General features: G+C 41.8%; 3 protein-coding genes and 1 long non-coding RNA gene across 15 annotated transcripts; 1 reads left to right on the forward strand and 3 right to left on the reverse strand.

Annotated features, from left to right (window-relative positions):
* Positions 1–61906: 61906 nt before the first annotated feature.
* On the reverse strand, positions 61907–68190 carry LOC138066908 (uncharacterized). Its single transcript, XR_011140603.1, has 3 exons — positions 67895–68190; positions 67123–67386; positions 61907–62448 (listed from the first exon to the last, which is right to left on the reverse strand). It is a non-coding gene; the product is annotated as an uncharacterized lncRNA (long non-coding RNA).
* Positions 68191–77475: 9285 nt separating this feature from the next.
* On the reverse strand, positions 77476–91848 carry C1D (C1D nuclear receptor corepressor). Of its 11 annotated transcripts, none has more exons than XM_068940737.1 (7): positions 91717–91848; positions 90921–91066; positions 84549–84634; positions 82377–82523; positions 80982–81048; positions 80457–80512; positions 77476–78043 (listed from the first exon to the last, which is right to left on the reverse strand). In XM_068940737.1, exons 2-7 carry the CDS (start codon positions 90943–90945, stop codon positions 77867–77869), a joined length of 558 nt encoding a protein of 185 aa, XP_068796838.1. In that variant the 5' UTR covers positions 90946–91066; positions 91717–91848; the 3' UTR covers positions 77476–77866. The 11 variants fall into 11 exon arrangements, with proteins under 11 accessions (XP_068796838.1, XP_068796840.1, XP_068796842.1 ...); XM_068940739.1 differs by having other exon boundaries at positions 84570–84634; positions 91717–91846; XM_068940741.1 differs by having other exon boundaries at positions 84436–84634; positions 91717–91761.
* Positions 91849–106850: 15002 nt separating this feature from the next.
* DNAAF10 (dynein axonemal assembly factor 10) lies at positions 106851–115896 on the reverse strand. 2 transcript variants are annotated; one of them, XM_068940734.1, is made up of 8 exons: positions 115593–115896; positions 114461–114561; positions 113254–113384; positions 112718–112819; positions 110906–111021; positions 110392–110526; positions 108776–108873; positions 106851–107755 (listed from the first exon to the last, which is right to left on the reverse strand). In XM_068940734.1, the coding sequence occupies exons 1-8, from the start codon at positions 115779–115781 to the stop codon at positions 107548–107550; spliced, it is 1080 nt and encodes a 359-aa protein (XP_068796835.1). In that variant the 5' UTR covers positions 115782–115896; the 3' UTR covers positions 106851–107547. The 2 variants fall into 2 exon arrangements, with proteins under 2 accessions (XP_068796835.1, XP_068796836.1); XM_068940735.1 differs by having other exon boundaries at positions 115702–115868.
* Positions 115860–121112, forward strand: PNO1 (partner of NOB1 homolog). Its single transcript, XM_068940747.1, has 7 exons — positions 115860–116186; positions 116477–116626; positions 117760–117843; positions 118523–118583; positions 119386–119503; positions 120046–120116; positions 120805–121112. Exons 1-7 carry the CDS (start codon positions 115989–115991, stop codon positions 120870–120872), a joined length of 750 nt encoding a protein of 249 aa, XP_068796848.1. The 5' UTR covers positions 115860–115988; the 3' UTR covers positions 120873–121112.
* Positions 121113–121896: the final 784 nt, after the last annotated feature.

Below are 121896 nucleotides of genomic sequence, written 5' to 3' on the forward strand. Positions count from 1 at the left end.
GTTGGAATAGCTCCTCAGCCTCTGGCGGAACTCAGTCCTACACTCCTCCAACCCTGACATTAAAATCTGCAAGAAAAGTTTTACTCTGAAGCTTAGAAGGATACTTCTGAAAAACAGCTCCACTTTTCCTTCAAAATTCTGCAATATCACAAAGAGATTTTTTCAGGGAGAAGGCCTCCAGTTCTTCAAACTCCGCACACTGGACGTGCCAAGCTTTTCAAGCAAAGAATATAAACCTTTGCACAGCAGTTTGGCTTCCTCTTTGCTTCTTGACCATTGATGTTCTTACCCAGAAGAGCAGCCACACTGCACTCTGTGTTTGGGAGGCCTCATTCTCATCAAACACTCAGGAATAGTATCAATCTGCCCTTTTTAACTTTGATTATACAGCTCTGAACTGGATTTTCCTGGAGTTGTATTCCTGCCAGCCAGGTGGCTTTCAGTGTTTTGCACAGTAAAAGGAGGTCAAAAATCCTGTATTATCTGAACCCAGGTCTTTCTTGTGTTTACACAAGACCTAACACTGTGCCACCTTAATGCTCAGCATCTTATTGAGGAAGCTGAGCACCAGCCTTGAAGCACAGTCATTTTCTCCAAAACCACATTGCCAGCTGAACAAATCATCTGGCTATACGGGTATTTACTGATGTAGAACTACATACTCAGAGGCCGCTTACAGAAAAATGTCATTTGCTGCCATTACATGCACTTACAGCTTGCCAGCATTTCCTTGTCAAGCCCCTGCTCCCCACCCCCCATTTTCATCCAAGTTTTATCAATCCCAACATACATAGTGTGTCTTGGAGACAAGGTTTTTCAGGGGAGGAGAAAATATATTTTCATTAGTTATCAACCTACCAAGGTATTTGAGGGTTCTAGTCTTAGCTCAGTAAAGCAACATAAGCAGAAGTCCTATGTGCTAAGTATTTGGTTAAATACACATTCAGCATTCACCGAGTCTGGCCCTTGTTAGAGAGCTTTGCAGAGACATTAACCACATACACAGACGGTAGATTTCAAATTTAAAATGACAGAGTCACTGATGTTGAAAACGTGGCTACCCTGCTTGTACAGTAATGTTCTTACAAAAGTTTTTAAAATGTGCTTAATTTGCATAACTCCATTATGAGCTACCGTGTCGGAGACCCATTTAATAACAATGCCATGCAGCGGATTGACAAGATAGCTTATTATGGCTTCAAATAATATGTAAATAATATTTAAACGGCTCTCTCAGAGCCATTACTGTCAATCAAATAAATACCTATATTTTGGCTTCTCATTTTTATGTCCTCAACTAACATTAAGAAACAGAAAAGCAACTTATACACAAAACCTGTAACAAACAGTTATTTTGTTAACAATCATCTGGTTTAAACTGCTACAAAAACAACACAACTGAGTTGTAACATCAAAGCTCTAATTTCAGTTGCCACGTCGCATCTCAATATTGCAAAGATCAGTGTTAATTCTGAGGGTCAGGACAATCGCTATTTATAGGTATCGGCCCAAAAAGAGCTCATATGTGTAATAACACCCTCAAGACAGGGTTTTCACAGTGTTCTCAATAATCCTCATCACATACATTTTACATACGGTATCCCAAGTCCCAGATCTCAAGGTGCTCTATAAATCTGGATAAGGGACTGCTACCACGATGAGCTATACCACAGGACAGACACCAAAGGGGACTAGCCCTACTGCATTAGCATCCCACGATGCAGCAAGCGCTTTGTATCACATTATGGCATAAGGAAACGCTCCTCCTATATGCACCAACCCTACCTTCCATTCCCTCTCTCCCTCCCTCACCAAAATTTTGCTTCTACACTGATCATCGCCATGTCACAGGTGGGATGAATCATCTACAGAAAGCAAAAGGACATGCCAGGGGCGGGGGGATAGGTCAGTGCCAAAACTAGGAAGAGAAGCCAGGTCTCCTGCGTGTAAAGTCAGTGCTGTGCCCCTTGAAGGATGAAGCGATTGTGTGCATGCAACTTGCACCTATGAAAAGCACAGACACCAAGGTCTTGGTGGCATACCTCAGCCCTGCTTCATGTAAAACCACCTTGCAGCTGTGCCCTTTCCCCTTCCCCGTGCCCATGCACACAGGTGCAGAATGAGTCCCAAAAGCATGTGTTTCCACATAGTACACACCACTTTTTTTCTTTTGGCAAAGACTTATCCTCTGCAGCGAAATTACACTGTTGCAGAGATTCAGTATTTTATCAGTGCCACATATTAGAGTCTGGGCTTCATCTAGTTTGCATAAAAACAGCTCAGTGTAGGCAGATGTGTCCAATCATGGTGAGGTTATTTTTGATAACTGGATTCAAAATTAACACTATAATAGAAACAGACTTGCGTTAACAATGTTTACTCTTGTCAGAGGTACATACAGTCACTAGTGACATTCAATCACATATGTAATACTCTACAAAAATATGATTTCATCATTTTACTGAAAGTGAAAAAAAACTACGTCTTAGCCAGATTTCTGTAGTAAAGACTCACTGTCTTTTGGTTTCTCTATTTTGAGGAAAGCAGCAGCTTTTCTCTACCCTAAAGTTTAATCACAGCTTCACTTTCTCAGGGAGAAACTGTCTTCTGCGCTCAGAAATGATGGTTTTGCTGACAAGCCTGATGTCTAGCATGTTCCCAGACAGCAGCAGGAGGCCTCGGTGATGGGGCCTTGACTGGCACCGGGTAGATGTTCAACCCTTTCTCTGCCATGGCTTTTTGGAGTAACCTTGGGCAACTCACTTTGACTCTCCGCACTTCAATTCTCTGCCCATATACTGGGCTCCTCTACACAATAAATAGGTTGTGAGGATAAATTAATGACCCTGAGGTGCTCAATTGCCGTTTCATGATGGCCATATCAGAGCCTTAGCTGGACAGTAACAATTGAAAGCTAAAGCCGTTAATTTTTCCTTTGCTATCTGTCCCTGTAACACTTCCCGTAGCAATGCCAACTATGCTGGCCTTTCTTCACAGGAAGAATAAAATCTACAACTACTGTACATGGACCAGCAAGACTAGGATGAACCAATTAAGAAAAGCAGCACCCCTCACATATGTCCTTATGTAGCAAAGCTAGAACTGTTAGCATAATCACAGTGTGCTCTGTTAGCATTAGAATTAAAACTGGAGAGGAGGCAGAGGGAGTGCATTACCACAGACAATTCAGTCAGACAACAGTTGGCCTTAGTAACTAGCAGAACAGTGCCACTTTAAGACCGCTCTTCTGGTACTCCCTGGGGAATTTCATACATTAAGGAATCTGATATGTTTTCCCAAAAAACTGGCAAGTGCTAAAATGCACACAGCCAAACACCTCTGTGCAAGGAGCCACTATCTTGAAGAAGTTCCATGCCGAGAAAAAGCTTGGAATCACTCACTCATTTAAAAAAAAAAAAAAAAAAGGCTGCCAACTAGCAGGTTTTACTGTAAGTCTCCTAATGCTTGTATTTTGTTCTTCATTTTCATCCAAGCTCTTGGAAGCAGGTGATTATCAGAAATGACCATCTCAATCCTCTTTTTTTGGGGGGGAGGGGTGGGGGAGGAATGTGTCTTTCACCCTTTTAAGGAAGAAAACTCAAAAGAGTGAACTTTGTAAGTTCAAGCACTATAACAGAACCAAAATAAATCTGCTTTATTTGTCCTAAGGATTCTGAGTCACTCAAAGAATTCTGGAGAGGAAAGGAAGGAGAGGAGATTTTGGAAAGCCTGGAATTGGACCTCAGAATATATTTGCTGGATATCAACTACTGCATCATTCAAGTGGATCTAACTCCTTGCTTCCCTACATATTTCGAGGGTGTCTCTCTCTGCCTTTCAGTTCTCGTGCCTGGCAGGCTGAAGACAGCCCCCATGCTGCCAGGGTACAGCTGCCGAACGCTGCTCATTACAAGTTAACATGCAAGCCAGGCCTACAGCAGGTCCCCAGTCTCTACTTACTAACTTAAAAGAGATAAAAGAAACAATTCTTCTGGGAAAAGCCATGTACTTCATACCACATTACACTTACTTTGGCCCATGTTAGTGTATTTAAAGCACTGTTAGTTACTTAGCATAATGATTCAACTAAGGCCATTTATTATAAGTCTGTCTTGGAAGACAAAGATCTGTTCTCCTATGCAGGTTATTTCAGCTCCATAAAGTTCATGGTGGCTGCAGAGACAGATATGCCTAAAGTACAGCATACAAGAATAATAACCTTAAATGTTAAAAGTATATTAATATTTAATCAGGGGAACCAGAGAAGCTGGCAAGCACTAGGAGCCCTATCACATGATAATCATTTGATAGGACACTACGTCCAGCCACAGGGATAATTCACAAGGATTATAACTGCTCTATTTTCATTGGCAGGCCTGAAAGGCAGCGCAGGACCCACTGACAGCAGGAATTTGGTTGTGTGAACAACTCCTGAGTAATTAATCAGGGCCAGGGCAGGATCTGGTTTCAGAGAAGGCAGGCTTGTTATTGGCACTGCACTCCAAACTTCAAGCTGGCCCAGTTGTCCCATTTCTTCCGTTTATGTAAGTCAAAGGATTGCTGCCTGCTACAACATTCAGTGCAATGAGTCACTTATTCTGCAAATAGGCTGCTGTACTTGCTTTTCATTTTTGTCTAGCCAACCTGTAGATGAGTCGTCAAATGCTACAAATTTCCTGGGATGCAGGATCACTGTTTAAATCCAACCAGGCAAAGAGGCCAGCCTGACAGCTGCACGGCCACTCACGAGACTGAATCCAAGGTTCAAGCGTGAGGCTTGAACAGCACTGTGGGAAAAAAACAGGCAAAACTCAGCAGTTTGTCTCCCAGAAAAGAGCTCCTCAAAAGAGGCTGGACTATGATTCATGTCGAGATCCATGTACTTCCAGGCAACAATGGCAAATGCCACCCAAAAACCTCAGGAGATTACGTGAGAAGAGATGCAATTTCAAGGAAGACATAACAAAAGCCTAATAGAAAACTGCATTGTGCATTTAAGTCCCTCAACAAAAATATTTTCCCAGACTCTTGAAGGTTCATAGCCCAGGTTTGGCTTGATCCAAAACCAGAGCAAAAGACAGGGTGATCTTGTTTTATTTCAAGCCTTTCACTGTTTTGAGTGTGGCATTAAACCAGTCATTTACATTTCTATGCAGAGCAGCAACTGCCGGCTTTGAAACTATTTTATCCCTCTCTGTTTTCTTCCTTCCTAAAGTAGAGGATGACCACTCATCACATTTCTGCCCGTAATACTTCCATACTTATTCAACTTAAAAATACAATAAATTACCAAACAAGCAGTCCTGAGGGTTTTATTTGTTTCTTTCTTTGTCCTTGATGCAGACGTTGGAACACACCAAAAGCCAGATTACCACCATAACTTTTCTTTTACTTGAAGTCAAGACCTGTGAACAGTACTTTTTAAAATGATATAACAGGCTTCAGGCATCAAAATGCCTGTGGTCAAGTGTCATCAATCTTGCATCACCAAAGAACAGCCTCCTCCCCCCTCTCTATCCCATGCCACTGAAATACGTTAATTAAAAACGTGCTCATTCCCTCCTCGCCCCACTGCAAGCTCATCTCCCTGTAACGTGTTCTGACCTTCAGGACACAGGCTGCTTCTCTGCCCCACCAGCCTGTAACGTAAAGCACAGAGCTCCACAAAACTGTTTCCTAATTGCTCGTCAATGATCACATTTATCTCCCAAGCAAGCCAGATTGCAGTGGCTAATGGTATAAATGGCATCTAGAAGACAGTGATTCTGTTTACTTCATAGTTATCTAAATGGAAGTCCACATTAGTATCAGTAAACTGAAGACATTATTCACATGAGTGTTTAAGCCTGTTAACGCAATTTATTAGAACTTTTGGGCTCTGGAGTAACAACCTATTAAAATGAAGCTATAAAGAGGATAGCCATCTCAGCCAAAGTGAACTTTATATACAGTAAAGCAACTGATATGACCAAGTGGGAGAAGGTTAGCATAAGGCAAGAGCTGAAAAATAATTAAGGCTTTAACTTAATTCAATTGCAGCAAAATGTATTCTTTAAAAAAAAATCACATTTTCCAGTAATTCTGATTCAGTTAAATTTTTACAGTATATAAATAATTCTAATTATGCTCATATAAGGTTAGCTTTCCTGCATGCAGGCATTTAGAAAAATGTTAAATTAAATTATCTACATGCACTGGAAAGGTAATACAAAGGATTATCTGAAAAGCCAGCAGCAGCAGGCCAACATGAACAAATCTCTCTGTAATGTCTGACAAAGCCTAATACGGGTGCAGAAATAGAGCTCACATTTTCCTGGGAACCATTCTTTTCGTAGATGAAACACTTAATTATGGATCTGAGTCCATAAATAGACTCTTAATGCTGGAAGAGGTAAAGCAGAACTAGATGCACATGTGCCACTGAATTAAGAGAAGATCCTAAAAGAAATTTATCAATGTCACAGGTAATTAATTATAAGTCCCTATCTACAGACGGGGATGGCCATGTTTGTCAGCCAGGATTCCCAGAACAGCAGGTGGTCAGCAAAGTGCTTTGTGGAGTTCTCTGCCTGTTCATCCACCTATTTCTGACTTATATACACTACAAACATGTGGCTTTAAATTACCGACGCTAGGTCAAAGAAATTTATTGTTATCAATTCTCATGTTTATTGTCATAAGGTTTGTGGTATCTGCTGCTCTTCTGTAAATATCCACTTTTGGAGGTCATGTGATTGCACTACTTTCGTTTAAGGAAGACTGATTACCTTCTAATCCTCATTGTTTGAGAGAAAAGTATGGAAAAAGATTAACTCAAAGGGTTCAAACATGAGAAGGCATGTGCAAAGAGTACAAAATGTAGTACTTCTAAACTTCTATGTTTGCTAATATTTTTGATATTTTAGGGAACTAAAAACTTTGTGTTAAATTCTTATATAGATCCTACCAAGTATACAACACTACTTGCAGACCAGCTGCAGCTTTAAATGTATATACAAATTTTAGAAAAAATACTAAGCATGCATGTCCGAACACTGAATACTGAAAAATGTGGACAGATCTGCTCCCTAAAAACCTTAGTAAAGTAAACCATGTACACCATGTTTTTAAGGCGTACAGCTTCAAATTTCAAGAGCGAAAGGACAGGACTACATATTTCTTGGCGTGAATAGACTCTAGTTCTCTTAGTTTATAGACCATTGGTGTCTGCTCCTGGAAATAGTGATTCTGCGGTTCTTTAGCGGTCTTTTCTGAAACAAAACATTCCTTATGGATTACTCTCAAAATCAAAAGAGTGTGATAGTTTGAAATGGAAGAAAAATGGCCAGTACCTACAGGTGTCTTTCCCAAATGGTGTTTTCAAAAAACACACCATTTCCTAGGATCAGTGCACTTAGCTATAAACATAGGCCCAATTCCTTGGGTGCAACCTGGATCCACAGCTTTCTGGCCAGAGATATGAATGTCAGTCACTGAAGTACCACAACACAAAAGCACATTTTAAAGTGGCTTCAGTGACCTCTTCGGCTCTATGCCAAAACGATTTTCCCAAATGACAGTGCGCAGGAGACCTGAAACTGTTGCAGAGTCTGCAGCGGCAGTGACTGCAAGGGTAGCACTAGGTACTTTCCAATATGTGATGTAGAATTGCTCCCTGAGAACCCATTCCTGCAAGTGCTTGGCTGCGTGAACAAACCTATGCAAGTAAGAGGCGCACTAAACCCACTGTGGGTACTTCCATGTGTTAAGGCAGAGTGCACGCATTGGCAAGATTGCGGTCCCAGTAACCTGATTGCCATTACAGAAGTCGCAAACGTAACTTGAAATGCAATTCATGAAGTGGAAGCACAATGACAACTGGAGTGCTTACGTGGTCATTCAAGGTTCAATTTAATTAGCAGATACGGTCACAACTTTTACTCACAATGAATAGCATCTTCATGCTCAAATACTCGTAATTATGATATCTTTGTTGTACCTGAGCTGCTCAGTCCTCGGAGTGACCTGACATCCAAACAGCTCCTGAGATCTGGGACCTAATGTCCGTCATGTCTTTGTAAGCAGTTTGAAATTACTCCCCAACTCCTAGCTCACCTCTAGCCGAAGATGAAACGGGGTCCCTCTGCTGACTAAAGGGAGGGGAAAGCAGGCACCTGCAGGGCTCTGGGGCAGCATTTGCAGATCCTAGGCCAGGACAGTAGGGCTGGTCTGCACTGCAACCCAGTGGATAGGAGGCAACCCAGGCTCTCCAACTATCGAGCTTATCAGCTGAATAGCCCCAAACCAGCCCTACTTCAGCAAACGAGGAGTGTGGCTGAGCAGGTATGAGTCTGAGTCTAAGTCCAGAGCCAAAGATCTTCCTGCACAGCAGTATAAACGTAGCCACTGAGATCAAAATTAACTACAGAATATGGAACAAGATACTTGGGGAAATTTCAGTACGAGCTATGTGGGCCTGGCCTTGGTTTTCAGATAGGGCAAGGGGAGCCATAAAGTGTTGCAACAACCTGCAGAACCTCACACTGCAAATTAGCATCGCAGCCTATATTTTAATGTGATTGGACTTTGAAGGAACTAATGTGACAGTGTAAAAGCAATCACAGCAAAAAAAGCATTTGCGTGTTGATTTTTTTTAAAAAAAAAAAAAAAGAAATGCACTCAGGACTGACATCAGAGCCAAAAACCTTATCTAGAAGAGCTGCCAGTATTACAGATCCTGCCTCATTTCCCTCTCAGACCCCCTCCTACCTCAAAGGCCAAACCTGTGTTAATGTGAATGACCATGAGTGCTGTTACAGTACAAGTGCAACCCTTCCTTTAACTAATAAGGCAGTAATTGAGCACCGTATGCCCCTCAGCTTCAAACATTAATTTGTATATTATTGTATAGACAGGTCAACTTCAGGCAAATATTAGATTATTTATAACTTCAAAAAAGTTATTTTGCAATCTCAATTGCCAGACTTCCATGTGAGGCAGCATTTGATAGAAATATGGAAAATGGCCTGAACTTTCAATGACAAACAGATGAGAAGGTCTGATGAAAATCAAACACTTTTGAAGGCCATGTGTTTTCATAGGGAATATGAATGGGATTTTTAATTGATGTTGACTTTAGCTAATGGTAACATTTTGGGTGATCTCAATTAGTGGGGTTACAAAAAACAGTAAAGAAAAGAATTTGATTATGGCTAGTCCTGGAAAAAGATCTGGCTGAAGTGTTCCCTATGTTTCTTAACTCAAGGAGTCATCTCTTCCATAATGTAACTATTTACAGTCAAGATTTTCTTGCAATCACCATGCACAATAATGCCGTCTTAATGCCAAAGACACCGAATACTATCCCATTATCTCTTAATCACAACTTTTGTTTTTTGATCCGTTTAGTGATTTGGATAGCTCTGAGTACAGTGCTAGCTCAGGACTCTGAAGAGACAGGTTGAATGAGCAGACTACCTGTGTGACTTTGTGTCCCTTGGCTTTTCTGTTGAACAAACCCCCTTCTCTCCCAGGGGTAACATGAGGATAAACATATAGAAGCATGCAAGATTCTCACGTAATATCTTGAGGCACTAAGAATACCTTGAACAGTTATTCAGATTTATTTCCAGGATGGAATCTGCCCATATTGGAGTCACCGTGGTTCACTGCTTCTCACCCGGAGCTTCACTCAGATCACCAAACTATTTTTAAGCTGGAGTTTTAAAACGCTTCTAGTTAACAAAAGTTAAATATGTTTTTCCAGCTCAAGATGGATGGGCAAGATTGTTTTATTGCACTGTTAGAAAATCCTTTGTGCAGAAACAGTTTCTAAATGAAAACCATCTTACTAAAGTAACAGCTTGTGCACAAATGCACCACCAAAAAGCAAATTTTACCTGTGCCAGTAAAGCCTTTCACAACATCAGATTTAACATATTTTTCTAGGTCTAAATTCAGAAGTACTTTTTTTTGGTTCACCTTGGGCAAGCAAACTGTTTTTAACCAGTCAGAGCACAAGGTATTTTTTCCAAATCTCATTTCTCAAAGAAATCTGTAAAACTCCCACACAGAGGGAGTCTGATTATCCACAAGTTTATGGAGAAAGATCAAGTCAGAGCCTTTTTCTGTGTATTACTCATGAGCCTATCCTTCCTTTCCTCTGAACCTAATTCACCTCCAATTTTACCTTGGTACAAGCCAGAAGCATTCTCACTTAAATCAGCAGAATTTACAATGGTTTAAAATCAGTTTAACTGGTTAAAAAAAAGCCAGCAGTCTCCTTTCAGGGAAGGAGAGCTCTCACTGTCAGTCTGAACATGAGCAGAGTCATTTTTCACATTGGTGTTTATCTTCCCCGTTGCCAGCCAGTATAGTGTTTTGTGTTTCATGCCAGTGACATGGATTGGAAGACCCCAGAGGAAGACAGGATGGGGCATCTGTGGTCTGAGGAGGAACAAAGCTTTCACCTTTCCCTTTGGCCAAAGCACCATCAGCTGACACCACAGGAGATTTAGCTCACTACGGTGTCCCAGACCTCTACCCTCTTCCTGGGCAGTGGTCCTGGCCCCTGACAGGGCACATTTATCCTTGATGCTGTATTTTTGGTGGGGCTCTTCTGCAGGCTCTTTCCTTAGGTAACAAGGCCTTTGCTCACTCACAGCCATCAAAGGGTAGCCATTTACTCTTTTGGGGACCCATGTGATATTCAACCGAATGTACAAGGAACAAAAATACTTTGCTTTCTTCATTTCAGCTTAGGCCCTGTCAACCCCTGCTTAATTCGGTTTGGGGCAACTCATGTGTCATCATTTTGCAAGGCTGCAGTTTGCAAGTTTCTCCAGACTACAGAGGTGGGAGGAAAGGACAACTCTGCAAGTCACATGGATCTAAGGTGTTTTGCTCCCCACTCCTTTCCTCAAGTCTTCTCTGCATCATAGTTGCATCTAGATACAAGTGAACCTGGGGTACATTCACTGTTATTCAAATACAGCCAGTTATTTATGAGTCAGAAATAATTGTTCTTTTCCCTGTATTTTTTTCCACAGAGATTGTGGTCAAAAAGCCTTCGGGGGCTGGCGGGGGGGAACTCTTTCTCCTCTTGCAAACAGAATGGATATTTACCACCATGCCCAAAGAACTGATGAGAAATGCAGGAGCAATGGAAGTGCCCCTGTTAAATACAGTCTCAGTTGGGAATATAAACTTTAGACTTACTAGTCATGCAGTTAATACCTCATCACAGTGGATCCTTTTCTTTTTTTTTTCTGTCTGCAGTTTGAAAGCTAGGAGATAGAATATCAGAACACCAAAGCATAGCGTTCTGAAGTTATTTTTCTCATTAGGTTGCATGATCCAGGATACGGTTAGATCCCCTAGAGATTTATCGTCTTTTGTGCGACAATCAGTGGCCTTGAAAAGTATATAAGTATATAAGTTTTGAAAACACATATGGCTTAGAACAAAGAGAAACAGACTGATCAAACAGCAGGGGCAATGTACAAGAGTTAACAATACAAAATAATTCTGAGTAGCGGCCAGTTTTCACAAAGCAAATATCTCAATGTGGACGCCATATTGTCAATTAGATCCAGTCATTTTCAGATGTAATGGGAAGTGGAATACAGTATCTACATCTGATGTATGAACACAACTGTAAAGAATCAGTACCATCTGGCTGCAGAGCATTTGGTTTTTTAGTCAGCAAAACCAGGCTGTTCACACAATAAAGAACAGTTAAGACAATACAGGAACCTCAGACTTTTCAGCATATCATGTGCAGGGCAATTTTTAAAAGGGGAGACAAAGTTTCAGCAGTGCTTTACCAATAAATCTGAACGTAGGGAATAACCTCAACGAGGGCCAGGGATTGAGGTGGAATCTGTGCTCCTCCAGCGAAGGTTTATGCCTTCACATGTGTTACATTATGGTCCAAATTCAGAGCCGTGTAAGCAGGTCCAGCACTGGGTCTGAGTTTGGCCCTGCATTTTCTCATTGTGCTTGTCACAAGACATCAGAAGTAATCACACCACACAGCAGTATGAATGCTAATAAAATAAACCAATACTTGATGAAGAACTTTATCCTAGAACATCAGCTATCTTAACTTATATTTCATGGGTACAGTGGCATTAATTGTTTCCATACTAATTTAACTCTGTTTTGCCAGGAATTAGCACTTCTATTTATTAAAGTTACATTTCGGCGCCAAAGCTTCCCTCTCGTGTATTTTTCCCCCTCCTTAGAGTCCTAGCCCCATTAATTTCCTTCACTTTGAAAGGCCGGATGAAAGAAGCTCTGAGCTTCACATTGCTTTCCCCAAGCCTTCCCACTGGCAAATCAGGTTGCGCTCTTGATGCTTTAAGAGCTAACAAGCTCTTGAAAACTTGGGAACAGGTTTGAGTTTCTAATGTTGTGTAAATCTAGCGGACGAAGGAATTGTGTCATCACGCAGATTTTCCACAGTGGCGAAGGAGCACTCGGCGCTTCATTTGTCCAGTTTGACTTATAATGCTACCCTGAGCTCTGGCATGCAGTTCACTCCCAAGAATTTGCCTGGATCTTCGCTCTCAGACAAAGCAGTCTTTGAGGATAAAGGGCAAAAATAACCACAATGGGTAAAAAGCCAACAGGCTGAATTTAGGAAGGAATGTCTAAGTAATACAGGACATGCTAATATAGAGACAGATGTTAATTCACTGTAAAAGAGCTTAGTTTTATGGAAGCTCATTCAGAAAGGCCAATTACATAATCTGAGGATCTGACCACTACAGTTTTCTAGCTTTTCCACTGTATAGAGAAAATAATGTAGGAGCTCATATACTATATCATGTTTCACCTACATAGGTCTTTAAAGGACTCTCTACTCCCAGAAAAATACAAAACTTAAATACAGCCTAGCATATTGGCTGGCACAAAACCACTGTGGATGCAGACACTTCCCTCCCATTTATATCATGTTAGGAGTGAGTTCAAATACTTGTGATCTAAAGGCATCAGGAAAGACCATACCACCAACTTTGTACAATGACCACTTGACAAGTCAAGAGCTGCACAGTGCTGTCCTATTCTTCAGTCGATAACATCAGTGAGGACACTCAGAACTTAGTAAGAAGGGGAAACCTGGTACATGCAGCAATATCTCTTAGCTAAAGAATGAACTCAAGTCTCCTGACTTTATTCTGGCTTGTTTTTGATTTTGTTTGTTTAAAATTATAAGAAAATAGCTGAATGGCCTTTTTTGCTCTCCTGGCTGCTAGTATCTTGCTTGCACTTGCTACTTTGTCAGCTGAGCACCAAAAAGTTCTGATGAATGGGTCATGCAACATCCTTGTAAGCAAAACTTATGCATCTTCATACATCCTGATGTGAAAAGGTATCTGCCCTAAGGAACTTGCTGCCTCTCAACTTTTCCTTAGCTTTATAACAAATTTTATATATTACATTGCCATATACGCAGACTGACAAGAGTACAGGAGTCAGGCCATTTGTCTTTAGGAAAATCCAGAATCTACCAGACTGCCTTACCCCTTACCCAGATAGCCTGACTACATACTAAACACTGTCCCTTCCACTTCTCAGAAGACCTCTGTGATACACATGCTGAGCACTGCCAGGTTTTACTATACAGTGAAGTCAATAGACAGACATATTCATACCATTACACTGGGTTGTATCCCACCCCATTGACTTCAATTGGCCTCCACAATCTGTCCCATGAAACACATCTGGCTGCTATTCCTATTTTTAGTTACGCCTGACAAATCTTGAACTGCTGATACCAGAATTAAAAAAAAAAAAAAAACAGAAAAAGCAGTATTTTCCTTTTAAAAAATTGTTCTCTTGGGCCTCCTAGAGATAATAATTACTGCTCTGCTCAGCTAGGGCTGTCATTATATCACTCAATAAAATGGATCATTTTTAACTCTCAGGAGCATTGGGAGTGCCGCTACTTCGTTGTGTGAAAGTAGGAATGTGTCAGTTTTGTTTAGCAAATATAATATTTAATGTCTGCTCTTGACATTCGGGACTAGCACTGAGCCAACAGCAAGGATGCAAAGTACACACTGAACAGCCAGATTTTTAAAAGAAATTAAATGTGTAGAAAAATTCCCCCAGGTAAAAAGCAATCCTAAAAAAAAAGATTTTTCCCAGGAACATGCAAAACAAAAATCACAGGCAAAAGTCCTTTGTACATCCTGATCCTATGTTATGCTGTCAGTAACTGTGCCTCACCACTGAATTGGTGGCCGACAAAACTCCCACTGCAGTTGCCAGGAGATATTGATGGATCTGACCATTTTTATCTTAGTTGCTAGGAAAATAGCCCGTACCCCACAGGCAAGTGAGGGCAGTCATAAACAGCCTCAACAGTTCCCTTCTTCTGCTAGTGTTCATCATTTACTCCCCAACTTCACCTACTATACTGTATCACATGCAGAAAAGCCTCTTTCATGGCCCAAAGCAGAAAAGCATCAAAGACCCCCTCAAGCCTGTTGAATAGCAAGGGGATTGAGACACTAATGGCTCTAAAGAGATATCTCTGGACTCCATGCCAGGATAACTGCAATCTTTACCTGTAACACAGTAATACCAGAAATATTATCTTGATTTTCCTAGCATTTTTCAGTCTTCGCCCTTAATGTCTCCAGTCCTCCCAGGGAATATACTGTCCCTTAACCAATGAACCCAACAGACAACTCACCCGTCGAGGTGCCAAAAGAAGTCACAGCGGTTGCTTTTTTCTGAGCCTGAGACCTCCTCCTCATCATATTATATTACCTGTCCTACTCCTGGATTCACTGTCTCTCACCTAGGAGTGGGTATGGAGCATGATTAAGAGTGTAGGTGAGTCGCAGGCTTTTTGAGGTTGCATGTTGAGCTGGCCCTCTGTGTTTTAAAAAAGCTCTTTGTGTACAGAATCCTATCTCCTGAGTTGATATAGTGGTTTAGTTATTGTTTTAAACTCCACAATTTGCAGTACATAACTTGGCAGAAAGAGTCTTAGGAAAAAAAAATTTTCTAAGTGTGGAAAAACCTAAAAGAATGGAATCCAGGAGCAAACCTCTCAGATTTCCCTTGAGAATTTCTGCAAGCTCCTGTAAAGAGAAGCAAAGCCTCCTTGCTTCTGGAAAAGGAGAGGGCTTGGGCCCATAACTCTTCAGATACCTTGGCTCTGCATTAATCTTCTGCAAGCATACACAGAAACCCTGTGCCTCCACACTATTTCTTCTGATGCTCTCTGTGGAGCCCCCACCCACACAACTCAGGATAGCTTCACTGTTCAGGACTCAGCAGAGACCCAGGCCAATTATTTGGTCTGCCCAGAGGAGATTCATCACAGGCTTAGCAAGAAGCTGTGTTCCATGGTCCCACAGTCACCTTTCTATTGGGGGTCCAGAGAGAGCCCTCCTCAGAGGAAAGTGGGAAGTGTAAAGTCTTGAGGATAAGAAAAACCCTCCCTTCCTTGCAGACTGCTCTTCCTCTGCCTAGACTTATGGAATACAATTTAATTTCTTAACAAAACACAAATAAAACCAGTAAAACAAGAAGGAAACACAGGAGAGTGGTGAACACCAGCTGCTTTACAGATCTTTCCTAACATGCCCAATATTTATTCAAAACTGGTGTGCAACACCTGAATGCAATTCTTCAGCCTGACAATGATATAAGTACAGTATTTTTATGCCATCAGTAACCTGATCCCACCCAGCTGGGCTGGCTCCCTGACAGCAGAGGCATTTCATCTTGCTGCATAACCATGCTACATCTGCAAAGATAAAGAAGCTGCCATAAAGGGGTTACCAATCACAGCAGAGGAGGAGGAAAGAGCAAAAAATAATACCAGATCTGCTGCACTCATGCTTAATATGAACACACACACACACACACACACACACACACACACACACACACACAATCCATCAAGAAGATAAAGAGGTTCTCAGATAGGGAAACTTGCTTGCTAACATCACACAGCCTAAACTTCTACCTGTAAATGGGTACCTGGCAACATAGCTCGGAGGGACTGAACTCGGGCTCAGTAGAAGCATGGATCTGACGAGCCAACTTAGGCTCTGTGTCATGAAGTTGCATTTTCAAGATTAGCAGGGCCAAAAATAGGCTTGGAGTCATATTGCACTTCACAGAAGGGTTTTACCCAACTACTGAGCAAAAGGTATCGTACAAGCAGACGCATGTGATTGTAAGTCCCAAGAATGGGAGAAGAGTAGGAAAAGAGGTTTTAATTTCTTTTAAATCCTTTTTTGTTGCCAGGAAAAAAAAAATCTTTTTCACTGCGATATACTTCTGCAGCTTTGAAAGCAGAAAGGATATCCCACTTACAATGCCTAGGCACCTGTGGCAAAACGTTAAGCTTCATTTTGACAGTTTAGAAACTTCCATTTTATTTTGAAAGTTGATTTAAGCACTTGGTGAATAATAATCAGTTAGTAATCTCATCTAAACAACACAAGCATTCTTGAAATTATTCTCATCATTCATAGAGAGATTTTTCTTCATTAAAAATAACTCATTTTCATTTTGTCTCATTTATTTACTCTGAGAACCCTTGTTCAGCAGGTCCTCTCATAACCTCCTGGAAGCCTGACTTTGCAGGGGTACATACGAGTGACCTGAAAGATTACAGAAGGGAAATATCCTGACGTTCGGATATGAACAGGCATTCTTGTGTGTCCAAGTCTCCCACTGACTTCAGGGGAAAAAAGGCAGTAGATGAAAGGTTACATTAGCACCAGCTTTCTGGATCTTCATGTGCCAGGCTCTCTGGAGTTCACTGAAGTTAACGAGAGCGCTCGGTGCACAAAAAATGCAAGACATCCCCCTGCAGAAGGGAGGGGGGCTGTGGCCCACGCACTGCAGAGTTTCCTGTGTTCATTTGTTTACAGAGCAGAGTTGAGGTTAGTTCAGAAGAGAGTTCCTCATTTCCTCCTCCTTCTGCCTCTCTCCCTAACCAGATGTGACAATGTTACAATATTATTATCCTGTCAGCACCACAGGGGGAAATGCAAATAAAATTCAGGGTGAAAGGAGAGCCAAAAGAAAAACAGATCCCAAGGCAGCACCTTTGAGATTGACTAGCCCATCCTGGGGAATCAGAAACCTTTACAGCTGGATTGTGGTTTCATTTGAAATGTTTGTGGCTAAATGATTAACAGGAACTTTTTGAGATCCTGTTATATGCTATGGATAACTCCTACTGAAAGAAATAGGAGCTACCTAAAGCCAAAGCATGGGATGCAAAGCCTCTGGGGCTGATGGGGTTAATCATACGCTAGACTGCAGAACCAGCCCTGGAGGGTTTCAATGTGCCCAGTGTTCTCCAGCTTCTCACTGCCGCTGGGAAGAGCATACCAGGACTGGAGTTTCACTATACAAACCGCTGGCTTACTGGTTTGCCCTGGCAAGTCTCCCACCAAAGATGAGCTGCCTGGGCTTTCATCCAGCCATGGGAAGCAAGAAAGGGCGCAGAAGAGGGAATGTATCAAGCAAAGGAAAGAGAGCAAGGAGCCTGTTTGAACGAAATGCAATTAAACATGCAAAATATGTGGAAGATTCCCTATCACTGAAAGCCTTTTGCTTCAGCGTACTGCACAGCAGAGGTCAGAAATCCAACAGTTTTAGGGCTGCGTCTTGTGAAATTCAGAAGCAGGACACCCCCCCCCGTTCCCTGCAGCCTTAGAAAGAGCTACAGCCACAGAATCAACTACCACCATCTCTGCTTGCTACCAGCTGTGGTTAAGAGTGGGACACGGGCATTATTAATCTTATGTAATAAAGGCAGTCTACAGTTTTTCTTCTAACTGGTAAGCTGAAAGAGATCTGTTAATTGCAGGGAAGACTACTAGCTATTTCTAGGCGATTTTCTTCCCTTCTTTTTTTTTTTTTTTCTCCTCCACCCAGAGGACAGGTAAACAGAAATTCTTGCCCATGTAAAGATTTGACCTCAAGAGGCTAAAACTGCTTTCTAAAAATAAAGAACTCAAAAATATCCATCCTGCTCTATCCTTTGCCCTTTCACCCTGTAAATTCCCCAGGGGATGCTTCTACCCTTATGGAGGAAGGTTGGTTTTTTTCCATCACTTCTCATGGGACCAGGATCTGCCCCCAAACCTGTAGAAAATAGGAAGAAAGTTTTCAAAAAGCTTGTATGACATATTGCTAAGAACAAGTTGCATTACAGGTTCGTTGCGAGGTAGAAGGAAATCTTTGACATTTTCCAGCCAAATTTGCAGGCTTTGGAGGACACAAGCATGTCCTGCTATGGGGTCCCCACAAGGGGAGTGTTATGTTCTTGCTCAGTAATGACCTCTCCTGGCATGTAGACGGATCTCTACTGGGGCTGATGAGGAAGTAATTGAATTCTGAGTTCATGCTCATTCCAGCTCTCTGGAACTGAACTACAGAAATAGTTTTAAGCCCGAAGGTGGTTCACATACCACCGCAGTCCTTTTGTGTCAACTCTGCTAAGCCACTGATTATGGATCTTGACAGACCCATTAATCCTCAGTGTGTCTCACACAGGAAATTATCCTGTTACTTCTAAGATGTAAAATAAAGCATTTGCATTCTACAAGAAAGAGCATCATCTTGTACCACTGCAACTAAGTATGATGTAACCAGCAAAACATCTGCATGGACGGACTTTGAGGGAGCACAGTTTAAACAAGGCAGGGATCCAGGACAGACAGCTGGGCTACTGCTTAGCAGGAATGAGACATAAGGGTCAGCTGACCTCTTGAAAATAAGAAATTTGTTTCACAATGTGAAAGAGCCAAACCGAGATCTGTGATGCCACTCTTATTTGGGCTAAGAACTCACTGGCATCAGTGGTTTTACCCATGACAACCAAAGCCACTAGTGGCAGCCTAGAAAGCCCCAGTTTTCTAAGGGCTAAGCAAGAACTGCAGTATCTACCTACAAGTAACAAAACAATTGGAAAAATTAGGTTGGCTTCAAGCAGAAGGCTACATAACTGTTTCAATAGATCTAGTGCAAAGTAAAGTTTAAGTCCATTAGAAGGCAGTAAAAATGTATAGGAATGAGTATATTGCCAGAGAAGAAAGCACATTGATTCTGCAAGGTGTCTTACCAACCACATTGGAGAGAGATGCCCTTTGAGCATGCTCTGTGCAGACTTCCCTGCTGTAGTCAACAAGATTATTTTTCTGATGTTAATACAGTAACATGTTGCTTTGCTGAAAAGTCCCTGGCTGCTTTTCAACACTTGAAAAGACACTAAAGAATTTTGCTTTGATTTCAAATTATTTTTCAGCACCCCATGTTGGAGTACCCTTATAAAAGTGCCCACAGAGTCATTTGACAGCGCTCTATGACTGAGGCATTTAAAGGAAGGAACTAATGTTAGATGCTGACACACACTTAGGGACTTCTGCATTTTTCAGAAATTACAGAATCACAGAGAATCACAGAATTAGGCTGGAAGGGACCTCTGGAGATCATCTAGTCCAACCTCCCTGCTCAAGCAGGGTCCTCTAGAGCATGTTTCCCAGGATCATGTCCAGGTTCTGAATATCTCCAGGGAAGGAGGCTCCACAACCTCTCTGGGCAACCTGTGCCAGGGCTCTGTCACCCTCACAGTCAAGAAGTTTTCCCTCAGCTTCAGGCGGAACTTCCTGTGGTTCAGTTTCTGCCCATTGCCTCTTGTCCTGTCGCTGGGCACCACGGAGAAGAGCCTGGCCACATCCTCTCGACACCCTCCCTTCAGATACTTGGACACATCGATGAGATCGCCTCTCAGTCTTCTCTTCTCCAGGCTCAACAGGCCCGGCTCTCGCAGCCTTTCTTCAGAGGAGAGATGCTCCAGTCCCCTCCTCATCTTTGCAGCCCTCCACTGGACTCTCTCCAGTAGTGCCGTGTCTCTCTTGTACTGGGGAGCCCAGAATTGGACACAGTACTCCAGGTGAGGCCTCACCAGGGCTGAGCAGAGGGGCAGGATCACCTCCCTTGACCTGCTGGCAACACTCTTCCTCAGGCACCCCAAGATATCATTGGCCTTCTTGGCCACAAGGCCACATTGCTGCCTCGTGGTTAACTCGTTGTCCACCACGACTCCCAGGTCCTTCTCTCCAGAGCTGCTTTCCAACAGCTCAGCCCCCCAGCCTGTACTGCTGCATGGGGTTATTCCTGCCTAGGTGCAGGACCCTGCACTTGCCTTTGTGGAGCTTCAGGAGGCTCCTCTCCACCCAACTCTCCAGCCTGACCAGGTCCCTCTGAATGGCAGCACAGCCCTCTGGGGTATCAGCCAGTGCTCCCAGTTTTGCATCATCAGCAAATCTGCTGAGGGTGTGCTCTGCCCCTTCATCCAGGTCATCGAAGACTACACTGAACAAGACTGGAGCCAGGACTGGCCCCTGGGGGACACCGCGAGCTACAGGCCTCCAACTAGACTCTGCGCCACTCACCACAACCCTCGGAGCTTGGCCATCCAGCCCGTTCTCAATCCACCCCGCCGTCCACTCATCCAACCCACACTTCCTGAGCTTACCTAGGAGGGATGTGATGGGAGACGGTGTCAAAAGCCTTGCGGAACTCCAGGGAGACAACATCCACTGCTCTGCCCTCAGCTACCCAGCCAGTCATTCCAGCAGAGAAGGCCGTCAGATTGGTCAAGCACGATTTCCCCTTGGGTGAATCCATGCTGACTACTCCTGATCCCCTTCTTGTCCTCCACATGCTTAGAGATGACCTCCAGGAGGAGCTGCTCCATCACCTTTCCAGGGATGGAGGTGAGGCTGACAGGCCTGGAGTTCCCTGGCTCCTCCTTCTTGCCCCTTTTGAAGACTGCCGTGACATTGGCTTTCTTCCAGTCCTCAGGCACCTCTCCTGATCTCCAGGACCTTTCCAAGATGACGGAGAGTGGCCTAGCAATAACATCCCATCAGCTCCCTCAGCGCTCGTGGATGCATCCCATCGGGGCCCATGGATTTGTGGATGTCAAGTTTTCAGGAGGGAAAAGATTATTTTGCTGAAAAGATAGAAGACCATCTCCTACTACAAAAGATAGGCTCATTATAAGCTAAGAGCACTTAAAATCTGGAAAGGTGCAAAGCAGCAATCCAAATAAATGTGTGAGATGTTGTGTCTACTCTTCGGTGCCGTGAGAAACCTGCAAAAAAGTGGTGGTGGTTCAAATAACTAAGCATTTCCCCTTATTTAACAAGGAAATAATTGCAAAGTACTTGCTGACTTTGCTAATGACATTCACTGAAGATGCTCTGAGGTTTGTCTTACAGATGAGGAAACTGAGTCAAAGGGATTATGTAAAGGGCTCAAAGCCACCACAGGGAGCCTTCACTGTCAGGGCCAAGTTTATTAGAAGTCCCCTGCGTACTCCTGACTTCCAGTCATATCATGAGACCTCTGTTGTGCGTTAGAACTACAGTAATTTTGTCTGCTGCTGTAAAACAAGAAGGATTAAATCTGTCAGCGCTTACAGCTGGGATATTCCAGAGAATGCATAACAAGAAATACTGATGATGCAAACTATTTTATCAAACTATTTTATCAAAGTATATTTTTTGTTTTGAAGCATTTGCATGCTTGCACTGGGAAAACACTTGAAGCCTATGAATCTATCACAGGCAAAAATTTTCCATGCAGGCTAACATAATTTCTCAACACTGAAATAAAAGAGCTTAAATTAAGTGGGAGTGCCATCTTTCAGCACTCGGACCCCTGCAGAATGTGACAAAGCCACAGTTTTGGTAGAAGCAACATGTTTCAACTTCCAGCTTAACAATAGGTTAGAAGTGCTGGTATCTTGCAAGGGAGCTCAAAATGTAGTACCAGTGTAGGATCACAGACGACAAGGCAAAGAGAGGTCACATTATCTATCTTCTGGCTTCTCTCCAGGATCTAGGCCTGAAATGCCTTTACTTTAGCACTCCCCCACTGAAATCCTCTTCCATAGTCCTGCCACAAAAAGCTAATTAAACACCAGTTTCCTTTCATGTACAGCTGTAATGCGATCACTGAAGACCTACACTGCGAAGAGCACAGCGCAACTGCAACAGAGGAAGAGTTCACAGGGATCCAAAAGCACTAGGCAAAACGGAGGCCAAATTCTTTTTGTTTTCTGTTATGCACATTCACTCTGTGTGGTTAACTGAAAAATCTCCCTTTATGATAAGGAAAGGGGTGAAACCCCTTACCAAGATACTGAAGACCAATGTATTTCAACTGTGATATATTTCAATGGTAAATTCCTCAGTTCTATGAGGAATGGGGTCGATTGCCTGGATTTTATAACAGTAGACATTTCCTGTTAATGGTGTCTGATTTTCTTAACTTCTCAGGATCTGATGAAAACCTCCAAAATGCAATATGCCATCTTCTTCCAGCTGGAGAGCAAAGGTGTTGTTAACTACATCAGTCCTGAGGTATTGGCTATCAGGTATACTGGATATTGGATATCAGGTATACAATAAAATAACACAAATCCTGATAGATGATTCCTGATGGCACCTTAGGAAACCAGGATTGAAGATTTCAACACATTGTGTGCCATCATCTTCTCTACAGAGACTTCCACCAAGACACATTCTTCAGGACTCCATGGTTCTTCCATGGAGGTCCAGCTCCAGACAGGTTTATATTGATTATCTCTTTACGCACCAAAAACAAAGCCAGGACAAAGCTGCTTAGGAATGGCTGGCTGACAAAACAGATCCTTCCTTCCCATCAGCAAGCTTTCAAGGCTAAATACATTTGCTAGGAGGCTGCAACAATGCATAGTGGAGATCTGTGGGTTTAGGAAGAAGTTTCTTTTAGCATATGTTTTGCTTCACAGAATGACAGAAATGTAACGCATAAGGTAACAGTTAGTCCATGCCTCTGCCCTGAAATAAGACAGAAATATACCTAAACCATCCCTAACAGATTTTTGTCTTATCGCTCAGATGTTTATTTAACTTGATCTGACATAATTCTAGTAAAAGTAGAGGATAATGCAACATGAGTAAGACATATCTGTCTCTAAATCTCTTGAAAGTGTTCAAAGGAAGAGTGAGAGCCACTGTCAAAGACAACTTGAGCTAGAATCTCAAATGGACACATAAAGGATTTTATACTTGCTAAAACTGCATGTAAAGCAGTCAAGCATCCCTCTCTTTACTGCATATTGAAAAATAATCAGTCAAAATAAGGATTACCCTGACAGACAACTTCATTTACACCATGCAGAACACATTCCAATACATTTCCGATTTATTTACGTACAAGCATCGCACTTCCTCAGACTTAACTGTTTGGTTAACCTAGACCAAACAGACTATGTAACTCTTTCCCTGCATTCTGCATTTTCTGCCAATGATTTCCAAGCAGGGGAAAACCAAGTTGGATCCCTTCAAAGATCAGCTCTGCTTTTTGAGCTCTTCTTATTTGCTCTCAGCCACACGAACAAATTCCACTTGAATAGACTAAGACTACGGAAACTTGCTTTCAAATGGCCATTCTTCGTCTGGTTTCATGTGCAAATATTGACAAGACACTTTGGGATCCTTGTTTGACAATGTAAAGAGAGAGGTCCTACTCAATGTGAGTCAGAGCAGTATAACTCCTGCTTGAATCCCTCTAGAATAACCTACTTCTCTCCATTGAATTAATGTGAGTAGTCAGGGGATGCAAATTCCCCTGAGTTCTCTTCCTGCAATGTGAGGATAATTGAACTGCCCTGCCTCCCTAGTGTTGCTGTGAGGAGAAGACATTAAAGTCTTCTGGTGCTCATGTACAACAGTCTGGTGGTCATGTACGAAGGGGTCTGTATATATAGCTAGGATCTCTTGCCATTATAGAAGATGGCATCCCATGTAACTACAAAGTGAGGATGCTCCTAGGCGATGCATGTCATTCTTACCCTGTGAAAACAGCTAGTTCTTCATGACACTCTCTCCATGCTCTTTCTAACATCATAAACAAATGGGCTCTCCTGCGATATGTTCAGGACAAAAAAATTGTAATTGAACTAGCACCCATATCTGATTGCACCACAAGTGGTCTGACTCGTGCTCATTTTCTCATATAACAAAAAGAAAGCCCTGATTTTGCATCATGCTGCCGGAGTGTTTCTTCTTTTCTATCTATGTACAAAGTTGCAACAGACACACAGTTTGCCATGCTGGGGTGAGAGTGGTGAGGGAGGGGGCTGAGGAAATAGGGGAGAAGGAACTTGCTTTAAGCTCATTTCTCCTCGTCCCTAGCCCTGATGGAATTGCATTCTGCACACACACTGAAACATTAGCATCGGCTGATTTGGAAGGAATATTGGAAATGAAGTGATAGCAGAGTAAATGTCAATGCATTCAGTGTGACACAGTGAGCACCAGATCTTAAACAGCTTCATCATTGTGGCATTTACTGTATCCTGAAATAATATTAATCCCACTGTTGTCCTTCTTGATGGAATCATCCATGAATATGGTTTATGGGACTGGCCAAAGTGCTAATAGGTTAAAAGAACAACCTATCCAGTGTTCCACTAAATTAAGGTCGCTTCATGGGATTTAATGAAACAAGTACTGCATGGGGTTTCAAAGGACGTTCCTGTAATTCATGTCTATTTAGGTCTCCTGCTAACCAGAAACCTAATTTCTTTGAGTAAAATAGGTTTTTGTGAAGCCTGGCCATGTGAAAAAAGCTTTAAAGGGCAATAATCAGAAGATCTCAGCTGTAACACTTTGTTATTTCGGATCAGTGTTTTAAAAGTTTGGGGGATGGAGTTATATGGAAAAGTAGCCTGACTGCAAATTAATCAGAACAAATGTATTACTGTTACTTGTCTCTCAGAAATGCCTAGATAGTCAGACTGAGACCAAGACAACATTAAGAAACACATAGTGTAAGGGCTTAATAAGGCATAGACGCTACGTCACAAACAAAGTTAGTAAAACAGCTCCTGTTTGCCCAATGAGAAGGTGAGGTTCAAAGAGATGAAGTTTGCCCACAGTCAGGCCACTGCCTCAGACACAGAACTGTATTTCCTTCCCTAGTTGTGTATGTATCAAACAAAATACTAATATCATAAGTACAGATATTCATTATGGAAAAAAAAAAACCCACTAATTTCCCATTGATTTCCCAGTATAAGGTCCAGCTTCCAGCAGTTTTTTCTTGTGCCCTTTATTCAGAAGAGCAACAACACTACCTTCTATAAAATACTTTTGCAAGCCAACTTAATTATGGATGGGGCCTATACCTCGCAGTTACTTTCCCCCCCCCTCCCCACTAAAACGTAGAGTTTTATCTTCACGATTTTCTAGGCCTTCAGAGAGAGCTATTATACATTACAATCACAATTATTGCAGTTTCTGCCCAGGCTTTCAGTGTACCAAACTAAAACTTGTACGAATTAAACAACAGCAACCCAAACCCTAAGGATCTTCTAGTATGAACAGTGATGTTTAGTCATAGCTTGATGTTTTACTGTGAAAAAATACACTACCAAGATTAAACACATCTGTCTACCTGTGCACTAATGAGAATCCATGAGGAGTCACTGGGAAGGGAAATGAAGAATAGCTGCTGCAGTGGAGACTGTAGAGGGAATGAGAGTAACTGTGTCTACCAAAAACAGGGTCAAGACAGGAGAGCGTTAAAACCTGCTAGCGTTAAAACTGTTATCTGTAATGACTATGAAAGATTAGATCTTTGATCAAGGACATAAGTTCACAACTGCCTCAGCTAAATTAAGCCTTTCCAAGATTTGGAATACTGCAGTTGGCTTGGTATTCTTCAGAAGCCCAGAACAAGCAATAGTATCAAAAACCACACTGCACCTACGACTCTTACATATATTCAGGTCTTGTATCTGTCTCCTAGATTCTGGAAATAGACTGATGATATCTTTACGCAAGCCAAGCACTAATGTTGATAGATACTTAACGTTAACATGTGTTGTCAGAAAAAGATGAGGAAGCACATTGCTTACATTTCCTGTCTCTTAATGGCTTGAAAACTTCCACTGTTAGTGCAGGCTCTTTGCAAGGGCCAAGTCGGCAACCTCAACTAAGGCATCAGTCTCCTGCAGAGAGCAAAACAGCCGCAACTCTGCAGCCCAGCATGCCATGCCAGAACTCTGAAGGCCCAGCTTGGGCACCACCCATGTTGTGAGAGAAGCTGTGGGGATGGCAGCTACTGCTAGGAGGAAATGCTACTCCTCCTCTTCCCTCCTCCTGCCCGCAGCAGGGACAAGGTGGTTTTCCTGTGACTTTCCCGAGCTTTTATTCACAGCTTTACCCCATCCGAGTACTGGCTTTTCAGCCTTGAGAAAGCAAAATTCTCATACTGCCAAGAAATCCTGTCCCTGCCTTGCCTTCATCATTTAGGAGAAGCGTGCACACAGACGGATACAGGTCTGCAGGTCACCAGTGCACTTAGAAGGTGTCCCCAGGAGAAGAGGAACACTCCACATTCTCCTGGAGGAAAAGGCACTCCATGATCTCGCAGTATATAAAGTCCTCAGTACACTGGGCCACAAGCCAATGGGTTGCACTACCTGCAACAAATTCTTGAAATCTAATACACTGCAACTTTTAATACCAGCAATTCAGGGTTTCCAAAAGCAAAAACACTGTTAATGCCTTGGAAACATAAATCAGTGGCCACACCTTAAAGAACAGTCTCTAGACCAGCTGCAAATGCCGCACGCTGTGCCTGACACCCACCGCTGTCCTGCCTCGCAGGCAGGCTGTGCATTAACCTGTCAGGTGTGCTCAGCATGATACACGGAGACTTGAGGCGGCACCTGCTTCTTGGAGGAGGGAAGCTTGTCTGTGTGTACTGAAGACACAGTCTGCATGAATATGCTTTATTTGGATTTCTTGCCTTTGGAAGAAAATATGGTTCTCCTAGGCTGTCACATTCACATGGGCTCAACTGCAAGAGCAGATAAGCTTAAGGGGTTAAGGAAAATAAGTTCAGAGATGGGACAGATTGCAAAGAAGGTTGCAAAAAAAATTCAGTTCCAAATTACACTTTGCCACAAGTTATCTTTTTAACAGCTCTAGTATCTACTACCTAGAATCCTTAAGATATGCCTTAACCTTTACAGACATGATCCAGACCTTGAAATCATATCCATGAGACAGAGACTGACTGGAACTGAGACCAACGTATGTCACCACTGTATGACAGACTGACACACCCACCCACCATAAGAAGAATAAAGCCCTCTCTTGAATGTGTCTGCATTGTAAAGGAGAGAGGGGGAAAGACTGATTTATTTAAACAGTACTTAACTAACAATAAACACTATCAAACCAAAGCAAACTAATGCTCAGCCATTAAAGCATCCATTCAATGGCCCATCTGTCATATTGTTAAGACCTTTAGGAGTTGTTTAACAAAATGTTAAATAAGATGACATTCAGCAGCACAAAACGCTTGACCGGCTAATGCAACAAAAGGGGTTGGCCTGCTGGTGTTTGATATACTGCTCTGTGTTTTACAGGCTGAGAGCTCTGAAGCACAAGAGAAAGCGACAGCCCTGCAGCCCCCTATCTCTGCAAATGGTGCCAGAAAAACCCAGAATCCCCACGAACTACAGGCCAGCATCAGCAGCATCTCCCAGCAGAGAAGATGGAAAAACCCAGTGCAGATAGGGAAAGGACGTGCTACAGAAGGAGGCAGCAGAACGAAACTGGCCTATGACAGGAGAAGGAAGAAAGCCTAGAATTATCTTTTTTTGGTGACCCATGCCTATTCCAAATCCAGATGGTTCTATTCCCACACACCTCATGCCTCTTTGCGGTGAAAATACCTCAGATGGCGTGTGACAGAATATTTAGTAAATATTCTAACAACTTCTAAGGGGGATGCAGTCAATTCAGCAGGATGCAGTCAATTCAGCAAAGATGCGTGAAAGTTTTGCTTGTTTGCTTTTCTACATGAGAACAGATTGTTCTCATTCTCTTTCGCGAACAGCTTCTCTGATATAATGTGACTTTTTAGCAACTAACTTCATCCATGCCAGAGGCTTGTACAGCTTCAACTGTACCCTTTGAGTTAAGGTAGCACAATTAGGCAAGGTAGGCAATTAGTAGGCTTTCTGCAGTAGTTGAAGAACAGATAAAAAGCTGCCCTGGAAAAGCCTATTTCCTAAGAAAAAGTCTTTTTTCAGATTTGCAAAAGGAAGAAAAGAAAAAAGTGTTTTCAGTTTAGACATCCAAGAGTGAATCTTCACAAGATGCTACTGAACTGTTCCACGGTCATAGGCAATGCTCCCGAGCCCGCAATGCCACTAACAAAATCAAAAATCCGTGCAAAGCAAAGAGCAACATGCAGATGACGGTTAAAAATAAGAGTACATTTTTCTTCTACCATTTAAAATCCTTCCCTTGACGTTACAAGATCTTTTTAAAGACTCAAGGCTTCACAGTACTAAGAAATGTAACCCTTTGTGTACTGTGATCCTTCACTATTCACACACCCTGCCAGCATATCCCTGAGCAGTATAGAGAAGGGAGAACCCAGGAAGTCCAAGTGGCAAAGTCAAATTTTCCAAAAAGCTCGGCACTGTCCGTAAGTACGGAGGTCCTCGGAAAATCTGGCCTCAAGCATCACAGGCAGAGGTACCTGGTACCATGAACTTGTAGGTTTCGTTTCAGCTTGGTGACAGCTAATACAACAGTAGCATTGGCAGACCGTTCGGAGCTAATGTGCTAGTGTCTACACTGTTGTCCACGTAAAGACACCCCTGCTAGTCACCAATAGTTCTACTCTATGACCAATAGAGTAGAAACTATAGTAAATGCTAATGCAGAAGACCGCAACCTAGAGAGCTTCCTGATGTTTTCACTGGCCTTTAGCAGTAGCCAAATATATACAAGGGTGAACTACTATTCAAAGTAACCAATATTTCACAGAATCACAGAATGGCCAAGGTCAGAAGGGACCTCTGGAGATCCTCTAGTCCAACCTCCCTGCTCAAGCAGGGTCCTCTAGAGCACATCGCACAGGATTGTGTCCACGTGGGTGTTGAATATCTCCAGCGAAGGAGATTCCACAACCTCTCTGGGCAACCTCTTCCAGTGTTCAGTCACCCTCACAGTGAAGAAGTTTTTCCTCAGCTTCAGACGGAACTTCCTGTGGTTCAGTTTGTTGCTTCTCGTCATGTCGCTGGGCAGCACTGCCAAGAGTCTGGCCCCATCCTCTTGATATCCGCCCTTCAGATACTTGTATACGTTGATCAGATCGCCTCTCAGTCTTCTCTTCTCTAGGTTAAACAGGCCCAGCTCTCTCAGCCTTTCTTCAGAGGAGAGATGCTCCAGTCCCCTCCTCGTCTTTGTAGCCCTCCACTGGACTCTCTCCAGTAGTGCCATGTCTCTTTTTCCAGATAACTTACTGATTTAGAAAGTATTCCTTCTGAAAACATGATTAATAAAGTGTTATTTAAGACATCAAAACTGAAAACTGAGACACAGTAAAATCCTACAGAACATGAGCTCAGTACACGTTAGCAAGTCTAGATAAATACCAACTGGCAAATGCAGAGAGTTTACTTTGACTTGCTAACGGACATTAAAATTACAATTGTTTTGTTCAGGCTGATGTTCTATAAATTTATCAGATACAAATACACAATTAAAAAAAAACCACACACACTGTTTTCCTAGCTTGAAATCTATTCTTAGAAAGAAAAATAACATGCTATTCCAAGTTGGCCCTAGTGCCCAAATTACCTTTCATAAAGGTGCTATTCACACAGCAGTAGTGGTGTGCTAACTATGAGCGAGATATGGATGCAGATTCAGCTTAACAGAAAGAGTGATGGGAAAACCACACAGCCCCTCTCCCTATCAAATGTCCTCCCATAGCCCATTTCTCCCTTTGGAAGATCCATTCCAGATGGATAAGGGACTGGGAAAATGAAAAAGAGCACAACAGTGTTCTGTTGACAATGTGAGTAAATAACCATATAGATGTATGTATGTATGTATGTATGTATGTATGTATGTATGTATGTATGTATATAGGTGTGGGTGGGTGGGAGTATACACACACACATACACATACATGCACACACACACTCCCTTCTCGCTGAAGTTATCTTGGCTGTCAGTAAAAATACTTACGGGAACATCCCGGAATGGTCATTTTCCTGACTAAGCGCTCTAAAGGACAGTCTTCACTTATACCAAATTCAACACTGCTGTGACTGTGTCACCTCTTGGGAAAGGGGAAGGATTCTTCAGCAAAACATATGACAGCAGCAGTTTATTTTATCACACTGCTGTATTGTTTTGAAGCGAAGGAAGGCTTGTAGGGAGAGGCAGTATCTTTTATTAGACCATCTATTATTGTTTTTCCCTGCCTTTTTAAAAGTAGTTTATTTTATGGGTTAAGGGTGACTAGAGCAGAGCAAAGAGCTCTACTCTAGTGCTTACAGACAAGAGAAGAGACAAGAATAGAAGAAAAGAAATAAAGATAAAAAGGAAAAATAAAGAAGAAAGAGAATGACTGTCTGATCTATTCAAAAGCTGACACATGAAGGTTTTATTAGAGACATATACTGGCAGGGGGAGAGGAAACACACAACAAAAAGCCTCATCCTGCGTAATGAGTATCTGACAACAGACCACGGTGTGACCAGATTCGAGGGGCAAGCCCAAAACTTCAACCAGGTCAATAGAAAGACTTCCAAAGATGCCCATCTAGGGGCTCCTGAATGCAGTTTTCAGTTATACACATAGATTTGCATATTCAAGCAAGAAAGAGGAGGTCGTGCCCAGCTGTGAGCTTTACAAGCCTCCCAGTGCAAAGCGTGTAGAGGAGCACCAGCTAGCTGCTCTCTGTATGGCAAATGTGCCAGCTTTCGACATGAAGGAAGAACAAGCAATTTTTGTTTTTCTCTCCATGTTGGCAGCAATAAACCTAACTGGCCTGCGCACTTAGATATGTACGGCAACAAAAGCTTTCTACCTGCAAACTGACCTGAATGATGCTGCTCAAGGTAACAGGAGAGAACCAGCATGGGGAAGCCACATTGCTACAGTGCCAAAGAGATCCTGGCTCCCACTGCAGATTCTTTGCTCGTATGATCATCAGTTAACTTCAAAGAAGTGGCTGACAACCTTCCACAGAGCATGAAGAAAGCTGAAAAGATCAATTACAAAAATGATTAGTATGCAAACTATGCCCAGGTTCTGCAGGCAGCTTTTTCTCAATAAGTATATCAGAGACCAAACGAAAGGATAAATAAAGCATTCTGGACTCTGTTTACAACAAAAACAGGTGTCAAAAAGACATCTTTAAGGATTTTAGTTCTATTGAAAACACATTCTTCTGTATCAAATATATTGGACTGAAACTTAAATGAAGTTTTTAAAGCTGCAGACTACGAAAACTTGTCCCATAAAAGGACAGTTTAGCTTCCTCAGTGAACTAGACATCTAGCTAATCTACCTAATTCCTTCTCTTTCAAGCAATCTTGCTCTCATCAAAAGTTGTCATTAACTACACCTGTGGTTTTTGTTCCAGGGACATGGTAACACATCAGTACAGCATGTGTGTTTGCATAGCATTAGTATCACAGTTTTGCAGTTGTGGAACTAGGTATGTTATGCAGCACCTTCACCATAAATTCTATTTTCAGAGACTTATAAAGTGGATGTTAAAAAAAATCTCCTTTATAATAGTCAGTATCCTGAGTGGTTTATTGATAGACCTGCTCAGTGGGTTATTGATAGAGCCATTTATATATGTATATATATATATATAAATAAAATATATATATATAAAATATATATTATATATATTTTAAAAACTTTATAACAATGGGTGGTTTTCCAGTTTTAGGTGGAGAATGAGAATGTATCAGGCTTAGCTCTTTTCTAAATAAATCAAGAAATCTGGTTTGGAAATGCATCAGGCAACTATATCCCTTACTAGTGCAAACGGGAGCAGCTGCACTGACTTCAGTAGAACTGCACCTATTAATAACAGCTAAGGATCTGGACTATAACACTAGGCTATTAAGGGCCAGTGGGTCTCATCATTTTCTCCCTTTAGGAAAGGAAAAAAAAAAAAAGAGAGAGAGACCAAAATATAAAAGCTGAAAACCAGCTACTGTGACTATATCATCAGGTTCATCTTTCAGGCAACTTATATGTGATTGTTTAACCTGAGGTGGCCTTGGATTAGCATGAGAGAGTCACAAACCTGCAAACCACATAACGGGTCATTCATCCATGAGTCTATTATTTGATTCATGCCATTTCAGAATTAGCAGAACACATGCTGGCTTGGTACGCTGCCTCACCGTAAAAGCATTAAACCAGATGTGCAGCAACTGACCAATAAACGCCTTTTCCCAAGCACTTTCTTTCTTAGCGCTGAATTATCTGTTATATAGATAGGTCTGCTGAAAAGTGATTGAACCACACAGCTAACAAAAATGCAGCACAAAGACAGGAGCCGTATCTTTGATTGCAGCAGAATTCCTTGGATCCACGTTGAGCCACAGAGAAGCTGTGCTGCTGTTAAACAGCTGACGAGTTTATTCTGCCAAACATCTGAGAGCATCATTAGTTACACAAATGGCTTGAATTATGATCAAATGAGCTGAGTAACCTGCTGCCATGAAACTCCATGTGAATCCTGTTTTATCAGATCTCAACATGTGTTACTCTGTGCGAAGCCAAGTCTCCTGGCTCTATCCGAAGGCTCATCCAGGTTAGGGTTTTAGAGTCCCCTCCTTATCCTGAGGACCGCCTTTCCTACTGAATTGTTTTACTTGAAGATTGCATCACTATGTATTTCCACCAGACAAGAAGGATTAACACAATACTTTTTCCAGACATCTTTTGCTGCTGCACTTTCACACATTTTGTTTGCTAGTAGGCACGTTGATGCTTTGCTCTCTACTTTGAGGGAAAAAAGACACGCTTCCCTGTTTGAAAGCTCACTGACGATGAATGGAATTAACAAGACCAGTTTGTCATTTTGCTATGGTAGGATCAGACCATCTCCTTAGAACAATACGCGGAAAGGGTACTCTGCACAATAGCAGCCATAATATTTACCCCTCCTTTATTTTTTTTAATCACTCCTTTAACACAAATGCTTTATAGCAAAGAGGCTCTGCCATAGCTCAAGATACATCAGCTCAACCTAATTCCAACAGCAAAGATTTAAATGCCAGTATTTTGAAGCATCAGTCCTCCAGTCTGCTCTCACTTTGGGAGGTTATCTGACACCTGCTGTGCTAACATGCACTGTCCCAAAGATAAGTAGACCACCATATTCCAGCAAATGAGAGACTCTAGTATAAGGAGGACAGCCCTACCCTTCCCTTAAAAATCATCAGTTCCACATTATATTTCCTCTACAAGGTATTTAAACAATCTTTGCTCAAGAAGTAAACTGTCTGGCTAGTGCCAATTCCAATGTAAGGCACCAAATTTGTGTCCAATTTATTTACTTTTTCCTCTGCGAAGTAGTTTACTAAACAGTATTTATGATCACTACTTCCAGGAGACAGCCTGTGCAGAAGCAACATGTAGTAAAAAAGCTGCTGTTCTCAACCCAGAGACACCGCAATATTTTATCCTCAAACAGTGCTTTTGTGCACAATTTACCCCAAAATTATTGCATGGAAAGTTACCAGGAAATACACAGATGTGCTGATGAAAGATTTGTAAGGATAGCCATAAACAATTGTGTTCTCTTCTACCTTAGCTTTACAAGGAAAAGCTAAAAGGAATGCATCTCCAGTGGTAAAGTTTCAAAATTCATGGCTTCACTCCCACTTCTGGGAATAAACGCTTTCTAAAATCTGAAGGGGCAAGGGAGAAACACATCACACAAAACTCACCACTGCCACCAACAATAGTTACACTCATTTAGTCATGACTGATCAATCAAGCTCCACAGACATTCCCCTGCCAGCACTGGCAGACAAGAAATAAGAAGCCCGTTTCATTCCTGAGGTCAGCAGAGAGCTAACCAGGCTTCACACGTGTCTGAAACCCACTCAACAGATGAACCGTTGGAGGAGGTACAGCAGAAAGAAGCTTGATCTCCTGCAAGTCCTGGGACCCTTGCATAGAGTACACTGCTCTCTGATTGAGCTGCAATGTGGAACATGCACATTTCTAGTATATGCACAGTGTTTTGGCAGGACTTAAATGGATGTGTTTAGTTAACGTAGAGCCATGCTCTCTTTCAAGATACACACAGAGAAGGGATGCTCTGCACAGCTCCAACTATAAGGGTTCTCCCTCTCGTTTCATTATCTCTTCCTCCACGCTGAGAAAGCTCTGCAGCAGTTTAGGAAAAAGGGATAAAGGAGAGCATGACACCGGCTGGTTCCTCAGAGATATCCAGGCAGGGATAACGCTACTTGAACTCTATTGCCTCAGAGTTGAAGGAGGAAGCCAACAGGTAACAGCAGGGGCTGCAGAAAAAACAGGCTGCTGCTTTTGCAGAAGGGAGGAACAGAGCACTGTTCCTACAGGGCACTTTGGAGAGGCTCTAAACTCTCTCCTGAGTAGACGTCGGGCAGAACATCACGAGAAGAGGACATCCCTACTTTCTACGGGATGACAGGGTGCCAACTCTCTTCAGGGAAACACCACAAGAATTCTTCAGGAAGCAGAGAGAAACGAAAAACCCTTTTCTTGCCTTTGTCTCATGGAAGCCAATTCAGCATATTTTGCTATGCATTTCCCCTACGTCCAGCAATATTTGGCTAATGGACATCATTTTGTGTCTACCACATGTTTTTTACACACACTCCTGTATGAATCCATGCAAGTGATGCTAGAAATGCACTGACAGAAATAGCGACCTGTCTCGTACTTATTTCTGCCTTCCTTTTTTCAAGCAGTTCAGACAGAATCTGAACTATAACGTAGCTGAGCTAGAACTCCAGCAAACAGCTAGTGAAATGCTATATGATATGTTGGATCATCACTTCGAATAATCACCGCAAGCTCTATTAACAAAAATTAGTCCAAGATTAAATCATATTGCATTTATGTGGCGGGGTATTTTCCAACAAGAGTTTCGGGTGAAAAAAGAAGTTGCTGAAAACCTGAACTTTTCATTCAGGAAATTCCCTTTTATTTCTTTTAGAATAATCAGAATAAAACGACCATTTTCAGGGTGGCTCAACACTTAATTTGAGTTCACTTGACCTACTGCAGTGCCTTACAATGTTTCAGTTCTCAACTACTGCACTAGCGAGAGGTCACACATACAATGGATAGGTCACGCATACAATGGTAACACATATTAGATTAGAAAATGTCTTGATTCGTATATTAGTAATAATTAAATGATATGAAAATACCATTTATCTTCTTTACCTTTGTTCAAAAATGTGCTCGCAGATCACGTTTAAGTGCAAAAGCCTTACTAAACATACAAGAAAAAAGGTAAGCCACAAATAATGTATTTTTAAACCCCAACATTTCTTGTTGTATCAAGACAAGAAAGAGAACAGCAGTGGGATTTTCATGCCTAACACCTATAGGCTCCTAGACCTTACCAACAAACCTCTGCCAAGCACTAATGCAGTTGACTCATTTTCTGCCATACCTTTTTCTAGTGTTTTTGAGAAGACATTTAAATACAAATCAAAAGTAAACCCACAAACCCCCATATTCTAAACCTCTGCGGATCCAGAAATAATGTTTTTCACCACTGTGTGATGGGACTAACAGGTAGAGTTAGCCAATAGCTCTCTTCTGTGCAAACCCACCCTCTCAAACTTACAAGAACTCTTTCATTGCCCAACTCATACAATGCACTGTAATTGGGATATGATTGTTTTCATTAATTAGAAAAGATTAATAATATGAAAGCCCCAATCGCCTCTCTTGCCAGAGGAAAGAGAGTGATCAATAGAATTATGCTCATGTAAAGATGGAGTAAAGGACCTATCATACCTTGCAAATTTACCACTAATATATTTTGTGCTGTTGCTGTGTATTATATTTAGGGATTTACTACAGCTTCTAATGTGATGGCTGCAACACTGTGTTTTATGAAAGGACATTTGGATCAGGCACATACCCAGAATTAGTATTCCTCCTGTAGCAGAACTCCAGCATCTGTTCCATATGCTATTGTACCTTGTACACTGACTAACTTCCAATAGCTTTGGATTTTGCAGGTTTCACTACAGCGCTATTACAAGGCTCACCATTACGTTCCCCCACTTAGAATTTAAAAATCTACCCAGCCTTATGAAATATGAACTTATAGCATTTTTCTCCTAAGAAGCCTCTCACTTATTGCACTTCTGTATACTTTTATTTCTGGCTGTCTCCACATCTCTGTAGCTTCAGACTGAGCAGCCATCAGTTCTTTTTCTGCAATGGTCTTAAAGAAGTCTTTGTTCCAAAGCTTCTTAATGGAGCCCTAAGATACAGAGGCATTTTACCATCAGTAATCTGTCCCTGCTTAAGGGTATATTTCTCCTGCATAGTGTTCCTTCATGTTTTCTTATTTGATGCCTCTGAATAACCTGGAATAGTAGGCCAATTCTGAGTAGCCTCTGATAAATTATCACTGGCCAGATAGAGCACACTTAATGCTGGGGAAGAGGTTTGCCAACAGAGGTTTGTCTCAGTGCACATCACTTCTATGATTTCTTCTAAATTCTTGTTGCCCTTATAGGAAAGTCTTTATAGATTTCCCAAATTTCAGTTCTTTTCCAAGTACCTCCTTTCAATTTGGCAAATGAATAGTGTTCCTTCCTTTTGCCTTCTTTCTTCACCACAGCCTTTCCAATTCATCAGAATAATTTTTTCACACAAGAGAATTTCAAGGAGTACACTTGAAAGACCTGCTTTGAGACCACTTTTCAAGATGTTCTACAATAGTTCTACAATACAATATCCTCTGCAAGTCAGGTAAATATGTTCATGGTCTTCTTTGTTTTTACCTTCTCCTTGAGATACTCCTCGTCCAATACAGCTACTCCTCAGTTTGATATCTGCCTTGTGCATAAAAAATGGATTTGCCCTTTCTGGAACCCAGGATTTTATCACCCTCTAAGACTGTATGTTGCTTTCCACACAACGTTTGTGTTTCCACCACACATCTAAATTCGTCTGACATCCACCAATCGGTCCTATGCATGATTTGAAACATACTTGGTCCTGTGAAGTGTCCATCAACTAAATTTCTTGTCTTGAGCTCACACTCTCTTACCAAAAAATTACAAGTACTCGTGGGTGTATTAAGGAATTCAAACTGAACACTATCTCACCTACATCTTGTCTCTCCTGCTTGAAGACAAATGCTTCATTTACCATCCTTTTTTTTTTCTTTTCTTTCCCTGGGAGGGCATGATACTAAAGGCATTCTCAAGGGGATCTTTATCTTCACCAGGGATTTTGTTGAGCAGTGACTCATAAATGACATTTACCTTCTCACCCACATAGTGCAACGAAAGCACAGCTTGTCATTTTGATTGCCAATTGCAAATGGCTGCCAAAAGATTTCTGAATCGGCTTGTCCACTGCTGCACTATCACGAACCCATGCTCCCTCTTACATCTCCAGGGATGCTATGTGCTGTGACCATACACAAGGAGAACACTGTACTCCATTTAAAGTTTTCAATCAGGTTCTCCTACATGTCATTTTAATGTTTTTTTCTTAGCAATTCATAGTCAAATTCATATCCATTTGCCTTCCCCAACTGTTTTATGCAGCTTTCCTACTACATTTTTTATGACTTCCTCTGTTTTTCATTGCCAACTTCTTTGCCCTCTCAACAGACTCAGTCTGTGTGAATGCAGCCTGTATCAAAACATGTCTACTTCATTTTCTTGCTAACTTCTTTTGCCACTAGTTAAAGATGAGCACTATACTTCCCGCCCATTGGTTCCTCTCACATGAAAACCTCCTAGAAAGCCTGGGAGCATCATAACAACCTCACCTTGGGTTCTACGGATAAACAACATCCACAGCCAAAACAGAGCCCATTGAAAATGTGCATGCAGGCGCTCATGTATACACACACACACACACACACACACACACAGAATTATAACACTTATGGAGACCAGTTATAACTCACATCAGAGTAGCAAATAACTTTAGATGTTAGTATTGAGACTAGCTATCCTTTCATGGCTCTTCCATTGTCAGACAGAGAAATCACAAACAAATATATCTGCTAGGAGTAGCTACTTCAATAAGCTTTGTGGTTGCATTTTCTTTAATGTCTTTTTTCAACACCTTGAACTCTGATTTACTATTTCAATTCTTGTTATTATTATTATGATGAAGAGTGACCCGTTTCTCTGAAACCTAGCAGTCTTTCAATTGCCCTCCAATTGGCCATTCAAAAAGCTGATGTTTAAATCTTGCTTTCTCAAGGCATGGGATAGTTTTATGGAGTTCATCAGGATTTTTTACTATTATTTTGGCTCTGTACCTACTGAAGATCATTTTAAAAAGCCCAGCAATAGAAGGATTTTCACCTCAATATGAGGGGCGGAAGGGTGGAAAGATTATGTAAACAACTTGTCTGTCTGGAAAGAGGGGCCTTGACAGGTCCCATGTTGTCAAATGACAATTGTGACTTCTTGCATTTCAGAAGTCACGCTCAGATGGTTTCATCTGAAACCCTCTGGGTAATAGTAGCCTTTTGAGGTTATGATATCTCTGGACGGAATTCAATAAAAGAAATTCGCTTTCAATTGAAGCACTGGAACACTGCCAGACAGCCCCAACAATGCGATACGTCTCCAAAGAAAATTGGACTGTTCCCCCCCTCCTTTTTTCTCCTCCCCTTTCTATTTCTTTCTCCGTCTTTATTTTTGCTTTTAACCTTGTTTATGGGTTGCTTTTTCAATATGTTTCTTCCCTCAATAAGCTTGTGATGCTGAAGCTTAAAAAAAAAAAAAAAGCCACACACACACTTGGGACTGAAACAGTAGTAGCTAGTAATAGAGAGACACAAGTGCTCACAGCAGCAATGACAAGTTGCTCTCAATAGCTGACCTTTGCCATATACGTGAAAGGAAATAGAATAGAATCCCTGCTCTAGGTGAAGGGGGGATATTATTACAACCACCAGCTTTCTAGTCTTTGTTAATAAGGCTGGTTGATGTATTTATTTATTTATTTAGTTTAAGGCCTAGGGAAGGGAAAAAGCTCACAAAACCTGCCTGACTGCCAGAGGCAAAAGCACTGGCTTTTTGCTGCAGTTGTCACTCATTTTGCTATGGGATTTTTTTTCTGCTATTTCTTTTTCCCTAGGTTTGGCAAGAGCTTTAATTGTCTTCCTTCTCTTATTTTTGATCATCTGATCAGATTAACGTGTGTGCATAGATGGGAGGCAGAAGATAGAGAAGATGCATCAGTCTTGTGGAAGCATTCGTCTTCTCCATTATTTTCTTATTCAGAGATCTACCTCTTTTATGCTGTTACTACTGCACGTGATTTCCCATCAGGTCAAATGGGCATAGGAACAGCATAATTTTTTTTTTTTAAAAAAAGAAGTAACGGAAAAAACACACCTTGGAAACAGATTGTATATCTGGTTGGCAGACTGTGCTGGAGTTCTTGTAGCTTGCATTCAGTTCACCTCGGGTTATAAATCTCTTCTTTAGCCTCAGATCTCCAATGGTTTGCTCTCGTTCTATTAGGTAAAGATTTCAAAACCAGTAAAGTAACAGCAATGTTAGAGTAAAAAAAAATCTGACCCGGTTCCTTTCCCTACAGTGTTACTTGTGCTTTTATCCTTCTAAGGCTCACAATTGACACAGGTTCAGGCCCGGTCAAATGTCAGCTGAGAATACAGGAAAAAACACAGAAGGTCATTCAGTACATGGTTCTCTTTTCTGACCAGTGGCATCAAAAGAATAGAAGGGGATGGATGCACAGGTGCTGACTTTGACAAGAGATGTCAAACCACCTTCATGGCTCACAGTGATCCTAAGGATCCACTTGCACTTTTAAGAGAGTTGCATGATTACCACCATCAAAGTCAAATCTAGAATGCAAGCTCCTGGGCTACAAGTTTAAATCCCGTTCTCATTTCTGATTACTATGCTTTTATCAGTTTTCCCTACACTGCTCTGTACATACTATTAAATAGCTATGATAGGACTCACTTATTTCATAAAAGCACTTGCAGCTTAAGTTCCATGCAAAGACTTCACTTACACAAGTTCAGGGCATCAGCACTAGCATTAACTTTTCCATGATCTTAGTTATCTGTTGAAAATAATTTCGTTACTGCATAAGCAAGCAGATGGCAGCTCTGGATAAATGTGCATGCAGAAATATTAAAGAGAGATTACAAGTCCCCTTCTAACACACAAGATTTTTCCCTAAAATTCTCAGAAGCACAAGGAAATGAAGCAGCTGCTTGAAGCTCACTGAACAGCCCAGCGACAGAGTGAAGAGTAAGAAGCAGGTCTCCTCACTTCCCCTCCTAATGCCCGTCCTGAAAATGTATCACTCCCTGAGAATGCAGGCTTAGTGTAACATACCTTCCCAGGGTCTAAGGTATTAATGAGGTACTAAAATATTTAGGTGCATTTATTGCATCTCATGATGTTGGACTAAAAAAAAAATCCTTCTAGCTAGCAGCCTTTATAATCTCACTGTCTCAAGTGAATACATAGAGAAATTATGTGCATGCGTGTCCTAGTGCAATGCAAGTTTGTGGAGGTATATTCCACAGCTCATACATTTGCCATGTCTTAATTCTCCTGAGAATTAGGTTTGGGTATAGAGCCCATTTGAAGGGGGTTTTCTTGTTGTTGCTATATTCAAATCAGGAAGAGTTTCAATTCCTCTCCTGGAAAGATTTACACAACACTGATTTGTTTGTCCTTTATGGACAAACTGGCAACTCTCCAGAACATTTACCCCCTCTTTCTCTAAAAAGATTAATTTTCACAGCAGCTTAGTTTTGTCATCAGAAGACTTAGAGCCCAACCTTTAAGCACGGGTGCTCTGCAACCCAAGCACCACCTCTGACTTACACACAGGCCCTCCTTACAATGACCACCTGCAAACCACACAGCAGATGCAGGCCATCCAGGAGACACAGCACAGGGAGTGCTACCGTCCTCCTCAGGCCCCAGCTTAGCTCAGCTGCAAGCCTGCTCCAGGGCAGGGTTGCAGAAGAGACCCATCAATGGAGCTGACAACTTCAGTCCTGGCTGATGAACTTAAGGATGCAGCAGGGACTTCCCAGTCCCACCTGCCTGTGAATGTCTCATTTGTATAGGTGAGCTGTTACCAACTCAGGATCCCCCATATCAGTCAACAGCTTGACCTGGCTGCCTGGCTGGCTGACTGCTCACCTGTGTCAATCAGGCCATAGGTCCGTAGTGAGTTACCTTCAGCAGTGACGCCAGCTGGAGTGTCTGTTCATGGCCCAATACTTATTTCCGCTTCCTTGCTGAATATAACTCACCCTCGGCATATGCTAGAAAAAGGATCACTAAGGTGATCCCAGTTAAACAGGATAACCTCCTCAGAAGCCAGGCAACATTCACCACTGAGCTCTTTTAAAGGTAAGGTGGACACATTGCTTTTTCAGGCAGCGCCAACAAAGTATTCAGGATGCAAACTGCTGTCATCAAAAGAGTAAGTATTTCTACGAATACTTACCAATAATCTCCCCACTCCTCAAATAAACATTTCTTTTAGAAATGAAACACTTCTTTAAAAAATTATGAAAGTTTCAAGAGGGACTTTTCAGCAGAAGTGCTCATGTAAAATACTTTTTTTTAAATGAAAAAAGTCCCCAAGCCTTTTAACCAGTGCAAGAGCTGGAAAACTCGGCAGGAAATACCATTTACTCACACATAAAAATACGTTCTAACTGCCAGTCTAGCACAGGAAGTTGTTGAAAGCACAATAACAGAAAATAGTAAAAGGCAGAAAGAAAAAAAAAAATCACAGACCTACTTTCTAACCTTTTCAGAATTTGAAAGATTTGAACTTTGTTATGGTGTAGTTAGTCAAAGCTCTCTAGGCAAAGTAGTTCATGCAAATCTTATCAACATTTTCCCTGCTATTTACCCCCTCAATTTGACTTTTATTTTTCAGAAAAAACAAATTTAAACAGTTACAGCCGAGACTCTAAACATACAGGGCAAGAGTTTTCCACTTTTGAAGCAATTCAGATACCTACAGTCTATGACGTTTTCCTGCAACAATAACAGAAAAATATTCCTTGCTGAGTATAACATAAGGTCTAAACAGCAAAAAATGACGGACGTTCTTCATTTAATTCTCTAGGAAGAACCTTTGTCCTACCAAAACCAAACAGGAATTTTCCATTTCTTCTTGCCAGGATATCAAGGCAGTAGTTATTCTTGCCAAATTTAATAGGATTACTTATCTTCATGCACTTTGTGAGCGTGGCTGTGGCTGTGGCCGTGCTACAGTCACAGGCATGGTGGTCAGCTGCATGTGTGTTAGCATACACCTGGCCAGGTCAGATACTAAGGGTAAAGCAACAGCAAAATGGTTACTAATCTATCAAGAGAAAACCAGATTCTTGGGCTGGCTTCACAGACCAGCTTCACAGCTAGCAAAATTATGCTAGCACTGGTGCACCTACACACACTGGTGATTCCTGGATGCATATAGCTATGGTATAAATACACAAGTTCAGCATCAAGCAATAAGTAAGTTCAGTCCTACTTACTGAGATGAGCATATCCTCTTCTCTTCTCTTCTCCTTCCAGCACGGATTTTGTTTGATTGGTTAATCATACTTAGACTACTAAGAGCTCTAACATGGACTCTGCTATGTGTTTCCTCCAGTACAACTTATTTTTAATCCTAACAGAGCTTATTTTGATTCTCAACCTAGAGTGTGCTATAACTCAGTATAACACGCACACATTTATATAAAATAGCATCCACACTGGTAACAATTAAAATCACAAAGCCCTGTAATGTTAAAAACAAAAAGGTCTTGAAGTCCAGGCCAAGAATCTCGTTTTTGCCTTCTTCCTCCGTCCATATTTCAGGCCGTTATCAAACAAGTTATTCTCACAGCAGGGAAGAATACAGAGCCTTTGTTTAGAAAGCGTAACTTGTATTCTAACCTCATTGAGAAAGAGGAACTCCTTAGGAAAATAGTGCTATGAGCTCCAAGTTGTTCAGAAGCTCAGGGCTCCAGGAGAACCAGGAGAAAACCATTCTCCTGTAGAGAAGAGAGTTCATACTGACCCAGAATCCTGTATAGCGGTATAATTTATTTACAGTGCATACAATACTAGTCCTAAACTTTAAGCATCTGGGAATCCTGCAGTGAACAATCTTAATGGGATACTAAGCTGGGCGTTTTGGCTGTGGTCATAAGTCATTTCACAAGAAAATTTCAGACCCATCCCTCAAACTCAGTGATTTTCTTTTAGGCAATTTTGCTCCAATAGACTGGATTATGGCTTTGTCATCCACTAAGTTTTCTCTTTCTTTTAAGATGGTCACAATAGCGTGGCAATAAGAACATAAGATATTATTTGAAGCTAGTGCAGAGACTGCCCCAGGAGACCAATATTGGCACCTGAATAACAGGTCTGACTTGCATCAGCCTGAGGCGTGGGAGTTCCTGGGATCATTTCCAAGCCAGATCTCCTCCTCACAGTGTGAAAATTAGGGCTGACACTGTTCCAGAGTCTAACCTGAAAAGGAGTTTTTAAAAGCCTATAATTATGCTTGTTTAGCCTTGCAAAGCCATTGTGAATATTAACCAGGCTAGGCAAAAAGTCTGTTCATACTGCATTCATGATAAAGAATAGTGATAATAAGAGACCAAAGAGACCAGGGCAAGGAAGGAAGATACTTACACCCTGCGAGAGAAAGCCAAACAAAACCTTTCTGCCCATGCACCTTGAGCATGCAAGACTTCTGCAAGACTGTTTTCCCTCACATTTTGACAAGTGTATAGTACACCTTTAATTTTCCCTTCTTGAGCCACGTTAAAGTCAGCCTGCTTTTCTTCACATGAAAACACTGCTATCCTAACAATACACTGAACTCCATACGAGGAATAAAGTGCCTTTCAGTTGTCATTCCCATACTACTAAGCTTTCCATCTAACAGGAAGATGTCACAAAAGAGCAAGTACCTGTAAAGAAACATTCATGGTGCAAAACTGAGAACAGTCAAAAATCATGACTTCCCGGGTAAGAGCACCCAGAAAACAGGAAATTTTTGTTTTGTTCTTCAAAGGCAATCTTTTGGGCATTACTGCAAAACAAGATCTACCCTATTTGTTGTAACATCTCTTCCATATCCATCTGTCAAAGGAAGGAGTATCTGTCTCCTGACCCTCGTTTTTCCCCCCATGCCTCCACCACCATCCCCAGCTCAGCAGGTAGGCTGAGTAGCCACCAAACAGCAGTTCTGTAATGGCAGTTTATCCTGTCTCAGGCAAAAGCTAGCCAGATGAGAGCTCACGTGAATCCCTCCATGACTGGTGAAGGCACTAATCTCTTCTACCAGCATCGTCTGCATCTAGAAAAGGAACATCTCTCCACAGCCTGTAGTCCTCTGAGGTCAGAAGAGTCAAATTACAAGTTAGAAATGCTCAGGTTAAGAAAGAAGTACGCAACTTTCGTCAGAACTCATGCCCCAAAATCCCTTGGCACTTTTTAATCTCTCTCTCATAAGATGATTCATCTCACCACCTATTCAAAACTCCATTTTTAAATTTATTAATCAATCCTCCCACTAAAAACTGGATGAAAGTTTCCCATAAAAAGACTTTTTTGTAATACTATTCACTGCATGAAGAAATTTTCTTTTTTGTTGAAAATGGCAAGTATGCGGGTAAAAGCAAACAACCACAACCCACCACGATGAAATCCCAGTGAATCAGAGCACTAACAAAAATGGCTACCAGCAAAAGAGGTTCTGCATACTACAACCACCCCACTGTTGACCTCTCAGCCCTGATCCTAAAGGACAGACTACAAACTAGCTTCAAGAGATCAGGCTGAAACCTAACACTTTCCAACATACTGCTTGCTGAAGACTTAAGAGATACTGGTTGTGTTTTAACTCCGAATTTTCCAGTGTGCCCCACACAGCCAACCCTCCTAGTTATCTAGCTGTCTTTCCCTCCCCGCAACAAAGTCTAACCACCTCACCATTTCTCCTGCTTCGCATCTCTCTGTCACTGCATTACCCATCTTTCTCCCAGTTTCACTAACTGATCAATAAAAAAGGTAAACCAAATTGTCTTTGAAATGGTACTCTTCTTGAAGTTTGCTAGTTCTAGTTCAGCTCTGAAATGGGGTGGGTTTTTTTCCCCTCCCAGAAGCTACTCAGCTTTCCACCCTCACCCCTGCAGCTGCATAAGCCAGTCGGTACCAGGTATTTCCTCTCCCTACAGCTTGGCCTCAAGACAAGGTTTTCACTTCTAAGTTTTCATTTAAAAACAAAAAAGAAAAAAGCAAAAGCAACTCCAACAGTCTGGAGATCCTAAGTGTACTTACTCAGCAACTCTTGAAATAAGACCACCCAGCTAAGAGGCCTCCGTGGGGATTTGGGTGCTAAATCTGTGACATTTTAGACTTGGATGCCACAGAGATTCGCTCAGGACTATGCAACTAGTCAGTAACAAAGACCATTTACTAATCCCATTCTTGGCACAAACAACTACTGTTTCTCAGCATCTGTGCATTACATAAAAGGGACAAACTAGAGAAGATGAGAGTTACTGCTCCCACTGACAAACATTTGCCTTAAGCTGCAGCTCTGCCTGCTCTCTGCATGCTTTTTCTGCCAGAAATAAGTCTGTTGGTCACTTTGCTAACAGTGCAACTTCCAGATTGTCTTTTCCATGCACCAGGGCAGCTAGCTAAATAAGCCAACCTGAAATCATTTCTCTCGCCAAGATAACTTATTGTTTTGCTATTAGCCTTGAGCGCTTAGCATGGAGCTCCCAACGTACCTTGTACACACAGACTAGTCTTTCCTTACCTTGTGTATCAAGGGCACATTAGGCAATTGCAAAGGAACTAAGCAGGAAAACTTTTTTCCAATACTGCTGATCTTTGTTTTGATTTCCTCTGTCTCCCCCCCTCCCCCCCCCAATATCTAAGCTACAGGCATGATGCATCTGGAAGGGCAACTGTGGTCTGCAGTTCATATGGTTGACTTCAAACCAGGGCTCACGAGGGTGTATGGGGTGGGGGGAGAATCATATGGACTTGGAATGTAAGCTGCAGATGAAAGGCTATCCTTCCCTATTTGTTATCGTGTTCCTTCAAGGGACTCTGGCTTTCTGCTCTAGTTTTTGGCTGAAAAATTCCCCAAGTTTAATTTTAGTGAAGTCATAAAAAAGGGCCTTAGGGATGATACAATACTCTGTGCAACCTCTAAACAGCATGAATGACTAACACAAAATGACAAATGAAAGGAAATTTCACCTAAACTGTCTACTTGTGACCAAATATTCCAACTTGGAGGTTAAGTAATATCCCAAGTGGACCTGAGCTCTGGACAAATGCTGTGACAAAGACATCCTTTCCTTTCTGATTTTACTTTACTTCTTTTTAAATAGATGCCATTCTTACAGAAGTTGGGTCAAGAAAGGGATCTGTATTTAATTTCACGGTGGTAGCTCATTGGACTCACAATTCAGACACAAACTGAAAAGTATGATTTGGATCCAAATTCATTTACTGTGCACTTTACAGTCAACCTGGTTTGAATGAGACAGCCCTGAAACTCTCCAGAATATTCTTGTAATATTCCTGCTTTAGAAAAAAACTTCCCCAAAATAACCTTTAAAGGCATGGCTCTTTTTACAAGCAAACTCAGCCATAAATACTATCTTTAAATCAAGAACCAAAACTAGAGATCTCTTGAACTTCTGCCATGAATCATTATGGAGCAGAACGCAGGCACAGTCTGCCACACGTCCCTGGGAGACGCCAGGAAGCTGTGAGAGGAGCAAGGTCCAGAGTGTCCTAAGGCTAATGTTCCATGTTTCTAGTTCGAAACACAAGAAGCCAGCAAAAACTTGCCTTCCTCCCTTCCCCTCTGTTAAAACAGATTTTAACACTAGCAAACACTAGGTGATGCTGGCAACAGACAACTACAGAAGTTCTCCCAAATCCTGGGGCAAAGTATGGCAAGGAAGGCTTTCTATGGGCTGAGGGTTCAGGTCTTGGCAACAGCCATCAAAACAGCGCAAAACCATCTGGGCTGGGCCCTTTGCTACAGCTATATCAACATCAACTCAAGAGATCTAGGCAAACTTGAACGCGTTTGCTGTATATACACGCATACGTTCCTATAACACAACGTGACCAATAGGACAGAAGTGAGCATTCATCAGCATATATCCACCAGCCACTGAGCTGCACACAATTTACTTCTATGGATCTGGGACTTAACTATTTCAATTAATTGCCTTAATGGCTTCCAGCCATTTAAATTTTGTTCAGCTGAAACCATCTCCAGAACTTCTACAGTTCTTCAGACTTCCTACTCACAAATTAGTCAAAAACATGCAAAAGAAACTTTATTGCGTCTCTCTGACAGGATTTCACTGGAGACTTTTTTTTTTTTTTGAACAAATATTTATACACACATTTTTTTAAAACGTATCTCCCTATATAAATACACACACATGCATATATAGAAAGTAAAAATATTTAAGTGAAATATGAACAGATCTATGCTATTGCTTTAGCTACTAGAGCAAAATTCAACTGAGAAATCACCTGATCAGTGATTAGGAGAAAAAAGCTTTCTACTAGAGCGGGAATGCAGAGGAAACACTTTCACAAGCACTCAGGGCTCTTGTACGAACTGAAAAAAAGGCAAGACTGGCAGATCACTGCCATAGCCACTCTGCAACATTCTACAGCTCTTATCACAGGCCAGTGACTGGTCTGGCACGGATGTTACGTGCTGAAGAACCTCAAATGCATACGCTTATTAACGGAAAATTACCAACAAACACTGCAGCCCTCTAGAGACAATTGAGAAGAAAAATTTGCTATACAAATTACACCAGTGCTACATCATTTTGTTACAGTAGGAAGGGAGAAAAAGCATCTGTGCTGTCCCAGAAGAGCATGCTTCTGGGAACCATCTGGCTGCTCTATACTTTGTGGGGGTGCGAGGAGGCAACCATTTAGGCTCAGGTATTGGTGCTCTCCACCTGTTTTCTCATTCAGAAGAAACAGAGCAGCATTATTGCAGAACGGCAGCAATACCACACTCCAGTCTGCAAACTGATATGGGTAAAGATTTGAGGAACCAAAACCTTGCTTTCTTCCGGGAGTGCAAAAGAAATCTAAATGATGATGCTCCCCAAGACAGGGGAGTGCTCACTGGGGCTTCCCTGCACTCTGGGAAAAGCCAAGGAGGAGCAGCAGCTGCATGCCGGACAGACGTGCTGAATGCACTGACACATGTTTTCTGTGGGAAGCAATGGGCTTCGCTCCCTCATTGCCAGTCCTATCAGGGATATGGGTGTAGCAGGTCTCTCCATCCAAGCATCTGCATGTCATGCTGCTGATTCCCACTCTCAGTTCTGGGCATTTCCAGGACAGGAGCCAGCACAGCGACTCATGCTGGATTACACACTGCTACTGTCATTCTTGGGGAGCTGAAGCATTTGAGAGTCGCTCTGCAATTGCTCCAATTGCTGGAAAGGATTTTATCCTTTTTAACTTGCCACCTGTACAGAGCAGGACCTAGGTACACTTACAGTAGGAAAGGAAGCAGGGCAATATTTTCTAGTGAATGGCTCCCTCTTAGGTACTTCAGCCAAAGAGCAAGATCCTCCACACCTTTCAGCATCCCACAATTCCAGCTGATAATGGCTTTTAGACCAAGTAAGTCCTTGGCCTTTGCCTGCTCTAAAAAGACTGCTGCAAACGACATACAGCCAATATGCAGATCAACCAACAACTGTCCTCAGTGGGAACTGCTAGCTATTGAGCACTAATGACAACCCTACTGCCTGTGTCCACTAGGGCCCCACTGGCTCCTTTTTCAATCCTGACTGAACAGCCTCTGCTTAGCCAGAGAATGTGATAGGTGTGAAGGATGCCCTTCCTTCCAGCCCTTTCCTCATATGCTTGGCCAAGTCATAAACAGACTTATTTAAAAAGAGCTAATGGAAGCTATGCGTCAGCCACAGCTCACGCAGGCTAACAGCCAAATGACTGTTTATTGTAACCTCTATGCCCAGAGAAGTTTCTTTTGTTCTTAAAATAGCATCAGTCACTGCAGAGTAGAGACACAAGAAAATGGAAGACTATATATAAACATCCGTATTGTCACAGATCCTGGGGTTTGTATACAGTATTCATTTTAATTATAGTTTTAATTGATTCCCATATTACTGTATTGCAGTTTCTGTAGATCAATGACTATATCAATATTAGGCGTTAAATAGGAATATTAAAAGGCTCCTCTAATGCATAATTTACCTCACAGCAAACAATCTCTTCCTCTTAGATCATTACTATTGCAAATTTGAAACCTTATCTGAAAGGGCTTCCCTAATGTATTTCCTAGAAATTAAATTATTCATACCACTATGATTTACATTATGATTTTTTAATTTGAGTTGAGCAGCACTGTGGGAATGTGCTGTTTTCTTAACTGAATAAGAACAAAAACTTGAGGGGAACATAACAAGCCCTGAGTTAGAACATATTTATTTTCTATTTTGTTATATGTATCCTGGTAACCACTTCAAAGTCTAAGCCCAAGTCAAGAGCTCATGGGCCAAAAGCTCCACAAAGCTACTGTAAGGAAAAGGTCCCGGGCACAAAACAGCTTGTAAAATAGGCACAGGATGGAAAAAGAGCAGGAGAGAAACTGAGTGTTATTATCCCCATTTTGAAGAACAGGGATGGCGATACAGACTGCTTAAGTCACAAGGACTTAGCCAAGTCTGAGCCAGTGACTGAGCCATGTGATCTGAGCTATGGCATGAAAATGGACTGGACTCTACTAAATGTATCGTAAAATAAAATCATTGCTTACAAAGGGAATATTTCTGGTAGTAGAGGTCTCATTAATCTATTGGAAAAGGCATGACAAGATCTAATGGCCAGAAGCCAAAGCCAGACAAATTCAAAGACATGCGGGTGACCACTTCTAAAAGGGAAAGTAAGCCATTAGAGTTGCTACATGGCCACGTACAGACACAGTGCCTTTTCTACCTCCTGGAGGCATTGAAACAGAGCTGTATGTCTGCCTAAAAAAGGGAGAGATGCTGTATCTCAGAAGCTGCAGGCCTGATGCAAGAATCCCTACTCACATTCCATGGTCTGTAGTGAATTCAATGTCAAACTCTTCCAGCTTTAACTGAATCAAGAGCAAGCTCTCAAATCCCAGCCTTGCATCTCAGCTACTTGCGCTCAGTGATCACATAATCACTGAAAGTGCACTAGAGGCCAGAAAGGTGCCATCAACAGCTGCTGGAGTGAAACCACACGGTGCAGGAGGAAGCAGGGAGCAGTAACGACTACAGGGTCTATCTGTCAAAAATGTCACACAAATAGATCCTGAATTTTCTAATATTGACAGCAGCTGACAAAAGAAAACACACATTTCAAATGCCCCCTTCCTATTGGCTGAGGAGGGAAGAATTCCCTACGCTGTCAAGGTGAAGCAAGAGAGGGCTGCCATTACATTTGAGAAGCAGCGCAACATGTGTCTTGGGAATTCCCATGACTGCAGTACAAACCAGGAATTAGCGGATGCAGTCCATATACGTGGCAAATGAATTAAGCCCGGTTTACATATGGAATGGGGAAGTGCATAGCAGGTCCCCAAACAGTGCTGTCATGCTCAGGCAGTTCAGTAAGCAAAACAAAGACTAGATCTTGGGGAAAAATCCTGGATTCAAGAAAGTCTACAGGGGAGCTGCCATAGAACTGCAGTTTCCCCTTCAGATTTCATTCCCAGCCAAACCACTAACCTCCTGTATGACCTTGAACAGCCTTCTGGTTCTCAAGGGCTCTGCATCAGCCTTTGCATGCCCTCCGGAGCATCGCATGACTCTCACTCTACATATGTGCAGTGCTTAGCATAGCAGCGTAAGAGGTCCTTGGCATTTCCACAGTACAAACACTATTACTAGTACCATTCACAGACCAGTCCTGCTCCAGTAATTACCACATGGCTGTCACTTACCTCATGGGGCTACTAAAGTCCTGCTTCTGGGAACAAAGTCTCAGCACTGCTGCACCAGGAAGGACGGTTCGCACGCTCGTGACAGGTGTTAATCCCTTTTCGCACCAGACAGCAATATTGCACACCACACGGTCCATAATGCCACTGAAATCATTGGCATTGCATTCACAGCATTTGGCCCCAAAATCAACAAATTTCCCATCCTATGCGTGGCCATTTTTTAAGCAGTTGTTTGGACACTAGAGGGAGAAGGGAAAAAAATATTACTGTAGTACGCAAGAAAACAACACTAGAGACTGATTTGAGATCCAGCTGCACATTCTATTAAAGGAAAAGAGAGGAAGTTTAAACATCTGCATTGTGATAATCTGACCAGCTCAAAGAAAGTTAAAAAGGACAAGTTTTATTTTTTCAGTCCGTCTATCTTATAACTGATGCTACGGGCAGAGAGAAATTGCCTGTGAATGGCTTCATGATCCATCATTCATGCAGCCCACAAGAAAAAGAGTCTGCAGTTTCTTTCAATACAAGGTTTGGAAAGTGCTGGTCTTAAAATATTGAGAGTCAACTTTCCGCTCCAGTGCTTTGCAGCTCAGTTCTAAATAATGGCCACCAAACAGGAACAGGCAGGGAAGAAACAAGTTTTAATTAGCTGTACAGTGAGGGGCTCTGTCCCACAGATAGATTTGATTATATCACTGATAACCTTCCAAGGGCTTGTTATCACATTACAATATGCCATTCTTCCAAGCAGAAGAAATTTTCCACACACCCCAAAGAGACTTAGCGGCAGCCAGAGAATAATGTCAGAAGCCCCTTCCAGATATTTTGGTGGGATTCTTCTGTATGACTGAGTTCGCTCAATTGGGATGGAGCCAGGAGAGCTCATCAGTGGAGCAGCAGAGTGGTGAGTGATATCAGCACAGACCTCTGCCAACTCCATCTTGTTTACTGCTTGTTTACAGGGTTTGTTTGTAAACACTGTTTATAGGGGTTTTACTGGGTACATTAAGTTTCTCATATTATCTCCTGCAAATAGGATCTGGTAGCTATCGTCCCATGTACTTTGCATAAATCCAGATAAGGAAGAAATCCCAGCACTGATATTACCCAACACGCTGTGACCTTCAAGTGGCACATGATCACAAATCCCAAGCTCCTACAGAATCAGACAGGTCATGGAAAAAAAATGCCTTAAAAATAGAGCAAGCTGTTTTCTCCCGTGCTTCAGCCTCTCCACTGCATTATTGTGTACTTGTGAAAAGTATGTCTGTCACCATGCCTCGCTCCCCATTGCTACTAGCCCTCATACGGCATCAGGTAAGGGGAGAATCAGAGCCTCTTTGCTTGTTTTAAAGCAATATTGGGAAGAAAAAGGTTTTGGATCCAGCAAAAGGTTTGCTTCATGAAGATAAGTGATCCCAGCAATAAGTATATGCAACTTGGAACTTGGATCATTCATTTCTAGTTGTTGCATCAGCCAAGAATGAAACCTTGCTGCTGTCCTTAGATAAGCAGCTCTAATTTAGTAGGGCTCAGACAGCAGTAATTAACAGCAGGATTCTTCTCCCCTTCCAAAGCAGGGAAACAGGAAACCCCTTCACAAACTCTCTCCCTATAGAATACAGTAGATCTGATCCTCATAGCCCTTGCACTGCGTATACTTGATGTCACTTCACTGGAGGATTACTCCTAACTCACAGCAGGACAGCTGAGAGTAGAATCAAGCGCTGCCATCTCTTCCTTTCACTATTCCTGGGCTAGATGGAGCCCTCAGTGTGCTTGCAAGGAGGCTGGTTCCAGCAGTTATGTCTATCTGCTATTAAACTGATGGATGATGCACTGAAAAATCTGGTGGCTTTGGTGAATGAGCACTGAATGAGCCTATATATAATAATTAACAAAAAATAAATCGGCAATAATATAAACATATCCTGAAGCACAGATGTAACAGTCATGTTTTGTTTATACCCATGGCTTCATCACTCCACTGCCCTTGTGACATCCCTGGGGGAAGAGGATATCAACAACCAATAAAAGTCCCAGACAAAGCATATACTGCCTGTACTGACAGGTGCATATTCCTGAACGGAGCTCAGGGAAGAAGGTTTTCCATTTTATCCTCCATACATCCAGATATGGGTGTACACAGCAAGGAAGGAAAAGTTTACACCTCTGAGTTTTTTCCTCAGGTCTGTGGTGTGTTCTGGCTGTTTACCTTCACGGCAACAGATCTCTTTATGTCATTGCCCTTCCTCAGGCACCCTTCACAAGTCCAGATTACTGCTGGTTCACATACCTAGGCAGGAAAATTGTGCAGGAGTTTCCTCCCCATGTCTCACCTTGCTGCTGGGTCCACTTGGGACTCCAGGTTTCCCATCCCAGACTCTCTTAATGGCTGTTTGCTAGATTTCAGTGGGGCACAAGCTCTCCAAAGGCAGGGCCTCAAACTGCTGCACCAGCGGGGATAGCACGTGACCCTCTCTGGAAAGGGGCAGCCAGGACAGTTCCTCCAGGGATGAAGAAAACCTCATGGTCCTCTCAGCTGGACTCTCCCTTCTTGGGCAATGCAATAGTACAGCATCTCTACTGGATGCCTGCTAGGCACAGCCTACTCCTGACTGAACCCAGCTATTGTACTGACCCTCTCTGTCCCTTACCACCGCCAACGACCTCCAAGAGCAGCCCTGAGGGCCTGCTGAGCACCACCAGTGCCAAGGCGCTGCCACAGACTGCAACCCGGCAGAGCCTGTGATGGCTGGAGGGGATCCACAGACATCTGTCCCTCAGTAGCAACTGCTTCCTCCCGCCAAAAACACACATCTCCTGTCAACAGCAGCATTGTGGCTTTGTGTTGGAGGACATGCTCAGCTGCCGAGGGTGCAGTCATTGCTCAAAACAGCTGTTCCCCATCTCCTCCAGGGAAGAAGCCAGTGGGTCAGATGGATCAGCGCAGCAGCCTGGAGCTGACCTGCAGGACGCCAGTTGGACCACAAGTAACACTGCCAGCGTTGTGGCAGGCTGTTAGTGGCTCCAGCAGCTCCGCAGCAACATAGTGCTACCCCTTCGACTGGGGGGCTTGTAACGATGTCCTCACATCTGTAACACACATATAGCATACTAGCCATCCTTTATAAATTAAGCCTGTATTACGAAATCCTGTTTACAAAGCTATTCTAAAGCATGTTCCTTTTCTCTAGGAAGAGGTTTGTAGGTCTTGTATTTTAATACAGAGAAGAAAGGAATTGTGTTCCCTCTCCCCTTCCTTCCTGCCATTACCGTTTCATTAACTCTTATGCTCAGCTCTGTCCATTTGTGTTAATTAGTCCCTCAATCTGTCTCTCTTCCCGAAGAATTAAAAAATATATATTTTGGAGAAAAACATGGGCTTGAGCAGAAGTCAGTAGAGAAGCACTAGCCTGGGATCTTTCAAGCCCTTAACCGTCAGCTGGAAGTTGTTCTCCTAAGACCAGGAGATTTTTACTCCTTAGAGCACAACTACCGATGGCAAAATCAAACATTCCCAGAAATCTCGTATCACCAAAAGCTCAGGATGGAAAGCACATTGAAAGGCATCCTGTCTTCAGTTTGTAAATGCACTGTCCCTCCGGGGGGCACTTTGTGAGCCAAACAGATGAAAAAGCACATACCCCAAATAACAAAAAGAGAAAATGGGTAGGTATTTGAGCAAACAAATACAATGAAGGTAAAAAGGCAGAGGGGAATGGAGCTACATAACCCCCTAAATTAAAGTGGGTTCATTAACAATACATATACATTAACAATACATACAGCCTTGTATTCTCCATTGAGGAGAGAAGACCAGAGAATCCAAAGTTTTACCAGGAGCCTACTTTTAGCAAGCTTCAGCACTGCCTTCCTACTTCATGCTAATATCCTATTTACCAATGATTCACCATTAACCATCTCCGTTAGAGTCCCCCAACATGAATTAATGGGATGCCTGAATTTAGAGCTGATGTCGGCACTTCTTGCTGACACGGTGTTAGATTTTACCTCTCAGACTTAACCAAAAACTACTTAAGTGGATAGTCCTTAAGTTTGTTTCATTTGCTGAAATAATTCATTTTCATTCAAGTGCTATCTGTATTTGTTTTTTTAATAAATCTGTTTCCTGCTTCTTTTTGTTACTGGGAATTACTCTGATGAAAAGCTAAGCATACAACTAACCTCACAATCACACCAGATAATTAACCACTCAGGATTTAATACACATCTTTGCAATTTTTTCTGTCAGATTAAGGCCTTTGGCAAATTGAGAAGTATGGTAAACCATGCAGCAAAATGAGCTTGGTAATTGAAAGGAGGGAGAAAGAGTACTCAGCTCAGAAGTTAATTCCGATTTAAAATTGAAAAAACTTTCTCTCAGCCCTGTAAAATCACATGGAACTTTTTCAATCAGTTAAGATACCCTAAAAGACCTACTTTTGCAGCATCGTGGGTTGAGCAGATCTTCATGTACCAACAACAGCATTCCAACATACCTTTAGGTAGTCCGACTTTTCCTGTAAGAGTCGTCACATACTTTACTCATCTTCATACATGGTTTTTATTCATATTTCGAAAAATCCTCTTGCTCTAATACCTACCAGAACTATTACAGCTGTAACAAATGTTTTGCTGAAAGAAAACACGCAGAAACACAAACAAACCTCTACATTACACTCCAGCTCAAGGTGTGAATCCTCACTTCCAGGAAAAGCTACTAGGAATTCTCAGACTATTAGCAAATATTAAAGCTGACAGCCAGAAACTGTTTCCAGCTATAACCCTTTTCCATTCTTACAGGGAAGTTAAGCTTCTGGTATATTTTTAGTTAATGCGAGAGTGCATTTTTAAAGTTCTTCACTATATAAAGCAGTTTTTAAGCTATCTTCCTCTCCCTTCTGCCCCAGTCTCAGTGCTTTTGTCATTGCATGCATTACTGATTGAGCCTTTTTAAGCAGTACTTTGACCGTGCCTTTGGTCCTTCACTTATTTGCAGGATCCTTCTCTCTTGTGTCACAGCACATCACTTTGGCCTTCAAAAGAGGTTTGCTAGAAACCAAAACAACTTAAAAATATAAACAGCCATCAAGCATGAGATTAATACCGGAGTACAGGAAATCAGAATGTTGTATTCTAATTCGTTGGCAGGTGGTTCATGATCATGATAAATTTCATACTCTGGTTGACACATTTTCAAATGTTAATGTCCTCTAGAGGAATAAACTGTGTTCTAATGACTGGAATAATGGCTTCTAAGGTGAACATTCAACTTATTATGGTTTCAAGCCCTGGCACTAAACGTACAGAGGTGTTAGGTTATGCATTCCACAAAAAAGAAATAATTATGACTGCATAGTGAAAAAAAGGAGAGGTTTTCGGAAAAGGGGTTGTGAAGAGGATTTGAATCATGGAGAGCACAACCTACTTCATCAGTGTGAAACAACAGTTAACCAAGTACTGTATATAATGTAGCAGACAAGCTCTCACAAGCATCCCAAGAGCCTTGATGCTCTGGATAATTACAGCAAGTTTCTCAGTGGTTGTATGGTTTCAGCAAAAGCAAGACTCCAGAATCCTGCGTCCTCCCTTTGCTTCCCCTTTTCCCCCCTCCGCACTCACTGTGAGCTGATTTCCTCTGGAGAAGGAACAGAGACAGGTTGCACAGAAGAAAAAATACGCAACAGCAAAGCTGGGCTGAAAATTCAGCACCATTGCAGCCCTTGACCAGTGCATGAAAGGCATCCATTCGGAACCAACAAGTACAGGTTCAAGGACTGCCGTTTTTGGACTGTAACAAAGGATTTGAGAACATTTGCCATGAAAACTATGTACTCCTTATAGACAAGTGCTGTAATGCTAAGCTTTTCTTCTCCCCTAGTGCTGCCACAATCTCCTGTCACAAACATGCACAAACACACACAAACGCTAACACCTAAACCAGCTTAAATAGCTACACTACATGGACAGCAACAAAGCTGATGTAGAACTAGCACAATTCCCTTGCCTTCTTTTCTCCGAGTGTACAGTTCCCCTCCAAGTATCCTGTGGACAACCCAATTCTCCCATGCATGACCGTGCAGTACCATTCTCCTCCAATGATCTACTTATTGTGGCAAACATAATTAATGCCGTTTGCATCCACTGATGATCCCATGATCACAGGTATATTCCACTGTCCTTTTAAAAATAACTTGCATTTCAATGCCAAGGACACCACAGTGATTTACGCCTTCCTAAGACAAGCAGAATCATCTGCTGAGCAGCAGTTGTGGACATATTTGCTGAAGTGTTGCATAATCCTACCTTTGCCCCTGTAACATTGTCTAAGAATGCCCTCTGTCAAGAGCCACGCTGCAATCAACATTGCTGAGCATGTGTTATTAATTAAGTAATTTTACAAAATTAGAAATACAAATCACATTGTTTTCATCCAAAATAATGATCTACCAATTATTCTGCCAGCAGAAATGACTTGTAGCTTTTGGCAGGTCTTTTCCTTTTGCCATTGTTTTCTTAGTTATTAACAAAGTTACAGTTGGTCCTTTTGATTAAAAAGTTTTTTGGCCAGAATCACTGCTATGGGAAAACAAAACCTGAAATTCAATATCCTTCTAGAATTCTTTTGAAATTTGATCTCAGGACCAATGAGGGAGGAAGGTAAGGGGCCACAGGGGACGTATGTTGTAACTTTTAAATTTTCTTTCCAGCATAAGATTCTTAAAGATGAGGCAAACAGGACTAGAAAGTAAAAAAGTGCTTGCATTCACTTGTCTCCATGTAATGTACACATTGTATTACTTAAAAGCTGCTATATTAAACCTTTAAACAAATACAAATGAGGCTTATAGACTATGCACGTTGGAATAATGCTACAAAAATGAGCTGTATCTACATGATTCTTTCAGTGCAGAGCATCCACATAGCCCTAGAAGGTCCTTTTAGGACCTCAGAGAAATTAATGAAGTCAGAACAAGAACAAGAAGGTCTGTGACCTTCTTGATCTAGAAAATAATTTTTTAATGTATGTTTATTAATGAACACATACAAAGAACTATTAGAATAAAATGATGATTTTTAGTGTAACCAAAACAATAACATAACTGATGGCAACGCAGCTAGATTTCAACACAAGACCTGACTTTGCTAAACATCCCTCAAAAAAAAAAAAAAGCTTGTCCTTCAGTACTTAGCACCAAAGCTACTATAGAAGTAGTTTTGTCTTAGAAAGATTATTTAGAAGGGAAGATGTGTGTGCAACAGCGTACTGCTGTACTGTCACTGGGGGAAAATCTAGTGGTTAGGCCTTCAGCAAGGTTAAACTGTCATGCATTTGATTTGCACTCACATGAATACTTCTCAAATGTGGACCGGCCTCATCCCCTATGTAATACTGCAGTATTCAGTACTAAATGCAAAAAAAGAGGACAACACAGACCTGCACTCAGCTTGGGACTTCAAAAGACCTATCAAAATCAGATGATAATCTGTTCCTGTCACCTTTGTGAGACTCAACATCATACCCAGGGACACAAATCTGTGGCAGCAGAAACAAGCAAACAATAGGGAGCACTTCCAGGTTTCACTCTCAACGGGCTTGTGACAGGTACCTCACAGTGCATTTCAAGCACTTCAGTCTTGGAAGATTTTAAGGTTTGGGCATACCTGACTAAACAGTTCAGAAAATGAAACACAAGGATGTCAAACCTGCATATCAGCAGCAGCAAAGAATCAAGATTACCCTTCTCCATCGTTTGGCTTTCTTACTCTTTCAGAGAGAGCAAAAATAGATATCAAATCCAAACAGGAATCATGTGAAAACATCATTTTCAAGAAAGAACAGACTATAGATCTGTTGCAAAGAAAGACAAACTGAAGGGGTTTGGATTTTTTTCTTCTTTTGCCTCCCTCTGACACTTACGGTCAGTGATTTAGACCAACTCAATAGCTGGCTCCTAAAAGGAACACAACACTATTTGTTGCAATTGGAGCTCTGGCAAATAGCACGTTGCTGTATGCAAGTTACTTCAGCAGCTTTCGTATCTCGACCTTTGCAGGATCCCTGCAAAAGCCATGATAAAGCTACTGCCGGTCATCTGCAGATTTTTCCCCTCCCCAACCGTGCGGCCACTCTGCGGCTCTCCCACTCTGACATGCTGCTTTACTTGGCCTGGGAATGAAACAAAAGGGTTCTTACTGGAAAAACCCTTTTCCAAAGCCAGTTTGCTCCATACTAACCGAGCAAACAAACAAAACAAAAAAATCAAAAAAATCAAGTCCTTTAAAATTAACTCTTCAAAAAGGGGACACTGAAAAGCAAAGCCTCCTTGAATGTTGCCATTTTGACTGCCGAGACAGCAAAGCTAAAATTAAGTTGTTGAGTAGTCTTGCTTGACCTTAGAAGAAAAAGATCACGCATTTCAAGACTTCTCGCTATTAGTAAGATTTATGGAATGCTGCACCAGTGACACTCACAGAATGTGCATTATGCTTGGCAACAGGCCTGCAATCCAGCCACTTATTTCCATCATGTATTATAATGCAGAAATCGAGTCACACCTGCAAATCCTATGACAAATGACATTTCATTAACTTTGAAGACTGCTGGATCATCTTCCCAGGTTACATGTGAGCCGGACCATAACAGTCCTGATGAAAGCATCAGGAAAAGAAAGTTGCCATAATGTCCCAGATATTTCAGGGAGTAAATACTTCTCAATTTGTTAATGGTAAAGTTCTGTGTCAATTAGACGTAATGGGATAAAAGCCTATCATTAGAGATCCTCGGCCACACAAATTTAGAAAGGTATTTCCCATCGCCTGCTGTGTCCCTTCCCCACCTCCCTTTGTCTCTCTCTCTCTCTTTTCTTGTTCTGTTTCAAGTGACTAGCAGAGTGGTCTAGTACATTTCACACGCTCTGATTTCATGTCAAACAATCTTTCCAGGTATTTTTATTTCATTCCCTTGATGATTTCATGGGATTGACAAATCAAGCTGTGAGGTTTTACAAACACGAAAACGTCAACAGAAGAACACAGGATGTAACACGTTGGCTGCTTTCTTTTCAAATAGAAGGATTCTTTCCTCTCCACCCTGCCTTAGCTTAGTTACAACAACCAACCACTTTTTCAGTCATACAGATCAGAGATGTACTAGGACACTAGTCTGTGTGGCTGATAAGAGCAGGCCTTACAAAACAGCTCTTTGTACAACACATACTCCTGTGACTTCTGCTGCTGTGACTTCTGTAACAGTACTTCTCTCTCCCTTCGTGGAAAGAGAGGTGGGGATTACTCACATGTATAAAGCTAAGCACATTTTTAACAGCTTTGCTGTACCAAGGCTCAAGATTTTACAAAACAAGGCTTCCATGTGAAACTTAATACAGCTTAAACTGAGGCCTGCAACCGGATCCCACAAGTGTCGAGGTTTTGCCGGCACTAGATCCATGGTGTAATTCAGCCCTTGAGGGCATTAACTGTGCCCCAGTGACCTCACAAAAATCTAGGGAGCAAGGCAGCATTCCCCTCAGCTTCCCTGTTGCTTATCCAGGCTGTTTCAGCAGACCTGAGGATCACAGGGGGGGGGGGGGGGGGGAAGTCCTATGCTATTGCTAGTGTGGGGAGAGAAACACTTGCGATAAACAAGCAGGTCCCCCTTCTACCTGGCTAGAGGCAGAGCTGCCCTCAGAGCAAGAGCTATGAGGTGCAGTGTGGCTTTTAATATGCCCACACTCGTCCATCAGTCTTGACTCAAGCTTATCCTGAGGAGGACATCAGAAACTTCACGATCCCTCACAACAGAGTTAAACTGTCCTCTCTGAACGATTTCAGGGTCCACAGCAGATCCCAGCTTACACAGATCACAGACAGAAAACACCTACAGGTCCTCACTCAGAATGAGGCATGGCTCTCTACACCATCTCATTACACGCCTAGATGTCAGAGCCTTCCCCTTGCCCTGAGCCTTGCTCAGCCACAGAGGAATTCCATCAGGATTAAGCAGCACGAACTACAAATTCCTAGAATTGCCAGATCTCTGTTGGTGTTTGTTGGCTTCTCAAGGAATCATGCCAGCAACATTTATAAGTGTACTGAAAAACAATCTGTAGCTTGAAAGCACGAGGCATACAAACAAAAACCTATCAAACAGTTATTAATTTTCCCACAGTCCCGATTCTCTTCCATAACTACAACCTCTGGAGCCAAGTGGGGACATATCCCTATCAGGAACATTTCAGTTACAGAGATGTCAATGACCTTGACAAAATGCAAAGCACCCATGAAGAGAAATAAAGAAATTTAGGTGGTGGTAGCATGGCACCATCATGCTGCCGTTCCCAGAAGAAAGTAAACTGCATGAGTAAAAGCACAACTTTGCTATTGTACATACGCCTACACCCACAACACACATTGCCTACACCACTCTACAAGCTGCAGGTTACATCTCATAAGGTTCAATACAGCACATGAGGGAGCATCTGAAAGAAGCCTGTCACATACAGCTGGCCCATAATAATTAAACCCTATCTAGTGCGTGGATCTACTTAAAACATGGTATACTATTTTCAACAGATTCAGAAGCTTCTGAATCAAACCCCACTATAATGATCTGAACTAGGTATTGACTGATTTATGTCCACACCCTTTTACCTTAAAATTTACTAAGGCAGGCTTCATCCATTTATTTTTCAAGTTTAGTAGTTATTGTATTTCAGCTACATGCTCTATAGTAAATAATCTTAATGAACAAATGACAGACTTCATATCTCCTTGAGAAGAGTTCATCTGATTTATTAAAGTGACACCAGACATTTACTCAAGGAGTAAACAGAGCTGACATTATAGGATGATCTCTGAGGGAAATGCTCCAGGGTAAATACCGAGAAAGAGGAGTGGTTATGCATTCTATTGCATTCTATTCCTTTGTGTTTTTTAGTTCATTCTTTACTCTCTTCTCCTCTTTAATCTCCTTATTAGTATTACAGCATCTTTTGTGATCTTCAGGCAATAGCCTCCGAAAGGGAGCCCACCTTACGTGGGTAAATGTTTACAGAAAAACAATGACTGGTTGAGTGAACAGAACAGCATCTGGAGAAGCCCAAGCTCTAGGTCTGGAACACAGTCCCGGTGAAACTGCAAACACTGACTTGACAGTGGGTTCTCTGCTCCAGCAGATACTCACGAAGGAGCTCCGGACAAACTCTTTACTTCAGCTGTAATGACCACCAGGAATACAGAAGGATCAGCGCTCATCCTCATCCACAGAAAGCAGCAAACAGAATTACCTTTTTCTCGTTGGGATGGTGGGCTTGTGTTTGTTAGAAAGAGCAAAGGTAAACAGAAGAGAAAGAAAATAAAAGAAAACAATATACCTTCCACAAGAGAAATATTCCAATTTAACCACACGTGCAACGTTTTCTCCTATGGATATACACATAAAATGACATATGAATTGGAATGGCTTGATCCAGCCACCCCATCCCTTCTACGAATGACCGTAGGAAGCTGTGTGGCTCACTTTTGGTAGCAAATTAAATTAAAATCTAAAATAAGTATTCTATTATTTGCATAGAAAAGATGCATTACCTTCTTTTAAACTTAGGACAATACCGCACCTCATTTCAAGACACTGTTCTGGTGATTACTCATCTCTACACATGAGTCAGTGGAGAAAAACAGAAAGTGAGGAGAAAAATGAGGAAGGGGAACTACTAAGACAGCCAGCTAATTCATAAGTGGCATACAAGGTTTCACACTCCCTAACGCATGAGAAAAACCTTGAGAGCCAGAAAACAGCGCTCACAGCAACAAAATGCCATGCTCACACTTCTACCAACAAAAGCCAACAGAAAAAGAAACAGGTTATTGTTATTTTTTAAAATCACAACCAAGAGACCAACACAGAAAGATGCATCTGAAGAGTGGAAACCAAATTTCAGAGCCAGGAGGGCCACTAAGGGCTTCACCCTTCACCCAGCTTTACTCAGCAGTACTCAGACAGTATGGTGATGCTGGTGAGTGGATAAACCCTCAGATGGAAAAAATATTATGCATAGGCAGCCCAGGAGACCAGAACACAAGCCACGTTGGGCCTGCAGTACAGCAGGAAGAGAGCAATAGCACCGAGAAGGCAACTCTAGAATTCTCTAGCACCAAGCAAGCATTACCCTCTCGTGCACCTTTTTCTGATAGATGCTTTGACAGACCTTACACAAAACTGAAGCAAGGCCAAACAATATACCCTGCCTCAATGAGGAAGTGCTTCAGACTTGAACATAGTGAAGGGGAGCAGTCTGCAACATAGGCTGTTCAGCAGATTATACAGACATTAAGAAATCTAGTGTAAACAAGGCATGCATCACTATGTAAAAGTCTTGCCTTGGCTACGCTAGCAAAGACTATGCTGAAGCCTGCATTACCTTGACTTGAAACCTATCACACACAAAAAAAGTTTCAAAGAGCTTTCCTAAAATCACAGTATCAGTAAGGCCACCATAAAAAAAAAAAAAAAAAAAAAAAAAGGCCACCTCCGGCAGGAGCTACCCTTCCCCTTCCCCTCACATGGGAGCTCATCTATTCCCATTCCCTCTCATCCTCCCCTCAGAGGACTGCATGGGTCATATTACAATAAAACACATCAAGAACGCTTTCTTCTGCTATATATGTAAGGAGATGTCCTATCCTTTTCACCAGAAGGTTCAGGCTTCTCAAGGACTGCTTTTAAGGAACACGGCTAAAAAAGCTTCTCCAAAACCCAGCTTCACCATTCAGAATTGTTCCATCTGCAACATCACCTCACACATGAAGACCAACACCTGCAACTGGCATAAGTCAATATAATGCTACTCCAGTCAGCCGTGACATGAGCAGAACCTCAAACGTTAGAGGCCTTATTGCCATAACCAGTGAAAAGAGCTGGAAAACTATATTTAGCTACAGCCAGCAAGTTAACCTGGCATTGTCATGAAAAATGTCTGTTTCCCTGATTCATCCATCATCAAGGCATAATAAACTTATAATCAAAATGATATCACTTCAGCTGGTGCTGCCAATCTTTCCTTAATGGATTTAATTTAATAAAGTAAGACAAAAAAGTTTCCATGTGTGTCTACTGTAGACAACAACAGTAACAATGGCCTCGTAGGCACTGCAGAAAAAAACCCCAACCTTTTCCAAAGAGGTAAAGTCCTCTGTCTACTGGATGTTACTTGGGCCATTGCAGAGCTGGATGAAACGTATGCTCCAGGAGCAGAATTGAACCTAATTGCCTTTTCAAAGAAATGGAGTGAGAAGAGTTAATCTTTTCTTTTCCCAATTTGATTTTCTCTGCAACATGTGCCTCTGGCTGACATCCAAGCCCAAGAGGGTTTTTGCTGTCGTTTTGGAGGGGTTGGGGGGGGGGGGGAAGGATTGGAGGGCGAGGCCTCTGCACCTGTAGATAACATTGCAACCCCTCACTTTGTAACATTCACGAGATAGCAAACTGCTATTCCCCTCTGGCTATTTTCCTCATTCAAAAGTTCTGTTCTTTAATTTCCCCTTTCTTCTAATCACTCATAATGATGGGCCCAATCCAGTGCTTGCTGAAATTAGAGGCCTTTCTGCTGAGCTTGAAAAGTCCAGTGACTTCTTTCAGCAGACAAAAATACCACTCACTACAAAGCAGAAAGCTGAATTAAGTTCCACATTCAAGCAAGGGACTCGCTTACAGATCTAGGATGCAGATAGATTTTGGAAGTCATACGAGCAAAAGACTAAGCGAAAGTCATTGGGGAACTTTGTTTGACACCTGAGCTCAAAGGAGCATTAGTGTGATACTTTTGGCACCTATAGAACGGCTTCTACCAGTTTTAGTCCTAGCTCCTCCATCACAAAACAAACGCAAGATTAACAGAGATCATAATCAATCAGAAAAGGACAAAATTCACTTCAGTTGGAGCAAGAGTGGGTTTTCCACTTAAGCTCAAGCAATACTTTGACACATGAACAAATGGATTTCAGCTGCTCATGGACACATTTTGACTTGAAACAAGAAAGAGGTTATTAAACCAACAACTTAAACAGAGGAACGGAATTCAGAAACAGCTTCCTTGGGCCAAGAAACCTAACTGTTTTTAAGGAGGTTGACAGGATTTTTAAACAGGATTAGGCAATATAGTTGCCTAGCAGAGGACGTAATTTGATGCCCCTGCCAGTTCTCTCCCTGATGCCCCAGTCCCGTAATTCCTTTTCTTCTATTTGTTGCACAGATGTCCTCTCTGTGTTACTCAAGATAATTACAGGAGGCAGCACAGGAGGTATAGGCACATTGCTTATGAAGAAAAGGGGAAAGCGGGAGGAAGGATAAAAACCCCTTTTTCCTCAATGCATGTGTATAATAATCTGTTTTCCCTCTTAAAAAAATAAATCTAAAGAACTAAAGGGTTTGGCAGTTAGTGCTCATTCTCTGCTGGGTTTCTTCTGGGAGCTGGGTATTTTGCATTCACACGCTGAGGTGCAAACAGGGACTCCATCTTGGGACTGAGCCAGCGTTAATGTTATACCAATGGGTTGATTCAGGAGCAAAATCTTCAAAGAGATTGACGCTGCTGAAATTCTGGGGAGAAAAAAGGGATGACCAATGTAACTATATGTGTCAGTGGGCTGTGACTGAAGATGAACGACTTGACTTGGCATTCCTCCTAAATTCAGTGGGGAAACTGGGGCAAGAGGGGTGAATTACCAGAAGTTTTGCTCAAGGAATGCAAAAGAGAACGCATAAGGTCTATTGCCCCCACTGGGATTTCACAACTACATAATACTGCTGATTTCATTAGAGCCACTCCATATGTATTTTAAAGTAGAATCAAACCTTAGGTCTAAGAAAGTCCTTTAAATAAGCATTTACTAATGCCTTACTACTTTAATGATGTAAATCATTACATGATTTACAAGAGTCAGTGGGTCTATCCAGGATTTACAGTGCTATAAATGCAAGCAAAAATTCAAGATCTAAAATACAGGTTTCTGGGACCTGTGATGCACTAGCCTGATTGGCCAACCGCGGCAAAGAAATCATTGGTGACTGGATGGGGCAGAGGAACACTGAGAATCAGACCTTGCCTCAAAAAATTTCCCAGAAAATGGTAGGAAAAAAAAAATTGGTATTTGGGGCTACATCTTTGCTGGTGGAAACCAGCATCATTCCACTAACAGAGCAACATCCACTTTTGCTGGTAAGGGATGCAGCCCCTGACTGCCTTTTCCTTCCCACTGGGAGAGACGCAACTCTAATCTGAAGGGGGGCACTGCACAGATGTGCTCATCTCACACAAAACACATGGCGCAGCACATCATGCCAGCTCGGCCCAACAGGGAGTGAGCAGGGAAGACAAGTCAACACCTGCTTAGCTCTTGTGGTTAATCTGCATCAGTTCAATCCCAAAGAAGAGCAAATCATCCTTTGGAGTCCACGGAACAAGGCTTTTTTCACCAGCTAGGGACCTGTTCTCCAGTCTGCAGCTGAGATATGCTGCCTTTTCTTCAGTCAGTATTTGCCTTCTATCAAAATCCTGTGCAGAAATGTAAAGGGCCTGATCGGCTTCTCACTTACACCAGTGTAAATTAGAAACAAATCCATCAGAGTTAACAGCCTTCCATGAGTAAAAAGCAGGTGTAAGTGAGAGGAGAAACAGGTCCGTAAACTCAGCTGAACTTAGAAATCAATATATTACTTTCCAATTGTGCAAAGATTAGATTACATTATATATACACATCTACACACACACATCTACGCACACCATTTTTAAAACCTCTCCAAGAAACCGGAGAGAAACTAAGGAGAGCATATGGAAATGTAACTGCTTGCTCATAAAAAGCTGCTAAAATCTGCCAAAATTAAAAGACACAATGCAGTCTACTATATGGCCTTGTTAAAAAGATTTAGGGTAACAAAGCTGCATTTGTAACTACGAATACCTGATGGGTGGAGAAGCAGTCTCACCTGCCTCAGATAAGTAATACTTTTGTATTTTTAAATGAAGATTCTGGGGGCTTGTGGTTTTCTTCTCTCTCTCTCTCTCTCTCTCTCTCTCTCTCTCTCGTCGTTGTTGTTGTTGTTGTTGTTGTTGTTGTTGTTGTTGTTGCTGATGTCTCTGAACCTCAGGAGGTTTCTGGGCCTTCAGAAAGGCCCATCGCGGCGCGGCCTGCAGGCTGTTCGATGCTCCTTTGCTGCCACCAAGCGGAAAAGAAACACCAGGACAGGGATCTGCAAAGAAGTGGGCGTTAGGCGAGGCAGGAGCCAGAAAACCGTCAAAGGCCTCACCTAAACTTGCCGCCCTTCCCCTCTTTTCCCCTTCTGCCTCCAGTGGGGCTGCCTGCAGCGAGAGGGAGCCGGCAGCCACCGCCATGTTCCCCACCCCGCGCTCCCACACAGGGGCCTGTGTCGGGGGGGGAACAGCACAAAAATGGGAAATAACAGACACCTAGCCTCCTCACGCAGCCCCTCCAGCTGAGGAAGCACCTCCACAAGCGCTGAACATATTTTATCAGTAATGCCTTCCCACTTGGACGTGCCTATAGAAAGCGCAGAGGAACACAAACTGTAGGGCCCGGCTGCCGCTTCAGCCCCGCTGCGGCAAAGGGGCATCGCCTCGCCCTGGAGCTGGGCCGTTGGCGAGAGATGAAATGGCGCTCCCCCTGGCGAGGGCAAGAGCCTTGCTTGCTTGCAAGCCGAATAGGAAAGGTGGGGGAGGAAAGAAAAAAGTCGTGCTTACCTTTAGGGTGGAACGGTGGTGCCCTGCTCCACGGGGGCTCTGCTGTGAGAGGAAGGGGCAGAGGTTAGACCTTGCCCTCCCGGGCCGGCCCCGCGGCCTTTCTCCCAGGGCCTGAGGCTTTAGGACTTTTGACCCTGAAAGATGAGAATTGAAAGCAGTGGGGTTTAATCACCTTATCTCCCCCTCCGGTTCATCTCTTTTAGGTGGCAGTGGGCTCAGGGGGAAGGCGGGGGGGGGGGAGGTTAAGCAGCATATGGGAACGACCTCCCTTGAGCTCCTGAGCCTGCGAGGGCTGTGGTGACAGGGGCAAATCACAGCTCCAGCAGGGGATGAGTTTAGTTACACTCGAAGGAAAAATGAAAAAAAAGTTAAGTTTTACGGTGAGCCATTTAATTTGGCTGTCACGTTTGCTTAAACCATGCACAACGCACCTATATATTTAAACGAGGTAACCCATGCCAAGGCACATATCTTCCAAGAAGGATAAAATCTCGCTATAGTATTACAGACTTCGATGAGTCAACCTCTTTTCAGTGAGATATATCAAGTAGAGTAAGGATAAAACATCTGTTATATAGCTTTACGTACGGACAGTGGTGGGGGAACGGGACTGCTGCCCTCTCAGGAGGGGCACAGAGGACTCCGTAAAGCTGAGAGAAACGCTTCTCTGCCAATGCAGCAAAGGAATCAGCGCATATTGGTTTCAAGGGATACATACACTCTGCTCACCTTCACTTTCAATTTAAACTAATTTAACTTACTAGAAGATGTTCTAGCCTCTCTGTTTTAATAGATCTTGTTTCTGCTGTAATTCCTGTCATTTAGGTAACGCCACACAGATGTGCCCAAAGAGCCCAAACTTTTAAGATGCTTGAAGAATTCCTCACAGTGTTTCTTTCGTTCAGTCTGTGCTGTGGCCAAACTGAAAAATGCTTGCTTCTCTTTAATTTATACAAATAAGTCAACCTACTAAAAGAAGCAAATATCAGACGAACTGAATAGGACAAAATGACAAATTTGTAACCACATAGTTGTCCTGATCATTCTTCAGATGCAATTCCAAAACTTAAACTTCAAGAGGCATTCCTCAGTTATGGGACAAAGAACTGCTCCAGTAGCTCAACAGCACAGGGGCTGTAGATGTGTTAACACAGTTCCAGCAAAGTCACTCCAGTTAACGCTAGCTGAGAATCATCTCTTTTTCTTCTGAGGTTGGTGGCACTTTGGCTCAGATGCTTGAACAGAATAAATTGTCACTAATCTTTGCCAGCTGCAGTAACGGCCACTGAGGTTCCTGCGGCCAGCAGTCCACCTAATACATGCCTTGTCTTAAATGACTTTGAACCTCTGATCCTCTTTGGATGCAGATGAGCTTAACAGTGTACATGAACTGAAGGCCTGGCTCAATTATGGCTTGGCTATTTGTGATGGGAATGGAAGTGCCATGGGGTCAGGAGACTCTTTGCTGTACTGAAATTCTGAAGTCGCTGTAAGTAAGGTTAGAATCGGGCCTGTTCACCTTCCAAAAATCTGTGCAAGTAAATCCAAGGGGAAAATCTGGCCCTTAATTTTTCTGATAGCACAACCTCACCTGGGTGGCAGGAGAGAAAAAAGGGAGAAGTTCCTCCAAGCTTATTTTGTTCTTGTTAAGCATTTTAAGTGAGCCAAATCTCAGTCTGGGCGGTTTGCCCTGAAAAAGAAAAAAGGCACAATAAAGAACAGGTACATCTAGAAATATTAACCTATGCCCAGAAATTGCTCATCTACCACAGTCCTTTTTTGTAATCCTATACAAGGGATGAGGTTGAGTTCTTAGTCTTTAATGATCTGACTGACTTCTAGAAAAATAGGATACTTCATTCTATATGGCCCAAGAGCATCTATAAAAAGAATACATGAAATGGATCAGACTGCAGTCCCCATTTCACCAGCTCAAACCTGGAGCAGCTTCATAGCTTTGAAAAAAATAACCAGACTAACAATAGTAATTCTTCTTTTCATTATGAAAAATTACTTAAGTTTCAGATTTCTAATACATCACATAGATTTAAACCAAACAGTGAAAAGAGGTACTCTTTCACTGAACTTACCTCTTAGGAAGGTGACACACTTGAATGAATTCTATTTAGTTAAACTGATGCGAAGTTGAAATAAGGAATTCCAGAGTGATCGCAGCATAAATTAATCAGATATATCTGAGAGCATCCTTAGGCTCCATTAACTTTCATTTTACAATCTGAAATACAAAAAAGTTATCAATAAAGTTGTATTAGACCTGCAATTCCGCAAATATAGCATGTCACAGCACCATTTCATCCTCTGTGATAACTGGGACTTTAATTGCAGAGCCCATATTCTTCCTTAAGCTCTTTGTGGCTTCACAACGGTGCTGGGGGCTCAGTAATGCTGATGAGCATGCACGGGAAAGCTGGAACATACAGCAAACTAAGGGCCAACGTCTATTATGCAGTTTGCTGTAGAGCCCGAATCTGGATAGATTTCCACTGGGACAGCTTTTCTTTTTATCTTCCAGACTATACATTTCAAGTTTTCACCTCAATGAAAGAGGGCTACAACCTTTAGAAAAATACGGTCAGAAGTCTTAGCTAACATTGGCAAAGCAACGTATACTTTACAAACCATGTTCTTGAGAATAACTGTAAAAATAACGGTTCAACCTTTACGGGGGGGGGGGGGGAGGGGGGGGAACCCACACACAGTCATTGCAGAGACCAAGCATGATATTCAAAACCTGCCTGGATGCGATCCTGTGCAATGTGCTCTAGATGACTCTGCTTGAGCAAGGGGATTGGAAGATCATCTCCAGAGGTCCCTTCCAACCTCAAGCATTCTGTGATGAAAAAAATCCAATGCAAAGAGTTAAAAGTTTGCAAAGTTACAGACATCTGGAAACAGAACATTAAAATAAAAAGTTGAGGCACTTTGTGCAAGTATCGGTAGTAAGCCCTGTATATAATAAAGGGTAAACAAAGCTTAACAAAGGCTGTCTATGTAGCAAGGAAGTGGCCTTTAAGTAACAGTCAAGCAAATTTCACTGGAGATCAGTGACTTTTTAGAATCAGCTAGATTTTAGTGCTGTTTTCATGACATACTGTGTATACATGTTCATACCTATGTAAGGCCATATTCTCTGTTCTTCAGTGCTGGATTTTTGCTACTGTGAAGAGCATCTCACAGTCATCTTTCTGATGAAGAGTTAAATTGCCATAAAGGAATAGAGAATTAAACCTATGATGTTATTTGCAGTCTCTGACAGTAGCATTTCATTACTATGCACTTTCGATTGTCATATACACTGAGAGAGGAACTTACTGCCTTGCAGGAGATATATAACGTGCACATGGATGTGTAATGGGTACCTACATGGACAGCACCTCATGCAATTAACTGCCTTGAGAAAACGCTCTCTCCATGGAAACACTGCATAAGAAAACATATTTTGTCTTGCACAGGAGATGGAAAGTAGGTTTTTCAGCCCAAGGCAACAAATTAAAAAGACTGTTTATGCTATCCTACTTGACAATGTTTATTACGAGGCATTTCTCTCTCTCACCTTTTAATAATGAGGACAGTGACTTTGTGGCTTTAAACAATGACTAATTTGTTCCCACAAGGCCAAAAACACTCAAGAGACCAAGAAAAATAAACATGCTAGAAAACTACAAGAAGAAAATACAATCTGAAAGGTGTTCATGAAAACGAGCATTTGTATCAAATGGGAGAACATCAGAGACTACTATTTTTTTGGCCAACTTCAGTGGTGTAACTCAGCAACTGCCCATTTACTTGAACAAATTATGCTAGTAAACAATAGCTAAGAATCTGCCCCTAGAACTACTGCTTATTTTACAGTGCATTTGCAAGTACAGCTGAGTTTCATTTCTTTCCTGCCTGTTCTGAATCATTGCTGTTCAAGATGTATCACCATGAATTTCAGTAATCCTTAGCTTGAAAATTATGTTGTTGCTGATCTACTCTTTGGATATCTAGTTTAAGTACCTTTGAAATCACGGCTGTCTTGGTGTAAAGCTGGAACAACAAAGTGTGGAATTAGACCTATTTTCTATCGCTTAGGATAGGCTTTAAGTTCCACCACGGAATGTGTCCGCACTAGACTGAGAAGAAGCCTCTTGGCAATACTGAATTATCATACTGAATTGCTTCCATCCATTTGCTGGGGCTGCCAAATTGAAATGATGTATGTCAAGGCAAACTACACTGAAAAGTAAAAGATAGCCTCTTAAACGTTCCATTTATAAAGCTTTTTATTCACAGTCAAATTTAGTAACCCCTCTGAAATATATCACTTTGCAAAATTGATACCTTGCCATTACAAGATTTCCACGCCATATTCACTCAGCTTAGTAGTAAAAACAAGCTTTTGCTCTTTTCCCTTTGGTACAGCTGATGAAAACTGAGCAGTACAGGGTCTGCTGCTTAGATCACCTGCAGTAAGTATTCCACAGATCTCTAACCTTCTCCTATAGGGAAGGTTAGAAATCAGCAAAAGGCAAATCATTATGTCTATCAGTAAAATATTACAACAAGTGCATTACATTGGAGAGCAGAAATTGAAAAAAGGCATGCTACTTTGGCCGAGAAAACTAAAAGTGATCTTCAAAACACAAGCGTTCATCCAGACTCTGTGGAACTCTTTCTGCAAGGAGTAACATTCAAGGCGAATTAGCAAAAAGAGCACCTACAGTGTTACGCTGCAGAAGTTTCATGGGTTTTTTTTTTCCTCATAAGGGTCACAGATGATTCCAAAATGACAACTGACTTTGTTTTATATATTATTTCCCCTAAACCGCTAAAGCGTAATCCATTTTTTTTAATGACATGCAAGTAAACTTGTAAGAGACACATATGTGTAGTCTATTTAACAAATACCCTGTTTGGGCATTTTTACATCTCAATTTATGACAAGGGAATAGCCTTTAGGATGCAACCAGTTTCAGTTATTTTGGCCCTCCGATTTGTAAAGTTAGTTTGGCTTGAAGTTTGCCAGATTCAGTCTGTTGGAGAAGGAGAATATCTCCGCAAAGCCTCAAGATCATTTCTCCAATTATATTCTGATTTGCAGATGACAAAAATATTTAGCTGATCTGAAGTTAATTTTTCAGCTTGATTTGCATCAAAAGTGGTTTACTATTGTTTCCTTAGACTTTAATGCACCAAAGCAGTTAAACATTATTAACCAGCAATATTTCACCAATATACCTCCACTTTGGTTTCCAGTTGCAGGATTTTGCTGTTCACGACTTCTAGCCTTCCTGTGGCTAACAGCTGACCAAAACCTCAATCCACGTAACCAAAGTCTCTTCTTCTGGGGTTGCAGAACCAAAAGCCTATCATTTACTCTAGAGACCTGGAATTCCCCCTGCATTTGTAATGATCCCAGCCCACCAGTTAATAAGTGAGTTTTGATCTCCCCCTTAATTGCAAGAAATTTGTTAATTCTGAGAGAATTATTAAGTTAAATTTTTATACCTAGGCAACTAGAACCTTCTTTAACTTTTATCATATGCCTATGTTTTGAGTAAATGTCCAGTGAAACTGTTACACTAACACTTTTTGACAAGGCTTTATGGTAGTTTTGATTTTCAAAGCCAGGAAAAATAAGGATGACTTAATAAAATACCCACTTTTGTATAAAGCAGCAGCAGTTCTCTGACAGCAGGATACTGAAGCAGTGGAAATGTGTTGACCAGTAATGTGTTGACTTCCCAGGTACTCATGGCTAGTATTTATAAGAGCGGGAATCCTAAGTTCTAGTATGATTCCTCCTTTGCTTGCAACCACAGTAAACCCTCTGCCTTAGAGAGAGATTTTTTCTAGGCGTAGACTTGTAGCAACTTTACACAGCTGGGAGTGAACTCTAGTTTCTAAGGAAGAGAAGACTTCCAGAGACTTCCATTTTATGCTGCTAAAATCTCTTTACACCGTTGGGACAGTTGATGACATTGGGTTATTCTCCCAGTGACATTCTTTGAGAAATACAGGTGGAGGGGGAAAAACCTTTCATTAGATAGTTCAGGATGCATCTAAAAAGATGATTCACTGACTCAAAAAATACTTTTGAGTAGTAGGCCAGACACTCACTGCAAAATCCTGAGCCATCAATTTGATAACTTACTTTTCACATCCAACTGTAGTAGTTCAACGAAGCTATCTACTGCCAAGCTAAATCAAGGATCAAAGCCCATTAATATTAGTGGAAAATCCCCCAATGACTTTAAAGCAGATCGAGTCAAACCGCCTCCATATAATGAACTCCAAACCAAGCCAAGCACAGAGCCTCCCTGGTGCCCCCAAGAGCTGTTTGCTATTTTAATGTAGCTATTTAATGCTACCACGAGCGTGCCTAAAAAAATTGAGTTGTTCTCATTTCTCTTTTAAAGTTTTTCTTTGGTAAGCTTGGGAAATTCCTCAAGCAACCTTGTATCAAATTCCATTTATGGCTGCTAACCTCCTGCACTCTAAACTGTATCATCACCTTCTTGGGACAAAGGCTAGAAAGCAAAAAAGGTCACAAGAACAGCTAATATTAACAGCCTTAACTGACAAAATAAATACTGACACTATTTTCACTTTTAAAGTTAAAAACTTGAACACAAAACCCTCTAACTCTGATATAATTGATCAGCCTCTAGTGAGTCCCACTACATACTCTTATTTATGGTAAAAATATGTATTGCACGCTTTTCTCATTGCATTAGCTAAAAATATTGTCAGCAACAGCAATTTTGTTAGTATTTCTCTTAGGTTCCGTTTCTAACTAATATTAATTACCCCTTAATAAATTTCTAGCAATATCCAGATAAAGCAGGGAGGAGCCAAACACATCTTAATGTTCTCTCTAAATATCTTAAGTTCATTAATGCTTTCAATTACTGATACTACTAATTTACTACTACAATGGCAATTCTTTGCATGCTAGCATGTATGAGTGCAAAATTGGTATTACTGCACTTTACTTCAGCACATACAGCAATGGGACTAGAAAGCACCCGGTTGTTTTCCCTTCTTTCAGTGCTCCCGCCCTCCATTGCCTGTAGAGTTGTTCTGACAAGTATGGCTTATGCCCGTTTTACGCATGCAGCCGCTACAAGAAACAGTCTTATCAACGATCTCCCATTTTGAGACAGGAAAGTTGTGAGGTATTTTTCATTCCAGTACTCACGTAGCTTTTCCAGGGAGGAACTTGCACTAACAATCTTTGGTCAAGTTACTTCATACTGGAGCCCTCAGTAAAGTTAAACACCTATCTTGAAGTCTAGATGTTCCAAAAACACTTCAGTAATAAAAATAAAAAGCAGTTAGCACTCATGATCTTGTATTTCAAGCCTCTTTCTAACAGGACTGTTATTGAACAACACGCACATGGTGTCGCTCTCCAGTTTGTGGGGGATTTGTCTGGGTTATTTTCTTGTTATTAAAAAAAGAAAAGCCACAAACCCAGCCTTAATTACCAAAACAACCACACTGAAGTTACAAGCCTTAAAATTTTACCAAGTTGTATTTGTTACGTACATATCAACTGCCCTACAACAAATGCCAACTACCCATATATAGTTAATTATACCAAAGACTGACTGCTACCTCTGTACTCTTAATAGCCTCAAATTAGTCTTGCGTAAACATTTACCAGTGCAATGTGTACTTTACTGGACACTGAATTATGGTCCTTTTTAGAAATTATCCTTTTAAAACAAAGGTTATGACTGCAGCATAAGAGGAGAATAATGCAATGGAAGCATCCTGCAACTCTGTTTTAATGGACCAGCCCTGTGCGTAAAACGTATGCTGAGCTACTTGTTTCTTCAAGACAAGGCCTCGCCTCTAGAAGTTTAAGACCTTACCTTCCAGAACATCTATACACAAATGCTTTTTGTGCCACTTCAGACTGCTTTTACCCTGTTGTCTTCCCTGTTAGTTCAGAGGCTGCTTTTTTAATGCAGGGATTAACTAGGGACAACTGTTAAGTGATCCAACATGTGCGCATCAGCCCAGGTCTGTGCAGACCTCTGCTTCTTATACGACGATCTGCCATCTCACACAGAAGTAAAACTTGATAGTTTTGAGACTGACATTTCAAACACAAAGCTTTGCACATGCAGACCTCTATATCCATGCAAAATCTAGAAGTCCGTTTATAATAGTCAGAAGCCATCATTTGCAGCATCATGTTCAAAGTGTACATGACAGGATGCACAGACTTCCCAATAAACTCTGTCCAAACCAACTGAGCACTCCCAAGATTTGCTTTACAACAGTACTACTGCCTGTGGTCACGAACACCTGTCAGGTTTCTCAGGTTTAACCTGAAGTCTAAGAAAAAGACTTCTAACAGCACTTTTGTTAAGCGTAAGTGTGACATTAACACATAGGAAAGAGGCGTTCTCCATTTTAGCTTTCATCTGGCAAATGTTTATGGGCCTTTCACATGCATACTTCATGTGAGCAGTCCTGCAGTTTGCAGCAGCAAAGTTATGCGCTTATGTGAACATTACACGTGCAAGATTTTTTTTAGTTGGACCGAAGGAATTACTATTTGTTCAAGGAGTTTATTAAACAGAAATGTGTAAATTCATTCCTATCACTGGAAAAGTTTCCAGAGATGCACAATGATTATTTTTAGTGAACTTGTCCATTTATTGTTTACCTTTAAATATGTATTTTTGAGTTGCCAATGATGAATCTTCATTTTAGCACCTCATCAGGACTAGTCCATTGCAGATCATTCAACTTGTGGTATTATAGACGTAACGAATTTATTAAACTATAAATTAACGATTTAGTATGGTCTAGATCTTTCACACTAGTTACATTTCCCAAGCTTGTTTGCAGATTGGTACCCATACCGTATTCTGGTGAACTAAACTGTTTATCTTTTCTTCATAATTAGTTAGGGCATTGCTAACTGCTAGACAGCTTTTGGTTTGATACTTGAATTTTGATTTGCAGTGTACTTAAAGTGGGGAGGGGGGGGGTCTCTCCAAGAAACTAACGCACCTCCTCGCCTAAATGACAAAGCCTCACATTTTTGAGGAAAACAAATGGAGTATTTGCAACACAGAATAGTAGTTCCTACTGCACCAGAGAATGCTATTTCTGAAACCCTCATTGGGGATAACAATGGATGATCGCATTCCCCTCACCTCAGAGCACATTTCTCCATCTTATTAGTGCCAACAGCAAGGGATAAGTACAGTCAGCCAAAATTCCAACAGATTTCCTGCATGTTTTATTTCCTAACTGCTCCTTTGTTTTGGCCCTATAGATCACCCTTCAGAGGTATGTGCTCTTTCCACTGACTAGACACAGGGGATTAGAGTGGAATTCTGGCTATTTTCTTGTGGTCCTTGAAGCTCTGTTTTCTCAAAGGCAACAGAAGTAAGGGTATATATGGCTTGCATTTAAGCTCAGAAGCTGAAAAGGAAACTGTTTAACAGAGTGAGCAAGTCTTACCCAGCTCTACAAATACAGCATTTCATGCAACAATGTTATGAAAAAAAGCAAACATGGCTCTTATATAAAGAACACAGACTGGATAGCACTGTTTGATACTGCTTTAATATTTAGGATATTAAATACATGTAAAAATTTTGTCAATCGTTCATCAGTAAAAAAAATTCTTAAGCATTACAGAAAATGCTTAGGCATTACAGAAAAGAAACTCTTAGGCAAAACAGACCTACTATATGTTATCAGCAAGATATTCATTATCAATTGGAGAATGAAGTGTTAATTTTCTAGCATCAAAAAGCACTTTCAGATATACATATAATGTGATGACCTCAGTGACCAGTGTTCTGGACAAAATACAGACCTGTAAAAGTGTTTTCAGTATAACCTAATCAAAACGTTGCTATACTGCACCTCTACAAGACGCATATAGTGTATGAAACACGTTTAAAAAATTCTAGTCACTCTGATTCATATAAAAATTCAGTCCATCTTTCTCTTTTTCGCTTTAGCGGGAGTTTTGGAGATGGTTTCATTTTCAGGGTTTGGATCCCAGAGCGCGTTTCTTACAAATCTAGAAGCTGCTCCTTTATCAAGTTTGGATGCTTTTTTCTTGTCTGCTATTTCTTTGACCTTGTTCATGTACGTTCTTATTCTCTCCTAGAAAGAAAAAAAGTGCAATGTATTTCATATTGTTCTCCCAAGATTGCCGCTAAAACAAAATCAATGAGTTTGCCACACTGCTGCATATTTCTATTATGCACAGAAAAATAGTATCTGAATTTAAAGATTTCAGTTAAATTTATGAGAAGCTCTTTGCAAACTTGAGGCTTCCCTTTTAGATTTTTCCATCACAGGTAATTACTGCACTAATATCTGTACAACATCCACTGTCTTAAGAATATGTAGAGTCTCCATCTCTATAGGACTTCATCTAATTTACAGTGAGCCAAGAGAATTGTTCTTAACTTGCAAAATTAAAAAAAGCGAAATAGTTAACTCAGTTTGGAGTTTGGCCTAAATAAAGATGGCAAAAGGAACTCACAGTTATTTCAATGGATATTTGAAATATTTATAGAAGAACATGTTTGTCTTTAAAACCAAAACAAAACCAAAAAAACCCAAAACAAAACCAAAAAAAAAAAACGCCAGCAGCATATCCAAGCAAAACCAAAAAGCATCTGTAACAAAATCGAAGACGTTATAAGCATTAAGCATGCAACTACGCATATATAGTGCTTTATCTGATACCTGAATTATAAATGTGGATTAACGAAACAGATATGGATACTGATATAACTAAGCGCATGTTGGTAATATGTAACCCACACACTTCTCAGAGCCATTGACACTTTTTGAATATGAAACTTAAGTAGTGAGACCTAACTACAGAATTGATTTTTCTTCTTCTCTATAGTCACCCTTATAAGCAACTGTAAGCAATTGCTTATAAGCAATTTCCAAAATGTTGGCCACTTTTTCCATATCAAAAAGATAGCTTTAACTAGGAGAGCTTTACGGTGTCTGAAATCATGATATGCTATAGTATTTCTTTGGTTTGACTGAGATGGCTAATGAAAACAGATAGCAAACCTACATGTATCAACATCGGATAAAAGAGCTGACAGGAACATCAACAACATGACAAAAGAAATGAACTCTGATGGCTTCAATGTGAGTTTCATTAATACAGTTTGAATCCCCATGCATTCCCTGTATGTACACAAGAACGGCCATTCTAAAAACAAAGAAATTGCAACAGAGCAGTCTTTTTTAAGCCTCTTCCACAGGAATAATAAAAATATCATGTTGCTCTTAAAAGGAAGCGACATGCATTCATTCACCTTGATACATATAAAAGGAAAAAAGAACTGGATAAGCATCTAGCCTACGACAATTCATTCACTCTTCAGAGATAAAGCCACTGGCAATTGTGAAGTAAAATACCATAAAATATCCAAAGCAGATGAGATATAGTTTATTTTTGGTATAGCTAACACAATATTCAGATACTATATAATATTAGGACAAGCAAGAAACTGAAACCTCATGAAATATTAACTGATCTATTTTTTAGTACAGCCTAGACTACTGAAAAACTCACAGAATTAAAAATAGAAGTACTTTTGTAATTCAGACTAGCTTTACACATTTTTCAGCCCTATCTTTCTTCCCCCTAGTTATATAAGGATTACGTTTAGGCTAAGTATTTTACAATTGCCCAGATTTAATATTTTCATTTATATAGGAATTAAAATGGGCTGCTATTAAGTTTTGATTTCTATTTTTAATTCAGGCTTAAAAAAAAAAAAACATCAGATCATTTAAAGTCAGCAGAATTTTCAAGATAGCATACCTTCTATACTGTAGCCATGCGTCTAAATGGAATATAAAGACAAACCTAAAAGATTTATTATAGGTTGTAAATATGTCACTAATGCAGAATTACTGGACAATACACATACAACTGGTGCCAAAAAAGCTTTTAGCTTTGTTGCTGAACTGGATTCTTTACTGCTGAGAAAATGAATTAATGGAGGACTTGGAAGGGGGAGGGGAGCTCTTTCCCATCTTTGCTAGTAAATCAAGCACACTACACTTTTAGAGTCATACAAAAGTAAGAAAAGGCAGCCTCAGAGATTAACATGATTCCATGTATTTATAAGAAAAAACACCATACTGGAAGTTATAAATTATTATCAGACGTGTAACATTTTTCTGTTCAACAGACACAAGTGAAAAGCTGCTCTGTTCAGAATCCAGTTCTCAAACAAAGGTGGGGAAAAGGAAAGGTAAGATGACACCATTTATCTTTTTGTTCTTTTCCAATTTCAGCAGGCTCTACAACTTTGCTTTAAACAGTATTGTTCGGAACTAAAAATATGACTTTCTTAATTTAGAGAACCCAGCAGGCTATATGAATAGACATTTATATAACACTACGCAGTGTATGTGGGCTAGTATGGCAACACATCCATTTTTAAATGCAGATTTAAATATGTGTTTACTTATACAAGAGTTAAGTGTCCTGAGTAAGTACAATGTTGCAATGCAAAGATGGCAAGAACCTTACCAGTTCTTGTTTCACTGGATGCTCCTTTGGATTGATTCCCTGAGTAGCCAAGTACACTACGAGAAGAAAACATGTTTTATTGAATTGAAGGCTGTGATGACTGAGGGCCCAAACAATCAGTCACATAGGCAGACTGTAGTTTCCACATAACACCATTAATAAGTTACCCGTACCGCATAACATTTGAAACTACTGCAACTTTTTCTGATCAAATATTGCAGTTAACAATCTAACATGGTTAGATTTTCTGTCCCTATGAGAAGGATAGAAAAGGCTCCTAAGGAAAAAAGGAACAACCTGATGCATGTACATAAAAATCAGAATATGTAATTACCAATTTTTGATTTGGAACTTCAGCATCACTTACCCTGATTTAAGGAGAGCTATAATTTGGGTTCTCGGGGTAACTACAAGTTTTTTATTATTTGGCTATGGAATATGATTATTTTACATTTGCAGTTGTCTAGAAACTACTGTTCAAACGACCATGATAAATACTGCATTTTCTTCCTACCACATACTCACCCCAGAACATTGAATTTAAGGCATAGGCTGAAACCAAATCCAGCTTTGCTTGCTCAAGAGGCTCTAACTAAAATAGAGGGGAAAAAAAATCATTTCCTGCCACATTTAAGCAAGACATACACAGATTCAGCAGTATGCACGTTTTATAATTGTGTGTGAACATATTTGTAAAAAATACAAATTGAACAAGCATATTTTTGCAACAGAAGTTCGCTGAGACCATGTCTATGCCTGCTTCCCTGCCATCACAGAACGATCTCCTCCTGTCCAAGTATTCATGTCGTTTTCCCAGCTTCATGTTAAATGTCACAGTCCAATATGGCCAAAAGCACAAAATCTCTTAGCACATTGTTCTTTTGACTACTGTTCCAACAGCCAGGAAGAAGTGCCTATTTTTCCCCCACAAAAACTTAATTCAAAATAGTTTTTTGCTATCATCAGAAGAAAAAAAAAAATTCCTAAAGATTGAAGTTCAAATATAAGTATAGTTTGCTACTATCAATGAACATGAACACTGTACATGTCAGATCATGTGTTCAATGCATGCTGGAATACTTAGGGCTGTACAGCAAAGGAAGAAGAAAGGTAATGAGATTTTTTTTTTTCCCCCCTTGACTGTCAGAGTCAATTTATTGTTTTAGTCCTATAGGATTTCCAGAAACTCTGATAACATCATTGTACAGCTCCCTAGTTCTAACATGGATACTGTCAAAAGACTGGTGTTGTCAGGACTGTTTTCTTCATAATTTATTTGTGTTAGAAATCCTCAGAGGATAAAAAAAGTTTCTCTAAGTCTTAGCTTTTTCTTGCTCCAAAGAAAGAAATTACATGTCCAGTTCTAAACGTTAAAGATGGAGAGGCTTGCATGAGGTCTATAGGCAGTACCTTGCTCTGTCTTTATGTCCGGAAAAAACATGTTTTACAGACTTCTGCTTATAACATAGCTAGAGGGGGCAGCTCAATTGTTCAAGCACCAAATTCTGCAAGTCTAGACTCCTGGAATCAGAAGATCCGTTCTCACTGATGCCAATTCACCTTTACATCCTTCCTGGGTAAACTGAATTCCATGACAAAACTGTGAATGAGCTATCTATTCTGGAAAAACGTTCAGCATGCACCTCCAGGAAGGCTAATGAGCTAGAATGCCCTTTACCTAAATGACTCACTGCTAGGATCATCATTTTTCAGCTTGGAAGAGCATACATTTCATTGTTTAGTTTCTAAGACCCTCTGGATATCCTAGAAGTGTAAGAATTTCAAATATTAGGTATCAAGGGTAAGAAGTGTCATATTTGTTGTCTGTTCAGAGTTAGCCTAAGAGGCCCCTTTATTTAAGGCAGGGTTCCCAGGTGCTCCTGTATTAATAACAAAAACATTGTCAAAAGTAAGATTTACCTTTTGGAGCAGCTCACTCCTGGAAACAGACATCATTGTCTCCAGCATCTCATCTACAGAAACGAGAGATTTTTCAAATGCAGCGAGATACTCATGAATTTCAGTGGGGTATTCTTCCATATTGATATCATCTTCAGACATTTCCATCTGGAAAGAAGGAACAAAACTAATAATCATTTTCATTAACCCTCTAGGTAGTCAGAAGACTATTTTAAAATACGAAGTATTAGCATTTACTCATTACGCACAATAAGAAATGCCTACTTCTAAAGAGTTCTAGAAGGTAATGTCAACAGTCATGTTGTTAAACAGTTTCAGGGATGCATCCTGACTCTTGTGCAAAACAGCACTAGGAGATCTAGAAATGGCATGATGATAGTACCCAGCCTTGTGCCACCCTCAAAACAGTATTTAGCTTTTATGCTCTATGACAGGACGAAATTATTTGCTTGTTTAAAACAAGTGCTCTATAAATTGCAATAAAAGGAGCTACACCAAGTAGCAGGCAGAACACTGGGATATGGCTTTGGTCTGTCTTAGGAGCAGACATGACTTCAGTTTTAAAATGCTTTTGCAGCACCAGTTACGTCAGGGTCAGTTTTATCTTCCAATCCTACATTTAAGGAGTTGGTCCAAGAAGCTTCTTGTAAACCCTGTGTCCAAGTTTTCTGAATTCTCTATGGGGTGCTATAGTCTATGATATAGCTAACCCGTAACAAAGCCAAGATTATTCTGGGATTTCAGAATACTGTGAAAATCCTGTAGACACCTCTATGCACAGTAACTGTGAGATCAGCAAAGATGCGAAAAATCCAAGAGCACTCCTTTTCCGATTCCAGCACCCACGGTACCATGGCCTGGAAGTGGCCGCGTCACATCTGGCTGTTAGCTTACAATCGACATCTTTAACTCCTCAAGATAATATGCTATATATGATTTGAGAGGAATTAACGTTACTTAAAGGCACGTTATTTTCTGCAGCTTCAACTGATGGAGCAACCACTTTTTGAATGTTGTAAGGAAAAGAAGAAAAATATCCTTTTCCTGTCCATTCGGTGGGCTGTATCAAGAACAGCGGGAGCACCTGGATCACTGTAGTCCCTTCTATTTGAGGACACTGTGATAACCCCACCCCTGAGTACAGAGGGCAGGAACACAGGTTGGAGAAATTGCACTTTGAAAACCTGATCTATGAGCACCATGGCACGTGGCAAGCATAAACAGCAAGGAAACAGCAAACAGCTGTCACATCACTGGAGTTTGTTTTAGATGAAGATTTGATCTTTTCCTAGCAAGAGCATGGTTTGTGTGAGAGAGGTTTCTTTTTATTTAGTCTTCTAGAGGTCAAACAGGAGGAAGATGGGGAGCAAAGACAGGGTGGAGCTAATCTACTCAAGCTTGCCAGCAACTCCAGTTGCTAGCACACCAGGGTGATTCTGAAAATAGGATCACTTATTTAATAAATCCAGTTTCACTGCTGCTGTTTGCATGGTTTAGAATTATAATTCTGTTCAGCTGCTTGACCTTTCACACTGGTCAGAGCTGTTTTTCAGATTGAGTGCAGAACTGCAATGCTACCCCTTAGTGGGGTAGCACTAACCCTTAGTGGGTTGACTGTCCCCTCCCCACCCTAGCACATGAATTCACATATGTATATGCCATTTCAGTCAGCTGCAGCATACCTAAGCAAGAAAGCTGAGCTGAACTTGCAAGAAGCTGCCCACAGAAGGTAAAACATCAATACAATTATCTCTGCCATTAATGACAACATCGTTTGTGTTTACTTCCGCCCCAGCCACCTGCGTTTTTTAGTCATAGTCCAGCAACTCTTTTGTTAACTTCTAGTCACGTAATAAAGCAGAAAAAATAATCAAAGTGACTGGTGAAACTAGATTTTACCAGCTGTTAATACAGATAAACCTGGTTGGAAGGTGTCTGTCAACAGAAGTTTACTATAGTTATTCACGCAGCAGAGATGTAATCCAGACCAACGCTCATCCCCAATGTTTACCATCACCTACAATACTTAATCTACTGTGGTCTTAATTTGTTCACGCACGTCCATCACAGTGATACATTCCAACTCTTCTCCCGCCTTCTATCAGGACAGCCAAAACTGACAAGAGCAGGAAAAAACACCAACTCCTGCAGCAGGAATGTGTTACTACTCACACCTGACTTTGGCAATCTTACTGTAGTTGCAACAGTGAACAGTGCCTGGAACACGCATACATTCTTTTCTACACCCCAGGCTAGACCTAAAGGATGAGACAGAGGAAGAAAAGCAAAACAGATGGTGAGAAAGGTAACAAATACAGCAATATTTGAAAAAATTATTTTAGACTATCTCATGAACCAGAAAAAATTAAGTCTGCCCTCATATCACAAAGTATTTACTTGTCCCTGTCAAGTAGCAAGGAATGGGAAAAACGCATCAGCCCTCAACAGAACAAAGCTGCACGTTAACCCGTGTACAGTACCCTTCACTGAGAAGTCTGCTCCCTCCGCTCAGGGAGGGGGGTAACTTCTCGAGCGTTTGTGCTTTTCTGTTCGACAGGAACTAGCAAGTTCCTACTCCTGCTGTGGAGGGACCGCTCTCTTTTCATTGGACTGTTGTTTCAGCATTACTAATCTCTGAAAAGGATATGTTAACAGTGCTGGCACATGTCAACAATAAGGCAGCAGTGAATAGCCTAAAATAGTTTCGATAACATTAAACCAACAAGAATAAACTTATACCACATTAGAAAATATGCATGCCAGGTCTTCTGCAAAACTCTCTTTGCCAAAAATCAACACACAGGCTGCACATTCACACCTGAGGAATGACAACGCCACAGATGGGAAGAACTAAGACCACATCAGTGACTCTGTAAATATATATCCAAAGGCAACACTACCCTCAATCCTTACGTTATTAAACCGTAAACAAAATTATCGCAACGTTCTACAAATAGTTTCCCATGCATTTTGAACAAGTGGAAACTTACTCAGTTCCTGAAATAGAGTTTTACTATATGTGTTTTCTTTGTTGGATTTGCTGACTCTCAACTACATTTTGTCCCCAGAGATCCCACTTTAAAAAAAAAATTAAGGATATTACAAATATTCAGATCAGTGAGGATATGAAAATTACTTGTGAGTAAGAGTGTTAATAGTAGGGACGACTGGGGGGAGTAAGGATAAGACAATATTTCCATTATTAAGTACTGGATAAACCAGACAGAGGGGATAATTTGTGGTTGTGTGCATGATAATAATACTTTATACCATCTTTAATTTTGGGAAGGCAAAGGAAAGTTCACAACCCATAAACAGAAAACAGAAGAGAAAAGGGGCTATTTTGATTAAGGACACTGAGGCGAACAAACAGTGATGAAAAAATGTGGTATGACTTCATAACATCAATCTACCAGACACAACTTTCCCTTTTAACCCTGAGCTTAAAAACTGTCATGCAGTTTTGGGGGGGAAAGCAGCTGGGGGGACGGGGGGGACAAGGAAGAAGTATTTGAGGAAGAAAAGGACTATAAGTCATAAACCAAACTATTTTCATGAGAAAAACCGATTAATTGCATTTAAGTCTGATCAAGAAAAATATCATAAAATTAGTTTATACAGGTGGTAATTCTCATTTATTCAGAAACATCACTACATTTATGTAAACTTCTGCTTAGAAAACAAGGAACATATTGTTTTCCCTCCAGTCAACGTAGCATAAACCAGATCAAGGAATACACTCAGCCTTCAAAAGGGAAAGGGAGAGAAAGATGGGACGTTATGAGCCACACAAAGGACAAACATGAATAAAAAGAATGAGAAAGAGAAAAGGTGTCGTCTTCTGCAGACTATAGAGAAAGGACTAATTGGGTGATAATCAGAAGCAGAGTTTGCCATAGTGCTAATGTGACTACTGATCTAAGATAGGATCCAGCTAAATTATGGGTTGAGGAAGTTTAAATAAAAACAGAAAACAGGTGATTATGCACAATACAGGAAGCAAAATTAAACCTTTGTCCATCTTCACGTTTATCTTTCAGGAGAGAGAAGGGAACTCTGCAGACTCATTTCAACAAAAGCAAGCCGGGACTGGCGTACAAAGGTAAGAAAGGGAAAGAGGGAAAGCGCACAATTTGCAGGTGGCTTTATGAATAATCTCTGAATATATCCTGTGCTTTAACACAAAGCTTAGGAAGTAATTGCCAGCCTTAACCAGCTGGCTTAAAAACAAACCCCTCCTTGCCATCTCTGCCCCTCAACCAAATCTGTATCTGTCATCTCGCAAGGTACAAACTCTGTTTAGGCACTGGGTACTTCTATATGAGATTTTACTGAAGACATATGCGGTAAGTAATGGACACTACATGCACGTATCAAAGCGGCAACAGCAGACACTAAAAAGACAGAGCCGAAAAATGCAGTATGTGAGGTATCTCCATGCACCTTGCAAACAGAAAACAAAAGTAGTTTAGCATCCTTTGTTCCACTTAATATCGTGGCATCACTGAGAATTCACATCAACTCATCTATTGAAGTGCTAGGCAGCCTTCAATGTCTTCATGCTGAGCTCAGATCTTATCTTTATTCATGTTGTTTAGAAAACAAAATAGATCAACTTTCCTCCTTTTCATGGGTATTTACAGATATGCAAAGAAAACACCAAACAAACCCGAAACTTTTAGGTCAGGGAATATAACATTCTCTGAAATTGTAATCAAATGAATTGGCAACATCAGTATTACAGACCACCTCTGCCAGCTCCTAAAGAACAGCCCTGACCTAGTCTTCCCTCTTTGTGAGTTCTGACTCGCAACCTGTAGTGAACACAGCCGATGTGCAAGAGGAGCAGAACATGTCCCTTCTGCTCCTACACCGTAGTTCACCGTTGCAGTAATAGGATAGCAGAGCAACAAGCATCTTAAGTTATCACAGCTAAAGCTACCAGAAATCACAATGATAAATCCTTATATTACAGACCTCTTTTAGGCAGAGAAATCCATTTTATTTCATGTTTGCAAACTGCCAAGTACAACAGGCTTTGATCTGTGACAGAGATCCTAAGCACTACTGCTGTATAATACATGAAGTTAGCTACTAACCATCACTGTGCCCACAGATCTGATTCACTGTTAATGCCCTTCAAGCCAACTTGGGGCAGCTGGAGAGCACATCTAGCACAATTATTCAGAGCGCTCTTGCAATGCCAACTCACAATCATGTTTACAAAAAGATTTCCATTGCAAAAGCAATTAAGCCTACCAAGTATGCACCAACGGGCTTATCTTGATCCCCTTAAAAATATCCCAACTCAAGCTACAACAGTTCTGCAATATACTCTTCGCAGTAAATTACAGATTGGTAACAGCCAAGCAATCATTTTTAACAATGCCTTCGAAGTTAGGCTCCCGTCAGCATCCCAAAGTGCACTTAAGAACCCTGCAAAACTGCTCACAGCCATCAGGCTCTTGTAGAAGCCACCGACATAAAGTCTCTTCAGCCTGTGAGGATTTGCAAGGGTTGTTTTTTTTTTTTTCTCCCTTTCTTAAAGATCAGATTTTAAAGGGGAGGATAATATTTCTGAAGCTCGGTTTCACTTCAGCCCATGGGTGACATCACATGAGGAATTAGATACCCCATCGTAGCTTAAGCAACCCACACTCACTGCAGCCCCATCAATATCCACATAAACCAGCTTCGATTTAAACTTTCAACCTCATGTGTATGATTCCTAAAACATTTTTTGTTCTCTGTGCAGTATCATCAGGCGTCCTAGATTCTGCGTCTTCACTGACACAGTCGTTTCCTCTCCTGAACAAATCCAATATACACTAGCTCAAATCGGTCAGTAGGTCCGTCAGCAAGTACAATGATCAAACTAGCTGTCTTTAGGTATGTCCAGAACACTTCCTGGTGGGAGGTTTTTGTAAAAGCTCTCATATTCCAAGTAGGTTAGCCTTAGTCTTCAACTGAGCTATGCTCAGTTAAAATGACGTTAAATTTCTAAGTCTAAACTGTTCTCTAAAATATAACAGCCTTTTGGTTGTACTGAACAACCCAGCAAGAACTTTTTGTACAGCAAAACTTGCATAAAAGAGCTTACACTGTCATGCTGGATGAGACCCAGCATCTCTGTATTCCCAGTATTTTTTCCATTCATGACAGAAGCCAGTACTAAATACTTCCATCCAACCAAATTCACAGTGAACAGAAAATAACATGCCTCCAGTCTACAGCTGAAATATGCCCGGAATCATGGAGTTTACTACCTCTTCCAAACTTTGCTACCACTATCCATTGGTATCAGTGCCATAAATACCCAGAAATATAGCTACAGGGTGTTTTTTTAATCCTCTTAAACTGTTGGCCTCATGCGTTTCCTTTGGCCACTAGCTCCACAGTGTGTGAAGTAGTACTTCCTTTTATTGGAATTTAATTTCCTATATTTATGCTTCAGGTAGGGCTCTACTGTTTTGAACAGCAACCCCAATCTATTTTTTGCTATTAATTGACCATCTGATGTTCAACTATCAGATGTATATTTACCTATTTATTTGTTGGACGCAATGTAATTACTGTGGGATGGCAAAGTGTTGTGCTCTAGGCATCAGCCGACAATCTTCATGCAGAGGAAAACACAGTGGGGGGGGGAGGGGGGAAATCTTTTCTCTTTACCTATCTCCTAAATAGAATTTAACAACTGATAACGAAAAGACAAACAACCATCAACAAAGAAAAGGGATGTGGAAAAACACGGAAGTGAGGAAATAATAGGAAGAATTGACCGGGGACATGGAATTCTCTCAGGGGGAAAAAATGGAATAAGAAAACACTGTAGGGAGAATGGAATCGCATCCTGGTCCGGCACAGGAAGAAAGGGAACGGCAGTAACCACAGCCTGACACAGAAGGGAGAACAAAGAACAGGGAGAATACAGGAAGCAGGGAAATCGGCAATAGACTTCCCAGCACAGAAAAATGGAGTTCATACAGAACACCATACGTGGGGAACACTGCCTATGCCAACAGGTAAATAAAAGCAGTTTGTAGCCCCAGAGGCCCAGCAAAACACCCCACAGTAAGCCTGCAGGAAGAAAGGGGAAAAGCAACTAATTACAAACAAGAGCAGTAAAGTCTGCAACCTCAAAGCTTTTGTCATATTACCATGTCTTGTTCACATCACCTCTAAAGTTAACAACATCAAGCTTCGCCCTACTTGTTACTCTTCAGTCACCTTTGCGTCTTCTTTCTGTGCTGCCTTCTCCAGCTCTGTTTCTGCAGTACCCACCTGGAGGTGCGGTGACCAGTACTAGTCCAGTGCACTGCTTATTTATTTAAAGGAATGGATGTTTTTCTGTTTTGTTCACCATTCCACTCCATACACATCCTATGATTTTTGTACTGCTGCCATTAAAAACAAACAAATCAACCCTTTGCTAAATGCTGGTTTACATACGAAATACCAGATCAGCTGTGCACATGTGAGGAACTGATTCTAAAAATCTTACAACCACTTCAAACAGAAACGCGCTTATGAAAATAGTTTGTACGATTTCCGCAAATTATTCAGAACACCCACACTTCTCATAGGAAGCCTAATAACCTCTAACAAGGACTTTTATGTTCAAGTTGCTCATATTTTGGAGTATAGCCTTGCATTAAATTCTTTTATTTCTTTAGGAAGGATAATATTGCTACAGGATTAGCAATATCCAAATATTTTAGACTAAAACTGTTATATTTTTCAAACTAGAAAACATTCCAGACACCTTTCAATTTTGATTTATTTCACAGCCAAGTCTTTGTATTAGCCAAGTCTTTGTATTTTTGTGTGTCTTGAAAATGAGGCCTTTTAACTGGCATAACTTAAGTTTAATTTCTGAGTTACAGTGCCTTACTGAGTTGCTAACAGCAACTAAGCTTGCAATCAGAACGCTGTGACAAAGTCAGAGGATCATAATGAGATCTAAGTTACTACACAGTACTCTTGCTTAATAATTTTAAGTATCACTTGCCTTTCTGTCAAAGGAGTGTTACTGAACTATTTCAACTATGGCCCGTACCTCTTTAAAAAACAGGCTCTTCTCACAACAAGTACTTCCAAGTTCTCAAGGCTCCTACAGCTGCAACTGTACTGCTACTGATTTTTAATAGGAGCTTAACCTTTCACTGCCTAAAAAACAACTATCCTCAAGGTATGGCTCTAGCTGCAGATCTTGTATTCACCCGAGTAACTAAATCAGTTGTGCTCTAAACTGGGCCAACGCTCACTAAGTGAGTCTGTACTGCACACAACTCGACCCTTAGTTCTAGGAAGTCATGGAAGAGTATTCAAAATTTGGGACAAGAGAATAACTTGGACTGTGTCGCTGGCTCACAACCCACTGAAAGCACAGTGTAGATCCCAAGCCACGCACAGGTCCCTTGATCACATGCACATCAGGTGAAGGGGATACGATGGCAAAATAAGGACTTCCCAATGGCTCACAACCACTATTTCCTATTCTAACACCAGTCCATGAAAGATGAAACATAAAATTTTCAATACCTAGCCCGTGACTTCTCAAGCGCATTGGTCACAAAACTTCCAAAAGGAGCTCTAAGTATCTCTGAAGACCCAGGCATGAACGCTTACGGCACACAGCTGTACTTTGACATTAGCTGTTTTTGCAAGCACCACCCCTTTATCTGTTTCTAATAGAGAGAAATCGTAGGTGGTTAACAGACTTGTAAACACTTTAAGAGGCTCTTGCTCCCTCTAACGTATTTCTCTCGGTAGCTGAAGAAACACTTAAAACCCACGTGATGTGACCTGATTACGTCTATAACCCCCACCCCAAGGGAGGGGAGAGCTGTATTTCCCTCTCCCAGGCCTGCACCACCCCCACAGGAGCCGCTCCTCCCCGGCGCCCGGCTGGCAATTACCAAAAACGCAAGCAGCAGCAGCAGAAAGGCTGCCTAAACCATCCCTCCCCCCGCCATTGCACCGCCGGGTCACGAGCCCCCAACGGCCATTCCGCCCCTGGGTCACGAGCCCCCTCCCCCCCCCCCAAACGCCGTTCCTCCGCCACGTCACGAGCCCCCGCCCCCCCTCCCCGTCACCGCGGGCGGGGAGCGGGAGCGGGAGCGGGAGCGCGAGCCCGGCAGCGGGCGGCGCTCCGCAACCACCCCAGCCCGGCGGTTGGGCGAGCAGGCACCTCTCGCTGCGCGAGGCACCCCGAGCCATACCACCGGGCGGGGGGACCGTGGACGAGCCCATGCGTGGGCCTCCGCGGGGGGGTGGGGGAAGGGACGCCTAGGCCGCCCCGCACGAGGGATCATGACGAATGAGGAGCCACTCTTACCTCCGGGCAGGCGGCCCAGCCCGGGCGCTGTGCGTGGAAGAGGCGCATGCGCAGTGCCCCGTGGGGAAAGGGGCGGGGCCGCGGCGGTGACGTCTGCGCTGTAGGCGCTGGGTGTGAGGGCAGCCGGGCGCCGAGGGGTGGGGGGAGGGTGCTGCTTGTAGGCCTACCCCAGCACGTCGTATAGTCACGGTATATAGCCAGAAGACAAGTTATGTACCAAAAACGTCTCATCTCACGAATCAGAACAATGATAGTCTCTTGCCTCTGGAACAAAAAGAATTTGACCCACTCTTGAAGGGCAGAAAGCATACTCTTGAGCAGCCAGCTAGTTTAGATGGAGGAGGAATACGTCAGGCATGGCTCTGACAGAGTGTGTCGTTCCCAGGCACTTCCAGTTTCGTCCTAGAGAAAGGAAGGCACAAACCGGCTTTAGAGAGCTGGAGGCTTTGGTGCTTTCTGTATGGTGCTTTCTGTGAAAGATCCCTTGTTTTTACTGAGAAATCTCGAGCTTGCATCTGCTTGGGATTCAGGTTGCCCGTCTGCACCTCACTGTTGAGTGAGGGTGGGTTTCTGATGTCATTATTGGTTCCAGTTCCCACAGTGTTTCTCCTCAAGATTTCAGCAAATAAAGGAGGGTTCAAAATACAATGGATTATTATTTCACCAGTGTGACAGCTTCTTGACGAGAAGATTGTGCAAACACATCTGTGTCTCCCAAAGATTTAATCTACATTTTACAGATTTTCATTCTGATAAATAATAAAATAGAAGTCGGTATCCGCATCAGAAGTCATGGAGCTACTAGCCAGAGACCTCTTTGGCCTGCCTTCTGCTCACAGTTTCATCTGAAGCTTATTGTCACTGCAGTCTGCAGCCTGCCCCCTCCAAGGCAGATGAAGGCAGGATCAGTGGAGTTGTTCAGTGTGGCTGCAGGGGGCCTGTTCTCAACTATAAGTTACGCAGAAGTGTATGTGGCTGATTAAGTTGTGGCTGGTTGCCTGAAGGGAATGTGCTGAGCCGGCTCACAGCTCAGGGAGAGGGAGAGGACAAGGCTGGGGAGAGCGGCCAGAGGAATGTATTCATGGGGGGAACAGTACTAGAAGTTTGGGGTGCATTTAGGCCTTATCTAGCGGCAGTACATTTCTGTGATCCTTCAATGCAATTTAAAACATGGCATAAATGAGCTTCCTTTTAGTAGACTGGTTAACGTCTAAGTGCTATAATATGTCTATTCTAATTAAATCAGTATGAACTGCAAACGAAAGTCTTTCTCCCTGTCCCCACTTGGAAACATATGTAAAGATCTTCAGATGGAGTAGTTACTTGTTTACATTTTGTCATCTCTTTTTCCTCTAGGAGATTTAGAGATTCAGGTTTTCCGTTTCAAACAAAAATGCTGAAAAAAATAATACTTTTTTTGGAACAGAATAACCATGAAAGCAGCAAATTTAGGGTTTCCCTAAGAACCTTTTGATTGCATGCAGGATGTACATAAGGACAGTAGGGCTACTGGGGCAGGGAAGTATGCCCCTCTCCGCTGCTAGTATTTTATTGTTATAATCTGTTTCACTGAACTTTTCACAACCATTTCATGTTTTTAAACAATACAGTCCTAATTATTTTACCTCACTCTTTTTTACTAGTACAACTACAGAATTACGCACTGTAGGTAGCAAGGGAATTTAGAGAGAGCTTTTGGTTATAAACTTCAGAAATGTGACTGGAAAACAGTCTGAAGTGTAACAGAGAAATTGCAAGACCTAAGCTCCTCAATAAAATAATAGTTTGGACTTCCAGAGTCCCAAGTGTATGGGCACGAGCCTTACAACACTTTAAACCTGTTTAGTTCACTCTTACCTCTGTATTCACACACTGCAGGTTGCAAAATACAGTGAGGGAAACTGATTAATAGACGAATTGACTTACCAAATGGTACATAGGAAGTGTCTGCCAAATCAGATTTCCTAAACCTAATATTGTGTTTCAATTACAAGATCAAGGAAATGCAATACATGCTGATCAACGTTCAGATTCAAACAACTGTGTTTATAGAAGGTTATAACAACTTAAAGTATAAAGGCGGTTCAGCTATGGGTATTTAATGATCATACAGTGTAGCTCTTTGTCTCCTTCTGGTGGCTTACATTTGTTACAGGTTTGCTGCTGGCTCCAAACTAATACACATTTATGGTTTTGGTCAGGTAACTGGAGTTCCTGTTCTTAGTGTCATAAGTCTTGGAATTTCTTAAGGCAGTTCACCCAGAAGGGTGCTAGGAATATAACCATTCGTTTTTCTACTTAGAATGGCTATGCTGTTTATTTGGCTTTCAAGAGCAGGGAATGAAGAGTTGGGGATTCACCTTCATCCCAGCCAAAATCTGACTGAGATACAGCTCATATAATTCAAAATTTTTATGTTGGTGCCACTCTGATAGCATATGATGATTTTATGTGCAGCTATCTATCCAAAATGTATCCAAGAAAAGCTATGCTGCTATCTTGTACTTAATGGAAGCCATTTCATTTGAGAGGCCTATGAATGATTATTCATTTTTCTCTATCATTCCCAAACCAACAGAAAGCAATTCTAAACATTTCCTTCAAAATAGCTAGTAACAGGCACCTTTAACGTAATTACTCCTTTATTATGATTCATCTGTTTCACTATACAAACTCTATAACGACTCCTCCAGAGTCAATGTTCATTGCAGAGCAGACACGTAGGCCAAATCCGGTAGTCTTGACCCCACTGGAAATATTATGCTTATATGTAAGCAGAGGATTTCTAAGGTCCCTTCCAGTATTCTCATCAGGACTAGAATTCTATGAGATAGGCAGGTTTGCTTTATTCAAGGCATACATTAATATTTTGTCAGTGTATTATAAAAAATCTTGAGATTATGAAATGCTGAACAGCCTCAACTCTTCACCTTGGAAGGTCAGGCCTACAGATTTTGTTCAGAAGCAAGCTTCTTGTTGCATTAAAAGGATGAGGAATTACACCTTAACTAAACTAACAAACAGAACCTTTTTGGTAGATACTTTTCTAAGGAGCATTTTCAGTTAAAATGTGAGAGTGCTCTCTTAACCAGCAGATCAGGGATAGTGACATTGATGGGATTTTTAAATAATAGCCAGGCCTTATCTTTCAAAGCACGAAGAAAACCACATTCCTCAACATCAGCAGAAGCTCTGAGTGTCCAACGGCCACATGAGGAGGCCACTGCTACCAATTACAAGTAAATTGTCGTGATGCATTGGACTAAGCACAAGGCTTTTACTCAAGTGAAAATCAAAGCTTCATGAAAACACAAATTTTGTATAGGCCTTATATCAGCCCTCTGTCCACAACATGCCTTACGCCCTCAGACATCCCCGCTGCGAAATTCTAAAACTATGTGAATTCCAGCAAGGGAAAAAACTGTTCATTTGCAGTCCATTTGAACTTTTTGTCCAAATTCTCTCTTGTTTTCTACTCCCTCTAACGTATGTTAAATCCTCAGTGTTGTTCCGGTGGTTTGAATGACAGGACAGACTGACAACACAGAGCCTCACAGACCCACAGTCACTAGAACAGCAACGGTAGAAGTCAGTAAGAAGCCGCCCAAAACAGTCATCTCGGCATAAAAAAAAAAACATTCAAGTGGGACTCTTTCCACAAGTATTAGGATTCCCAGTTTAGTCAATCCATCCTTCTGTCATTTCCAGTTAATTTAACAAAACAGCAGCAGCAGCAGCAGCAGCGCCTGTGTACGTTATGAAAGATCAGCAAGGTTGTGGATGACCACCTTGTTCATGAAAAAAAAGATTCAGGACAAGTAAGATCTTCTATCAGTGAGGCTAGTACAATACTTCAGCTGCATATACGCCTGCTTGTTGGACTGAGATGAAGGCTCTCATAGGACTCCAAATCCTCAGAAAATTTGCTGCACTTTCTTGGCAAAATCTGGTAACTGCTTGGGCGGAAGGGAGCACACATGATTTTGTTAACCCTGAAAGTGTTTTACAAAGCCCCACTTTGCACTGAAAACCACAATAAGGCCTATAAGGAAAGATTATCCAGGGCGCCTTGGAAATGGCAAGTGTAACCTATGTTGAAGTCAAGCTTTGCTGTTGCAGATGAGTTAAAAATCTCATCCCAGCAAAAATACACATTTCTACTTCTGATCACTGCAGCCAGGGTCATGCTAGGCACCACAGCCTGAGGTACAGCCCTGCAGTGGCAAATCCAGCTGCCAGAAGTGCTTCCACTGAAAAACCCTTTGGAGATGCTCACACTGAAGACAAGAGCTTGGATTTTTCTGCTGTGAATCTGGCGTGAACGCCAATAAGCATGCTAGAAGCTACTTCTAACAAAATAGTTAACGAATCATTGGCAGGATAAAAATACAGATGCTAAATCAGACAGAATATTTCTCCATCATCTGGTTGTAGCCAAAAGCAAAAGGTGGTTGTGATAGACAGCTGCGGTCACTCTAAGAGAGACACAAAGAATTGGGATTGCTTTTTCTGCAAGCCTAGCTTCTTTTGACATTAATTGCTCTTTCTGGCCTTTTCATGTGAGTCTTACCGAGAGCAGCTTCATTTAGTAATTCAACCTTTCTAAGTAGATACTTTTGTCTGGTGTCCACCATGAGCCCTTTCTATCAATTACTGGAAAGCCAATTCATCCAGACACAGAAAGCATTCCCTTTTATTCTGGCGGTCGTTGCCTTAAACCTCTAGAGATTCAGCAACTATGCTGAAAATGCTGAACTAAATCAGACTTAAAATGAGATTTGTCAGGTCAGTAAGAATACAGCTACGCTATGTTGAAACTAAACTGAGAAATGTTGTGTTACCTCTGGTTATCCTGTAGCTTGGGTCCAAATTGTGTTTGTCTATACCTGCACAACATCAAATTTTAAACTATTTCATGGGTGAGTTAGTCTGAACCTGGATAACTTGAACTGTAAACCATTTTATGACTGAGTTCCTGACCTGGCATGTCTGAGTCAAGTTACGGCCAAAGTCATTAACAAGCAGAGCATCGGAAGGTACCTTTTAAAATCCCAGGCTGGGGCAAGCAGACCACTTTGGGAGATGTTATGTGTAGCGCACTCGTGTCTGAAGGCCTCAGCCGCACCACGCCACGCGTTTCTGGCATAGGCATTTTGTGATGGTGAGGATGATTTCTTTGCAATGTAATCTAATGAATTTGCAATCTGATGTATGGGCAGACCACCAAGCTACCAGAAGAGAGTGCAGCAGCAGTAAGTTGCTTTGTAACCTTCCACCTGCTCACCAGTACTTGCCTGCCACTCAGTGAAAGACTAACTGATGAAAGAGTAACTGATGTTTCCCCTGGCCTATCACAACACAAACACTAGCAAAAGGACAGCTACAGGCAGTTGCCCAGGCCAGTGGCATGTTCATGGCAAGTTACATCTTTGCCCATATTCTAGGAGACCAGATATATGCAGGGAGGAGGGGGAGAGAGGAGAGCAGGAACAGAGTTTACAGTGATTTATCACAAGGCAGATGGTGTGCTCAGGAAAAGACCTCATGATTTCCAGCTCTCAGGCTTGTGCCCCAGCCACTAGATAGGGTAAGAACGGAAATTTTGTGCTGAGGCCAACCGAAAGGGACCCCTCTCAGCTTCAGGAGCACAAAAAAACCCACCTAAGCAGTGATGCTTAGGACAGTGGAAAAAAAACCTGTGACCTCGAAAATTTTCCACAGTGGGATGCAGCTTGCTGGGCTGGGGGACAGTGTATGTGGTACCCTAGGCCTAGGTGAACTTATACTCACCTTTCAGTTAAAATACTTTGCAAACGTCTTTTTTTTCTGCACTCAAATTTAATTAGAATGGCTTAAAACCTACTAAAAACAGAGTCGTTTCCCTTTTACAAACATAGCATTTGTAATCAAAATACAGATGTAAAAGTACATGGAAAAAAAGGAAACTGAGCTTGATGTAGCTTTGTTTTAGGGAGAAAAAATAACATAATTCAATAAGACTAGCTCAAACTCTCTGATTAAAGCTTTTTTAACATAACAGATAGGAAAGCTGAGATCTACACTGAGATAAAGATAAGTTAGTACAGATCAAAGAGTTTGTATTCATGCCAGCTAAATTAAATGACAGGATGTGGTAAAGTGCTGGGTACCATATCTGGTTACTTTATGTACAAAGGTTTATTTGCTAAATGCAGAGAGATATATACATATATTAGGTTAGATGCATTTATATAAGGAAACTGTAGAAATAAATTGAAAGCAATCTCCCATACTTAGAGTATTTGTTCTGACACTGTTGCAAGATAGCATTTCTTCCAATTAATATATAAAGCTGTAATTTTTTATAGTTGTCTCTCTCACAAAGACTGTGGAACTAAATTGTGTTAGAAATTGAGATTTTGTTTTAAACGCATTACCATTCCACAGTTCTCACTTGTTCGCTCCTGTGGATAAACTCAATAGAACCATATACTTCATTCTGCAATTTCATTTTAACACGAAGCCTAGGGTAATTTTAGGAGTAAATGAGAATTTGGACTCAAATTATAGTTGTCTTTTAAAAGTCATTTTTATATTTAAGGCCCCTAAAGTACTTTACTTTTATGTGATAAAATATGTCTCCAGCAGTCTTTTTATGCCATAAAAACAGAAATATCCTCATATATCCAGAGATATTCCAGTAAAAATAGGATGAGAAATAAAGTGACCTGCTTTCCTGCCTGAGGAATCTTCTTGAATCTCTGTGTTCTCATGTTTTCACGTGTCGTTTTTAATGCAGCTTTCCTAAGGGCTTAGGGCTGTTCTGGAGCTAAGGTCAGGTGGCGGAAGCCACCTTGAGCAGACAGACAACGTCGCATTTTTATTACGTATCTCTTTAATCAATTGGGCTCAGAGGAAGCACAAGAGATGGAAGAAGAGCGGGAACTGGCTTCTAGAAAATTAATGGACAGTGCTTAGTAATCTGTATTGCTGGGACACCAAGGATGTATACAACTATGCCGTATATTCAGTGTTGAGAAAGTTTCTCTTGCTAGCAGTAGGTTTCACTACTGTTCTTTTCTATCCCTAGTGACCTACTGCATCCAAGCATGGTAAAATAGAAAGCCTGCTCTGTTGCTGTCTGTTGAGTTTTCATCAAATGCTCAAAAGCAAAGTGCTTCAGAGCTGTTTCATATGTGCACTGCAAGCCAGAGGAAAAACAGGTATGTTTTAGAAAAAACAGCGGGGCACTCAAAAGGTAAGGCAGCATGAATACAAATCTGGCTCTTTCTAAAAGAGAACCTGTGCAAAATTGGGATTTCAGACTGTGAAACTCAATCTCTGTGTTGCTTGGCTGTTTGTTCTAACTGTGCAGTGCTGGTAACTCTGAACTGGGTTGGGTAGCAAAGTGAAAAGGTAAAAATGAATTTGAATGCTTGTATTTGAGCTATTTGTGAACCAGCAGTTCTCATTTTGGAAGCCAATTAACCAAACCGGAAAAGGAAAGGTGTTGGAAAAGCTCAAAATCATGTTGTCTTCCTGACAACCTGTATGTGCTTGGGGCCTGTTTAACCACTTTTTGCATGGAAGCATGCTGCATCATTGTAATTCTGTTGTTCAGACCAGTGTAGCACTGGTTTCTGAGTCATAAAAACAAGTCAGGGCAATGATACCTTGACTGCTGGTGGCAGGCAGTAAATGTCACTATGAGCTGAACAGAAGCCTTAGCAAGTATTTGGTAGGCTGTGCGAGAGGATTTAGTGTGCATGGCCTGCTGAAAACTGTCCCTTTCCAAGGGATAGGAACTAGGAACAACAGCAAAGCATAGTCACTCTGACTACTGATTTTGCAGTCCAGCACTAACACAGAGCAGCTCCATGTCCCTACTAGAAGTCATCACTCTCTGCCAGCTCTACTCCTTACATTCCTTTCCTAAACTTCTGCACACGTCCCTTGGGGAAGCAAGAGGGCTGGCCAGCTCTTTGGTCTTACTCTGAGTGGCCGCTCTTACACGTCACGCACGCTATGCAACAGGAGGATATGGGAGGAAGAGGACGTGAACATCAGGAAGGGAAAACACAGCAGGATGCAAAGGTGCCACAGGCCCATGCCACTGCACAGTGCAAGGCAGCAGGAAGAGCCTGCTCCCTGTATGTGCTGAACAGGCTGCAAAGTCCTGCCCTGTTAAGCTACACCAGAAAGAAACACAAAGGAGAGATCCTGTCATCTCTGTAGGAAGACTGATGACTCAGAAAATGAGAGGTTTAACATTGGATGCAACCGAACTGATTTCATTAGCTGCCCCTACATTTTATTGTTATTTTTTCATTGTTGCTGCAGTGCTGCCTAGAAACCTGAGCCTCACAGCGCTCCAAGCTGGAAATACTCGTAAGAAGATCGTCTCCGCCTCAGACAGCTTACACAATAGGCAAAAGACAAAAGATGAGGACAGCTGGATGAAAAAGCCTTTAATACACAAAGGGTATCATTGCTGTTGGATTATATCTGGTGGACAAAAGCAGAACAAGCTGGAGCAACATCCCAGCAAAATCAGAGCCGTGAACAGCTACAAAGGCAGTACTAAGAGGTGCGCAGTCCCGCTATACCATATGACATAGGGAAGGGGGTAATGGCGTAAAGCTCCCTTCGTCCTCTCAGCACATCCACAACTAAGAAGAAGAAGGATTCAAGGCGTTTCACCACATGTAGTCACTCACATCTGTGCAAGGTGAGGATAAAGCAGCACTCTGTGGATGGAAACGACCACACAAAAAATCAGGTCCTCAATATTTTTGGAGATGCAGAAATTGCCACTGGTGGGTTCTAACGCAAGCAGCCCCTGCCTGTAGGAGGAAGAACTGCACACAGCTGTGAGTTGTGAACTTACCCAGTAATTTACTTCAAAGCAACAACAGTTTTTGTCCAAGACTGTAACAGACAGTCTAATAGTGGGTAACTGATAAAACCCAATCTGGTATTACAGGCTGAGCTGCTATTTCTGAATCACTGCCACACAAAGCGGTCCCATCAGGTCTCAACTGATTGTGTGTGCAGTTCTGTGGGACTTACTGCCATTCTGCAGCCCATCTGTCCTGTAGCTTCAGAGCATATCTTAAATGTTTCATAACCTTAAAATCCCAAGCAGTTCAGGAGAGCTTGTCTCTGCTTGTTTTATTTATGTTGCTGACGGGCTTCTCATAGTGATGCAATAACAGATTCAGCTTCACTGTCACCCTTAAGAAGGTCAGGGTGAAATGTTCTGATCAGGAAATATCTTGAAACACTAGCAACTGAGGAAGGAGCCACAAAATAGGTCTGGGAAGGGAACCCCCAATCTGTGTATTCTGGACAGGCCGTTTCTGTGGCAAAGCTCAGCAGAGGAGGGAAACTCAGAGTTGCCATCCAGCTCTCTCTGCACATCCTCTGGGTATGAAGATGGTGCCTATTGGTGAGTAAAGATATACTAACATTCTAGAAGGAGGAGAGCACATGCAGGAGGGAAGGGAATTTTTTTCAATGTAGAGAAAACTAGAGCAGACACATCTGTTCCAGAGGCTACATCTGTACTAGTAAACTAAACAGCCCTCTTCTCCGGTTCTGTGACCAGCTGGCACAGTTCATGACCATGCTGTTACACTGAGCTTGACTCCAAAACAGGGTTGCCACGTGCAGACCGCTTCCTGGGAATGGCTCCTCCTCACGCTACAATCCTGCATCATGCTAGCAAATTGTCGGGCCACTGCTAGTCGGCCCAGGTCAAAACCATGCCCAGGATGACACTCACAATTCAGCACAGTCGTTCAAGTTCTGTACTCCGCTACTGTTTCGTTTATTAACATAGCCATAGCCAAAGAGTGTTACAGAGAAGAGAAATTTTGCAGTGATCCCCTTTGCTACAAGGTCCTGCAAAACTCTGTCTTTGCTGGCAATTACCATGTTGGTGGCTCAGAAGGAGAAAGGCCAGAGCCTGGGATAGCTACTCACTGCCCTTGAGACCCTGGATACTTCTGCAGCTGCCAAGCAACACTGTCCAGTGTCCTCTGTGGATGGTACGGAGCAACTGCAAGGGCAGGCTGTGCAGCAAGGAGCAAGTCCTCCCAAAAGGGCAAGGAAAGAAAATCCTGTACAGCCAAGGCTGGAACCAGCCAAGTCACCAAACAGCTCTGAACTAGCTCCACAGAAATCCCTTCTGGTCTTTCCCCCGGGCCCAACCTGGACTGCCACAGGCAGTCCCACAGTTGTGCTTTACATGGCACAAAAAGTTTCAGCTTTCAGCTCCTGCCTGAACAACAGCTGCCCTCGCCAAAAGTACTGGGACTTGTTTTGCTACTACAAAATAACTTGTGTGCACACAAGCTTTAAATAGGCTCCAGACAAACAGACTGCGATCTGGAGATCCTTTGAGAAGTGGGCACTTGTTCTCTTCAGAGAGTGCCTACTACTGAAAATACAGCAGCAATAGTATCAGAAGCAAGAAACTGCAGGCTTAATAATTGAAAAAAACTATTAAGTCGATATACTTCCTGTCAGTTTGTCGATATAGACTTTACAATTAGACAACTTTATTACAATGATGAATATCCAGAGCATAAGTTAGTAGCGCCTTGCTTATAAATCAGCAAGTTTAGCCAAACAATCCATATTTGCTATTTAATATATTTGACGGCAGTAATTTAGGGAAGATAAACTGAGCTTTACTGGCAATCTGTACCTGCTCTGTCTGAAGCTATGACTGCAGTAGGACAGGTGCCTTTCTTCCACACAATTCCCCATCTTCCATGACCCAGTCCCATGATACCCCAAACAGTACCAGTGGGTGTTTGCATGTGAAGAGGCAAGTGCTGGTGAACATCCAACTGTTACTACGTGCTCCACACCTCATAGACTTGTCCATTTTCTCCCTGCTTCAACTCTGCCCTGAGATCTGGAGTTACAGCTGCTGTCTGTGTAGCCACCTGTTTGGGCCCATCCACGTTTTTCTTCTGATCCTGCATTCTTCTGTCAATTCCTCTGCTAAATCAGAACATGCTTCTATGAGTCACTAGCAACAATCCTGTCCTCTGAACCCTACGGCTGGCACTGGTGTTATTTTGCTTCCTTTGCAAACATTCAGCCAACAAGGTAGCGTGTTTGCTGTCACCACTAGCTGTGCCACCAAAATAAATTATCATTATATATCATGTGGTAACTTGCTAACTCTCTTCATGTACTTTCACTATAAACTCCTTTGGGCAGCAAGTAACTTTTCTAAACTGCACGATTGGATTGCACAAGCAGTATTTATAAACAAATACGGTTCACATGTGAGCTGTTCCACAGGGTAAATTCTCAAAAGCTGGCACACTAAATTTTTTTCTCAGTCCTTTCTTCTGTCTTATGGTTCTTGTGTTGCCAGTTCTGGTTTTGAATACCTTACATATCATAGCTGGACTTCAGAAAAACAAGGACAACAGGTGATGCTTCACCCACCTCAACCCTGCACTGCATTGCTGCTTCACATAGAGTTATCACTTGCTTTCCTTTGCTTAAAATTCAGTCTAAGTAATAGCTAAGCCTTAATGTGTGTGTTGTGATGGAAGTTATACAGTAGCCAAACGTAGGCAACCTTCACAGAAATCTTGGAGGGCTTTCATCTCTAAGGACCTGTACAAACAATGAAAGTCAAAGCAACTGCACTGATATGAAAAGAAGAAGCCTTGATTTGTAATAGCTGGGGATCTGGGCCACAGCTGGTAAAAACTATGCGACACATACCTATATCCTGGCTGCGGTCATGCCCGTAAACAGATCCTGCTCTTTTATGAGCATACAGGGATGATATACACAGAAAACAAGAGAGAGCTGCCAAGCACGTATATTTATTAAATATGGTTGCTTTGCAGCAGTGCCAAACTTGGTAGCACATTGCATTCCCTCCCCCTGGGCTAGGCAGGGGGGTTCCGTAGCGCGCCTCGGTGCTGCGTCCCCGAGGACTTGGCCCTGCGCATTTCATCTCTGACGCGTTATGATTTTATTTAGAACATGCTTTATTTCTACAGCCGCCAGGCCGCAGAGGCAAGGTGCCAGCCTTCAGCAAGAGGGGGACGGACTATAATTAGAGCAGGCTGGGCTACCACAGGCAGCCTTTGGTCTGCTTAAGTTTCTTGTTTAGCTTAGGTAGGATCAGAAATCTAATCAGGAGGAGTTACAGCACAGCGCAGGCACTAGCAACAGCTCTTCTGTCCAGTCAGTTACTATCTTCTATTTTTTAGGTACCCAGATACAGCCACTCACCTTTCCTTAACAAGAACAGCACTACCATTCATCTGTGCTTTCTTCCAGCTCTCTTAGTTTTCTGCAAACTCTCACCATGCAAACCGTCACAAATTTTCATGAAACTAGCTGTTCATAAGGGAAACGCATTCCTCCATTCGTAAAACAATAAATAAAATGAAACCCCAAAATTAAGTGGCCAGAGGTAACACAAATTTCATCTTTTTGAGGCTCACGGAGCTTTAAGAAGAGATGTTTACTAGTTCTTGCTCTAATTTGTATCACCATCGTCTAGGCTCACTAGGGGCTATCCCTGGAGTTGTTTGTACAAAGCAGGAACATTGTTGCTGCAGGGCAAATACACAAAAATATCTTCAAGAGCCCAGGCCAGCACCCGAGTTATTTGTTTTCCTCATAGGTATTTATACTGAGCTTTTTCTTCCCTCATTTTGTGCTTGTCTCAGAATATTATTAGAGAGAGAAACCATACTTTCACAGATTTCTGCTGCCTAGCATAGCTTTCAGTGAGTATATTTTATTTATAGCACAAAGCTAATGGAGGTCATCTTTTAACAGTGCATTTTAGACTCAAACAGTTGAGCTGGTTCCTTGAAAAGCTAGGGGTGTGGAGTTCAAAGAGGATTGCAGAGCAGTAGTTCCCCCATTTCCTCACCCTCCAGGACGCACTCCTAAGAGGGACAACATTGAAAATAATTTAAGGACACATTATCTCAGTGTTATGCTATGCATCCAAGCAGATGGGATTGCTTACGTCAACAAAAATTAAACACCAAATATTATACTTGCAAGCAAATCGTCAAGTCTTAGGGAGACAGCTGGATCTCATAAATCTTCACCTTCTACCAAATATTTAGTCTACATCCTTTGAAAGAGCACTTGTGGGCCTGCGTACCTCTAACACGCTACACAACCTGCTGCTCGTCTGCGAAGCCAGAGCAAAACCTGCCTGTGTACCTGTGCCACAAAAGAGGTTAGCACCGCACATTTTCGGCAGGCAGGCAGACCTCTAGCCCCTGCCCAGGGATCTCAAAATTGTGGGTTCTGCCAAGGCTACAAAGCTTTGGTGTGTGCCCACAGCACCAGGGGCCTTTTCCTCCATGGGCACAGACACCCCCATGGCTCCAGCCATGCCAGGACAACTTCCCACTGTCAAGCCCCCAGACTAGGCATCTCCTTCGTGGCAGGACAGATTCCCACAAGTCAAACCTAAGAGCTGGTTTACAGGAAGTAAGTTTTTCTTATACTTTCAGATGCATCCCTGCTTATTACTATCAGTTACAGTTATTGTGGCTTCATCACTGCTGGCACTTGCTGAACCAAGGATAAAACACCATAAATTTGAAGGCTAGAAGCTGAGTACTGCTGGCCTACAAAAACCCATGGACCCAACAGACACACTGAGCTCATGGTTTATCGCAATTTTTCTCCTGGCCCCTCTCTCCAGGCATTAATGATTTTTCAGTTCCACAAAGTTTAATAGCCTGCAAGCATTTTCTGCTCACAGGTGCCTCTTCCCTCTGCATATTTAATCAATTAACATATGAAGGAGCTATAAGGACAACTGCACCTCACTTGTATTTAGCTTGGATCTTGTCAGACTTGGAAGTCAAGTGACTTCCAGCTCAAGGTTTGTAGGCCTCAAGCTCCCCAAGAATACCTGTTGGTTTAACCACTGATGACAGTCATCCTGTGCCAACCACTGGCGTGGTAAAAAGGTAAACGCTTTTGAACCCTGAAACGTTCTGCTGAATTCCTGTAGTAAGAGGACAGAGCTGATTAATAACGTGCAGGCATATTTGAGTCTCGTTTCCCTTTTAAGTCTGTGACTTAGCAAGCCCAATACCACTCTTCTGTCATAAGCTGTTATTTGGTGGGGGGGAAGGTTATTCCTAGGCTTAGGGGAGCTGGTTGGACACTGTAATTTCTTGTTACAAGTAACAGTAACTGCATAAAACTTTAGCAACCTCCAGTTTATATCCATTAGCACCATTCAACCTGCCTTGCCCACTAGCACCATTCAACCTGCCTTGCCCACTAGCATATGACTTGTTGCACTAGAGTACTTATCAGGGAGGAGAAAAATAGCTTTGGTAATAAATTTCAAAGCTATTCCCCAACAGCTTGAGGACTCCTCATAGTGCCAGGTCTGTGTATTTGCCATCTCTCTCACTACCTATCCAACACGCTGATCTCCACTCCCTCCTCTTAACCAGAACCCTGAACCCCTACTTGATCTTGGCCCTAATGTCGCCTTAACCCCACAGCTCCTCACCTCTCATTTCAAGCCAGTTTCCCTCTCCACTTCCAACGGTCTCTGGCTTCCACACTCCGTCCCTTACTTGCCGCTTTCCCATACCTTAACTGTCAGCAGCATTTGGCAGTTTGCTCTTCTTCCTGCATCTTGCTCGGATGCCAGCTGGTGGCAGGACCAGTAACAGACATAAAGCCCAGCAGCCTCTCTCTCAGCAGAGCAGTGTGTGGTTCTCAGGAGCAGTCCCTGGAAAGCAGACTTGATGCAGCACAGGCGACTCACCTTTGTCAAATATCAATTCCTCTTCCCAAAGCCAGCGTGTGCTGCAGCCAGTTTATGTTTAAATCAGAAAAGAAACACATTGCAGATAAGGGGAATTTCAAAGAGAATTTCAGGTACAACTACAGTAACAAACTACTCAATCACATCAGGTTTTGGAGAACCATAGTGAATCTGATAAAGAAAAGACAGTACTTTGAATGCCATATAAAGTTGTTCACGACGGAGGGAAATTCTAGTAACTTTTCCTGCAAAATGATGACGTTTTATCTAAGTACTGCAAACCATCCTTGTAAACCCATACATTCCTTCTCCACAGCTCTAGATGTTTGAATAATATACTTTGTCCGTATTAAAACGACACTCCAGAGAGTTTTATTTGTAGACTACCATTACAAACAGATATAAAACCAACAGAACATAAAAACTTGTTACAAAAATAAACTAAAGCAATAAAACAGTGCATTTTGCTCAACAGTTTAATTTCAATACCATCTTCAAGAAAAGTTTACTCCATCAAACCTGAATATTTCAGTATTCATTATAGCTTCTATGGCGTATTTAAGAACCTAAGTCACTTTAACAAACATTCTATCTAATACAATCAAGTAAGCACAAGGAGTTTCTATGAAGGATCATATAATAGTTTCCATAGCCTAAATGTGTATGGACAATACTATTTAGAAAAAAAGTCAAACCATTTAACAAGGTGAGCATATTTGCACTGTGGTTAAACTGAAAACAAACAATTCAAAATAATTTCTGAACTTACAAGTTGTGATAAAACAAAGGCACGTTTCATTTTAACGTAAATTCACACTTCAAGAAGGTAAAAAGTTTTGTGCCTAGGCAACTTGTTCAAGTCATTGCAGCACAATCAAACAACTCCAATAGCATGTTTCTGAACTTTCAATAGAAAGATCTGGTTTCGAGTTCTTTAATCCAGTTTTAATAAGGGAGAAATTAAATTAGAAACAGGAGGGTTCTCCCTCCCATATTTTCAGACTGTAAATTATATTGCTTTCTCATTGGAAATCTTAGTTTTCCTGTCAAACTTTGTTAAGTTTGGTAACTATCAGTACCCTCACGGTTTGGTCAAATGCACCACAGACACACAGTCCCTTTTTGTCAGGGCTCCAGTCTAGGCTAGAAATCGGCTGTGTTGACAAAGTTACGTTCTGCAAGAGGCTGACAGAACCTGCCACCCCCATCTCAGCTCCTTCAGAATCCTTCTTTGAGCGCTGAGCAGGGTATTCACTGGCAATAAGAAAAGTAAAACATGCATTTTAAATTTAATTATACAAACATGATCATCCTTTTCATTTTCAAAAGCCCAACGAGAAGGGTTTCCTCTGTTCTCAAGATGAGGCAAGCAAGCATCTTAAGAATAATGAATCATTACATCCAGCTACATCCACACTGCATTCTCAGTGAATATTTAATGATGCAATTCATCACTGTTCACAGAATCCAATGGGGTGAGAGATTTGCAGAGACAAACAAACAGTCCAGACCAGGCAGTCCGACCTGAAGGATCTCACTCACAGTCATACTGTACACAGGGGCAGCGTACACAGCGCTTGTACGGTCCTTAGATCTAGCACACTCTGGCATGGAGGAAGGGGTTGGGAACATGATGAAGTCCCACTTTGTTCAGAATTAGCCCTTCAGTATGAGGGCATTATGAACAGTGGACACAACAAGGCAGGAAGTTTTGAATTCTGACACCTCTCTCCCGTACCTCCGTATTTTTCAACTGCTTGACTTTTGCCACAGGCAAGAAAATCACATCTCAGCAATCCCTATGAAACATAAGGGTAATTGTGACCTACTTCACTGCATTATGATGATTAAATTATTTTGGCATGGAACTGAGAAGATGTAAAGATAAGAATTATTATAGGCTTGGCTTTCAATATTTTTCTCAGCCATAACTGCTACCATACAAGAATTTTAAGAAATCCATTTTCTTCCATTTATCAGCCTGTGAACTGAGAATATAATTGGATCTCAATTACGTTAAGATAAGTGACAAGGGCACAATTCACCTATGCTGTCGTCAATCACATTCTTTTAGGGATTAATGTAGGCTTCAGCATCAAGTAGTGACACAGAAATCACTTTTCTACTGCACTGGTAAACAGTAATTTTAACTAGATAAACCGAGCTTGGGAGCAGGACCAACTCATTGTTTTCAGGAAGATTCTTTCATAAAAGAATATATGGTTGTTTTGGTTTCTTATTTCCCCTTCTGTAAAATGGAGAGTGATCACTTACTATTTCCAGAGATGAAGGCTCCCAGCTCCTCCACTCGTCATAAATATATCTCTGTTCTGTGGAAGGTGCCGAACCTGCCACATGGTAGATTTGTGAGCCTAATAAAAAACAGCATTGCATGGAAGTCAGTTACAGATTATCTTCACGAGAAAGGATGCAGGATCTTAAACTGCAATCACCTGTGTGAACAGAATCCAGCCTTCTGGCGGCGGACCCCGGAACATCCATTCTGAGATACCTTCCCTTCCTCCTGCCTTAAAGCCCGCTGCCGCAGGAGCAGCCTGTTCCCACCCAGGGGGAATCAAGTCAGGCCTCCAGTGCACCCCATCCTCTGCAGGGACACAGCAGCAGCCCTACCAAGGCTACCACCACCTTGATGGAGTCAACCCACGCATACACTTCAGCTTTGTCAGCGCTGGCTAAGCGAGCGTGAAGTGGCTGCGTAAAAACGTACTTTGGAACTGCTCTGTACCTACAGGATTCCCAAGCTCTTAGGTGATGCAGTCACCACAATGTTAATTTTAAGAGATAGACACTAAAATCATTATTGCAAGAGAACATATTACAAACACTACAAACACTATGCAAACCTGACAAACATATCAACAAATCAAATATAAATCAAGTCTGGGCGCAGAGCAAAATCGCATAGCAACAGAAATTACTTGAAGAAAAACCCCTACACACTTATCCTGACTTAACGCATATCTGTCTACAAACGTCCAAAAGGAAGAGTTTAACTGCAACAAATGAACGATAAGGATTTCGTTTTCACATTTTGACTATTACAAGCACTAATTCAGTAAATGCTTCTGTGTTAACTAATCAAGATACTTCCAATATCTTATTTGCTTTCAACGGGGATGTGGAAAACAGGAATTTAAAGATACTAGATTGACACTGAAGTTTTTCCTAATTTAGGCAGTCCTGGGGAACTTCGTCATTAAAGCTCCTTCTCACTAATCATCAGCAAATCTTTTTCACGAAAACTGCTGCTGCTTTATAAAGCGCTTGTACTAACCAACACAGTGGTCACGGATGGAAAAAAAAAAAAAAAAGATATCAGAATTCTCCACACACAACATCCTCCAGGCCAGTCTCTCCTAAGTCTCTCTCTGCTCATTCCCAATATCCCAACTACTTGGTTCTGAAGCAAAAAAAATGATTTTTATGAATTATATGAAGCCTAGTCACTGCAGGAAAAAAAGCAGTTGCAGAGCGCTAACTTTATTTTGGGATACAGTTAAGATTCAAATCTGCATGATCATCACAATTTGATATGGCCGCCAATAAACATGACTGCAAGACTAGGGGCACTGTTGAGTGCACAGAGGTGCAGAGGACCAAAAGACCAGAGAAGCCCAAATATCAGTTTATAAAAGGGAGGAAGGCTTGCCGAGCGCTGGCAGTGCGATGCACCAGAGGAGTCCTTTCACTGCTCACACCAGGGGCCACGCCAGCCAGCTATGTCGCTGCATACATAGTTCTTGCCCCAGTAACCTGGGCATCTATTAGATATCACAGACAACAGTTTTAAACCTGTAGTGTTTCCAGATACTTTAGCAACATATATTCAAAGTTTCTCACATAGCAAGACGTTCTTCGACTCCTCATACCTTTTCCGAAACAGAAGCAAAACCTTTGGTTGGATGCTGAGTTCTCATATCAAAAACATGAAACTTTCCCTCAAGTGATGTGGCCACTAGCTTGTTCATGTTTACATCTTTCCTGTCAAACTCCACACTGCAAACCTGGAAATACAACAATAGACACATTCAAGCTTGAAATTCAGCCACCGATAAAAAAATTTTTTCAGATTTGTAAATATATAATCTAATCATTTGTCACTTTTACAATGACAATAACAACGTCACCAACTTGGAAATAACAAGATTCAAAAAGATCATCTAAAAACATGAATCCACCAAAACAGTTTACTGATAAAATACCTCATGCTATCCAGACTTAAGAACTTCAGAGGTACAATCTGCTGAACTTGCGAAAAACAATTCCTTGGTACAATCCCAGAAGAAAAGTCTTCTGAGTAGATTTTCAGTAGACCAAGTGCCCTTTTAGTTTTTCCATCCTACATATAAGCTGGAATGAAAACATGCTTGTATGATACATTACCCCATTCTTAATATTGGTCTCCCATCGTAGTGACATGGTTTTTAAGTCAAACAATTTAATGTCCCCATTGTCATATCCAGCACATACAACACGTTCCTCTTGATTGTAAGCGTTTCCTGGACACAGAGAAAGAACTAATTAGAGTACAGGAAACCCCCTTTAGACGGTACGTTTCAGAAATCCTAAGTCTGCAGTTTCAACTTACAGAAAAAATATTACTATTGAAATATTAAGATTTAATGAACGGGCTGCTCTTCAAACCAGAAAGGTATAGAAAATACAGCTTCAAAACTGGTAGTCTGTTTCTTTAAACAATATGAGCAAAATCCTTATTCCCCTCCAAGTACTGATGAAATTACAAAGACTACTTCATCTGGATACACGCATCCTTGAGAAGTAGTTGGATTTGTTCACTGATAATAAATTCCTATGTCTGGTAAACAATGCACTACTAGGAGTTCAAGTAAACTGCAGCTACCTTTCATCTGAACAAACAAAAATGCTCTAAAATGCTCAAAAATACAAAAATGTATTAGCAAAAAAGGCAATTTTATAAAATTAAAATAATAAAAAACCCTATTCTTTCAGTAAATTCATATTGGCCTGAACACGCAAAACCAAAATGACCCAAAAGCCTGTGGGCAAGGCCAAATTGGCAGTTCACGTTACAACAGGGCAAAGGCAGCTCCAGCAAGAGGGACAGCTGCCTCTTTGCACAGCCCAACACGCCATCACAAAGCTCCGTGGACCTGCTCACGAGACCAAGCTGCAGCGGGCAGAATGTGGCTGTTGTAAATCATGCTCCTCAGACAGGACCACAGCAGCGTGGCAGAAAGCGAGTCGGAATCCTTAACCAGCCTCTCAAGCGTGAAACGTTCCTGAGATGATAAGAGTGTTCTGCAGGCAGACTTGAGGAGCCTCCCAGGAGGCCCTGGGAGCTACCATGGCCATCACTAGACACACACTGAAGCCAGTCTCCAAAAACTGACTCTCAGCTGACAGGATCAAGGAAGCACATCAGTGTCTGAAATAAGTTAGCTCTCAGATGAAGGGTACATAGGTCAAGATAAACCTGGCCTTGGCTCAAGCATCAGTAACTCAAAAGAAAATTAAAGGAAACATATGTTACTCTTATGTCACTCGTCAAAGCGAAAGACGAAGATGTCAACAGCAACGAGGATTATAGTTCCACCTTCTTGCCAAGGAATGTCATCTCCCTACTATCAATTTCATTCTTATAATCCATGCACTTCTTGACAGCGTGTAAAACTTACTTCCTGAGACTGGAGGCAGAAATGGAGCTAATCCAGAAATTCCAGCACAACAAGCATCTTGTTCTCATCAAAGGAAAAATGCTGGGCACACAACAAGCATCTCTGCTCTCTTTAATTAGCTCCTAGCTTCAAGGATTTTCTCTTAATATTAACGCCTGAATGTGTTAAAGATGGAACTATGCCACAACAGTGATTGCTTCTCTGTGCAGTGTAACAATTACACTCCTTCAGGACAACGCAGCTGAAAGTGATTTCAACTTCCAAGGCACAAAAATAAAACCCACACAGCTTTTCTGTGAAATGATTAACCAAAGAAGTTAAGATAACGAGTCCAAAACCAACTACCACAAAATTTGCTTCTTTTGAAAAAACAATACATTAAAAACGCATAAGTTTAACAACGGTGAAAAGCAAAATCCGCTACTGATGTATCCATACAAAATAAGTGTTCCATAACGTTGTGAAATACTTGATGACTGTCAAAGCACAGTTTGTATTAGAGGGAGGAATAGTTATAATCAGGTTATAATTTGGTTACCAAATGCTACTGTCCAGCAGTCTCTTCTGCTCTCTCCCTGTACAGGTTCCATATTAGCAACAGGAGTATCTTTCTGTCTTGGGTCCCATACCTTTACAGTTCCTGTAAAAGAATGACAAGGGATTTTGCATTATGGACAAACTGTCACACTGCCTTCATTTTCCCACTGAAGGCCTTTGCTCTTCAGCCTGCTCATTCAAAATGCTGTAGCATCTCTTTCAATTCCAGAAAGCCAGACTACACTTAGCGGTTGGAAAAAATAAAGCAGAAATGAAGGATATACTTTCCCTAGCGAGCATTTTGTATTTATTCTGCTTTGTATTCCTTCTGTTCCTTGCTCAGTGATATCTTCTACTAATCTACAGCTTCTAAAAGAATTACAGAAATTTTGTCCCAAGTAAGATTCAAGAGATAGCACAGGAAGAACCAGTTGCAACAGATTTCTAACTACTTCAGACGGCAGACTGTCCGCTGCCAAAGCTTACAGACTACTTTCTTGGAATAATTGAAAAGACTTTTAGAGTACACTAACTCACCATCTCGACTGCCAGTCACAATTTCTGGTGCACCTTCCCCAATTCCTAAGCCACCTACACCATCTATACTGTTTATGATTTCCTTATGAGCTTTCACAGAATATACTGGTATTTCAGGAGCTTCTAAATTCCTAGGCAAGAAAAAAAAGAACAGATAATATGGCATTTTCCTTGATGCTCAGGACTGGTATAAAAATGAGAGGAAACATAGTATGAGCACAACAGGTAAGAGCTCAGTTTCACACTGAGAACAAAACACTGGTATCAACATTCAGAACCTAGAATCTTTCACTGATTTGTTCTTTGGCTATTAATTTGGACAGCTCTGAAAGTTTTTGCTCAGTTCTAGACTTCCCTTTTTGTCAAGCTACTTGGGGGAATCATCACAGCCACCTCTAAGAACTGGTCTTTGTGTGGGGCTCAAAAAGAATCACACTGCAGATCAAAAATGCTCCCAATACCAATTTACTCCCCATAAGGATATAAGACAACTCTGTCCATCCATCCTCCTCCCATCTGACAACTGCTCTTCCAGTTCAAAGAAGAACTGAACCCAAGTATGGACTTTACGGATCCTGCCCACTGACTCTCGGCCTTTGAGAGCTCTTCCTAATTTTATTTTGAATTTTTAATTTCCCTTCAACTAATACCCAACCCACATCATTGCTCGTATTCCAACAAAATAGAATCAATGGTTCCTTGCCGAGGGAAATACAATAAAAAAAGTAAGTAGGGTCAAAAAAGTGTTTTTTTCATATCACTTTAATTTACCCTCACAAATTAATCAGGGACCTTAAAAACAATCTGAAATACTGAGACTAAAAAGTGTATGCAATCTAGCCATGAGATTTAGGTTGAAAATAGTCTCCTGTTCATACTCACACACCTATCCAAAAAAAGCCTCTTCTAATAGAAAAAAAGTACTTTTCCCCAAAAACAATTAAAGTTCCTTACAGATTTCTGTAGCTGAAAACAGAAGATGTAAATGAAACAGCGTTAAATTAAACTCCTGTGCAGCATTCTTTTTTATTGTGTGAAAAGAGGTGTGTTCCTGTACATTAGTCCATAAGGCTTGTGACTGGGCCCTAATTAACACAACACAGATCGCATTTTCTACAAAGAAAATAAGCCAAATACAGAAACATTAGTTCAAACAGAACACGTATAACATCAAATGAAAAAGCTTCAACAGAAAACGTAGTCTTACCATATATTAAGGTTTCCACCAAAATCTCCTGTAGCTAAGTATCTTTGCTGCAGCGATGTAGCACCAAAAGTTCCACATTTTAGAGGTTTAGCTTTTTCAATCTTTTTAAAAAAAAGGATATACTTTGTGTCAGCACATTAAAGTAACAGATCACAGACTGCAGAAGCTGATTCTTGAAAGCCCACTGGTGACAGATTTCCGTGAAACTTTCAGAGGTTATTCAGCCTAGAATACAATCAGAACACTCCCTGCCCAAAGGCAAAATTACACTTTTATTTCTAATCGCACAGAAAAGCAGCGACTTCAGTTTAATGGCCTTAACACAAACTCTCTCACCTCAGCTTGCTAACGACACTCCGAGACCAACAGCTCTGCTGTCTCTGCTGATTTGCAAATATAACATAGAGGGAACTGTAGCTCTCCGCAGAGCCCTGCTAGGACGCAGAGAAAGGGATCATTACAAGATTCTCTCTATTAGTCTGTAATAGCGTGGTTTATGTGCCTTTGATGTTTTGTCCCTACAGAACTGTATTAACAGAGGAAGCTGAGGTACTTGGGTGCCAGTGGGTCACGAGCTCCCACTGAGCACCTGAGCCACACGGCTGCTCCTGAAGATCAGCAAATCCTTAAAGGCTGGTTTCGTTTACAACCCTGCTGCTCCACGCGGACGTTCAAAAAGGCCACCGCCACGGAAGCGAGCGATGAAACCGTCGGCCAACAGAGCCGCGCACCCTTCCCACGCGCGGCCTGCTGCGGCCAGAGTGACGGGTTCACGCGTGGCGCAGCCCAGGGCCAGGCTGGGCCGGGCCTCCGCGCCAAACCCGAGAGCTCCCGGCTCTTCCTTCAGTGCGAACCGGGAAAGCAATGGATAACCCGACACCGGGCTATTAGGGTGAGGCAAATCGGAAACCTCTCAACATCGGAACTGGCGTTAGCACAGGCTACGGCCTCCCAGTACCGAGTCGGGAGAGGACCTAAAAGGCCCCCTCGGGCCCATCCACTTAAGAGGCCGTGAATTAAAGCTGGGCACAAAATGGAGCCCCCACCCCCAAAATGGAGGGCTCCCCTCGCAAAGTAACGGCCCGCGCATCGCCACAGCAACGGCCCCGCCCGGCCGGCGCGCTGCGCTCACCTGCCGCAGCAGCGCCAGGCGGCCACCCTGCAGCTCGTAGAGCTCCAGCACGCCGGCGCCGCGCGGGGCGCTGCCGAGGCAGAGCAGGCGCGCGCTGCGCGGCACCCACTTGCAGTCGAACACGGTGTAGCTCAGTGCCTGCTGCACGTGCGCCACCAGCTGCGGCCGCTCCAGACCCGCGCCCGACATTCCGAGCGCCCCCCGCCGCCGCCGCCGCCGCCGTGCCGGCACTGCCGGCACTGCCGCGGGCACCGCAGGAAGCGGGCGGCCCAGGCGGAAGCGGGCGGCCCAGGCGACTCCTTCCGGGGGCTGTTGGGGGCCACGTGGCCTCGCGCGGCAGCGCCGGGGCGGCGGTTGGAGCGCGCGCGCGCGACTCTCCGCAAAGGCTGAGTCGCCATGGAAACGGAGGAGGCTGCGGCCGCGGCCGCTGCCGGCGCCACGGAGAGCGGCTTCATGACCGTCGCGTCCAAGCGGAGCCGGCGGAAGCGGCGGGCGGGCGGCGGCGAGGAGGCGGCAGCGGTGGCGATGGACACGACGGGGCCGCGGCCGGGCAAGCGGCCCGCCTTCCCGCCCGTGGCCGCTGAGGCGTTGCGGGTGCGCGGGGCGGCGGCGCTGGGCCGGGGCCGGGGCCGGGGCGGCGGCGGCGGCCGAGCAGGAGCTCGGCGTATCGCGGCCGGCTGCTTCGCTGCGTCGCGCTGGGCCGCCACAGCCGTGCCCGGGCCGCGCTGTTCTTCGGGGTCCTCTGCAACAGGGGAAAGAACAGGCTGAGATGAGGAGGAGCTTTTTTGCTGCGCTGTATTCGCCACGTGACAATGACTTCTGGATTTTTTCCTTCTCTCTTTTTTTTTTTTTCCTTCTCTTCTGTGCTTTCTTTCTCTCGCTAGGTTGGAAATGATGAAATCAGGAAGATACCTGTGCCAGCTAACAGGTACACGCCATTAAAGGAGAATTGGATGAAAATATTCACGCCTGTCGTGGAACACTTGCAACTTCAAATCAGGTTTAATTTAAAAACAAGAAACGTTGAAATCAAGGTAAAGAGAGTTCTTTCTGTTCGCTGGGTTTTTTTTTTTCCTCAGAATGTTTTACATCATTTCTGGTCAACTAATAATTAAAATGCAATGTTTCTCTTCATAAGTATTCCTATTTTATTTCTTAAAGAGTTATAGCGAAGCGTTCTAAGAATACTTAGAAAAATGGTAAATAAGTTGTTTCACCTAACAAGAAAACCTGAGATCAAAATAAAACCTGTCAGTTAGTGCTTAGAAACAAGCATTTGATGCAAATAAGACTTAAAAGTCCACCTCTTCTAGAGCTGGCCTGCATAAACTGTTTTTTTCTGTCTTTGTTGGAGAAAATTTATTAGGGACCAAGATTCTTGTACCAATTCTCAGTGTTAGATGTGATTTTAGAATGCAGTATTTTGTGGATATTTAAGGCTACTGAATATTTAAGGTGCAGTTATGAGTTAATAGAGGTTTTTCAAGGGGCCACCAAAATGCCTGATGTCTTTTGTTCACAGTTGTAGATAATGGAATGTGGTTTAACAGCTTGTAATTTTTGTTTAATGGATTGCCCTGAAATAGTTCGGGGTACAGATACTATATATAATTGTAAATCTTGTGAACATTTTTATTTATTCGTCATTAATTCTTACTCGGACTAGTTATTTTAAACTGCATATCTAAAGCTTGTGCTATGTTTCTGATACATGAGTAATTGTTTTAGCGATATTAATGTGTAAGATTTTCAAATGTTTTGGGAAAATACAGACACGAATGGTAATTTTGCTTCTTAACCTTTAAATCTTACTGCAAGTGTGATGGTGGCTACAAGAGGGGGAAAAAAAAACATTGACAGCAGGTTGTGGCCAACTTACTAGGAATGGTAACATAACTATCCCTTATTTACACTTTCTAGAAATCACTGTGAGGAAAAGTTAGGGTAGAGCAGGAATGGTCTTGCAATTCTGCTGAGGGTCTTCAGTGGTTGAGGGTCAGCATTACGAGAAAGCACAAAGTTTATTCAGGCCTTTCAGTGAAAGGCAATATAGAAGGAGCATTACCTGCATGCGAATTTTTATGATTGGCCTTGACCTCTTAGATTTTTCAAGTCATGATCCTACTTGAATGGTCTTAATTTGCCAGCATAACTTCTTGTCTCACAGACTTGTCAAGAGACAAAGGATATAAGCGCTCTAACAAAAGCAGCTGATTTTGTGAAAGCATTCATACTTGGGTTTCAAGTTGAGGTGAGTCTTCCAACAGCTAGTTTGTGAGTTGCTTGAATTTGCTTGCTTGGAATCTTTGGCCTTTCTGCGAACTACAGCAAGTAAGAAATAATAAAACAGTATTTAGATGGTTTTCTAAAAAATAAACTTGTTTGAAATTGTGACCAAGGGGAAATCTAATTTCTTAAACTAGTTCAGAATCCTCAAGCAGCATAATCTTATGGCCAGTGATACTGTTCTTTAAAACTATGAAGTGGGGGAAATATCTTGTGATGTATGAGAGGTAAACGTGAAGCGATAAACTGCCTTTAAGCTACTCTGCACATGCAGAGACTGTTCATTTTGGTGTAGTCCAGGCCAATAACCATTACGCTGTTCAAAACTCAAACTTTACTTGCAGAGAACAGAAATACTTTTTGTGGCACGCTTGCACAGATTTTACCAGTGTTAAGTGGATCATGGGAGAATGGTGGGGCCTAAGCGTTTGCAGTGTTCTCTGTACAGAAATATAAGTTTATATTGCTATCGAAAAAGTAGTTGAACTGGTTTTTGTCAACTATTGTTTGACATGTTAAGTGGGGAAGTGTTATTGATGTGGTCTCTTTATACGTATAAAGAAAACACACATAATCTATAGCCTCGCAACTCTGTGTATTGCGGTACTGTAACAAACTCACTAACTGATCTGTTAATGTTTTAGGATGCTCTTGCTCTCATCAGATTAGATGATCTTTTTCTAGAATCCTTTGAAGTTACAGACGGTAAGTATTTTCAGCTGTGGTATTCTAGTAATTGTGTGTCATCTGTCAATACATTTTTTTTTTTTCTCTTCTCTTCCCCTAAAACCAAGTAGCTCCTTCAGAGTCAGTGACACTATAAGAAAGTGGCTCACTCTGCTCATGCTATTTATCCACAAGGATCAGGAAAACTTTCATACCAACACAGGATTATTGTCTAGGTGCGTGAGGATTCAAAGGGTTGTGGTCTTTGTGAAATGTCCTAACAAAACGCCCAGAACTGCTTTCTTAAAAGTATATCATCTCTGTCAAATTAATTTTCTGATTGAATTAATTTTTCTCATCATAGAAAGCTGTTCTTTAAACTTAAAGGTGACATGGTGTTTTTGGGAATAGCTCTATTAGATTTATTTATTTATTTTAAATTGAAATGGTATATTGGGCTCTGCTTCTCCCGATATTCTGGCAGAGAAGTAGATACAACAAACACTTACTGTTTAATATATTACTGGGACTGTTGGGAGCATGCCTCCTCAATCTTAACTGCCTGATAATGGAGAGACTGCCTTCCATTACAGTTCTGTATGAGAATTTCTTTCTGATACCAGAGACGACGTGGCCACGTACCATTAGATGTGATTTTTCACCTATATCGCTATAGGTGAATATAAATGCGTGTACATGTACATGCTCTGTGCATGTATATATACACGTATATATCTCACCTATAGTAAAGTTGCTTTGGTGTAACTTGGCTGTTTCAGTAACTTGCACAAAGAAGTGTCACAGAAATGCATGTGATGTTTTACTGCGTTTATTCTTTTAGTCAAACCTTTGAAAGGAGATCATCTGTCAAGAGCAATAGGAAGAATAGCTGGGAAAGGTGGAAAAACCAAGTTCACTATAGAAAACGTAACAAGAACACGCATAGTTCTTGCTGATGCGTAAGTATAGGCTTCCCTCCTCCTCCTAGACAGAGTGCAGTTTGTAAGCTTATCTATTTGATCCTCTAGAAACCAAGAATCCCTGAATGTTTGGAAATTCTCGTAGTGCAGTAGTAAGACAAATGATTTAAGGACTATAGTTAATGAATGCTATTTGTACATTTATTTAACCTTTTGTTATGAGACTGCTGACAACATGACGACAATTGGATGATTCTATGCAGCGTAAGAATTCTTTTATATGAATAATCAAAGCTGGATACCCCCCCAGCCCTGTAACAATGTTTTTCTCCCAAAACTGCTATACTGCTAAATTTACAAACTCTTAAATTTAGTGAAGTATTTATAAAAGAACAGGTTCTACCTCATGGGGTTTTCCTAATTACAACTGTAGAAAAGAATTCATACACTGATTTGAAGGTCTTTGTTCACTCCTAACCTCCAACTTGGATTCTCCATTAACTGTGTAATCTTTGAGTATTTTCCCCCTCCCCCCCCACCCCCACAGTAACTAATGCTACTTTGGCTGCTTTTTTTTGCAGGAAAATTCATATTTTAGGATCTTTTCAGAACATAAAAATGGCACGAACAGCAATTTGCAATCTAATTTTAGGTAGGTCCTGTTATCTAACCTTCTGTTCAGTACATGAAAATAGATTTTTGCAGTTTGAGAGAGGCTGCTTCATGTGGGTCTTAACTTTTGCCCCAGTGTTCCTACATACGCTTTTGGAGCAGGTGAGTTGCTGGGAGGTGGCTGTTGCCCTTAGAGAAGGGTGTGGGGTGGAGGGAGGGACCACTGTACTTGTTCTAGTTTGTTCCCCTCCTTTCCCCTGGGGCTTAGTTTCTGGCTGCAACACCCTCCTCATGCTGGAAAAGATTTTCAGCTTCAGGCGTTTGCTGTGGAGCTCCATGGGGGAATCCATCAGTGTGACAGAGGAACCCCACTGAGAACAAGAACGGACAAGAATGGGGAAGGGGCATTTTACAGAAGTGAGCTGCTGGAAGGCCTGGGCTCTCTTGCAGTGCAGTTGCCAGGTGAGCGGCCTTAGCCGCTCTGTACAGTGAGGTCTTCAGCACATCCTGGCCCTGTATGCTGCAGGTCAAGAACAAGCCTCAGTAGCCTCCATTCACAGCAGCAGTTGGGAGTTTGTTGCTTGCAGGAATAGGCAAGGTGGCTGATCCTGAGCATCCTTCTCACCTGTTCTCCACAGTGATGCAGACATAAGCAAGGGAACAAAACTTTTGGTTTTGTAACACACAGTGTCTTGTTTGCTGAATGATTTTACTTTTTCTTTCTGCAGGGAGTCCTCCATCCAAAGTTTATGGCAATATTAGGGCTGTGGCCAGCAGAGCAGCTGAAAGATTCTGAGAGGCGGAAGGGCTGCTGTACCAAGGACTGTGGCTGGGAATCTTGATTTCTGTATACATGAGCTATGTATTAATGGAGGCCTGGAGTTACAGCTGTACCTGCCCCATCTTCTACTTGATTTAGAAGCCCAGAAGATAACCAGGACTACTTGTGCAGTCCAGTCTCCTTCAGGCATACTGACTCAAGTATTTTAAGTCATTCTTCCTTGTGTATAGATATTAAAAAGTCTTTTATATTGGCTGTCTGTAGCAGAAGCATGGTTGATTGATTCTGCTTAAGCTTATTCTCAAACCAGAACGCTTCTCAACTAATTTTCTGAATAACTAATTTTCATGGTGCTACTGGAGAGAGTCCAGTGGAGGGCTACAAAGATGAGGAGGGGACTGGAGCATCTCTCTCCTCTGAAGAAAGGCTGAGAGAGCTGGGCCTGTTGAGCCTGGAGAAGAGAAGACAGAGGTGATCTGATCAATGTGTATAAGTATCTGAAGGGTGACAAGAGGATGAGGCCAATCTCTTCTCCGTAGTGCCCAGCAACAGGACAAGAGGCAAGGGGCAGAAACTGAACCACAGGAAGTTCCATCTAAACCTGAGAAAAAACTTCTTGACTGTGAGGGTGGCAGAGCCCTGGCACAGGTTGCCCAGAGAGGTTGTGGAGTCTCCTTCCCTGGAGATATTCAGAACCTGCCTGGACGTGATCCTGGGAAACATGCTCTAGAGGACCCTGCTTGAGCAGGGAGGTTGGACTAGATGATCTCCAGAGGTCCTGTCCAACCTAAACCATTCTGTGATTCTGTAATATTAAAGTATTAAGGCACTGCTCTCAGGACTTCTCAAAGGCTTTCTGAAGGCTCTGAAGAGCCTGTAAAGAAGTTAGCCTAGTTAAGTACTCATAACCATACAGCTCTGGATCAATACCTTCCTAGGAGAAGGAAGAGTCAAGTGTAATTCCAAGTGTTTAATGGCAGGCTGCCCAAAGACTCTAGGACTAGACCATCAGGTCAGCAGCTATCCCTTTCTGAGCAAG

The sequence above is a fragment of the Struthio camelus genome, chromosome 3, assembly GCF_040807025.1.
Source record: "Struthio camelus isolate bStrCam1 chromosome 3, bStrCam1.hap1, whole genome shotgun sequence".
In the NCBI taxonomy this organism is placed as follows: domain Eukaryota; kingdom Metazoa; phylum Chordata; class Aves; order Struthioniformes; family Struthionidae; genus Struthio; species Struthio camelus.

Excerpts from the sequence above, each read along its gene's own strand:
- C1D (XM_068940737.1), bottom strand. The coding sequence starts at position 90,945 with ATGCGCTTGAGAAGTCACGGGCTAG. Across the intron at positions 84,635-90,920 it reads CTTGAGAAGTCACGGGCTAG|GTCTAGCCTGGGGTGTAGAA; the intron begins GTATTGAAAATT and ends CTCATCCTTTAG. Across the intron at positions 78,044-80,456 it reads ATCCAGTGAAACAAGAACTG|GAGAGAATAAGAACGTACAT; the intron begins GTAAGGTTCTTG and ends TTTTCTTTCTAG.
- DNAAF10 (XM_068940734.1), bottom strand. The coding sequence starts at position 115,781 with ATGTCGGGCGCGGGTCTGGAGCGGCCGCAGCTGGTGGCGCACGTGCAG. Across the intron at positions 110,527-110,905 it reads AGACCAATATTAAGAATGGG|GTTTGCAGTGTGGAGTTTGA; the intron begins GTAATGTATCAT and ends TTGTATTTCCAG. Across the intron at positions 108,874-110,391 it reads TTGCTTCTGTTTCGGAAAAG|GCTCACAAATCTACCATGTG; the intron begins GTATGAGGAGTC and ends GTTTTTTATTAG.
- PNO1 (XM_068940747.1), top strand. The coding sequence starts at position 115,989 with ATGGAAACGGAGGAGGCTGCGGCCGCGGCCGCTGCCGGCGCCACGGAG. Across the intron at positions 116,187-116,476 it reads TGGCCGCTGAGGCGTTGCGG|GTTGGAAATGATGAAATCAG; the intron begins GTGCGCGGGGCG and ends TTCTCTCGCTAG. Across the intron at positions 120,117-120,804 it reads AATTTGCAATCTAATTTTAG|GGAGTCCTCCATCCAAAGTT; the intron begins GTAGGTCCTGTT and ends TTCTTTCTGCAG.